The sequence below is a fragment of the Populus alba genome, chromosome 7 (genome assembly GCF_005239225.2).
Source record: "Populus alba chromosome 7, ASM523922v2, whole genome shotgun sequence".
Taxonomy (NCBI): Eukaryota; Viridiplantae; Streptophyta; class Magnoliopsida; order Malpighiales; family Salicaceae; genus Populus; species Populus alba.
The window spans coordinates 9,586,073-9,699,095 of record NC_133290.1 but is presented as its reverse complement, the minus strand read 5'-3'; the positions used below and the strand labels follow the sequence as shown (position 1 = coordinate 9,699,095).

The window sequence follows — 113,023 nt, the reverse complement described above, 5'->3', positions numbered from 1 at the left end:
CCTATTCAGGTATCACAACCACCACCCCCCAACCCCATCCCCGATTCTCCAAGCCAAGAGCTAGCCAGCACATCAAACACATCACCCCGAGCAGAATCCCCTACCACCACTGCTACACCACAGACCCAAAGTCCACATCCACCAAAGGCACCAGCCCAACCCCCTCAAATTGTCCATTCTTTTCACTCTCCACAAATGACTACCAGATTCCAACATGGTATTGTTAAGCCCCGAAAGCTCTTTAACCTTCATACTTCGGCTGAAACATCCATTTCTCCTTTACCCACTAACCCCCTTAATGCATTACATGATCAAAATTGGAAAATGGCCATGAAAGACGAATACGATGCTCTTATTGAAAATAAGACGTGAGACTTAGTACCCCGTCCGTCTAATGCTAATATCATTCGAAGTTTATGGATTTTCAGGCATAAGAAGAAATCTGATGGTTCATTTGAGCGGTATAAAGCCCGTCTTGTGGGTGATGGTGCAGGTCAGCAAACGGGGATTGATTGTGGGGAGACATTTAGTCCGGTAGTCAAACCGGCAACCATTCGGATAGTGTTGAGCATTGCTTTATCTAAATCTTGGTGTCTTCATCAGCTAGATGTCAAGAATGCCTTCTTGCATGGCAATCTCGACGAAACAGTTTATATGCATCAACCTCCAGGTTTTTGAAATTCAGAGCACCCAGATTATGTTTGTTTGCTAAAGAAATCTCTCTATGGGCTTAAGCAAGCCCCACGTGCTTGGTATCAACGGTTTGCTGATTATGTGGCCGTATTGGGGTTCTCTCACAGTATTTCAGATCACTCGCTATTCATTTATCGGCAGGGTAATGATATGGCGTATATCCTTCTATATGTGGATGACATTATTCTTGCTGCATCATCTACTACTCTTCGGCAAACTATCATATCGAAACTTGACACTGAGTTTGCTATGAAAGATTTGGGTCCCATCAGCTATTTTCTAGGCATATCAGTTACACGATATTCCGGAGGCCTATTTCTTTCACAAAAGAAATATGCAGAAGAAATCATTGAGCGAGCTGGTATGTCTTCTTCAAAACCATCTCTTACTCCGGTGGACACAAAAGCTAAACTCAGCATTTCTTCAGGAAATCCTTATCATGATCCGACTGAAATATCGTAGTCTAGCTGGAGCACTACAGTATTTGACATTTACGTGGCCGGATATTTCCTACGCGGTTCAGCAGATATGTCTATTTATGCATGACCCTAGAACACAGCACATGTCGGCCTTAAAGCGCATCATTCGCTATATTCAGGGTACTCTAGATCTTGGTCTTCACCTGTATCCCTCATCAGATCATACTCTTATCTTGTACACCGACGCCGACTGGGGCGGATGTCCAGACACCAGACGGTCTACTTCTGGCTATTATGTATACCTTGGAGATAATTTACTCTCGTGGTCTGCAAAAAGACAACCCACATTATCACGGTCTAGTGCTGAGGCCGAATACCGGGGAGTGGCTAATGTTGTTTCTGAATCGTGTTGGATCCGTAACCTACTTCTGGAGTTACATTGTCCCATTTCAAAAGCCACATTAGTATATTGTGATAATGTCAGTGCGATTTATCTTTCTGGCAACCCAGTCCAGCATCAACGCACTAAGCATATTGAGATGGATATTCATTTTGTGCGGGAAAAAGTCGCGCGTGGTAAAGTTCGTGTTCTACATGTCCCTTCACGTTATCAGATTGCTGACATCTTTACTAAGGGACTTCCGCAACAACTTTTTGATGATTTCCGGGATAGTCTCAACGTCCGGCAACCTCCCGTTTCGACTACGGGGGTGTATTAGAATATAGAAACACAATCTTCTATTTATGGAATGTAAATATTTTCCTGTTTTGTAGCCGAAAGACTCTCCCTTCATACTTGTATAAATCATCAAATTATCAATGCAATAGACAGGCAAATTATTCCAAAACTCTATCAACAATAACATAGTTAGAATAAACATCACCATTAGACTATTTGATGTGGATAACTGACACACTAGCAAAGACCAATTACATGCGCCAAATGGGCTAATTACATGGTTCAAAACAAAGACATTGAAAAAAACATTAAATTGATTGGTTTTACAAGTTTTGGCCAAGGTAAATCTTAAAGATCCATTAGAGATGTATAATTCAACCTTATTTGAGCTATGAATTCTCAACAACAAGATTGCCAATTTTTGTATCAATTTTGATTAGCCTTGTTTATTTCAGTTTCCATGTGTTTTAAGGATTTCCTATTATGTGTGGGAAAAGTATTTATTTTTATTATTTTTATTTATTTCCTTGTTAGGTGAGGATAAAACATAATAAAAAAAACAAATGAATCCATGTTGCTTTGGGAAACATATATGGGAATTAGGTTTTCTAGTGTGCTAGGAGAATATTTCAACAACTTTGATCATGTTTCTTAATATTGGAAGGAAAATTAATGGCAACAAAAAAAGGAAAATAAAGACAACAACTAGTTTCCTTTTTCTTTTTTTAAAAAGGATAACTACAGGACTGCAATTAAAATTATCTTTTATCTAGGAAACTATTTTGGCGGCAAATTCTCTTATAGTTTCCAGGATTATTGGGCAACATTATAGGCTATAAATAAATTTTGTATCAAACCTACAATTTTTTTTTTCTTTTCTTTTCTCACGTGAATAAAGTTATGGAATTTATTTCTTTTACATCAACTATAACATTTGAGCTTAATTAATACTTTGTTTTCAATTAGAATTCAAAGCTTGTTTGGATTAAGGTTTGAGCTTACTAGTTTAAGTTTTAGATTAGTTTTGTAAATGTATCAATTCAGCCTACATGAATAGATTAATTAGGGTTAATTTTTCAGAAATACTTAAACTCTTGTAAACCTAAGTTTCAGCACATTTTGATCAATAATAATTATAAAGTTTTCTCAACTTAACATGTAAGAGTGATTTTTGCTTCATTTAGTTTCTAAAAGAGCTAAAAATGACTTATCAATACCCTTATTTTCTAGATTTTGTTATAAATTGCATTATATTTGTCATTAAATGTGCTGCAATGCCATATTATTTGAAAGTTGAAAGTTTTATGAGATAAAATTAAAGTACCCTACAAATACTCGGTATCCTACAAATACTCGGTATATATAGAGAGCACTCCATGGATTACTAATAGTGCTTTTGGTTTTTCAAAAGAAAATTACAGCTAGCTAGCTAGCTATTAACATGTATTAAATGTAGTGATATATAATCGGACTAGTCATGGTTTAATTAGGAGAGAGAGGGATTGATTTAAAATCAATTTCTCCTTCAGAACTCTTTTATTCTATTCTTATTTTGACGCCAATGTTTTGGAGCACGACATGCAAATTAAAACTTCAAAATTGACAAATGACAAAAAAATGTAACTCTTATATCCAACTGTTTTAGGCATCACCTCTTTCATCACAATCTGAGTATTTAACAGGAAAACTTCACGCCATGCATGTGGCTGCTGACATCTGATACATTAGTAAGATTTATGAAGAGTCAACAGGTGTTTCAGGATTAGCTCCCCATTCAGTCCAAGATCCATCATAGACTGCAACATCTGACTTTCCAAGTCGATGGAGACCCTGAAAGACATGAGCCCGAGTCATTTGCACTTTTAACAAGATCGGACTATATTTATGCCAACAATTTTCCCGAAAATGCAAAACAAGAATCAAGAATTTGAGCTTCGTGGTTTTCCACTCACTAGCCTCGACATCGTATAGTGGAAAAACTTTTATGAAATTTGTCAGGATGGATTGTAATACATGGGAAGGATAAATACCAGAGCAAGAATGCAAGCAGTTACACCAGTCCCGCATGAAGTAACAACAGGGCTTTCCAAAGAGATGCCTGTATAAAACTGTGTCAGATCCACTAAACCTTGAGCAGATACCAAATAACCAAAGATTAGCAAACAGAAATATACTCTAGGAGCATAATGCAAGATAATGATAGTAAAGCTGAATGCTGACAGCTAAAGTACAGTTTTCCCATCATGTATTGTTGTATATAGGCAGAAATCAGAAAACTCTGACAAATAACAATTATGTTTTCCTTTCTTTAATCACTTTTTTTCTTAGAAATCTAACAAACCTCCATTTGATCAACTAAAAAAAAAGGCCAATCCATGAAAATATAAAAAAACCATTTCATATTCTGAGATATGGATTTCTTCTACATGCTATGCAAAGCTATGCCGATATGGATGGTCAAGGTCACGATCTGTGGAACTAATGTTTTTAGGCAGGCACCCAGAAACATAAGGGTTCTTTTCCTTACCTTCTTGATCAAATCGTTTTTTAAGCTCATCTACTGGTAAGAGTGTCTGTGAAGAATCTAACAGCTGCAAAAAACAAACATGCTAATGAAGAAAAGGGAAATAGAGAGAACCACCTGTCATCTTAAAAAATAATCATTAGTTTAAGAGCACTGTAAAGTCCATCTATTACTTGCGCAAATGGAATGCACTTGCTACCAGGAACATGGCCACTTTTTATTCCCTTTCGAGGTTCTGGAGCAGCACCATCAAACCTGCAAGAAGAGCATATGCCCTTGATCAAAATCGTATCTTCAATAAACAATCCTAGATCACATTGATAGAAGAGTTGAATGTTGATATTTGAAGTAAAAGTAGAGATTGCAGTTTAAATTTAGTAAGATATAGTTAGATGATTTAATTTAAGTTAGCAGATTGAATGAAGGGGGAGTCTAGAAAGTTGAGCCTTACACAAAGACAAACGCTGTGATGGCTGTTAGGCTACATAAACTGAGATGAATCGCCTGATCCAATTACGTACCAGAGTTTAAAGTGTAGGGAAGTTGAAAGCACGTTAACAAGTAAGATAATATTTAAACCCTACTTGAAACTTTATCATACACTTTAATCAATTAAAACTAGTGATGGTTTTTTGCTATTTATACTTTCCTACTAATCTACAAAGTCCAAACTAAGAGAATAGCTAAACCTCAAATGCATCATTCAATAACATTTCCAGGGAAAGCCATTTAGTATAAAGAAGATTCGGAATAATTATTCTACTAAGATAACAATATTGCATTCGCAATATGAATACCATTTATCATTAATACACTTAAACAAAATCACCGAACATACCTGGCCTTTGAACGAGCATCTATGTGTTCATGAGTCCTGTCTTCAATATTACTTTTAACCTGAAAATTGGCCCAGGGAAAGCATATAGTGCAGATTCATTCATGTTTTGAGGACTACGTAAGTCAAGCAGATAACTAAATTTTGCTGATTGCTGACATATTAGATGGTTACAGAAACTAAAAATTTATCCATGGCCACACCAAATAAGACACCAGCTAAAATATGCACAAACTTGTCAACCTTTTTACTCCAAGGAATGGAAGAATGAATGCAAGACTTATCAAGGAGAAACTCCATTATAATTTCGAATTTGTTTCAGTGTTATCCTGATGTCAAGCTGATACTTGTTTATATCATTCCAAACAAATGTTAATTTAATTTCACAAATAACTCAATGTTTGATTCTAGTACCCACAAAAAATTCACAAGTGTTAGCAGAATTGATGGCTCAATATGTGCTATCTTATTTAGTCTAGCTAATACAGAAATATATATTGTATATAGGCATATAATTGATAGGCTTTATTCTTAACTTGATGACTGATTTTCAGCCTTGTAATGTGCGATGGTCTCTATACAAGGAAGGCAACTCTCACAAGAACAGGTATTCAGACCAAAATCTTCTTTAGCATGGAATCAAAACCCCAAATTCTCTTCATAGCATTCTCTCGGCTTGGCTGAATTTATTTATTTCTGGTTCCTTGTTTCTTTTCTGGTACTTTTCTGTGTGGTCGCGCGACAGAAAGCAGAACTTCAATATTTTTTTTTTGGCAATGGCAGACGTGGTTCTCTGGTTTGGAAGTTTAGTTTTTTATTGTGGAGTTCTTAGCTGTCTCTTGGTTCGATGGTGTGGTGTTTATTTAGTTTAGAGTTTCAGTCATCTTTGGTTTGGTGGATATCGGCAGGTCTTGTAGCTATGATGATTTTTTTCTATCAATTTTTTGTGGTTATTATGTTAGGAGAAAATTCTACTGTTCATTTTACTAGCAAGAATTAAGCTAGATAGGAATTCCAAATATATATGTTTGTGGAAGGGAAGGAGTTATGGGGTCATTTGGATTGGTCTTCTACAGCTCCCATTGATCCCAAGGAACTTAATTCATGGGAAAGTAGAGATGCCAAAAATGCTACCTGGCTACTAAGTTTTGTTGAACCTCATAAAGTCAACAATATTCATGGGTTCACTACTGCTAAGAAGATGTTAGATTACCTTTGACGAATTTATTATCAAGATAATTCTGCTCAAAAGTTTCAATTGGAATTAGACATCAGAAACTATTGAGCTATTTTATTCTGGTTTTATTAATTTATAAAATGATTATTTTGTATTGGTGCACTCCCAGGTTCCCAAAGCAACTTTAGCAACACTATAAGCGGTTCAATCTGAGAGCCAATAGGACCAATTATTGAAGCTATGACCTGAGATTGAAAGTGTACCAGCTAAGTTAATCAATCACCAACATGTCCCATCTTTGAATGTTTGCTTGGGTGGACTCTTGTGTGAAGAACATCTTGCCTCACAGCTTGGCCTTGCTCAAAATGCTTGCAGTTCTGAGAAGGTTAATATAGCCTACGCTACTCAAGGAAGATGATGATCCAGATCTCCGCCAGTGTTATAGTTGCAAGGAAACTAGACTCATTGCAAAATTTTGCAGCTAGAAATTATTCTATTATTGCAAGGTCATATCATTAAGGATTGTCATGTCCGCCCTCAGAACTGATCTCATATTGTTGTTCAGTCCACTTTTTTGCCTACATATTCTGTACAACCCATTGTTCTGGGTTCTTCTTCCAACATTACTCCCAAACATGTTCAACAAAATGATTATTTCTGCCATTTCTGCTCTTGGTCTCCAAGGTAAGAAGCATCTTCTTACTTCTCCTTGGTTAATTGACTCCGTGGCTTCTAATCACATGATTGGCAATCTGGCAGCTTTACATGATGTTCGTAAATATGATGGTAAGCAGCATATGCAGATTGCCAATGGCAGTACTCTTCCTATGATCGGAAATATGGGGTCTTCATTTACTAATGCTTTTGAGTATCCTGGTTTATCTGCCAATCTCATTTCAGTTAGAAAATTAGTAGAAGAAAATTGTTCTCTTCATATTGATCATTCTAGTTGCAATTGTGTGCAGGATCAAGCGTCGGGATAAGAGATAGCAAAAAGAGCTTAAAGTGGGATGTCTTTTTCCTCTTTAGTCATTTTTCATTCCTCATTCAATTTATGTTGGTTTTTGTTCTACTATTACTAATAATAATAGCCAATTTTGGCATAACAAATGGGGTCATTCCAGCTCTGTAATCCTGACACATTTTATGAAACATGGTTATTTGAAAAATAAAAATAATTTTTCTTTCCTGGTAAACTTGGCAATAGCAAATCTTTACATTTTCCTTTGTAGGGTAGTTGCACTTCTACATGTTCTGAAATTATTCATTCTGTTGCCTGGGATACAAGTCATGTTCCTTCTCATGCTCAATACAGGTATTTTGTGACATTTATTGACAATAATAGTCGTTTCATGTGGGTCTATTTTCCTTGTTCTAAAGCTAACGTGCTATTAACCTTCCAAACTTTTGTTGCTGATGTAGAAGCCCAATTTTCTACCTAAATTAAGATCTTATGCTTAGATTTTGGAGGAGAATACATGTCTCATGTTTTTCAATCTTTTCTCTACCAGAAAGGTATTTTCTCTCAACATTCATGTCCTTATACCCCTCAACAAAATAGTGCCACTGAACATCATAATCACCATTTGTTAGATATGTATTGATGCTTGAGTCTTATGTTCCTTCTAGATTTTGATTAGAAGCCTTATCAACGATTGTATATTTGATTAATCTGGCTTCTCCTCCTTTGCATCTTGATCTCCATATTATCATTTGTTTGATGTTCCTCCTGATTATAATTCTTTGCATGTTTTTGATAGCGTTTGTTTTGTTCACTAACCAACCACTAAACATCACAAGATTGAGTTCAATGTGCTTTTCTTGGCTATAGTAACTCTCATAAAGGGTTTATGTGTTATAATGCAGAGGCTAACAAGCTTCATATTTCATGCAATGTGATTTTTAAAAAAAATAAATATTTCTTTCTGTCTCGTCCTAATTTTATGTCTTCCTCTATTTCGCTTCCTCATTTTGAACATGTCTGGTACTCCTCGTTTTAAGTCAGGTATTGTGCATCAGCTGCGTTGCCTGCTGCCTCTTCCTTCCTCTAAACCACCACTAATCTTGCATTGCATGCGTGCTGCCGATCTACTAGGGTTTCCTAGCCCTCAGATTGGTATGGTTTTTCTTCTTCACTCTCCAAGCTACTCTTGATAATACTTTTGTGCCTAGGTCTTGTTCTCATGCTTATACTCAAGAGTGTTAGCACCAAGCTATGTGGGAAGAACTTCAGGTTCTTGAAGAAAATCATACTTGGGACATTGTCCCTTGTTCTACTGGAGTATAAGCTTGATTATAAGGGAACATTTACTCCTATGGCCAAAATTACTATTGTCCTCATTGTTATGGCCATTTTTGTTTCAAAAGGATGGTCACTTCATAAGATGGATGAGAAGAATGTATTTTTACATGGTGACCAAATGGAAGAACTATTTATGTGTCCTCTTCTTGGCTTGTTTCCTTCATCTTTTGTTGAGTTTTTTTGCTTAAAGCAGTTTCTGTATGGTTGAAGCAAGCACCATGAGCATGGTTTGAGAAGTTTCGTACTACTCTACTGCATCTCGCTTTCACTCTAAGTCAATATTTTTTCGCAAGACTACCCTTGGGATCATTATACTTCTTGCGTATGTCAATGATATTGTGATCACTGGATTTGATCTCTAGTTAATTGACCAGCTCCAACAACGCCTCAAATCTTCCTTTCATATGAAAGATCTTGGTCCTCTACATAATTTTTTTAGACTTCAGGTTCAACCTTGTTCGAATAGCACGCTCTTACATCAGCATAGGTATACCCAAGTACTTCTTTCTTTAGCTGGCTTTCAAGACAATAATTAAGTTCTTACTCCTATAGAGGTAAATTTGAAGTTACATAAGGCGAATGGTGATCCCTTATCTGATCCTTCAATGTATTGACAACTAGAAGGTAGTTTGAACTATTTGACCTCAACTTGATATCTTGTTTTTTGTTTAGCAAATCAATCAATTTATGCAAGCTTTGTGCCAGACACATTTGGTTGTTGTTTGTCATCTTCTTCAATGTCTCAAAGGGACATCTTGTTACAGCTTGTTCTTCCCTTTATGGAATTCTTTACAGTTAGAGGGCTTTAATGATGCTGATAGGGCTAGTTGTGTGGATACTCATCGTTTTGGTATGGGTTGATGCATGTTCCTTGGCAATGCTCTCATTTCTTAAAAGCAGGTTCATGTCTCAAAGTCATCAACTGAGTCTAAATATCAAACTATATTGTCTAACTGTTTTGAAATTGTATGGCTTCACGGGTTGTTAGTGTTCCATAGCTTACTCTTACTCCACTTCATGTTGATAATACCATGCTATTTAGATTGCTATCAATCTCATTTTTCATCAGCACACCAAACATATTAAAGTGAATTGTCATTCTATTCGTGAAGCCTTGGCTTTTCAGGAGATTACTCTTCCACACATTTCCAATGAATACCAAACCACTAATGTTTTCACTAAGGCTCTCTCTCATCCTCACCATCAGTACTTGATTGACAAATTGATGCTTCTCGATCACCCAGCATCGATTTGAGGGGGATTGTTAGTAGAATTGACAACTCGATATGTGCTGCCTAATTTAGTCTAGCTATATATAGTATATAGGTATATAATTGATAGGCTTTATTCTTACCTTGTATAGTCTGATGAAATGGCTGGTTTTCAGCCTTGTAATGTGCGACAGTCTCTATATAAAGAAAGCAACTTTCACAAGGAGAGGTATTCAGACCAATATATAAAGAAGGCAACTTTCACAAGAAGAGGTATTCAAACCAAAACCCTTTGACAACAAGCAATGTTATAGGATGTCATGTTACCACTACACGGTGAGAATGATTTGCGGTACATTATCATCAAATTCAAGTTCACACTTTTCTTTTGAGAGAACTTAATTATAAACCACTTGATTTCAATACCCAAATTTAAGATCATTTAACGTAAAGCTCAAAACAGTTTGATAAAAATAATTTAAAGTTGTCAGTGAATTTCAATCAAACTAGAAAATTCATGCTGATATCACTGCTAACTAAAAGAACAAACTTGTTACGTTAGGGATTACCATCAGTTTTATCATCACCATCAAAGGCTAAGAGCTGCCTCTCCCTATTTACCTTAGAAGATTATTGCCAAAATTGTTAATTCATCAATTTACTCCACAAGTCACACATGCATGAATTAAGTTTTATCTATGGCATTCTCAAAAGTGCCTACAAATGTAAAAAGAATATCAACCACTCTTTAAGTCAATGATCTAATTAGTTGTTATATCAAATTGCCAATGCCAAAGCTACATGATCATATCCAGCCATTCAATATAATGTACATATATTGCTTATAACGTCACCAATGACTGATTAAAAAAATGTATCTTTGTAATTTTGTCATTAGAACATAAGCAACTGAAAAATAGTAACCAACCTGCTCAAGTGTCCAGACAAGATGTGGCTGAAACTTTGTTTGAAATGTGATTGGTCCTACCTGTCATAAAAACATACAGTCAATTAGAGTTTATCATAACATGATTGAAAATTAGAACAAACCATATATGCTATTAATTATAAATAACGAATTTGAAAATTAGAACAAATCATATGTGCTATTAATTATAAATTGCAAATAGACCATGCAGGATATAGAAACATATATATATATATATCCATGCATGCAGATACATTTATCCATATGCATGATTGTTCAATAGGGCATTTCTTGATATTCTCAGTTTTCTAATTATAAAAAAAAACAAGGATGGAAAAGCTACATAAGCAATTTGAAAATACCTTGTTCATGCCATGTTTTATCATACTATTATTTATTAAAAATATAATGCATGCGCATATGGATATATATGAGTAACGAACTTACTGTCTGGCCCTGATATACTTTCTCTATTGCCTCACTGGCAGCGCTAGCTTTCAAGATAGCATCACCAGAAGCACTAGACTCAACATCATATCCTGAAGTGCGCCATCTTGGCAGACCTCCATCTAGCACCCAGACCTTTTCATGCCCAAAGACTCGAAACATCCTTGTCATTTAATCAAAATTATTTTAGAATGGACAACTAACCATAAAAGTAGTACTTAGATTCCACAAAACTACAGCACATTATCAAACCCCACAACTTACCACCAAACACGAGCAGCACTAAAGATACCTTTCCCATCATAAACCACCAATCCATCTTTATTCTCAATACCAAGAGCAGAAACAGCAGCTGCAAAAGCTTCCTCTGATGGCAACATGTGTGGCAACTGATACAAGTAATTGTTCTTACAAGATAAGCAAAGGGATAAAATGGAAAAGGTACAATCAATAATTAAAATAATAAACTATAGAATATCACTTGTGAAGCAAACAAGATGAACTATAACAGGGGTGGTTCTTGTATATGGACAAAATACAATGCATTCTTAAAGATGATTCAAATGATAAAAAAGGGGAAAAGAAGCATTAGCAATTCTAGGCCCAAACTTTAAATATTTATAACAAATAATAAAGAGAGGGCATCTTACATTTGTAGTTTGATCTGCTATTCCATCTACATCAAAGAACAGGGCACCAGGAATGTGAGCAACCTATACGGAGCAAGTTTAGTAGACCAGGTTATTCATTGAAGGAAAATAAATGAAATTCTAAAAGAAGAAAAAGAGCATATTTTCAGTGGAATATAAAAGAATATTTATGAAATTCTAACCTAAAAATAATTATTAAGATCAGTTTAGATTGTCAATAAAATAGTCAAATTAAAACAAATTCAAAACTAAATCATAGTCATCAGACCTGATACTCTTGAATTGGATTCCTCTGCTCATCAGGCATGTACCAGGATGCATCCAACACCTGAATATAACAATGTATGACAGAATGATGTGTGACCATGTTTAGGATGTAAAAAAATCAATTAAAATGGATTCAAATGTATTAGACTACAATAAAATATTCCATGAGATGAACAGAAACCATAGACTGATAATTACATAGCATGACCAGTTTAGAGAGATGAAGGGTGTAATTTCTTTTGATAACTCAAGTGTGAAATTTATTAATGCAGGCATCAAGGAACAATTCCTATTTACATAAACTTAAAGAAAATTTAAATAAGATCATGACGCTTTTTCTTTTGCTTCTTCATTGAATGGAGGCAAAAATTGTTTGCTATTAGCCAAAAATGAGGTTTTAATCCTAAGATTCTCAAAGAGACAACAATGGAATCATTTTTAGCATTTCTTCCACAAAACAAAAAAATACTGTCATACAGCTACATTCATCTTTTGGGTGCACAGAATATTCTTACATAAGTGTGAGAAATTCAAATGAAAAATCAATTCTTCTGATGAAATGAAATACATGACCTACTTCTTATAAATTTGATGAGAAGCTTTTCTATAAAAAAGAACTAGCAGGTACCTTCATGTCAGGCTCCCGGAGGTTCGCATGGAGCCAATCAACAGAGACAACAGGTTCGTTCAAAGATAAAGATTGTGTCGAGAAATTAGCTCTTGTCCCAACTACACAACGAACCCACTGAGATGTCTTATATGATGTATGGATGGGGTCAGCTATTTTCTGAAATGTTCTCCCCTGAAAGTAATGTGAAACAAAAGAAAAACACATTAAAGTTCGGTCAGTATGCTCCAAGTAACCAGCAATAATGCAAATGCAATAAAACAAATATCAAGCTAGGTACTTTTACCAAGTGCACAAAAAATTACAAAGCACAATACCCCTAACAGGTAAAGAATCCCATGACAATAACAAAGCACGATTCTTTTCAGAATAGCAGAGATTAAACCTTTACGATGCATCAAAAAAAAATTGAAAAAAAACTACAGTGTTTAGAAAAACTAAAACAATTATATAACTACAGTTGATAACAATGCTTGAACTTTAGCACGCTCAAGACTTAAAATCAGTTCATATATTCAACACTAATAGATTGAAGGTTTCTCATCTTGATACACCAATAAAATTCCACACAAGTAATTCAAGCTTAATATTCATAATAAAGTCACAAAATTTACCCAAACCAATCACTAAAACTGCATTTCAAAAACCCTACTTCTCACTACTAAATCGACAACCCCTTATCCAGAATCAATCAACTATTCAACACTACCACCAATTCAAAAAGTAGGGAAAAAAAAAAGACACCCAGATAAATAATCATAGAATTAAGCAAAACCCAGGTACTTAAACAACAGAGAGTGACTCACATGGAAGAGAGAAGTAAAGATTTGTGGGGTTTTATGGGAAAGAGAAAAGGAGGAATGAATCAAGCGACGACCCAATAGACTCTTTGTTAAAATAGTTGACGCCATTTACTGAGAAACCATAGATTGAAGCTCTTTTTTCTGGGGTTGTCAGATTCTACAAAGAAAGTGAAGCCAAAAAAGAGTGCTTAGTTTTGTCTGTTCACTTTGTTGTTTTGTCGACTGAATGATGCGATGCTGTTAGCTTAGGTCTCACAAAGTCACGGCTACTTTATCACTGGTCGTAATAAGTATTTTGTAATGTGCTGGATGTGTAGTTATAGTTGAAAGCAATATTGTTAAAAAATACGACTGGAACCTTAAAAATTTTATTATTTTATAAGATTAATGTGTATTTAACATGTTAAATTATATTAAAACTTAAAAACTAATAAAATTAGTCAAATTTATTTAAACTGGGTAAAATTAAACCAATTTTACAAGTTTTAAAAAAATATAAAATTATATATTTTGGTAATCAGCATCTTTACATTTTTATTATTTTTAAATTTATATCTTGTAAAAATTTGTGCAATTTAATAATCAAGGGCTTGATTTTGACTATAATTATTATATATTTTTTTAATGATACAAGTTAGTCGTAATTTTCATTTCTCTAAAATTAGAATATCTATTTATTCTTTATATTTTTTATGTAAACTATTAACATATTAATTGATATATTACTCTGTTTTAGCTGATAAATATATAGAATAAAAATTGTAAATTAAATACTTGACCTTTGGAGTTATTAATATTAAATGGTCTATCAAAATTTGAAGAAATTCATTTCTTGTAAATAACGAAGTAAGTGCGTTGATATGTCCAAGAAGTAGATGAATTAATGTGAATAAAATAAAGGTGTTTGGACTTTTCTATTATTTATTTTATTTTTATTTTAATTGTGCTATATTATTAATTACTACTTGATTGAAATTGTTAATATATAACTAGTTAAAATATTTTACTTATAATTTTACGATTAGAGTTTACAATTCAAGTTTATATTGTATATTTCATGTCATATCAAAAAAAGCATTTTTCACAACCTTGGTTTAAAATGTTTTTTTGTTTATAAATATATCAAAATAATATATTTTTATTTTTAAAAAATTATTTTTAACATCAGTATATCAAAACGATCTAAAAACATAAAAAAATAATTTTTAGCCAAAAAATTCAAAATTTGAAGGAACACGGTTTGTACTGTATTCTCAAACATACCCTTAAAATGTACAAGAATATATGTGTGTGTATATATAATTTAAAATATTAATTTAAGTTTAAATTTTAAGATAAATTAACTTTAATTATATAATATAAATACAATATCAAGTATCTAAATATAAATTTAAAATGTAAGACATTCCTAAATAATCAATAGTCAAGACTAAAAAGAATTTTAATTTCAAATAATTCAACATAAAATACCAAAATATTGATAAAGTAAAATGTTGTAGTACAAAAAAAAAAACATAAATCAAGCATTATCTCCACTATTAACTTAAAAATAAGGATCTTAATCTTGTAGTGGTATGTTAGAAAAGTCATCAATAAGACATTATAATAGATGATCATTTCCATTGAGCTAATCCTCATCATCAAAATAGATATATTCACCATCTAAAGTCAAAGTAGAAAATGTATATAAATAGTTTCCCAACTTATATTATTTCCATAAAAGGCTTTATTCTTCACAAATTCACTTATTTAATAGGTTAATGTTATCAAGGTTAACAAAATTTAAAAATATCTTTTGTTTGGCTTAAATTCCGATAAAGTACAAACATTAAAGAAAACAAATATATATATATATATATATATATATTAGCGATAAATTTATTTTTAAAAGATAATACAAATGTTAATGAAAATAATAGTAATTATTTTCAATATTATTACTAATATGATAATATTGATCTTTGTTGAATTCTCAAATTGTAACGAACAAAAACCAAATCACTTGGTCTTTTATGCTCTAGCCTATTTTGCCTTTTAGAATGGATAAATTCAAATATATTATAATTTCTCTAACACCCAATTGCACTGCAACACTAACTAAGAACTTGGATTTCAAACTTTTAAAGTTTTGGAGTATCATTGACAAGTTGCTTCCCATGCCACTAATTAAAATCAAAGTTTAATACATTAGATATTATAGATACAAAACAACATTTATATTTTAAAAAAATATCAACAATAAAAGTTATTGCCTGGATTTAACTTCTCCTTTTGCCAAATAGCTAAAGACATGCCAAAATCACCAGTTGCTTTCTTATGTTCCTTAAGTTGGTCATTAATTGCATCTTGAGTGTCATAATCAGGGACCAATCTAATAATTATGTTGAGCTAACCTCAAGTAACCTCCTTTTGTTTTGGAAAATAAGGCCTAAAATAGATTCCAGGATTAAGAAAACAACTTGTTGCATGTGATGGACTATGAAGTTTCTTATTCCATCTAGCATCAATTACCTAGATATATAGTCCATATTGAGATACTTTATCTTTCAACTTTGTCTTGATGGTTTCTTTTGTTTTATCCATTGCCTCATACAAATAACTTATTGTTGGTTTTTCTTTACTATCTACTAATTAAAGAACTCACACCAAAGGCTTAATAATTTTGATTATATGCTCATATTGAGGCCAAAAGTCTTTATTTTGTAAAGTTATAACAACTATTTTCTTTCCAACTTTGCTTTTACCATGGTTTAATTCTACCCATTTCATACAAGTAAACATTTGTTGAAGCTCTTTATTAACTAAAGTAAACATTGAGTGCTTAAAAAATGGGTAGCAAACCTCATAATGCCAAGACGACATAGATCATTTCCATTATAAAGTCTTTCCTCATTAAAGCTAAAACCCTTGTATAATTATATATAAATTTAGTTATGTTTCTTAACCTTTTAATGGTTTCATAAATCATTAGAAAGTATTTGAATCAATAATATTTTATAACATCAAATTAAGGTAATAACCAACATAAAAAGACCAAAAGAAAGTGTCACATCTTTGTTGTAAAACCTTGAATGCAGACTCATTGTCACTAATAAATTGGACAACATTTTCTAGTCCTACTTCTTTGACAACTTCAGGCAACATTTTAAATAGCGTCTCTTTATCTTTTTGAAGATATGAAGTGTTAACTTACTTGAAAAATATGGTGTATCTTAAAAAATAAGCTAGAAAATTCATAATTGGTATATTCCTCTTATTTGACCACTTATCCACAATAATATAGCATCTATAAAATTTTCTAATTAGCTTTGATTCCTAAAAGGTATTCATGGACATCATGAATTGAGCCTTTTAAAAATGATCCCTTTAAATCATGATATGATAGTTCTTTAAAACAAAGTTTCATTGATGTTATGACATTTATCATTGATTGATAATAGTATGATTTAGCATCATTAAATGGTACATTAATATCATACCACCATCTTGTCATAGTACTTGCATTATGTTTATTCTTTTTAGAAGCCATTACACTTTTAATGTTAGTTTGTGAACTCGATATAGTTTGTTGAGCTAATAATGTTAGCGTATGTTTGGTTGCACTTATGTCTTGCATTGTCACTCTTTTATTTGCTTGGGAACCAATATCACTTGAAGTAGAATTTGCACTATCACCCTCTTTGATTTTATTATTGAAAAATGATTGAGAATTTCTAACATCAGTTCAAAGTTTTTTTTTTTTTTTTGTTATCAAGTCTTCAACCAATTGCTTCATTTTCTATTTCACACCTAGAGGGATTTTTTTTACAAGATTTAACCTGGCTTTTAATACCAATAAGGTGATACTAAACTGGTAATACCACCATCATTGATCTTCTTTCTATAATGAACATACATAGTTGATTTTTTTGCACCAACAACCACCTGCCCATAAACTCATATTAGATCATCTGATCTTGCATGAGCAAAAGACACAAAAGTAACATCACTTGATAAGTTTTCAGCCATGTGATTTGTTTTGAAGAAAAAAATAAAATAAAATTAATTGCAGCTATTACATTAATATGTATTACAATTTTTGAACTAAAATGAATTATTTAAACCAATACTTGCAAAAAATATAAGTGTTACATCTAAGAGACAATTTTACTTCTACAATAAAAATAAAAGATGGGCTCCAAAAAGACAACATAGGAAACATAATCCAAATATCAAACTTAAGAACAATCAAAGTCTATATTATTGAAATGGGCATTAAGTGATTCATCTACAAAGGAAGTAATTTGAAACTTATGGTCTAGAAAGTTTTTGTTATTTAGAACATTTATATGGCAAAAGGAATATAATATTTTTTTATAAAAAAAAATCAATGTGTCATTGTCGGCATGAAAATTAAACAAGGAAAATTAATTAGTTGTTTAGGCTTGTTGGGAAATTGCTATGAAACCAATTTAACATCCTTAACTAATCAAATTTAACCCAAGGCTCTGGTCTAGTAATCCAGTACCGAATATACTAAAGTAAGAGCATTATTGAGTCTGAAGCTCTACATTGGAGTTTAATAGAACAAATAACTTTGCAAGAGAAACATTATTTTAATTTCACTAACTTACAAGAATATTGCTAGTATGCTAAAAAATTTTAAAAAATTATTCTAAAATTTTTATAAAATATTATTATTAATAGGTATCTATAGAGAAGGAAAATAATCCACCAAGTCTATGTATGCTAACAAGCCACATGACTGGCAAGAGAAAAACATGGTTGCCTGGGTTGTTTTCGTTAATAAACATTACTAAAAGTTTAGAACAAACAAATTAAATCACACATGATCGATGAATATCCACCTAAATAAACAAAAAAATCAAATAAGAGAGACAAAGGATGATACTAGATAAGAACAAGACTTTCATATCATAAGATAAAAGATAACAAATGATTGACTAAACCAAGGATCTATTTCTTACTCACATAAGCGAAAAAACAAGATTAAGTACATCTTTTAAAACTAATCAAATTGAACATGATTTAATTATAATTAAGGAAAAAAAAGATACAAATCCATTATAAGTCATGTAATGGACAAATATTCAATGAATCATCAATATATTATGATCAATAACCAATTAAGAATCTTATAGAGAGAAGAGAGGGTAGAGACAAAAGATAAGAGCCAAAGACAAAGAAGGACATTGCAACTTGTAAGAAAAAAAAGGGTAAAGTGGTAGACTAGAAGGGGAAGGTTATAAGAGAGGAAATGTCGATTATGAATCTATGATTGTTTTTATTTGGTCATCATAAAAGTTTGTTTTGAAATACAAGCATTGGATCCGAGAGGAAACTGAATAATAAATTGAGCTTAGATTTATTTTATTTTGTCATGTTCAAAATGGGTTAAAAAGCTATCACTTACACTCAATGGATGTTTGTGATGTCATGTTAATTTAACAGAAGTCCATTATCTATAATTATGAGAATGTACCCCAAGACCCCAAGAAAAAACAAATATTTCACAAATTATAAAATGATATTTATATGTAAGCATTAGATAAATATTTACATGATTTTCATTTTAAAAAGGAAAGTCTTATTAAACATCTTCAATCACCTTTCAAAACAAACTTTTATGATGAAAATAACAAAGTCTCAATTTACAAAAGATAGTAAAAGTTTAAGGATCATACCTTTCCTCGCAGTTGATTCTTCAATTAAAAAAACAAAAACAAACTTTTTATATATTTTATATGAAAACAAATAAAGTTTAACTTCTTGAGTGTAAGACCCATTTAAGGATCATACTATCCTTATATTGATTCTTTGGTAAAAACAAAAAAAAAACCTTTTTTAAAATTTTTTTATATAAAAATAACAAGTCTTCAATATCTAGAGGATAAAACCCTATTATGGATCATATTATCTCCGAGTTGATTATTTAATAAAGAAAACAATCAATATACAACTACACAAGAGAGATAAAAAAAAACATATAATCACACCATTTATTTAATAAAATAAAAGCATAAATATCACAATAACCAAATACACACATATAGTCTTTTTATACCATTTTTTATCCTTTTATATTTAATATTTGAGATTGTGAAATATTTTTATATTAAATAAACTAGTTTTTTTTTTTTTAAATAAAAACAATAAAAATCCTTCTTTCAAAAAAAATAGATTTATGTTTTAAATTGTATATGGCCAAATTCTAAGATAATTTTCATGCAAATTTTTGTAAAATTAAAAAATATTTTCTTTAGTTTTTTAAGAAAAATCAATTAATGGATTTTACAACTATTTTGTAAATATCCATTAGAATTCAGCCTAAATTTCAGAACCATAAAAAAAAAAAAACCAATTTGTTTATTTTTAATATTAGGATTTATAAACTTATACGTATGATGTATACCTAGTATTAAGGGAAACAAAAATATAAAATATATTTTGGCTTTAGAATGACTAGGTTTGACTTGTAAAGCCACAATCCACCTTATTAAGGTGAATTTGCTTTAACTAATAGACAAATAAATGGTTAAAAAAACATAACAAAGTCTTAGTAATAATCAGAAAATTGAACAATACAACTTACCTTAAGAATGGTGTATTAGAGGTGATATTATCTTTCTTATACACAACCATGTCCCTTTATTTAATCCAGAAGGATGATCATCGCGATACCATACATATACGCTAAAGCTTATAAGGGTGGATTAATGGATCATTATGGATTTGTTAAGAATTTAAATGTTTTGCATGAACCTTTTTATTAGTCTAAGATGAAAAGAGATATGCAAATAATTTGTGATAAAAGAATAGCATGTAGACAAGCTAAGTCTAAAGTTTTATCTCATGATTTATATACTCTTTTGCCAGTGCCTAATGAATCTTGGGTTGATATATCTATAGATTTTGTGCTAGATTTGCCTAGATAAAAAAGGTGTGGGGATTTTATTTTTATAATTATGGATAGATTTTCTAGGATATTTTATTTTCATCGAATATTAATGAGAATTTGTTTTAAAAAATATAAATGATTGGTTCATATATAACTACTCATAAAATAATTGTTAAGATTACAATAAAAGATGCTAATTTTTATTTGAAAAGCATTGCAATGTTAGATGATTTTTCAAATATCATTGTAATGGTTTTAATAAAAGAAAACACTATGATAAAGAAATCAATAAATAAAGGAAAAATATATGGTCTCAAGAATAAAGCCCTAGTGAATATATATATATATATATATATATATATATATATATATATATATATTTTAAAAGGCTAGGAGTTGCTTAGGCTTGGAAATTCATGCTTGTACACCTAGTGTAATAAAAAACCTAGGCTTGCATGCTTGGGTTTTTTTTTTTAAATCATGCAAACAATATGTTATTTATATTTTTTTAATTGATTAGATGCCACGTATAATGCTTGGATTGATGGCATGTTGTTCACTTGTTCAAATTCTGGCTACTTCTGATGGTTGGAAAATCAAAGTCCTCACATTTTAAACTTTTAAAGTCATATTTCATCTTGTTTTCACTCAAAAATTCTATAAACATCTTAGAAAACTCAATAAAATCATTTTCAACCCAAAAACATCATATAATCACTTGAAAAACAAAAAACAAATAATCAAATTGACTTAAAACAAAATTCATAAATCCTGGTCAACTTTTGTTGTTGCTTGGTTGAAGGGAAAAAACCACCTACATTGAACTTTTCTTTAAAAAATAAACCCATTAACATAAAGATTGTCTTTTTTTAGTGGTCGACCAAATACTTTATTTCTTCTCTTCCCTTTTTGTTTCCTTTCCTCTCCTACCTCAACATCTATGAATTGAAATTTAATAAAAATAAAGTTTTGGACCATAGCATAAAAACTTAAAACAATAGGAACCAAGTAAGAATATTTTGAAACTTAAGGGACCAATATGAATTTTTCAAATGTAAATCAACTTGAAATTTGTATTGTTCATTACTTTTTAAATTTGTTTTATGTTCTTAACATGCAAATTATGAGCTTTACTTGTAAAAGACTCAGCTGAATCAAGCATATTAATTTGAAGAGACATGAGAAGAATATCTGTAGGCTTTCTAAGTTTGTAACTATTAACATTATATGATTAGGGGTGTGAAATAGAATAAACATTATTTGAAACCTGAGTAGATATAGTTTTGAGACAACCTAGTACGTGAGGATTATCCTTATCTTCCTCATCACGTGTAAAGGATAAAAGGGTCATAGAGCTCATCATGTTTTTTAAGACATATAATGTTCTAGAAAACAAGCATGAGAGGTGATGATGCAAATAATTTAGAAGGACTAATATCATAAGACTCTTACAAGACCATAGTTACATTTTCCGACAATTCCACTAAAGACTCCTAAAACTTCATCTATAACTAAAACACACGTAATAGACTCTTTCTTAACCTTATTCTCATACTTGTTTAGACTCATTGTGTTAAGTCTCTTGTCTTGCATATCATCTTTATATAGATCATTAAAATCCTTCAGATTAGGCTCATACATTTGATTACTACAATATTTATTTTTACCTATATCCTTATATTCTTATATGACTAAAGGTTTAATGGTACAATTAACAAAGATATGATCAAAACATTGACATTTAGCATATTGAACATTTGAACTCATCCTAGGCATTTTATTGATGACTCGTTGAACCTTATCTTTCTTATAAAGTTGGGCACTACTAGGATTACATCTATGGGGTGGAACACCTAACAATGAACTATTGTTCCTAAATTGAAACCTGACAACGGTATTATAGAGGGCCTAAAGTACTATGTAGTTTCTAATGTTTCATCTAGTAACTCCTAGTAACCAACTTGTAGTTTTGTACTAAGGTATAAGTTTGTTTAAGAGTGGAAACACTTTAAACACAACTTCTTTTCTAAGATCATCATTCAAACCCACACAAAACCTACTCAAAGTCATGGCTTTATCTTCTTTAATGGCATATCTTATTTTGTAATTATTTAATTATACTATATACTCATTAATAGATTTGTGCTCTTGTCTATGATTGCTCCATTGGTCTAAAAGTTTAGTTTTATAAGAATAAGGTAAGCACTTCTACTGTAAATTTTGTTTAACTTCATTCCAATTAGTGATTGAAGGCTTACCTCTCATCTATAAATAGTCCTTAATATTTTCTCAATGAAGTCGGGCAATATCAATAAGATTTATTTTAGCAAATCTAACTCTTTTTATATCAATTAAAGAAGTGATTCATGTCATAAATCCACCTACTAAAAATCCAAAAGTCATGACATTCATCAAAAGTCAAGGCCTTTATTTCATTATATCTTATGACTCATTCATCAGGATTATTATGACTAGAATAGCCTAAATGATAGTTACATTGGTGTTTTCCTTGATGAACTAGCCTACAATGGTTATTGATGTAATTTTTACTCGTCTTTAGATGCCTTATTTGTGAACCCTTTAAAGTTCAATTCTTTTAGACATGTTTGTCAATTGGGTTTGCATAAGTTGTAGTTCTCCTTAAATGGCCCTAAGACTACTATTATGGGTTGGTCTATGGTAATTATAGAATCAAGGCTGGACACTAGATGATTATAGCATAAATGCATGCAACACTAACTTAAAGATGAAATTGAGATCACAAGTGATTCTTACAAGTGAAATTATAATATAAAAAATAAAGCTAATTGCAAATTTCCTCCCCTTTTTAATGTGGAGATTAATCAAAATCACAATACACTATGAAAACTACAAGCATGCAATGCTAGACCTTTTAAGAGTAAATTATTAACAAAACACAATGTCAAAACTTCCCACAAGTCTAAAAAAGACTCAAGATTAACAAATAAGACTAGATGCTCAATATTAATGATGAAAAAGGTTGATAAGAAAAATAATAGATATAAATGCAAGGTGGGGTATTCTTATTTTTTTTTAATATTAATGACAACCTTGAATGATAAGTGTAAAATCAAAAAAGTAAAATTCAATAAATCAAAAGATTGAGTGATTTACCGACTAGATTATTTAACGATGGTGATAGAACACTTGGATCACACAAACTATTGTTAATATAGGTAGTATAGTGTTGTATCGATCAATCTCCTTTTACTAGTTTCACTTTTCTTTTTTCTTTATTTTTTTTTCTACTATCACGATACTTTTTTTTTCTTTTACTATTTTTTCTCTTTTTTTTTTTATTTTTGATTTTTTTGACTCTTTTTTTAAAAATCAATATAACAGAGAAATTAGAATTAGAAATAAAAAGTAAAAACAAAGGAATATGGTAGAATAGTAATAAAGAAAGGGCCAAAAAAATATTACCTTGACAAATAAAGAAATGATAAAGCAAAACCTGATGCTTATGAGATAAAGTTCTAACAAATTGCCACGCTCTAAACTTTCAATCTATGTTAATTCCAAGGATACCGTGGACCACAATGATAAGATTATAAAAAAAAAAACATCAAAATTTTTACAACTCCAAACATTATAGCTTCCATGTAGACAAAGAGTATTATTTAGAAATCAATATATTAATTTGAATCAAAATAGTTTATACAAAGTTCCTATTTTAAGGAGAATACAAGGCATAAATCAAGAACAAAATCAAATTGTATATCTTAATTAGGAGTGACTCCTGATTTATAAGAGTTGACTAATATTACCAAATTTATATACGACCTAATAGAGTTTTATTTTATTTTATTTTGCAACACTTCCCTTTAATCTAGGTTGATGATATCTTTCATTTTGTCGGCTTACTGATCAAGAAGTCAAATTGTTTCTTATGAAGTCCTTTTATAAGTACATCAGCAATTTGTTCAGTGGTTGGAACATATAGCACACAAATCATTCATTATCAATATTTTGTTTGATAAAATACTTATCAATTTCCAAATGTTATATTCTATTTGGAAGACCTGGATTATAAAAAATTAAGATGGTAAATACTTATCAATTTCCAAATGTTATATTCTATCTTGAAGAAATAGATTATAAGAAATTAAGATGGTTGCTTTATTATCATAATATACCTTAATGAGCGATGAGTTAATAAACTTCAAGTCTTCTAAAAATCTTTTAATCCACATAACTTCACAAATCTCATGTGCAATTTCTCTAAATTCAGCTTTCGCATTACATTTTGTTTTTTCCTTCACCAAGTAACTAAATCCCCTTCAACGTAAGTACAATAACAAGAAGTTGATCTTCTATTAGTTATACTTCCAGCCTAATTTATATTAGTGTAGGCTTCAATTTATAAATATCCATGTTTCTTAAACAACAAACTTCTTCCAGAAGTCCCTTTCAAGTAGTACTTAAAGATTTTATTAACAACATCAAAGTGTTCTGTGCCTAGTGAATGTATAATACCATACCTACTACAAAGGCTATATTTGAGCATGTACGGGTCAAATAAATTAATTTACCCATGACTCTTTGGTATTGCTTTTGATTCACCATTTTTTTTTTTAGTTTTGGCAGGTTGGAGCTTTAAGTTGGCTTAAATTGACATTTTAGCTATTTTGCATCTAACAACCTTGTTTCACCAAATAAATCAAGTACATATTTATGTTGAGTGATAAATATACATTTCTCAGATCTGGAAAATTACATTCTAATATAACATTTTAAAGCACCCAAATCATTGATCTCAAAATCATTATCAAGTTTCCTTTTAAGAGCATGTTTGGGGCTGCGTTTGTACCTGCGTTTTGCTCAAATTTGAATTTTTTTTTTTTGCTAAAATTGAGTGCGGTTTGTACCTTTTGGATCGTTTTGATGTGCTGATATCAAAAATAATTTTTAAAAAATAAAAAAACATCATTGGCATGTATTTTGGCACGAAAAACTATTTAAAAAGCAACCGCTACCACACTACCAAACACGCTCTAAGTCTTTCTAGCTCAACATTGTCATCGCCTGTCATGATTATATCATCCACATAAACAATTAAGATATCAATTTTACCTTCTTCTGAATGTTTATAAAACATAGTATGATTTAGTTGACTTTGATAATAACCATGACATCTTATGGCCTTTTCCAAACATTAAAACTATGTTATAGGAGATTGTTTAAAGTGATAAAAGACTTTTAAAAATAAAAAATAAAATCTATAGGCTTTATATTTATCAATCCCCTTTTCAAACCCAGGTGACATTCTCATAAAGACTTCCTATTCCATGTTTCAATTTAGAAAAGCTTTTTTAATGTCTAATTGATATAAAAGCTAGTTAAAATTCATTATTAAAAATTATAACACTTGAATTAAGTTTATTTTAGCTATTAGAGCAAATGTATCATGTTAGTCAATGTTGTATGTTTGTATGAAGCCTTTTACCATAAACCTTGCTTTGTATTTTTTATGCTCCTACCATCTTTGTGTTTAATCGTAGACACCCATTTACACCCTACTTTATTTTTTTCCTTTAGTAAGTCAACTACTTTTTAAGTGCCATTTTTCTTTACAGCATTCATTTATTTCATAAACTGCTAACTTTCAATTTGAATCACCTAGAACTTCCTGAATATTTATTGGAACAAACAATTGAGATATTTTAGAGGTAAAAGCTATATGATTATTAAAAAAATTTTGGTAAGATAAATATTTAGTAATGGGATGGTTGGTACATGACTGGATTACCTTTTAATAGCTATAGGAATGTGAATGTCTATAGGCTTATTATTAGAAAGAACAATAAAAGTAGGAATGTCTGGGATATTTTTAGGACCATCTCTCAAAGAATTTGGTTGATCTTATGTTGGGATGATAAGCATGTCTTTACCTATTATATGAGTTCTTCTTTTAGTATTAACCCAACGGTTAATATTTGGATCAACTTGATCCTTTTATAATACTTCTCCCCATATTTGCAATAAACTTACACGACAGTTATAATCTTTGATTAGTTTACTTATAGACATAAGACTGCAAGCAAGTTTAGGAACATTGAGGACAAATTTAAGATTTATACCCTCATAAATTGTTATTTACCATTTTTCCTATAATAGGAGAGAAACTACAATTTGAGATTTTAATTTTTTCATTACTAGAACATGGTAAATAATTTGTAAATATACAGGAATGACTAGTCATATGATCAGATACATCTGAATCAATGATTCAAGAAGCGAAATCTGAACAACAAAATAGAGCATGAGGATGACTACCTATTTGAGTCAAGGAAACATAAGGAATACCATATGATGAATTGGAATTTAGAAGTCTCATAATCTAGTCCATTTACTTTTTACTAAAATGACTCTTCTCAACTTCATTTATTGTAGGAACCATATGGTTATGTTTGTCACCAAATGTGTTATTTTTTAAAGTAAGTGGTTTTCCATGAAGTTTCTAGTAGGTTACACCACAAGCGATGATTTGTTATCCACCTATGCTGATTTGGAATAATCCTACTCGTATTTACATCAACATCAGCCAATATAGAGTTCTCTATATGATCTATAGCTGCTTTATTTCCAAGCATGACCCTCCTTCTACGACTCTCCTCTCTTATAACTTCTAAAAATACCTCGCCAATTAAAGGTAGGGTGTTATGCCTATTATTATTCTTTTTACCTCATCAAACTCAACATTGAGTCCAACAAGAAATTTGTAAATCCAAAAGAGCTCTATTTTCTTGTAATGGTTGCAATCCTTTGTAGATTTTTTTATTCATAATCATTGAACATATCAAGGTCTCTCTGTAACAGTTTTAGTGTGTTGAAGTATTTGATGATATTGTTTTATCCTTGCTGGATTTTTAACCAAGTTTTAAAGTCAAGTTGTAAACTTGAGATTGATTACCCAGATCATAATTCATCTAGTTTACATTATCCCAAAGTTCTTTTGTCGTTGAATAACACATATAATTAGAGTCGATGTCTTCATCCATGGATTTCATAAGCCACGACATAACCATGGAGTTTCTAGCATCCTAGGAAGCATATATTGGGTTCCCTCTTCTCGGTGCCTTCATGTTGTCAATTAGATAAACTATTTTTCCTCACCCTCGAATATACATGTGCATAGACTAAGACTAACACAAGAAGTTTTCACTATTAAAATGGATAGTGGTAATCTAGATTGACTGTGGCTCGTTATTGAAGGATTAAGCATTAACATGTTTTATTTTAGATATGGTGAACAAGAGCGATAAAGGGATGAAATAAAATTCTAGAGTTTTTTTAAGAAGAGCCAGTGATCAAATCTCTACTTTGATACCATAAAGACAAAGAAATCAATATATTGACTTGAAATAAAATAGTTTGTATAAGGTTTATAGTTAAAGGAGAGTATGGAGAAATGAAATCAAAAACCAAATCAAATAATATAATCCTAATTAGAAATGACTCTTATAAAAGGAGTTAACTAATCTTACCAAATTTATATACAACCTAATATATAATTTTCTATTTTAAAACATTACATTAAACAAACTTTGTTTTTTTACAGTTTTGTTTCCCGTGATCTATTAGTTCATTTCTTACTTTAATTTATTCCTCTTTCTTTAGTTTTTGTTTGAGCAGTTGTTACATGTTTAGATTAATGGTCGATCTTACTATGGTGGTTCTTGGTGGAGAGGATGAAAAGTGACTAGAATTTAGGATAAAATAGATCTAAAGACAGGTTTGAGAAAAGTAATTTAAAAAAAAAATAAAAATTGATTGTAAACAAAAAGAATAAATAAACTTTTTGGAGACTCATCGTTTAATTATGAGAACTAAAAAACATTTGCTATGATACCAAAACCAATACAGAACAAATAAAGATTTAAAAGATAAGTTAAATAAATAAAAGCCTAGAATTAACAAAAAAAAAAAAAAAAGGTTGAATATAAAAAAGAATTGAGCTAAGAAGAGATAAAATAAAGGTTGTAAAACCAAAAGTATATAACATTTTTATCAATTCATATAATTTCTCTACAATATGAAAAAAAAGAGTACAAATAAATGGTAAAATCATAATTCAAATCAAATTTGACCTTAAAACTCACTAGATAATAAAAAAAATAAAACATAAATTCAAATCCAATAATATAATTAAATAAAATTCTTGAATATCCTCAATCTCCTAATCAATGAACAACAAGTGGACTCCCTCATCATAGAAGATCATACATTTGCGTAAACAGTGACTCGGATTTCAGTGTCCCCGCCAAGTGCGCAGCAATTCAATCATACTATCAGATGGATTAAAGCTGGAATATGATGAGCACTGGCATGCAACAAAACTCAGAAAGGAAATCCTTTAAACACTGCCTTCTTCGATGACACGGCCAGCCGCTTGACACATTTTGCCGTTGTATAGAAGTCCATCAATTCTTTAGCAACAACATCAGGGTGACATGAAACAAATGCCTTCAAGAATCGCTGTTCTGCCATCCTAAGTGCCCTCAACATCAATGATCCTTTAATTTTCGGGCAAAGACCCATCTCCTCTATCTTCCCAGCAAGAAGCCACCGCGGCTTCAACACAGCCTCCAGATTATTGTAAAGCAAAAATGGGTGCTCAAGGATCACATTTGCAGGAAGCTTCATTGTGCCCACTACAAACGTCATATTCCTTTGAACCTTGTCAACAGATAGTGTCAAGAGATAGGGGCTACGACCGATAAGATGCCAAACTTCTTCATTTGACATCCCAAACTTCTCTATATTTGCTGCCTTCTCACAGATGGTCTGACTCCTTGAGACACCAATGATGCTAACCACATGCTTAAACATATTGGAACCCTTGGAAACCCCACTTTTGCGTATGTATTCCATCTTCTCATCATTAAATGAAGTTCGTGGAATCATAGTAGGCCGTGACAATAGCAAGGGAACCAAATCCTCTCTACTAATACCCAGTCCTTCATATAGTGTGATGACAGGTTTAATCCTATTATGAAAGTCATATGTCAAGAGAGAAGGATTTCTAATAATGGCCTTGAGTAGCGTTTCCCTTGATCCAAACAAGGTCATAAAATACTCCAGACGCTCATCAAAAAAATGATTTATGCGAACACTAAGCAATCGTGGGCGACAATTAATGATCTTAACAAGGTCATTCGATGTGATACCCAACCCCCAAAGTAAATTTAGCTTGAATTGAAGCTGGGAAAGATCAGCATTGCGCAAAGAAGGGCGTCGCAGGAACATCTTCTCTATGTCATCATCACTACAACCATATCTCCTCAGAACTTCAACCGAGTTAGCTGGTTGCTCTGCACCATCCCCTGATACATTTTCAGCTTGGGTTTGGCTTATTGTCGAACATGTCACAGACTTGAAGGTACCAGACAATATACAAGTACTACATAGTGGGTTTTTGCTTGAAAAAATAAATCTTTGAGAATTTACCAAAAGGGAGCCAACTTTGATAACTAAAGAACTGGGTTTTGCTTCCATGTCAATCTCACAATATCTCAGTAAAACCGAAACAGGGTCTTATAAATTAGGGAAAAACCCTTCAAGAAACACATTAACACGCTAAAAAATTGGACAGTGACTATTGAAGCTAAGAGAATAAGGGTAAAAGATAAAATGTTATATGATGTGTTTGATTTGAGCTCATCAAAGCTTCAGAACTGAATTTTCAACAAGAATTTCTAATATCAAGAGAACAACAAGGAAATAGAGTCTTTAAAAGGGCATTTATTTCTGTATTAAGAATCAAAGTGAAAGGAAGAGACAGAGAGAGAGAGAGAGAGAGAGAGAGTACGTGGGTTTATCACCAATTATTTTCACCCAAAGTCTGTGGGGTTCGCAAACCTGAACAAGACACCAAAATGAAGCTAGTCAAAAACCAATACAAAGCCAAGAGATACACACACACACACCGAGAGAGAGAAGAGGAGGGATCTGAAGTGCACGAGATGGTAAAGTCGAGCAGGGAAGGAGGAGGGAGGTTTGGGGGCCCCTTGGAACCCTGTTGTTTATAAAGAACTCCCGACATGTCGTCCTATAAGAACCACTTGTTACCTATGTGATGCTCAAACGACAGTGGTAGATGAATGACTCTGTGGTGCATGTGGGTTACTAAAAGATGGTAGGATGGTGCCTTTTATTTATTTGTGTTCGGTTGGTAATAGGCTAGAGACAGAATTTAAAATTAAAGTAACATATTTTTTATTTAAAAATATATTTAAATAATTTTTTTATTTTTAAAAATTATTTTTAACATTAACATGTTAAAACAATTCAAAAAAATAACAAAATAAATTTAAGTAAAAAAACTTTTTTTTTAACAAATACAATTTCAACTTTTAATTACGTTCTTAAACACGTGGTTTTTAAGTGTTTGATGAATTTTTTAAAAGTTAATCTTTCTATGTATTATTTTCTAAACTTATAATTTATAGGTTTTTAAAAGCCACAACCACAATTAAAAGCTATATTTTTCCTAAACAAATTTGGTTTAGGAATGGAAACAAGATGGATGGTTTCTGCACCGTTTCTATCTCTGTCATTTCTCGTTTTGGAGTTTAGGGAATTAATTTTTTTCCCCAACATGTTTGAGAGGTTTGAGGATTTTCTTTTTAATAAAAAAAATATAGTTTATATATATAACAAAATAGATAATAGTTAATACAAACACAAAAAAAATATAAAAATTTTGAATTTTACTCCCATTCTAAAAAAATAAAATAAAAAAGGTAAATTAAATTTTACATTCGGTAGTTTAGTTATATTTTTATTTTGCCTTTATTCTTTCAAGAACATATAATTTACAACTTATGGTTATAAGTTGCGTAACACTATACATCCTCACTAATACACACACAAAAAAATTAACAAAAGACGTTAAGGAGCCTGTGAAATACCAGCTCCGCTTGTGACAGGATAAGGAGAACTTGGCAACACAATTAAGATGTTATGAGGCTCCTGGTCCATGTTTGTTTGATGTGGTGATACCTGATAGTATCCTGGAGACAACTGATATCATAGGCGAAGTTACTGAGTAAATAACTCTTCAGACGAGGAAAAACAGGAAATAATTACAAAGAGCCAAAAAAAAAAAAGTTGGCCTTTCTAGGTCAAATGCCTTTAGAATGCCATTGCATGTTGCCTCACTATTATGGATCATACAACAAAACTACCAAAATAAGGAAAGTACTTTAGCTATTCTATTACTTATCTTTTTCTGTTTTGGGATTCTTTTACCACCTTGGCATACTCCAAGATTTTCAATTGCTCAACTTCGACTCCCTTTCCTATAAACAATCCGATGTAAATTACTTTATCAGCTAATATCTTATGCCAAACTAAAGTAACTAGACATGTGACATCCTAATTCCAATTGAAAGTAGGGTTGCTTACTTGAGATTGGCTTCTCTCTAATAACTGAGCAATAGTTACTTGAGATGTCTCCGCATTTAAATGTTGAATGGAGCAGAGGACGAGGGCTAGCAGTTTCATATCATTCTCTTTTCACAGCAAGTACTCCATTCTCTATTCCCTGCAAGAACTTCCTCTCAATTGTAATTTCTTCAAGAACTTGGCATAAAAAGCTGGGTGAAAATCAAGCAGGTTCTCTGCAAAAGGCTTCAATGACAGGAAACAAATCGTTACCTGATTCAGAACTGAACTCCTCAACTGAAGGAAAACAGTAATTTATCATGTTGAAAAAATATTAAGACTTCCTAATATGACATATCTAGAAATTTTGACACCCGAATTCAAATTCTAATATTGGACTTGGTCAGAATATTGTAGTTCATTATTTGATCCATGGGCAAAATATAAAGGCCTCCAGGCCGTCCTCCATTCACCTGTGCTAGCAAAAAGAAAGGTTGAGCTCTTCCGTCTTGAACACTCAAAGTTCCAATTCCTTATCTTTCAAAGGGTTTCTTCTTCAAGAAGATGATACGCAAGGAAAACCTAAAAGTATAAGCTTCAGATAAACAGGTAGATATATACAAGTACTAAAAGTTCTTTTCACTCATCTTGAACATGGTAAGAAAAACAAAAGTTGATGGCATATACCTCAGTGTTGAGAAGCTCGGGAGCATGAGAATGTGAACCAAAAGTACTTTACTAGACTGCTTTGATGTCCTTAAGCCTCTTTCGGTCACCAAGAAGCAAACCAGGAAGAGGAGTGTGGGCTCTTGTTCACATTATTTATAGTATTATAAGATAAAATAAGAGCTCTCGCTTATTCTGTTATCAACTTAATTAAGATCCCAGTGTTTGAAACAGAATTCCCACTTCCTCTCACAAGACAATCAAAACATTAAGGCAATTATGAGTTTGACTTCTCAACTTGATTGTGGAATGTAAGGTATAAAACTGTACCCAGGAGCCTTTTTTAAATTTCTTTCTTCCATTAATTTTCTCATCTTCCAAGCATTGTCCCATGAACCAGCTGCAGCATATATGTCTGCTAAAACAACATAGTTCACTGAATTTTCTGGATCCATTTTGAAAAGATGTATGGCTGCTTCTTCTGCAAGGGGCATATTGCCATAGATGTAGCATGCACCAAGAATGGCACCCCAAAGCGAGGCATTAGGTTTGATATTCATCTTGTATATCAAATTATAAGCTTCTTCCAACAGCCCTCCACGTGCAAAAAGATCAACCATGCAAGAAAAATGTTCAGCTCGTGGTAGGATATTGTATTTGCTGATCATGTTGTTGAAGCACTCCCATCCTTCGCCTGTCAATCCACAATGATTACAAGCAAAGAGAAGAGATAAGAATGTAATGTCATTTGGCTTCAAACCTTCGCATTCCATCTTCTTAAACAGGGCAATTGCTTCATGTCCATGTCCATGGTTCCCATATCCAGTAATCAATGATGTCCATGAAATCACATTTTTCTCCTCCATCTCATTGAAAGCACGGTTAGCATCTTTAATCTCTCCAGATTTTGCATACATATCAATAAGAGCATTTCCCATGGCCACATCATAAGTGGGTTTACATTTTAAGGCAAGAGCATGGATTTGTCTTCCCACACTCAAAGATGATATGTTAGCACATATATTAAACATGGAGCATAATATAACATCATCTATCTTCATGTGCATCTGCTGTATTTCTTTGAACAAATCCAGGGCCTTGCTACTGTAGTTACTGTCCCGTGCATATCCAGTCATCAGTGCCGTGCAAGATATCATATCTTTCATTGGCATACTTTTATATAAGCAATGAGCACTTGCTAAGCTTTCACATTTTGCATACGCATCAATTAGCGAACCACTCAAAGAAATATGCGATCCATAACCTAGTTGGATGATCAATTGATGTATTTGGCGGACTCTGATGACATCACTAGCCATACCGGACGCCTTTAAAACACTCCCAAAGGTGAAAAGATCAGGGTTCATACCTATTGAGTGCTTGTATTTCAAGTATATCAGAGAAAAACCCACACAAACAAAAATATATCAAAGAACAAAACGTTTTCTTTCAAGATTTTAAATAAAAATAGTAATACCTTCTTGCATCATCGAACGAAACATTCGAAATGAATCACCAGAAAAACCCTGAACAGCATATCCGCCAATTATTGCATTCCAAGAAACAACATCCCTTTCTTCCATCATTCCAAACAAGTAACAAGCATCCTCCATCTTTCCACACTTGGAATGCAAATCAAGCAAAGCGCTTTGCACGATCAGATTACTAGCAAATCTACTCTTCTCGAGACACCCTTGTATTTGCATCCCTCTCTGCAAACACCTCAAACCAGTACATGCGCGTAACACGCTCCCATAAGTAAACTGATTGGCCTTAAAACCTGCTCTAAGCATGTCTAAAAACACCAATAATGCATCTTGGTAACACCCATTTTGTGAGTACCCAGAAATCTGAGCAGACCATGACACAACAGTTCTTTCAGGCATTCTATCGAACACCTTTCGTGCACTGACTGTATCACCAAGTTTTGAGTACAATATGATTAATTTGGTGCTTAGGTGAAGATTTGAAGCAAACCCGTTTGTTAAAATTTGGTTGTGAATCAAATGGCCTGGTTTTTTAGCTTTTGTTTCAATGCAAAGTTGCAAGCTTTTCATGTAGGAAGAGTAGTCTAACTGAGATGGGTTAGAGGCATTGAATTTTGGGTGTGCTTTGGAAAGGTAGGCAACCGTTTGTGTGTTTGGACTTCTCATGGTTTGATCACGAAACAAGATCGGGGTGCTATTTATGGTGATTAATTTTGTACAAGGTTGATTTTCAATTTTTTCAGTCAAGGGTTTAGTTCAGTTGGGTTTTGATTCACCGGAGAATTTCATGTTCTTGGATTATTTCGTAAAATAATTTTTATTTGAAAATATATTTTTAATTAACACAAGCAAAGCTCTAAGATGAACAACACTCGAAATAAATAAAGGGAGGAAGTTGCAGCACTACTAGAGCAAGAACACATGTGCCCGTGGAAGGCCATGAGGAGAATCTTGTTTTGCTGTTTATCCAAATGTCTTGCATGCTCAACATTTCAACAATGTTCTACCAAAATTAACAACAGCACTACTGCTGAGTTATAAATTGAAAGTAATAGAAAGTTCTACTCTGGCCTGAATTTCATCCCCTAATTGCAAGGCCATAAGATAATATAATCAGTTCGACAATATTAATTGTGCAAGGCGATGCTCAAGATTTTGTTTTCCTTCTATTTCTTTCAATTTTCTTCTTTATTTATTTTTATTATCACATAATTAAATAAAAAAATACTTTTTAAAAAAATATATATAGTTTACTACTAATGTCAAAAGTTTGATAAATTAAGCTGTGAAACCTAATTGATTCAATATATTTGATTTCTATATAAATAATTTGTTTTAATTTACTTTATATAAAGTTATCATAGTCTTATGATCTAGTTCATAGATTTAACATATTAATTCAAATTAACCCAACTCGATTCTAATCATTATCTAAATATTTTTTTAAAAAATATTAACTTGAATTAATTTTTTAAATTCAACCTATAATTTTATCACATCCATAAAATTTGTTCAATTTAATATATATCATGACTAGTTAGATACTCGTGCTACATGGCAAGTTCATTTTTTATTTTCATAAAAATTATTGTAAAAATTTATAATATAAAAAATAATATTTTTTAATATTAATAATAATTTTTTTTCAAATTTATTAATTATTTTATTAATAATATTAATTATAATAAAAATAATTATATTTATAATATAAATAATTATGTTAAGAATTTCAAGGATGCTTACAACAAATAATAATTTTTTTATATCAATACTTTTGAGTTATAATAAAAAATAATAATATTTATAACACAAATAATAGTATTTTTTGATATGAATACTATGAATTATAAGAGAAAAAATAATATTTATAACACACATTATTATATTAACACACAGATTGTTGGGCATGGACGCGTCCAACCCCAACTTGGGGATGGGCGTGGACGCGTGCCAACTTGGGGTTGGATGTGGACGTGTCCACACCCAAATTGAGCCTGGACGTGGACGCGTCGAGACTTTTATTTATAATAAAAATAAAAATAATTATAACACAAATAATAATATTTTTAATATTAATAATTTTAATCATAATAAAAAAATAATAAAAAAAAGTATTATGTAGTGCTAGGCGACCATTCCTTAGCAATTAGATCTGAGCATCTAGTGGTGCTTGAGAGTGCTTGGGTAAGCCAGACCAACGCCCTCCCCATGTACAGACTTGAGAGCCGCATGGGGATGGGGGTGCCTTTGGGGGAGCCAACACGCTTGGGTCATGGCAAAGGGCCTGATTATCTTGGGTCTGAGGAATGACCCGATTGTTGGGGTCTGGCATCTAAACCCTAGCTCAAAAGGTCTTGCGTTATTCAATTCTATTGGGTCTTGATGAATATTTTAAATATTTTAATTTTTATTATAATTAAAAGTATTAATATAAAAAATAGTATTATTTGTGGTATAAATATTTTAATTTTTATTATAATAAAAGTATTAATATAAAAAATAATATTTTTTGTGTTATAAATATTATTATTTTATTTATAATTAATAGTATGAATACTAAAAATATTATCATTTGTGGTATAAATATTAGTATTTTTCTTATAAGTAATCATATTATAATAACAATAGCAAGCGAACACTTGGCACTGGGGTGGTGTGCCAAGCGCCACCCTAGCACACGGACCCGAGTGCTAAGTGGCGCTTAGGGGTGCTTGGGTTGAGCCAAGCAACGCCTGCCCATGTGCATACCCTAGCGCCATGTGACGATGGTGGTCCCTTGGGGTGAGCCAGCCCGCACCCGCTTAATGTAGGGCATCAGACGCTTGGATTCGAAGGAGGACCAATTGTCTTGGGTTCGTGTCAACACCCAAGTTCAATGGGTCTTGCTAGACCCAATTCTATTAGGTCTTGATGAAGGTTTTTAAATATTTTAATTTTTATTTATAATTAAAATTATTAATATAAAAAATAATATTATTTGTGTTATAACTATTTTTATTATAATTTAAAGTATTAATAGTAGAATTTGTGTTATAAATATTTTAATTTTTCTTATAATTAAAAGTATTACTCTTAAAAATAGTATATAATTGGTGTTACAAATATTATTATTTTATTATAATAAATAGTATCTGCTCTAAAAATATTATTATTTTTATTAAAATTTAAAATATTCATATAAAAAATAGTATTATTTGTACTATAAATATTATTATTTTATTTATAAGTAATAGTATGAATACTAAAAATATTATCAAATTGTGGTATAAATATTAACATTTTTATTATAAGTAATAATATTATAATAACAATGAGAAGCAGAAACTTGGCGCTTGAGTTGCCCTAGCGCCACATCGCGTTGGGGCTGCCATAGCTAATCAGGCCTCTTGCCAAGACCTAAGCGACAGGTGGCGCTGGGGTCTCCTCACACATTGGAGCCACCCAAGCGCCAGGTAGCGCTTGGGTCTACCCTATGCAAGGGCTAGGCAGCCCCAACACCAATTGTCCTTGTGTGGGCAGCACTAAATGCCCGCTCCTCATGTCCTGCAGCCGTACCAAAGCTTATGCTAACCATTTTCTCCCTATCCATCCATTCAATGCCAAATGTACCCAGCAAAAAGACAACCCAACCCCCCGCTGCCCTTGCAACTTTTTGTGTCAAGCCCTTCAATGTTAAATGCACTCAACGAAAAGACAATCCCACTCCTCCTCCGCAGCCCGTGTAACTCTTTGTGTAAAGAGCTAAGCTGTTATTACACTGCTCCAATCTACAATGCTTTGTGTCTGTAAACAATAACAAGGACGCTAAGCACTTGTAGTATATTATATAATGTTTTGGATACAAAAGCAAGTGCTTGGGCTTTTTTTTAGCCATATGATTTTTATTTTTCTTTTGATTTTCTTTTTATATATATATTTTTTAAATTAATCCAACTCCCAATAAAACTTAAAAAATAACCTTGTGGTTGGATGACTATTCACTAGTCCGGATGGGCAGTTGTGACAGGCAAAGATTTTTCTTTTTTTTTCATTTATTTTAAATGTGAGCGACTAAATATGCCTTTCGAAGTCAGGAGAGTCGAGACAAGTTAAAAAAAATTTATTTTGTGCCGGTTCATCATGTTATAATCCATCTCCAATGTGAAAAACAGACGAAACGTACAAATAAATACATGTGAGAATAGAATATCATTATTAAAAGAGCACAGAATAACTTAAATCTACAAATATTAAAAAACTAAAATTTTCTCACTACGAAATCTAATGATAATTTTCTCATCAAGCAATCTGACAAACATAAGAGCAAATGGGGAAACGCTATTTAAACATCCAAAACTGTGTACATTCACTTGACGTGTTGCTTGTCTCCTTTCTTAAACTTCTTGGACTTCTTGTGCTTGAAGCCTAAATACTTTTCAACATCGTCTTCTTCCTCGTCATCTCCACCCCTCCTCTTCTTACCCACACCTTCTTTAAGTTTCTGCAGATGTGTTTGATCACAAGTTATTCTAATTAATATGAATATGAATATCAGCTAAAACAACACCAATGACAGCAGCAATGATCTTGAGCAAGTTAATAAATACCGTGTGAGAAATTCTTTTGGCATCAATAACACGATCCAACAACATCAAGACCTCCTCCTCTTGAGCAGGAAACTCAGGCAATTTTTTACCTGTAACATTGCATAACTGTTTAGCCTCTAAAGCCCTTGTTTAAAAATGCCTCCCATAAACAAAATTGAAGTGTCTAGCTTTACCTATAAGATTCTCTATCTGTAGATACCACTCCAGTTCATACTGATTTACTAGTGAGATTGCAACCCCAGATCGCCCTGCACGAGCAGTTCTGCCAACACGATGAATATAATCCTGCAACACATTGAGAATCAGAAAGGTGATTCTCTTGATATGACTCCTTTATTTTGTCTACTAAAACCAGTAATATTAGGTGCATAGATGAAAAAGTTCAGATACACAACACAACATAATGAGAAGCCATATCAGAAAAATAGATGGGGAAAAATTAGAAGCTTGAGTGCATGGGGGAGGAATCTAAGGAAGATTCTTCTTTCTTTTTCTCTCTTTTTTTTTTAAATTAAGAAATAACATGAGAACATTGAGAGTATAGATCAGAACTTGTCCACTGCAGAGAAATTGTTGAGAAACTAGATCTCAAATACGGCATGCTATATTGATAAGAGTTAGAAATCAGGGTTCTGTTTGGTATGACTTTCGCAAATTGATTTAAGTTGTTTTTTAACTTTTGACTTAGAAACAACTTTTGACTTGAATAAAAAAGTCATAACCAAATTGAGTCAAAGTTTTGATTTAGGGTCTGTTAGGTATTGTTGTGCTATGCTTCGCTATCTTGTTTCATGTTGTGAGACATAAGCAATGTTTGATAACTAGTTATTGTGTTGTGCTTATAAATATTTAAAATAGCTAAATAGTGTTTGGTTAAATTCTATTGTTGTGTTTTTGGGATATAAAATGACCAATAAGGACCATAATAAAAACATCTAAACAGACATTTAATTTAAATTAAATTACTTGTGACTTCTTAAACTAACATAACATGTGAATATAATTTTTATGAAAGTAATTCTTAAGTTCTGAAGAAGAAAAAAACAAAACAAAACAAAACAAAAAACTTGAATAAGGTGATAATATATATATAGACACATCTTTTAATCAATGATATAAAACAATGATTTTTAAATATGATTATGTAATACACTGGAATATTTGGGAAGTATAACTCAAAAGAGAGGAGAAAATTGTTGTTTTTATTAAAAAATTAAACCTCACAATAAGAAAATGTGCTTCACAAGGGACACCCTGCCTTGTTTCAAATGCAACGCAATTTTCTTTTAAAGTGACACACATGTTTAGATTTCAAACCAAAGCATGTATCAACCAAACATTGCTTTTATTAGCTAAAAGCGTCCTTTAAAAACACATCAATGCCAAACAACACTTCAATAAATAGTTCAATTTATAACTTCTAACTTATTGATTCAAACTTATATTACTTCTCTTCATCATAAAAGTTATTAGAGTCAATTCTTACCAAACATACTTCTACTTACTCATTTTTGTCAAAAGTTATTTATGAATATTAACTTTTGAATTATGACTCACAGTCAAAAGTCATTTTTCATAATTCAATGCAAACAGAACCTAGGTCTAAACATGGCACTCCAAATGTATTCTTGTATGAATCCACACAAAACTAGCAGATCTAACCTTAGAGTTTGAGGGGACGTCGTAGTTTATAACCGTATCAACAGATGGAATGTCAAGTCCCCTACTTGCCACATCAGTGCATATTAGAATATTGCACTCCCTTGCCTTGAACTTGTTTAAGGCTCCAAGTCTCTTTGGCTGCCACAAACATTTTATTAACAAAGCGAGCGCAGATCTAGTAATCACCATTTAAGTAAGGAATTGAAGTGGGGATTAAAAAAACTGATCTTCACAAATGGAGAAAAATCAAGCACAAAACACTCCAGTTGAGGTGCTTGTACCTGACTCATGTGACCATTAATAGGGATGGCCCTTAGACCAAGATTTCGGAGAACCAAAGCCAAAAAGCTAGTTGCATCGCATGTTCGAGTGAAAACCATGGCAGTACTATTGGACATTTCAGTCAGAATATATACAAGATAGCAATCCTGTAAGCATGAAAAATGAAGCAAATATAAGAGTAACATTGAGAGCTATGGCAAAAGAAAAACTAAAAAAACTGGAAGCAATTCTTGACTGAGACATCAGAAATACATTAAATAACAAATTTCTACGCACATTGAGAGTTATCTAGTGCGTAAAGCATGAAGCCAATAAATATCAACTCAACAATACCACATAGTTGACAAGTCCTAAGGCATGCACTTGATTAGCAAAAAATTGGGGCATGCAACCATAGATCTTAGATCTACAAAAAGAATATTGCATTTTGATGATAAATGTACACCTTCTTGTACAATATATTTTTGAAAAAACACATACCAAAATAAGGAGGATCTTTCTATGCAGATATTGTATAGAAAACAAGATCCAGGAACCAATACTGTTTTTTGGTGGAAGATTAGAAAGTTAGGAGTTCAAAAAAAAATTTCCTCCTTTCCTTTCAAAATAAAAAAAATTCCAAGACATCTGAATATAGGTATCAGACAAATTGGAAGTCACAAATTCTCTTTTATACCAATATGGAAACATAATTTGGGAAGAAAAACAGAAATGCGCTTGTTCTTTTGTAAGAATATTCAGAGACAGCCTTCACAGGCACACAGAATAGAATCCCAGCAAATTTTTCGAACACATTAGATCCAATATTTTTTATAACCTTATACAAACTGATAGGATCCTTCCTTGAATAAAAATGTTTGCCAAGACAAACTCCATAATGAGCATACAAATAAGTTGAATTTCCATTGTATCAGTGACAAACATCAAAAGTATATACTTGCTTATAAATTTAGTCTTTCTTTTGCAGTATCATATGAAGTAATGCCAAACAATGGAGACAGGACAGACCTTGTGTTTAGAAGGAACAAAACGATATTGCTGCTTCAGAGTGTCAACAGTGGAATATTTTGATGCTGCTTCAATCTGAAAGAATTGAAAGATGACACATAGTACCAAACCAATAAGGAAAACAAGTGGGAAGAATAAATAAGGGTGGAGGTATTGTCATCATACCTTAACAGGATTTCTCAAACAAGCTCTTTGGAGCTTCTTCACCTGTAAAAAGAAGAGAACTTGATCAAACTTTCAGTATTCCCTCATCAATTTCTCTCCCTTCTTTATGCTACCAATCCCATACGCCTTTATTTCTTGAACTAATGATACCATCTAACTATTGTTAAATTGCCAATATTACATCAGCTGCTCTTCTTCTCACACTTTTAAGATCCATATGCAAATACCCTTTCACTTTATTGCATATCATACATGAGAAAAATCCAGAAAAAGGGTTAACCCTAAAATTTTGCAAAATGCATAGTAAGCCTCAGAGGTTTAACTTATGCAAGGACTTGGATCAAAATAAACAAAAGAATTGTGCATACATATGTGCTACTAACCTTTTTTGTCATGGTTGCAGAAAACAGATATGTTTTTCGATCCCGTGGAATAACATTTAAAATTTCATCTAGGGATTTCTCAAACTCTTCATTCAGTAACCTGTCTGCCTCGTCTAAGACCTGGTCAAAATGCATACAACCAGGAAAACATCCAATCAATTCAACACAAAGCAAGGATATTTTCCAAAAAAAGAACAATGCAAAAGAAACTTCTTGAGAATCTAATGGCTTGCACAAGGACAGAAAAATGAACGTACCAAATACTTCAATGTACGAAGAGAAAAACCTTTGGTATTTGACAGATGATCCAAAAGGCGTCCAGGTGTTGCAACCTACAAATGATGAAAGAAACTGATAACCAATCATTCATGATTTAATAAATTCATCATAAAAAATCCCTTATTCAATTAGTTCTACAAGGGAGCAATTTGAATTTTACTTACAAATAACAACAAAAATAAATACTTACAACAATATGTGGTCTTTTGGCAAGGATAAGAGTCTGTTGCACTATATCCACACCTCCGACAAGCTAGCAAAGAAACAGCAGAGGAAAAAAAAAAGAAAGCAAATAAAGTTTACCATCAAAGTTCAGTGGACAATGTGTAGACAACGACAAGAGCACCAATTCAAATAATATGGAAAGTGAAAACTTACCACCCCACATCTCAAACCAATCCCAGATCCTAAAGCTTCAAATTGCTCGGCAATCTGAATTGCCAACTCCCTTTCAGAAAGAAAAAACAAAAACAACAACCAACAAAACAGAACAACTTGTTTATTATTTCCAACACTTAACACAATAAAAAAGAAAGGAAAACAACAACACTTCAAAAACATGACTTACTAGAAAACCAACCTTGTAGGGGAGAGAACGCAGGCAAAGAAAGGTTGAACAGATTTCTGTGAAGATTCAAGTAAAGCTTGTAGTATAGGTAAAGCAAAAGCTCCAGTTTTACCAGAACCAGTCTGTGCTAAACCAATCAAGTCTTTGCCTGTATATATATACACACCCATTAAAAGTCACAAACAAATTAAAACGCCTAATTTGTTAAAAAGGAAAAAAAAAGAAGAACAATCGTGAAAGAAAAGGTTAATAAATTATACCTTCAAGGGCATGAGGAACAGCTTCAACTTGAATCTTTGTTGGGTTTTTCCAACCCAAACTATCACATGCTTCAACCAATTGATCACATATTCCTAAGTCCTTAAAACTCTTCACTTCTTCTTTCTCCAATTGATCACATATTCCTATATCCTTAAAACTCTTCACTTCTTCTGTCACCTCTGCCATTGTCTCCCTCTCTTTTTGTTTAAAGTTTTGAACTTTAGGTGGTTGATTATAGGTTCAATTGAAAAATGAAAGTTTTAACAAGTGGGTTTGCTTAATTGATGGTGGAAGTGGCGGTTGCGCGTGAAAAACAGAGGTGAAGCAACTCGGGAGCTACTGGTAGGAAAAGGCGGTGGGAAGAGTGAACAAAGAAAACTGATTTCAAAGACTTTATTAGGGTTTAAGAGAGTGTAGGGTTAAAAGAATACTTTTTTTAGATCGGTTTGTTTGTGAAAATATTTTTTTTAATTTAAAAAACAAATAATTTTTTTTTTAATATTTGATAGGTTCATGAAAAATAAACAATATTTTTTTTAATATTTAATAATATCATGAAAAATGAGTTGAATATATTTTCTAGTATTTAGTTATGTAGGAAAAAAAAAGTTGAAAAATAATTTTTAATATTTTATTATTTTTCAAGTTTATTAAAATAATGAATAACAAATCTTATATATTAAAAAAATTAAATGAGAATCAAATTGAAAAAAAAAATCTAATTTTATAAATTATTTAAAATAAAATAATAACAATCAAAGATGAAATATAATAGATAAAAAGTTGAAAGATAATGAAATTAAAAAAAATAATTATAATTTCATAAATTATTTTAAATAAAATAAATAATAATTAAAAAATAAGGACCAAATCTGATAAATAAAAAATTTCAGTTAAAAAAATAATAAAAGAAAAGCAAATAACAATCATAAAAATAAAAATTAAAACTGATATAAAAATCAAATTAAATCAAATTCTAAAGGATAAAATTGAAAACAAAATCAAAACCAAACATAAAGCACTTAAAAGTTTGACAATCAAATTTGATATAATCAGCAATAACATGACATATCTAAATTTTTTATAATTTTTGAAAAGTGATTTCTATCCAAAATAAATATAAAAATTAAATTAAATCAAATTCTAAGAGATGAAATTGAAAAAAAAATAAAAAAATATATATAGCAATAAAAATTTGAGAATCAAATTTGATATAATTAGTAAATAACATGATATTTTTAAATTTTTTATAATTTCTAAAAAATATTTTCCATCCAAAATAAAATAAAAATATTTTTAAAAAAATCAAGTCCAATTTTCCTGATTGTTTAATATAGACAATCTTGCATGATATATTTGTTTTTATTTCTACTATCATTTGATTAAATAAAAAATAATAATTTTAACTAATAATATTTTTGAACAAAACCAAATTTATGACTTGTGTTATAAAAATAAATATGTTAATTTAAATAGCTAAATTAAACACAATGACGTGATTCTTCTCTGATTTCTTGATATGCATGATTGCCGATTCAAAAGATTCAAACATTAAGGCCAAATACCGGGCATGGGTCCTGATTATGGAGTTCGGGTTCGAAATAGCAGGGAGCTGGCTGGGTAATATCACCAATTATATGAAGTAGTTCTCAACCATTCACTCTAGGATGGCCTCCGGTGGTCTGAGACGGTGGTCTGAGATTGGTTATAATTTGATTTCTTTTTTTTAAAGAGTTTGGATTCCTGCAGTTAGTTTGTGTTTTCTCCTTTTCTCCTTTGAGCATTACGTATGGACATGTAGAATATTATCGAGCTTCTTCCAACCTTTTTCATTTTCTGAAATGCGTTGAACCATCATCTACTTTTTGTGTATTTTAGTTCTTGAAGCCTTGAGTAATGCCTTTTCTTTCGAAAGCTGCTTTTTTCTACTTTATTCTGGTTGCGGTGCGAGGCCGTTTCGAGAATAACCGCTGGTTTCCAGGTTTGATGCCAAAGTCCTCAATTATATCAGGTGTCGCAATCCTATTCTTCACCCCTGTTTCTAAAATACCATACATTTTTTTTGGGTTGTCCGTCATATCGGATGTAAAAGAATGGTCACTTTATCAGAAAATTTTTAGGACTAAGCTTTGATTTATTGTCTTTTTATTGTTAATATGTTTGTCTTCTGCTTTAATTTTTAGCATCCATGTTAATTTCATTTTGTTATTGGATTCATGCTTTTACACGACACTTTTAAAAGTATATGCCTTAATTTTAGATTAGGTGAGAGAATAATGATATTTTAATATCTATTAATCTATTCAACTCGTGAAATCATTTAACTCTTGTTTGATTCTTTAACTGAGTGTGTTTAATACATCAACATGGCCTTTAAAGGCTGATTATTGAACAAATAAGAAGTCTTTTATGGCTAGGTAGTAAACTTAGCTCATGCATGTAATGGCTAGAACCTTTTGTTAGGGTTTCTCCTTGTACCATCACTACTCCATATTAACAAAAAAACTAAAACATGTTGCGAAAATACTGTTCATTCAGACTCATGTAACTGTGGATTCAAGCAGTGTTTCTCACGATAGTTAAGTCGTGTTTTCAATTTCAATTTCTCTTCTTTTCTAACTTTTCGCTGGTTGTAGCGTGAACTTACAAGCAGAGTTTTTCTCTCTTCTTTTCAAGTCTAGAAACACGTATGGATAAACACCACAATTTTTCACCTTTTTCCCTTTCCCTCAAGGCAGAACAATTTTTGCATTTCTTTCTTCTCTTTTCTTATTATTATAAGTTGTTTTTTTTTTTCCATGGATCTACTTCTTTTTGTTTGCGGTTCGCAAAGTTTTTTAAGAGATGAGTTTTGATTTTTGTCTGCTTTTTTTATTTTCATTTGTTCATGTTGATGGGTTTTCGATTCTCTGTGTAGGTTTTTTGCATCTACACACTCTTTCATGTTTTATCTTTCCATACTTTTCTTTTTTTTTTTGTTTGGTTTTGGTTGTTTATTTGTTTCTTACTTGGAGATACTGATTTGTTTCCCTTTTTACTTTGTTACAGGTTGCTTTGACCTTCGAAGCCATTGATTCACCTAGCCTTGAGTGGGGATTCAGGTTACGAAACCAAGGTGGTTGTGAGAATATGTCTTGCTGATGGTTTTGACATGTTCCTAACATTGTTGGTGATGGATGGTTCTTGCATGATAGATTAATTGTATGGGAATTCATTGGAACCCTTGTGATGTTCAGGTAATCAATTTTTAAGTGGTTTTCAGAAGAGGTTTTTATTTCAAAATGTCCCCCCTTGCTATAGACAAATGATTTTGAGGCTAATTATTATTGGATTTTTAATTTATTAAGAGGCTGGTTTCTAGAAGTGTTTTTTAATTTCTGGCTTTGGGAAAGTCAGTGATTAGGTGGGTAATTGGACGAGTCCGCGAGTTTAGGTTAGTTAGTTTGAATTGTTATGAGTTGTTTACGAAAGTTAATGCTAATTTAAAATATAGAACTTTGGAAGAAATTCTGAGCTTTTTATTGGGACTTGATATGTTAGAAATGCTTAGAAATTGGATAAATCACTAGCTATTGTTTATGAAATTTTCTGGTGCTCTATGTAAAAAAAAAAAGAAGCCAGATTTGTCTCCATTCCATAATAGTGTTCAATGTGTTTGCTTTGTCTATCTTCATGCCAGATTTTAATGTTTAATTCAAAAATCATATGAAGTTGGTCATGATCATATTCACTGTATATAGAACAATTTCTGATTTGATTGTGATGATTGGAGATGTTCCAGCGTATATCTTTAGGAAATAGTTTGAGAACTTATAAAATTAGATTGGGTTCAAAGTTGTTATAACATAGACAACATTTTAAGTTATAGTTGGTGGGGAAAGGAGATTGATTATGATCTGTATTGCACCTAAGAAAATGTCAGGAACTGCTGTTCCTACAATGAATAACAGAAACTGCAATGTTCTGGGCTAGCAGATTTCTTTCTTCTTACATTTTGCCCTCAGTGCTTCACTCTATTGGATCAGTTGGTCACCTTTAATAACTTACTGCATTGGGATACCAAACTTGCTGAAATGACATAAACCATGCTTTCAAACTCTGCTTTGATTTTTTTCAGTGGAGATGATTGCAAACAAAATCTGTGATTCATAGTGCACAAGGTTATCCAATCCTTTTTTTTCTTTCTAAGAGTCATATTAAGAAAATGTGCAATTAAGTGCACAATGCTTTATGCAGCATTTCACAACTAAGATTTGATGCTTCTATATATGCAATCCATTATATTTACAACATGTTCATCCTATTTTTCTATTTTTGCAATTTATAGGTGTTGAAACCTGGCTGGAATCATTATCACCACTACATCAGCAAGTTTGTCCTTTCCTCGCACCGTCTTTCTTTTTCTTCTTCTTCTTCTTGGCATAGGATTCGGTTCCTATAGATAAAGAGCATACATGAAACATGCCTTCGGTATAAATACTAACAGATATGTATAAAGTCATGTTAGTCCCATGATGATGACAGACTTGGCTTGCGCAAAATTAACCACATGTTTTGAACTAAATTTTCATTTTGTTAGTTTTAAATGAGTACTTTAATTGTTTGCTACTTTGAATAGTCAGAATATATTTTTTTTTCCTTGCTTGGTTAATAGCTATCAATGCATTCATAAAGCTAATTATCATGCTTTTTTTTTTTCAATTCCATTTATTCTATACATCTATTTCCGAGATGTTTGTGTTAGCAGCTTCATCTACAAATATAAATTATGATCATCAACAAAGTTATCAGCTCATTCGAACCCAGCACCCCCAATATTTTACCACTAGAAATTATTGTTATTATTCATTTTTTCAACAGATTTTCCCGTGACTCATCCGATCAATTAAAAACATCTCCTTTACGTTCACATCACATCTATACATCATGATATATTTCTCATATTCTATTGGTTAAAGCTACCCATATATTAGAGGACCTTCTGACTTCTGACATAATTTCTCTATAGGAGGGCTGGCTATTACTCATAGAACTTCAAAATAAAAAATTTTCATTGTTATTAAGTTTTTTCACCTTTCATCGGTACACAACAATTGTTAAAAAAAAAAAAAACAATGAAAAAAACAGTTTAATTATTCTTATCGATACAATCAATGACCCATGTTATTCACGCATGTCCTTCTGTCATTGCATTTTATGCAAATATTATTTTATTTGTGGAAAATAAATATTCTTGGATACCCGCAGCAGAGCGCGGGTATGATGACTAGTCTAATATATAGCATGTATTATTACTAGTTTGTATACATATCAAGTTTAGGTTGCAAGTGAAATATAAGTCTTATTTTAAGAGTTTTATTGTTGTTCTAAATTAGTACAAGCGTGTATGTGCTTTTCTTTTTATCGAGAAGATCAAGAGATGTCTAGTCTTATTTTACATAAAACTGATTGTTACCAGAGCAACTTTTAATTCAGAGAAAAACCGAGCATTATTTGAAATCCAAGCTCGATAATCCACTCAAACAAAGTTGTAGTATTTGAAAAGGCTTAAGAAGCTGCAACACGAATAGAGCAATATAGAGGGGTTGTTGATGTTTTGCGGATCAATTTACTTCCAGAAATTAATAAAGCTAAGTAATAAGGCTAATGATTTGTCTCTTACATCTATTGTCTTGGTGGCAAAACTTCATTAACCAATGTTCCTGATTTCACATTATATGATTAAGGAATTGTTCCTGATCTCAAAGAAATATTTCTAATTAGCATCCAATTCATCTAATTATTATTTTTTTACACTTATTCAACACATGATTATTCCTTTCATATTGTTTAAACACATAATTTATTCTTTCTTTAACACTTGTTTATTTCTCATTACAATCTCACATTTTTCATATTACTCACTTATATTTGTTTGCCATTTTACATAGGGATGGAAATTTCATTGAAAATTGATGGATATTGACCCGAATCAACTTGAATGATAAGAAATGTTTTTATCTATTTAGGTTTGGGTCAAGTTTAGATAATACACAAAAGCAAAAAGTCAGGTTTGAGCAGGGTATAGATATTGCCCTGCCTGACATGAAACCCTACCCAAACTCAACCTAAACCACATTAATATATAATAACTTGAGAGTTTAAAAAAATTATATTTTTATCGGGCATATACAAATTAAACTATTGATGAGAACTTTTCATAAATATTAGTGTTTGAGTTGTGATGAATTTTAAAAATTTAAACAAAGTTTTTTGATTTAGTTATAGGAACAACTAAATGCCTTGCGCTAGGATTAAAGTTGATGCATAATAAAGTAAAAATTAAAAAAGAACTAAAGAGAGAAAGAAGAAGCTAATTAGAAGAAAGAAAGAAAAAAAAAGGAGTTGAATCTTGAAAAGTTTTTTTTAAAAAAAAGAATAGAAAAGCTTAGAAAAGAAGAGAGAAAGGATGGGAAAAATTTGCAACTCTATAAATTTTATTAATTCATAAAAAAAGTAATTTTTTAAAATTATATATAAATATTAAAACTCAAATCAAAACTAAATTTGTGCTTAAATTTCACTAAAAATGGATTAGGATATATCCAATCTTCCAACAAAAAAGTAATAGATAAAGCTATTTCCCAACATCTCCATCCATGCAAACAAGAAAACCCACCATTTAGTTTAGCTGTTGAACCTTTTCTTTTCACAACTCTATTTTTACTATTTCAATTTTATTTTTCGAAACTTACCAGAGTTTCCATTGTTAACTGTAAGATGCATGGTATTGCTAGCTTGTATCACCTGAGACTCGTATTTAGACAATCCTCTTCATAGACAGCAATATAAAGAGAACTAGCCAAATTCTCTTTATCTCTTAGATGTGCCAGCAATTTATGACAGTGTTGGAATTTTTTTCAGTGGATTCAGTAAAGGTGGTGTGGAAGAGCTAGCATTAGCCGCTTTCACTTCTTTTATGAGGACACATTACAGGTCTTTGAGATGGAACATGAACATCTATGCCTTTGTGATCATCTACAAATTTTGTTTGTTTTGTGGGGTTTTGGAGATTGCAACACCACGGTCAAGTTCTTTCACCGACCATGGGTATTTTCGTTTTCTCGAGAAAATTGTTTTCCTTCATTGTATCCTCAGTTGCACATTCTATCATTTAACATGGCATGCTCCTCATGGTAAGAGCCAAAAGCTTCAATGTGCAGCAATGTTACAAAGTATGACTGGGAAAATAACAAGGAGGGAGGAAGATTGTTTATGATGGATGGTGGAGGGAAAGAGTGGGTGCTGTGTTGGTAACTGAAATAGATGCTTCATCCATGAATACTGGTGACCATTTAAGTGCATTTTGCTGTTGGTTCCCTAGTCTGTAACGCGGGCCGTACGTACATTTCTGGAGAAAATCTCAAAACCAGAAACTTTGGCTAGTGTGTGTTTCATTCAAATAAAGGTCTATACCTCAAAGAGAATTAACAATGAAGCTTGTAATTGAATGGTTTTACCAGTTTCACCACTTATTAATGCTTGTCGTATTCTAGCCTTCCAGTTTCAAGTTTTGGCAAAAGAAACATGGTGAGACTTTTGCCTCCATTGATCATAAAAATAGCAGGAACTTGCTCCGACAGCTCTTGATGAGTCAGGCTTCCAAGTTAGGAACAGGAAAAGCTTGATCCTGTTGGTAAAATTGTTGTTGTGTAATCAAAATGTTGTTATGGTTTCAGATTCCAAAAACTAATGATTCTGAAACAATTCTTAATTTGATATTGGTCGAGATAGAAATTATCATTGGACTTGAGCCATCCTTTTCATTGTTTTTTACCGGAAGACATGAGCCACTTTATTAAATAAATAGATTTGCATTTTGCTTCTCCTTTTCAGCCTCCCAGGTTTGGGAGCTCATATACACATTACAACACAAGGATCGTTTGATGTGCATCGATAAAATAATGCATGGAAAATACTTAGATCCAATTTTCAAGTTCTTTGCCTCAAGGCTATAGTCTGATTCTGGGTGTCCAGACTTTTAGATCCACTAAAAGGCTCTAATCCAGAAGGCAGGCAAGTCATCTCTGCTTGATGACAGAAAACGGGATTTACCAGCTTCTGATGATTCAAAATCCTTTTTCTACACAAGCACACATGAACCAATTCTTGTTTCCCCATGCCATGACGATTCTGTTCCATACCTGATATTAGATTAATGCAACTCCGATACCCTAAGTTACCAATAATAGATTAGTAGCTCAATTACCAATAGTCAGTACATGAACATTGGCCACCACTAAACTGATGAAACCGATAAGGGTCTCGTAATACGATTTTCCGCCCAAGAATTCCACTAGCAAACTTATATACAGAATGACAATCACCACAAACACGAAGGTTCTTGAAAATTTTAAGAGTTGAACCTTCAGCAGAACTGATCAAGCCATATGCCAAGGCGAGTCTCTCGCTATGGTTCCAAAGATTGTGCTCCTTTTGTTCTTCATCTGTGTCTTGCAAGGCATAGCTTGTATCAGGGACATAGCCTGCTTCTTTAATCATCTTCTTAAGTTCTTCCAACTTTGCATATATTTCACTAGCCTGTGGATGGGACTGGTCTCCCATTCCAAATAAACTCAACTTGTTCTTCATTTTGACCCAACTGCACGCAGGTTTCTTCTTTATTTTATTTAATCCCATTTGCCTCCTGATGTTCTCTACATCTTCCCATTTCCCAGTGGTTGCACAAATATTTGAATAGAGAACATAAGCAGAATCATCCGAGGGGTCCAACTTCAAAAGATTTTCTACAGCTTTTCTTCCAAGCTCCAGATTGCCATGGGTTTTACATGCTGCCAATAAACTCCGCCAAACATGATCAGTTGGTGAAACTGGCATTTCCTTAATGAAAGTTTCAGCCTCGGCAAACCTTCCTGATCGTCCAAGAAGATCAATAATGCATACGCAATGCCCAATTTTTGCTGGAATACCAAACTCCTTTATCATTGAATCATAGTACGCCAAACCCTCCTCCACCATACCCCCATGACTGCAGGCGGAAAGAAGAGAAACAAAGGTAACATGATCTGGTTTTACTCCCAGATTTATCATCTCATGAAAAGTTTCCTTAGCCTTCTCATAAAACCCATGTCTGGAAAAAGATGACGTCAATATATTCCAAGATAACCGTGACCGGTCGATTGGTCGAGGAATTATTCTTAACACATCATCAATTTCCCCACATTTTCCATACATATCCATTGTGGCACTTGCAACAAATGGATTCGAGTCACAACCAAGTTTGACTGCCAAACCATGAAGCTGCTGGCCTTCCTCCAATATTGCCAGCTTGGCAGCAGCAGCAAGGCATTCAGAAAAACTAAACTGATCCACATTTACTCCGGCACGCCTCATCTCCAGAAGGAATTTCAGAGCCTCTTCCATATAACCATGATGAGCATTTGCTGCCATCATAGCATTCCACGCACTAGCATTCTTAGAAGTTAAACTGTCAAATATGTTGTTGCTCGAATTAAGATCACCACACTTGGCATACATTGTTATAAGTGAATTCTGCACATATTCATCAGACTGAAATCCTGTCAGAATTATAAAAGCATGGATGGGCATCCCGTGTTCCAATAGATCATTAGGAGCCAAGCAAGCACCAAGAACATTTGAAATTGTAATATAGTTTATAGGTACACCACCTTCTTCTCTCAACAATTTGAATGCTTTTAATGCCTCATCTGGTTCTTCACTGTCCGCATGACCACCAATGAGAGCATTCCAAGTTACTCCATCTCGCTTAGGCATTGTTTGAAATACCTTTTTTGCTTCAATCATTAGACCAGACTTTGCATACAGTGTAACCAATGCATTGCCAACAATCACATTTTCATGAAGACCAATATGAATTACAAGGGCATGAAGAATCTTGCCTTCAGTAACAAATTCAGGATCTGAACATGCAGCCAATGCACTTGTAAAGGTCACATAATTTGCTCCTCTTCTCATGTAAAACATTGTAGCAAGAAGTTTCAGGGCATCCAGGCAGTTCCCATCCTGAGCATAACAAGCCATCATGGAATTCCATGAAATCATATCCTTCTCCACCATCCCTTGGAATACCAATTCTGCATCTTCGCATCTTCCAGCATCAGAGTACATGGTTATTAAAGTATTGGATGCACAAACATTTGAGTTCCACCCAAATTTCAGCACCAAAGAATGAATTCCTCTTCCCCACTTCAAGTTATCCACAGAACCACAGCCTGCTAACATAGTTGAAAGTGTAGTAGAATTTATTTCCTTGTGAACACGGAACATCCAAGAAAAACATCTTAATGATTCCTTACAAAGACCATTACGTATGTATGCCGCAATCATTGAGTTCCATGATATCGTGTCATGTTCATCCATGCCACTAAAAACATAGCAAGCTTCTTCCACGCTACCAAAATAACCAAACATTGATATAAGAGAGTTTGCAACTGAAACGTTAGTTTCTAATCCATACTTTATTACATGTCCAAGAACTTGATAACCCAACAACTCATCTTCAAGTGACACACAAGAACTAATCACAGAAGACATTGTGTTGTCATTGCAACTCATTCCTTCAGACCTCATTCGCCGATATATATTCATTACCATGCTTGGTTCTCCATAGTCCACATAAGCAACCATCAGTGCAGTCCAAGAAACTACGTTCTTATAAATCATCTCCTGAAAGACCTTCATTGCATCTGCAGCCAATCCATAATTTCCATATAAATGCACAAGCGAAGTGCCAACAAAAACATCACTCAGAAGACCAACTTTAACAATAAAGCCATGAACTTGAACCCCTTCAATAAGCATCCATTCTGACCTCTCACAGGCCGTTACCAAACTAGCAACAGCAATCCCACTTGGCTTAACCCCAAAATCCCTCATTTCATTAAAGAACCGCATCGATTCCCTGTAAGAACGCGCGCGAACAAACCCCGACATCATATTATTCCAAGAAGCATCATTTCTTTCAGACATTTTATCGAACAGGTAACGAGAAAAACCTATATGGCCAAACTTTGAGTACATATTAATCAAAGTGTTACTGTAAAACACGGTTAAATTGACTAATCCCTTAATGCAAAGTGCATGTAAAGCTTTTCCAGTAACTTCTTTGGTGATTTGAGAGAAACCCTTCTGATAAAAACAGGAGATTTCGGGGTTTGGGTGGTTTAAGAGGGAAACATGTGTCCCATAATGTCTGTTTGTGTTCATGTTTGTGGGTTCTTCTTCTATGATTCGGCATTCTAAGGAAATTCTTGAGATGGATTTTGGGTTTGAGTACCGGCGGGAAAAAATGGGGGGTATTAGTGGAGGCTTGGGTTTGAAAGTAGAGAGTTTTCGGCAGCACATAGCCAGGTTTAACTACTTGTTTTGCCCCGGAGAGAGGCTGAGAAAAAGCAGTGTATGCTCGTACGAGCTCTGACAACCTTCATGGTAACATTCACCATAATATACTAATGAGATTTTCTATATTGATACAGAGTCATCCATTTGCCATAAAAGTTAGATCTTGGTAAAACGGGTTTGATGGAGTCGATCTTTAAACTAATTTGAAATAAAACTCCATCCATGTGAGATTTCAAGTCTATAAATTATTGGGACGACTTCACTCACTCAAGATAATGAAATCTAGCAACTGTTAAAAAATAGCTCAGGAATTGGATGCACTATCTTAAAACAGGGTGATCAAGTATTCAATAGAAAAACCTTATTAAAAAAAAAAAAACATAAAAGGAATCATGGTTTCATTATGCATACAAACACAAAACATTGTGGTTTTAAATAATATAATAATTATTTTTTCATTCTCAGTAAAAATTATTAAATTGATTATTAGGGTAATATGGTTTTTTTTCAAGGTTCATTAATTATTATGCATATTATTTTTTTCATATTAAAATAATTAAATTACTCTTACAAAAATAAATTATTTAACTGGGGCCAAGGTTTTTTTTCCCCACTATTCACTTTTTGAAGCACATTAAAATAATTACATTTCCTTTAAAAAACAAAATCTCTTTAATAGGAGTCTAAGGGTTTTTATATATATTTTCAACGAGTTTTTTTTTTATTATTATTATTATTATTGTTATAATTAAGTTGATTTAGAGATAATTTGATAATTTAATAAATATAAATATTATTTTTTAAAAAAAATGATTGATGCACACATTGCATATATTAGAGTGTGAATTATTTTCGTATTATTTGGGCGACGCGTGAAGGTGCATATGGAGAGAAAATGGTGGCTTTTAGGGCAATGTTAGAATTGCCTCGACGACCCTTCCACTCTCTATGCGGTGTGTGTGGCTTACCGACTTTTAATTTGACACCGATGACCTTTCCCCTCTTATTTTCTCTCTTGTAAACTCCAAGATAAATTGAAAATAATAATATAATAAAAATTAAGGTGTAATGCAATGAAATAAGAAAAAGGAAAGGGGTTTAAGGAGATATAAAAAAAAAAAGAAAAAAGAAAAGAAAAGAAGAGTTTGTAGCTAAAAATGCCTATTTTTTTAATAGTGAAAATGATCTAGCTGTTTTGAGAAACGGCTAGACTAATTTACATAAATCGATTGAACCACTTTGACTACTGTCTCTGTTATAACCTGATGGTCAGCAATAAGAGGGGGAAAAACAATTTCACATAATCTTCCTAATAATCTTCCATTACTTTTATACTTTCAAGACATGCTCCAATTAATTTTGTTTTTTTTTTTTTGTTAAACTTTGTTGGAAAGGCTAATTGAATGCCCGATCATTAACCTGTCAACACAACCAAACTCATATACATCTTGCTACAAAAAACATGACCTACTACTTGGCACGATACTGTGAGATACTTAAAAATTTACTTAATATCAAATACAATCTGCCTTTATACACAATGATTATTTGCTATTGTTTTTTTTATATATTTACCACATCAATTAAAAAACATTTAAATTTTTTATTTTACCTTTAACCTTACTAATAAGTACAATTAGCACAAATTAAGGACATACCAATATCCTCTCTAGCCCAAACTAGACATTTGTTCCATTACTAAATTAATTGGTCTCTCTAATTACTCATTTATTAGGGCACTAGTTCCATTAATTAGGGTAACTAGTTTCTCTGATTTTATATTAACTAGGGCACTAGTCCTATCAATCAAGGTAAATATTTTTTTTGATAGCTTATTAACCAAGACATTAGTCCCATTAACTAGGGAATAACTAGTTCCACCGTCAATTGTTAAGCACTAGATTTCATTACCAAGTAACTAGTTCCACTCATATTAATATGAAATTAAAAACATATTACATTTAATGTATGTGTCATTACTTGGAATAATGAATTTATTGAATAAGATATCAAGGTGTCAAACACCTTTTTCACAATAATATCCGTTTGCCGGCCGGCTATCTCATATGTCAGTTATTTTAGAGTTCTCATTACTATATATATATATATATATATATTTAACTCATCCAATAAGATATACTTATTATATAATGCGGATATGTCTTAAGGGTTGTTACATTAACTCAGGTTTAGAAGATTCACTCAGGTTTGCTTAGTTTTGTTTTTCTTCTTTTGTTTCTACTCAAGTTTTTTTAGTTATCCTTAAACATTTATTTAATTGAATATTGAGCTCTGATTTTTAATTTTTTTTTATCTGTTATATTTGGTTCCAATTCTTTTGATTTTTATTTGTTTTATTTGAGATAATTTTTAAAATTGATTTTTTTATCACTTCATCCTCCATTTTTGTTTTCTGTTCAATCATCATTCTTTTAATTACTATTTTTTTTTTACTTTGGTGATTTTTTTAAATTGATATATATTTTTTTAATTTTATCATTTAACATTGAATTGGTTGGTAATTGAGCCCTGTATCTAGAATTTCATGGGTTGTTAGTTTGAAATATTAACCCAAATTTAGAAGATTTGCTTGATTTTTTTTAAGCTTATATTTTTTTAGTTTCATTCCTTTAATATTTATTTAATTGGAGATTAAATTCCATTTCTTTTTTATTTTCTTTCTATTGGTTTTTTTGACTAATTCTGAAAATAACTTAAGTTATCTTGGATCTTTTTATTTGTTGTTCTATATTAAATTTAGCTTTTTTAAAAAGAAATCTTGTTTAAAAATTAAATTAAATTAATTGATTAAATATATTAACGATGCTCATTTTATATGTTTTCTCTAGTTTACCTTTCAGGTTGTTACTCTTATGATGCATATGGTTTTTTTTGGTGTTATCATGTAGCCTTTCACATGGATGTTAAAATTATTTTAGTGAGTTTTTTTTTTTGTAATGAAACAGTGTCCACGATGAAGTGATTATGAGTCTCCAACAAACTTTTCTTTATTTTTCTTCTAAGTATGATATTGAGACTCAATTTTTATAGTTAATTATTCTATTTTTTTCTTTATTTATTTTCAATGTCTTTTCTTAATTATATTACTAACTGATTGAAGTCAATAACTTAAGTTTGAGATTTTTTTTTATTTTTTAAAAAATACATTAATTTTTTTTTATCCAGTCCGTGATATACTAATATATATCGAATCACCGATGTAGTTCAGCAGAAACTCTTAAAAATATAGGAAAATCATTGTGTTGGTAACGTGGATGATGAATCTGAGTGCTATGGACTTCCACGGTTCATCTTGGAGCCTCTTCTTTTCCCTTGTATAATTAATTATAGTGCACGTCACTGAATATTTAATTGGTGAAGAGCTTCGTTATTTCATGGCCGAGGACACAGACCCTCTCGGACTCTTGGCTCTTGCCTTGTTCATTCGACTCAATTTACAACATATTGTGGCGAGGTAGCAACTCACTCGGAACACAATGCGTATTTTCAGTGGTAAAGTTCCCCTGATACTGATTCAACTCACTCGTAACAGTCCTTGTATCTGCTTTCCTTAGAGTTGAATAACGACTATTCTTGAAAATTGAAATATATCAAACACATCAAGCAAGTGTGTGCGCCCAACAAGCAATTCATTGAATGGCCCAAAATGCCAACATTCTAACATAAGTTGATTCAAAAGTTACGTGTTCTTCGGTGTCGGAAGAACAGGATACAAAGACATACAGAAACAAAGCAAAGCAAAGCAAAGCAAACCACCGGTGCTATTTTATTCTCTAACGCTTGAATGCCCAGTTATGGGCACTGCGAGGTGCACTTGAAATGCCCTCATAATATCGAGATTCAAGCTTCTGAGAGTTCCAGTCCTTGACAAAAACTGAAAACAATTCTCGTGCAGACTCAGATGAAAGATCAGAGAAAAACATTCTCTTCTTCTCTTTTAGCCATGTAGCGAACTCATTATTCTTGGAGAAGTAGTCGTCATTGGACAGCTCTTGAAACTCAGATTTCTGAAGGGACAAAAATTAACAGCAGAAGACATTAGTGAAATAATGTTTAAACACTATAAATAAATCTATAGATGCTGACCATCCAACATCACATTCAAATTCAAATATATAACACCTGAAAGTTCCACACTAATTTGTCAACTTTCAGCACTTCAAATTTCGACTTGTATACCTATGATAAAGATACAGGATGTGTACGGCATAAAGATTTCCTACTTTTGATTGCTCTAATCAAGAACTTCCAATCTAAGCAAATTCTTCCTAGCAAAATACTCCATGCATGATCTGCATCAAAGACAACCAAATGACGTGCAATAACTGTTCCAGCCACTTATAGAATTTAGGAATTATTTCCACTTTTGGAATAGGATGCTTCCATGGCCTATTTACTTATACCACCATTAACAGCACCCAGGTAAAAATTTGAACAGATTTTACATATAATCAGGCCCTAAAATCTCCCGACTTCAAAAGAATTAGTGCTTTCGCCATTGAAATAGGAAAACTGCATTTAGCTATTACATAGGGAGAGCTTTTCACCATGCATTACATGAAACAAAGGGCATTTAGAACTATCTTCCATTTTGCTGTGTAGGGCCCGATAATTGATGTGTAGATTAAGAATTATGTTCAAGTTTGCAGAGTACAATCAAAATTCTTCCCCAGCCCAAGGACAATAGCCATGCAAGCGGTGGATACAACTTGCAAAATCAAGTTTCCAAAACAGTAATTGACTTTCTCTCTGTAACTGAAAGTATCATTGCAGAATAAGATTTCTTTATAATGAATGCAACAAACAAGCGGATTTTTTTTCCTGTCACCTGATATCACATCACCAAATAGCACATCTAGCATTATTTATGACCGCCTACACATCTGGTCTCCCCATTTAGAGTTGCTTGTACTTCAGCTTACTCATTGCAAAGCCTCAGATACTATTACAGCACAAAGAGAAACTATCAAAATCGACTAAAAGTGAATTCTATTTTATCCAAACATCTATTTCTCGGAATATCCTACCATTATAAGAACTGAAATTATTCAAAATCACAATCTATAGCTTCATAAACAAAACACAATCTTCCATTCAGGTTTAGGTGCGCGAGTTGGTAAAGTGAAGGGTTAATTACACCAAGGTTAAAAATTCATAGTACCAGCAGCAGCAGAATCAAAACCCCAAATACATTCACAAATCACAAAACAAGAAAACATCAAGCTAGCTTCAAGATTACATGCTTAACAAAACATACCGAGTGGTGATCCCCTTTGTGTCGTTTACTTTTGTGCTTATCCTTAGACTTCTTCTCTGAGGCAATGAATAATAGCAATGTGAAGGCAAAACAGCAGCGTTGGTAGTACTTAATGCTTCACATACATAAAAAACACAAAGAAACTACAAAAGTATACCTTTGTCAGAGTGGTGCCTATGAGACTTCTTGTCCTTTCTCTTCTCTTTCTTATCACTCTTTCTATTTCTCCTTTCATCATCACTTCTCCGTCTTTTCCTTCTTCGTCCTTCATCTACACATTCACAATCAATGCCAAATTTAGAACACAACATAACAATCCCATCTTCTGTTTGGTTGCTGATAAAAAAGAGAGAAGGAAGAAATCCCTACTGTTTGAGACCTTAAAGACCATAAGAAAATCATATTATTTTTTTCCTGGTAAAACTACTGACATAATTGTGGTGGGTTGTTTCATTTAATTCAAATCCCGGCAAGAAAAGGCTCCGTTTGGTTGCTGAGAAAGTGCAGGAAAGCAAACAATTTTCACATTTGAGACCAATAGCACATAAAAATCCGGACTTTTGGGTTCCTACTGCAACTTCATAGCTTAATTGAGGTGGGTTTTCATTTTAAAAGAAGCCCAAAAATGAAAAGATATTATATCAATTCAGGATGCTTTCAATATTCGTTTTCCTTTTCATTTTCTCGAGAAAAAAAAAAAAACAGAAAATCCCCCCAAAAAAATGAGAACCTTCAGATGAAGACAGAGAGGAGGCTCTCTTCCTGCTCTTCTTCTCCTTCCCCTTCCCGTCGATTCCCATTTTCGGCGAAAAAAGTTTCGTAGGAGAGAAAAGTTACGTGCAGCACATAACGAGAGGAGATTGAAAATTGTAAGAGAAACTTGAAAACACGAGTTTATAATCCGACGTAAGAAGACGACTGAGAAGCTCTTTACGGATCAAAATGGATAGGAGCCCGGACTCTTGTGTTGGCCGGAACTTGATAAACTCTGAAATTCTTTTCGGAGCCCTCAAGTATTAAAGGCCAAAATCTGAAAAATATGATTATTTTTTTTGAGTTCGAGCCTTGTAGCTTAAAGTATTTATATAAAAATAATTTTTTTAATTTTTTTTTTTTTTTTTAAAACACGATTTTAACTGTATTTTCAAAAACTGCTTTTGATCTGAAGAAAGAGTGAAGCGTCTCAATGGGAAAATATATCCACAACCACAACAATTTGTTTTCCATTCCAATCAACCTAATAGAAATAAATCAATTTTTTTTGTAAAAAAAAATTAACTTGGTCAAATGTGACATGAAAACCTAACCCATCTAATTTTATTTTATTTTTTTGTAAAAAGGACTATTTGGAATCTTGTATCCTAAATCGAGGACCACAAAGGAAAATAAGATGTTTCCTTCCGCACCTGTGGTCCAGTCTGGTCCGCTCTGCTGTGTTCTTCACTTGCAAATCCTTCGTCTGAATCAAGGGAAAAAACAGAGAGGTTTCGTAGAGCAAATAAAGATGACGGCGGGGAACATGACTCGAGCAAGTCTTTTTCCCACAAAAGATTCAAAATCTCATCTTCAACGCCAAATGGGTAGGGGCTTCTTCTCTTCTTTCAGTAGCAGCCGTAGGAAGGGCTACTTTGGTAACCTTGATAATGCTTTAGCTTCATTTAATCGCATGCTTGATAGGAATCATCAGCCTCCTATTATCGAGTTTAATCGGTTATTATCTTCAGTTGTGAGGATGAAAAAATATGAGACAGCTGTTTCTTTGTTCAAAGAAATGGAATTTAGAGGAATCAAATACAATATCTGTACTCTTAGCATTTTGATTAATTGCTTCTGCTTCTTACATCATGTGGATTATGGGTTCTCTGTTTTTGGAAAGACCCTTAAACGTGGTTTTAAGCCTGATGTTGTAATATTTACTACCTTGATAGATGGGGTCTGTAGGATTGGAAAAACCGAGGTTGCTGCTGGGTTGCTTAAGGAAATGGGACTTGTAGGTTGTGTTCCAGATGTTGTTACTTGCAATTCGCTAATGCGTGGATATTGTTCGCAAGGGAAAATCGATCAGGTTAGAAAAATATTTCATTTGATGGCGAGTAAAGGTCTTAAACCTGATGTTTATAGTTACAGTATCTTCATCAATGGCTACTGCAAGGTTGAAAAAATAGATGAGGCTATGGAACTTTTTGATGAAATGTCTCATAGAGGTGTGTTGCCTAATGCGGTTACTTATAATACTCTGATAAAGGCCTTGTGTCAAGCTTTGAGACCTCGGGATGCACAAGTGCTTTTCAGGAAGATGTTTGTTTGTGGCCTTTCTCCTGATATATTAGCTTACTCTACTTTGCTTGATGGGTTCTGTAAACAGGGGAATCTTGATGAGATGCTGGTGCTATTTCAAGAGATGCAAAGGCGTCTTGTGAAGCCTGACCTGGTAGTCTACACCATCTTAATTAATGGAATGTGCAAGTCCAGAAAGGTTAAAGAAGCAAAGGAACTACTTTCTCGACTCATTGTTGAAGGGCTTAAGCCTGATGTTCATACCTACACTGCATTAGTAGATGGGCTTTGCAGAGAAGGATCACTAATTGAAGCACAGAGACTTTTTAGAAAAATGGAAGAGGATGGCTGCATGCCAGGAAGTTGCTCTTATAATGTCCTTCTCCAAGGATGTCTCCAACACAAGGATACATCAAAAGTAGGGCAACTTATCCATGAAATGGCTGATAGAGGATTCTATGCAGATGCTGTCACGAGAACCTTTCTGAAAGATCTACTACCCGGCAACGACAGTCCTGCAATAAAACAACTGCTAGGACTCTTTGAAGGGCATCAAGGTGTGAAGGTGAAGTAGGCTTTGAATAGTTGATGCTGCTTTGATCATTGTGGCAAACTAAAAGTTAATAGATCTATTAACATTGTAGTTTTTGTTACATTTGATTTAACACCGAGGGCTTTTGGACTCCTTGCATTTACATCATATTTCTGCTCTATATATATAGAGCACAAATATCATCTTTTTGACCTTATGGGCACTGATATTATTTTTGTGACGTTGTAGATGCTTGTAAAAAAACAAGAAATACAAACTGAATTAGTACATTTATTTCACCAAAGAAGTTGAAAGCTCACGAAAGCTTTTGTTCCTGTATCTCTTCCCCAAGCACCTTCATAATGAAAATAAATGGAAGAAACTCGATTTGCTAGAGAAAATTCCAAACATTATCATTTCTGGATAAAACATGATAGTTTTGAGTAATTCCAAAACTACATGTCTCTTGTTTTGTTCACGACTGATTGTATGATTTTTATCATGACAGCTTATTTAAGACAGCTCTGTCAAAAGGATTCAGACTAGCCTATTGATTTCAAAAAAGCAAAATAAAAATCACCTAACCATAGAAAAGATTTAATTTTATTTCCCCTTTCATCTCAATTACAGGGATGAACATGATATAATAGTAGTGGTGCACATCATATAGCTGATGAGAGAGTGAATACATCATGTATGTAGTAAAAACCCCCGTATTCATTTCATTTTAAAACTTAGAACCTATCAACAATCCTGAGAGCAGCCTCAGAAAGTGCTTCATAAACCCTCATCTCATAAACAACAAGACTAGGAAGTTTCGATTTGGATTCCTCAAGGGTTTCCCTGCAAAAGAGCTCATATGCAAGTGCTGTCTTAACACCGGAATTAGCCTTGTCATAATCACCAATCTTTAACAAAGAAACAGCCTTCAAAAGATTCTTGTTTGCTTTCACATAACCTTTGATACAACTTTGACAAGCAGATTTCAGCTTCTTGTCTTCTTCCTTAGAGGCTAGCTTTGTCATGTTGGATGCCAAGGTCTTCCAATGACTGCTTAGACAGTTTATGACAATGGTAGCAATTCCTACCTTGTCAGCATGTGGGGCTCTGGGGTCAGATTTTAGGCATTGGATGCATAGTGTTGGTGTTTCTGCATGACGACATTGTAGCTTGATTAAGTTATCATCAGCTTTAACAAGGTTGTGGGTGCCAATCAAGACGGGGGAAAGGGCTGCAAGAAGAACAAGAAAAAGGACACGATGAAAGAAAGAAGCCATTGTTTCAAAATGAACCAACGATTCTTGTGGTTTAGTGCATGTTTCTCTCGTGATATATATATACTAAGAAATGTTTTGAGAAGGGTAGTTTCAGAACCAAATAATCACAAATTTGGTGTTTTTATTTCGTCAAAATTTCTACTTGAGTTTGTGTACATTTAAGAATATTTTATTTTGAGATCCAGCCCATCTATGTTTGAGAAGGTTATTTTTAAAACCAAAATACTTGATTGATCATTTTTCAAAAATAAAAGAGCTAAAATAGAAAAAATAATAATTAATTTTTTTTTTATTATTTAGTATGGGAACCAAGATGGTGTGTGGGATCAAAATTACTGAGTGGACTCCATTATTTGAGTGGGAAGAAAATGCTTTTTACTTGTTAGAGAAACGCTCAAGGTGGAGTCATTAATTGACAAATTGGCACTTTATAGGGTGGACATGAATTGCAGTTACACTTCTCTTTCAAATCTTTTGATGGAACAAAAAAGATAAGCTTATAAATTTTTAAAAATAAAAAAATATTATTTTAATATATTTTAATACAAAAAATAGTTTAAAAGATAATCATTCATTAATTGACAAATTTGCAATGTATAGGTTGAAAATAAATTGCGGTTACACTTCTCTTTCAAATGCTTTTATGGAACAAAAAGACAAGCTTACAATTTTTCTGTTTCTCTTTTGCTCCTGAGGAGATGCAAGTTGCAGCCCATAATTGGTGGTTCGCGAGCTATCATTGGTTAAAAAGACAAGCACTAGCTTCTTTAGAATTTCAGGTTTTGTGACTCTTGACATTTTCATTGTAGAGGGACCATCTCAATGAGTTGATTAAGATTGATACAAGTAAGATTGAAAAAGAAATCGTTGCTTAATTTTATGTTAATTAAAAAACCTTAATTTATTTTTCAATAAGGGGTTAATTATATTAAAAACAATATAAAAATTACTATAAAATATCATTCATAAGATAAGTTGTTTCAAGCTTCTTTTCAATGATAAAAAAATATCTATTATAGTTACATGCTAAATGTTTGATTAAAATGATAAGTGTATTTTATTATTGATGTCAAAAGACTATAAAAACTTAAAATAGTGATTTGGAACCTAAATCTAACAATAATAGAATCTAATTCTCACTTTTTAAAATATAAACATTGGAACTCGAAAACGATAATGTTTAATTCAGTTTTAGCTTTTTGTATTCAATTATATCCTCAAAGGATTTGAAAGCCATCACTCACATTCAATAAATCTTATGGGGTCACGTTGACCTATTCCAAGTCCATTAAAAAAAAAACAAGGAAAAATGTATCACAAGACTTAGAAATTTCTAAACAAGCATTCTCATATATTGACAAATTTACAAACATATGTTAAAAAAAGTATTTACATGATTTACATTTGAAAAATAATGTCATATATATGTGTGTGTGTGTGTGTGTGTGTTTGTGTGTTATGAAAATAACAAAGTCTCAACTTTTAAAAGACAAGATTATTGTATGGTTGATTCTTTAATAAAAATAATAGAAAGCAAAAACAAACTATTTTATTTTTCTTATGTAAAAATAAAAAAAATTTCAACATCACCCCCCTAAATTATCTTTTTTTCTCTTAAGAGTGAATGCTTATAGGAACCTTGTTTTGGATAAATTTGAGAGCCCAATTGTACCCAAGATAAAAAAAAAATAATACAGATTCAAGATTAAATTAAGTAATTATTGGACAAATTTGAATAAAAATTAAGTCTAATAACTTAATTAGATTTTTAATAGGCCAATTTGATTTAATCATGGACTTAATTAAAAGGCTTAATTATGTTTCAGAATTACTTTGGGTCAAATCAAAAGATTTAATTAGATGTAATGACTTAATTATATTCTTAATGGGTCAAATTTATTTTATTATGGACTTAATTGGTGAAAAATCAAGTTTTGAATCCTAATTAGGACTTAATTGAGAAGATTGAAAATATAGATGATCAAATTTAACTTTTACAAAGTCAGGTTGAAATCAAGGATAAAATTACAAGAAAATCAAAATAAAGAGAGTCAATTAAAGGTTAAATTGAAGAAATTTATAACTAATAACTTTTTTGTAAAAAGCCTGTAAAATAAGGGACCAAATGCAGTTGAAAACATAGATAAAATTGAAGAAAGCTTTAAGGTCAATAAGGGACAAAGTTAAAATTATTTAAGACTAAGATGAAAAACACGATGAAATCATGGGATATTTTTGAAACTTTACAAGGGTAATTCTTACAAGGTTGTCTTCGCAATGATGTAGTTGACCAACTTCTTATATCTGAACTGTAATTTTGTGTGTGCCTTTTGAATTTCTAGATACCAATCACATGCACGTACATGGATTTCGGACACCCCATCTCTTCATCTTCTCCTTATGTTTCATTTGTCTGGTTTTCCTATGCTTTCAGATATCATATTTTGGCCAGTATTTGTCATCGCCACTCTTGCAACGATGGTGGGAAGCCAAGCAATAATATCAGCCACTTTCTCTATTATTAGTCAGTGTAGGGCGTTTAATTGCTTCCCGCGAGTAAAGATAGTGCACACATCAAATAACATTCATGGACAGATCTACATACCGGAGGTGAATTGGGTATTGATGCTTCTATGCCTTGCTGTTGTTGTTGGATTTAGAGACACTGCTACTATTGGCAATGCATATGGTTTGTGTTACCTCATTCTCTCGAGCACCTGCATTGCCTTGCTGTTCGTGTTCATATCCGTGTTGTAAATAAGCTATTTGATGCTATAATTGTATCCGCAGGTCTAGCTGTAATCACAGTGATGTTTGTCACAACTTTGTTGATGTTTTTAATCATTTGTACTGTGTGGAAGCGAGATGTTTTTCTGGCATTCCTTTTTGTAGCAATTTTCGGATTTGTGGAGTTGTCCTATTTCGGTGCATGCCTTGCACAAGTACACAAAGGAGGCTGGTTTCCCCTTGTTGTTTCTGCAGTAGTTGTGTCTCTGATGTCAGTATGGCATTATGGGGAATCGAAAAGGCAGGCATTTGAGCTGGAGAACAAGGTTAGTTTGGACAGCCTTTTGAGCCTGGGAACAACAAGGGTTCCTGAAATTTGCCTAGTGTGCTCCCATGTCACCTCTGCTGTCCCACCAATGTTCGCACATTTTGTCACCAACTTTCCTGCATTCCATCAGATTCTTATCTTTGTAACCGTTCACTCTTTGATGATCCCAAAAGTTCCAGTCATTGATCGTTTCCATGTTTCAAGGATTGGTCCGCCAGATGTCTCTCTATTCCGGTGCATTGTGCGGTAAGTTTTGTCCACTTTCTCTGAATTTTTCTCTTCTGATGAAAATACCAAATCATTAATATTATCGTTGTTATCAACTTATAATCGAAGTTCTTAAGCTTTAAAAGTCGTATGATTGCAAGTTCTTGACTCTTTTCTCCTTAACTTTTGTTAGGTATGGATACAAGGACATCGGAGACAACTATGAATTTGAAACCCAACTGATTGAAAAGATAACAGAGTTCTTGAAATGTGAATTAAATAGCAAGGAAATGGTAATACTAGAGCAGTCATTGCCTGGTGCAAAAACACAGAGAAGAAAAGAGCTGCGGTTACAATGTCTGCAGGAAGCAGGTGAAGATGTAAATGAACTCATGGAGGCAAAGGAAGCTGGTGTGACTTACATGATGGGACATACTAGTGTTATAGCTAGAGAGGCATCATGTATTCTGAAGAAGCTTGTGATTAACTATGTCTATGGATTCCTTAGACGCAATAGTCGGTGCCCTGCAACCTCACTTGGGATCCCACACTCTGCATTGATTGAAGTTGGTATGGTTTATCGTGTATAAATGATAATAAATGAACTGATTGGAAGTGTTTAAGCAGAAGCAGGTCTGGATTTCCAATTCATGCTTTATTTTCACTAGTTGTAGCCAGTTTCAGAGGGTGGAGGGAGGCACTTGTAACAAATGGTATAGCAGGTTGAACATTAAAGAAGATGTGGCAGCAACGTTTTATATGTTTGCGGAATGGGGAAAAAAACAGAGCAAAGAAAAAGAAAAGAATGACATGTATACAGCATGCAGATTGGGTTTTTTTTTTTTTTTTTTTTTTTTTCAGAGAAAAATATGCATATTCAAGAGGTGGTCAATATGAGACTTGAACTCCTGATGATATTTCAGAAGTTCTTTAGAGTACAAATTGCAGGCTGCCTACGAGAAGTGGAATTCTCATTAATCATCGTTTTTAACAGGACTGCAGATAAAGACTTGATCCCGGTGAAGGACCTGGGCTGAGGATGCCATCTAGTCGTACAAAGGGGAAAAGAATAGAAGGTACTTCAGGTTGAACCTGTCAGCTAAAAATAGTTATTGGAAACGAATTTTTGTTGTTGATCCAGCAGCAGCTTTACTAGAAATATAAACATCAGGAGGTTTAGGGGCCGCCATGTTTATCAAGGTGATACTAAAGCACCCACTGAACTCTATTGAACAAATTGAAAAACAAGGGCTATTTTGAAAAAGATGTCAGCTTTGAGGAATTTCAATTGATTTTTGCCAGGGATTTAATTGTATAAAATTAATTAGTTTTGTCTTGATTAATGATGTTTTAGCTTAAATTGAAACAACACAGACAAAATTGGAATTTATTAAAATTATAATTAAAAAACCCTAATTTTTAGAATTACAAATGATTTATTAAGTACTAATACAGTTACCGATGGATTAAGTCCATCGGAAAGTTCTGGTGAGTTAAAAAAAATTACAAGATCATGTCACATGAGACTTATAGATGGAATCACTGACAAATTAAATCTTTTAGAAAGTTCTAAAGAATAAGAAAAACAAAATATAGGACCATGCCATTGAAACTAACAAATGGATTCAGCGACAGATTGAAAATCATAAGAGTTTGCCACTAAATATTACAGACAAAATAAAATTTTATTGGATAATTTTTTAGGGTTTAAGCAGACGACATATCACTCATTTTTAACTAAGAAACCGAGTGGCACATCATCTATCCCTATTTTATTATCTCTTTAGTTGAGAAGGCTGATCAAGATGTCACATTCAGATGAATGAACATGACATCTCTAAACACTTTAGAGATTCCAACCACCACCATTAGACATAGAAGATGCCCTTCTACAAGGTTATGTCACTCTTGTTTGATGTTTATTCCCCATTTGCTACATGGAAGTCCTCAATTTTTTATCCTAAGGCAACCTTGTTTGATTCAATAAATTTAGCAGTGTTGCACTTAACTTTAGATTGATGGTGGAAAAGCTACATGCTACCAAGTCAAGCATGGTTTGAACTTGGTTGAAGACCCCCTCTACAAGGTCTATGATTTATTTAGCTTTGATGATATCTCATTTGCCATAATTAATTCATGAAAAGTGCTTCTCCAATTAGCCATTTCCGACTAAGTCTTAATTATGAGGTTGCCAACTTTTTGTAGAAATTTCATGAGTTGTTAGACATCTAAGGATAATGAGAACATAAGAGCATCTCCAACGAGTGTGCTAAATGGAAAGCTAAATATTAAAAAAAAAAATATTATTTTGGCTCTTTTATGTTTATCCTACACACTTCAAAAGAAGTGCTAAATAAAATGCTAAAATGTCTTTTCTCTTCCATAAATGCTATTCCTATATATCTCTTAAAAGAGCCAAAACCAACAAAGTGAGACCACTAAAAAAATAAACCAATTAAATATAGCAATGTGGAAAAAAATAACATCAAACTTATTAAGAAATAATAAAACACTTGTTTCTTCCACTCCAATATAATTGGCTCTTCAAATAACATTTTTTCAGTGGAGTAGATATGGTAAAAAAAAAGAAGAAGCCATATTTATACTTTTCAAAATACTATTTTATCAATTTAGCTCTTCAAAATAGCATTTTTCATTAGAGATGTTCTAAGAAGACAAGAGTATAATGGTCTCCTAACATATCAGAGGCAAAAAATGAAAAATAATTTTCTATGACCTAATTTTGAATAACCACCTTCAAACTCATAAATGGTTTCATAACCACCTTTTAGGGCTATAAAAGGAGAAGAAATCACAAAGGAAAAACGGGGATCCGGGAAATAAAAAAACCATGGAGAAAAAAATAAAGGAAATACATAGAAATCAATAGAATACTTAGAATAGAATTGAAGTAGAGGTGACAAAGATTATGTGTTAATAAAAAAAAAAAGAGACTATAAAATAAAAAGGAAAACTTGATTGGAAGAGGTTATTGGAACATGTGCAAATTAAACAAAAAAGGCAAAAACCAGTTGAGATCATCTCTTAAAGGTAAGTTATTCAACTTGTTGGAGGAGTAGAACTCATTAAGAATCCCCTTTCCTTCTGCATTTTAAGCTTTAAACCTTTCATTCAAGCATTGTTCATTATGCTTTTGATTTTATTTGACTATGTTTAAAATCTTTTTTCCATATATGTTCAAGTTACTTTAAATACAAGTTTGTTATATGATTAATTGCTTTGTTGTTAATTGGCTGGCCATTCTAGTTTTTTTTTTTTTTTTTTTAAATTTTAGAAGTTCATATAGGTCATTTTGATATTGCTTGTGATGTTAAATGAGCTATTAGATTGATAAGAAAAATATAGGTGCATGTTTATATGTTGACAATAGATTATCGACTTGGATTCCTATGCATTTTAATATTTACACGTTTATTGTTGTTGTTGAAGGTTTAAGTATGTAGACATAAGTGTATGTGACTTGCATGAATATGCTTTAGTGTTTTTTTTCTTGGTTTTATTGCATTTTTCTAGGTTTAGGCCTTGTTGTTGGGTTTTTGGGTTTGCTAACATTTATGGGTTGATATTCTTCAAATGAACTTTACCTTAGGCCGTTGATTTTTGTGTCATTTTAGTTGATTAATGATTTTTACATGTGCATGCATACTTTTTTTGTTTGTTTTTAATCTCTAATCTAAGGTCTTTATGGCTTAAAAACATTGATATGTGGTTTTTGATCTTCGGTTTTTTCATTTTATATTTTGCATAAAACTAAATAATAATGATTTTTGTTGGATTTTTATGAGGATCTAGCCCTAAAATTTTGCGTGAATGTTGTTTTCAAACATGTTTATGCTTTCAATTTGATCAATTTTAATCTATTTTTGAAAGCATGTTTCTCGGTTTATCCTAATGTTCTTCATGTTTTTTTAGTAATTTTAGATTTTTTTTCTCTCTTGATCTTTTTTTTCTAGTTTTGGATCATGTGGGTTTAGGTCTTTGTACCACAAAGCCCAATCTAAATGTCTTGGTGGGCGGATAAGATCACTGAACAAATGTTAAAAAGAGTTGCAGCAAAACTCAACTTGCTGTGATTAATTATTCCAATCTTTTAAAATCCACTGTAGAATTGAAAAAACTAAACTAACAGCTGATATGCTGTTGGGTGTGCTATTTATTTAAGAAACGAAAAACAAAGCTATTGATCAATGTTGTTATTGTGTTTTTTAAAAAATAATTTTTTTTATTTTAAATAATTTTTTTTTTGATATTTTGATATTATTTTAATATATTAATATCAAAAATAATTTTTTAAATATGTTTTCAAACAAAAAAAAATTCAAAAAATAATAATTACTATATTATTAAATATCCCTATATACGACTGCGACTACAAACCTGTTTTCCATGTGCAGTGGCCCTCCGTGAAATTAAATTATATGATATCCACAATACATAGAGATTCCATAGATTGTTATTGAAGTTGGAGACTGCTGGAAATTAATAAGAGGGTGGGTATGGCTTCATAACTGTGCATGCCATTTCTTTTATTTCAACCCTCAACTGTGCCCTTATGAACTAATTTCTGTAATCTTTGTCCTCAAACATTAATTGCTATCTTTCAGCCTTTATTTAAAATTCTAAAAGCACACGTTCCAACTTTCTGTTGGCTATCAATTCAATTGTTCTGCCAATTTATTACAGGCTCGCTGGACCACACTCATCATCATATATGAGCACAGACATGACTTTAACTTTCAAAAATAAGATATATATAAACCTCTATTATTATTATTATTATTATTATTATAAGAAAAAAAACTAATTTCTTAATTGATATATTTACAGTCTCTTTGCTTTTCAAAAATTCACTTTTTATCTAAAACTTGATTTTTTTTTACTTTTTAGTCTCATGCCAAGAAAGAAAGAAAGAAGAGAGGTAACTAAATTCTAGTTGAAAAGAAAAGAAAAAATTATAGTTATTATTAATCTATGAAAAATAGTTAATTTTGACGTTAATGAATTTCATTTCATAAAAAAGGTTCCATCAAAGTATTTTCTAGCCTTTCTATCGCCTGAAATAGTATAAAAAACATTGACAATTCTTGTATTTTTGTTTAAAATTATCAAAAATTTGTACGAGCAATGACAAATCGTAAGTATAGGGCTTGTAGAAAAAACTAAAAGAGGTTGTGGTTTCCTTGGAGAAAATTTATTGTGCATACACTCACAAATCAATGTGAATTTCAATAATGATTCTTTTTATATATATATTTTGATTATCTAACTTTTTCTTTGCGATTGGAGCCTTTAATGATCAAAATGATGGCCAATTGAGTGTAGTTTGTTAAGGATGGGTAATATTGATAGTGGAAACAACATCGTGTGTGTGTGTGTATATATATATATATATAAAGTTGATAGTTTTTAAAGTTAATATTTTTTTTTTCCAAGCCACAACTATATGTTGTCACCATGGACGTCGTCCCTTGTGAATTTGAATATCAAATTAAAAATGTGTTTGGAAATGCGGTGCAAATCGCATTCCCTTCAAATTTAATTTATTTTTTTCTGCTAAAATTAAGTGCGGTTTGTATTTTTTAGATTGTTTTGATGTGTTGATGTTAAAAATGATTTTTAAAAAATAAAAAAAATCATTAATATGCATTTCAACATGAAAAGTTATTTGAAAAACAACTGCTACTACACTGTCAAACACACAATGATAACGATATGTCCCATAAATATTAAATATAATAGGAGAGATCCAAGAACTCGTACAAAAGAGAGTTTCATCACCGAGTTACTAGGTTAGCCTATAAGTCATTGGATCAACCTTGTGAGTCGATTTTACTTCATGAAAATTGATTTTGCAAGCTCAAATTAAACTATACCTATCTCAGTAAATAATCTAACAAAACTTTCACTCTGAAATTAGTTTTCTTTTTCTTTTTTTCTCTGTTTTTCAGCCAACATATACTGAAATTGCTTTTGGGATCCCTAATTTATGTAGACTTAGATTGCTCTTGGAATCCTCCTTAGTTCAAGTGCATTTTTTTTTTTTCTTTGTTTTGGATTATAGTAAGAGAATAATAACAAGAGTTGTCAAGTTTTCCCTTTGCGACAAAGATAATCAGCGAAACATCGACTGGGTTTCCAACACTCATGCAATAAGTGATCAAGGCTCGTTCAGTTACCCCACAACAAATCTCCGGAAATTAAGGCATAACACAAAATCCAACAACGCTTGATTACATGGGATTTTAGTTCAGACACACACCTTCCCTGAGCTACGGAAGAAGTTGGCCAAGAAACTCATGTCGGTATTTAAGGAGGGGGTTTTGTCTTTGGAGAAACCGGAGCACCTAGGCAGAAAATGGGGCAGCGTCAGGGATTTTGCTATCATTCGTTCAGTTGTTCTGCGTGGAGGAGATGAGGGATTTTGAGCTCTTTTTTTTTTTTTTAACCCTTGGCGGTTCGGATTGGGTTTTGTTGGGTGGGTCAATAAGAAAATCCAGCTAATTAAGCCACTAAAAATCCAATATGTTGTGTTTGGTATTGTGGTTAGAATTGAGTTTTATTCCAACCACAAAAAATAATCTTTCGGTAACCATTTAAAACGTAAATTTTAAAGATGGGTCCCATTAAAAATTAAATTTAGACCGCCGGTTTTGTGAAGCAGAAAATTGCTGCTTTTCAATTCACTTTTGCCTGCTGTTGTCAAGGAAAAGGAAAAAGGGCCCACCCAATTTCTTATTTGCTTCCTTCCTTCTCAGCTAAGTAAGAGTATTTCTTTGCCAATTTCATGTGAACAGTACCTTCATTATGTATGTGAATAGTATTTATTGAATTGCGTCTGACCCCAAAAAAATTTAATTTTAAAAAAAAACTATATTTATTCAAAAAATTAGTGTTTAATATTATTTAATAATACTATATAAATTAAAAGGAGATCGCATGATAATGTAGTATTTGTGAAATTTGATCGCAATTTCAATTTTATAACCTTAATTTGAAAAGCATATTTAACCAAATACATTAAATTACCTTTTATTCAATCTCAATTTTAACCACAGTTTTAACCAAATATATATCAATGCCAAACCAACCTCGACTAAAAATACTTTTTATAAAACAATTTTTTTCAAATCACAACTACAAAAACTACTACAATACTAAACACACTAATATCATGCTATATTTAATCTCTTTTGTAAGTATTGACGGTGAAGAATCCTCCCTTCTTTCTTAAGGCGAGTTAAACTTAGGCTGTGTTTGATTGTAGGAAAGTGAATTTCTGGAATTCACTTTCCTGCGTTTACAATGTTTGGCAAACAATAAGAAAAAAGTCAAAGGAAAGTAAATTCAGTCAATGGAAAATGAATTAGTGTTAACAAAGGAAAGTGTTTTCCTTTCTTAAATAAAGGAAAACACTTTCCAACAGTGGCCAGAGGTGAAAAGCAACTATTTTTTCATGTCTTTTATTAATTGTTCATGTTAATTGCACTGTTCAATGAATAGTGCAATTAACATGAACAGTGTATTGCGTATACTGTTCACTGAAAAATAGTGAACAGTGCAGTTCTCTTGCACTGTTTACTTGCCTGTGGGATTTTTTTTTTTAAAGTGTGCTATTTTTTTAATATTTTTTAAAAAATAGTTTATAGTGAATTTTATACCTTAATATTTTATCCAATTTTATTACATGCTAAAAATATTATTAAAACTATAGTTTTTGTCGGATGTATTTCGTACGTAATGGAATTATAAATAGTTTCATGGAATAGTAAAAAAAATTTCACAAGCTTATTTCTCTATAATATGATATGATATATATAGTTATATTTTTATAAAATAAGCTATGTATGAATATAGAATATAATAAAAAAAAATCATCATTATACATTTTAGATTTCATTTTTTTTTTATTGTAAGTGATTAAATATTATATATATATATATATTAAATAAATTTGAAAAAAAAATTAATTCATTAATAAATTATTTTCCAGTTAATTTTCCATAATACAACCAAACACTGAAAAGTATTTTCCAGTTCATTTTCCATAACACTACCAAATATCGGAAAATACTTTTTCGGAATTCACTTTCCCCGGAATTCACTTTCTTGCAAACAAACGAAGCCTTAATTTGTTTTTTTCCCCTTTCACTGAAACTAACTCCTCCTTTTGTTAAACTTTAGACACTTTTCGTAATTGGAATTCCAAGGAAAATCTTTAAAAAAAAAAAAAAACAAGTAGTAGTCAAGAGCCGCGAGGCTAATAAATTTCGAGGGCTGGACATGTACCCAACTGAATTTAAAGTGGGAGCCCCAAATCGATCCAAAATTAAATGGGGGAGCCATTTCTACCAGGAAAAAGCTATCATGTTTTTGTTGCCTGACAACACAACAGTTGCATCTACAGGCACTGTCGTGGCACTAGAGATTCTTGCATGAACAATATCCACCTCTATAAAATGAGCATTTTTCACTCATTTCATCTACACCTTTTCCTCACATATTATTTCTCTCTCTCTAAAGGCAATAATGTATTATCTAACTTTGGTAGCTTATTACATATATTTCAATTCATCCAAGGTCTTTTATTATCTTTCTCTACTTATCGTGGCTTTGTTTTACATGTTTGTACTCAAGGAAAGCGTGAGAGATACACAAAAATTAGCAGCTTGGGTTTGTAGGCAAGAGGCCAGGGATTTGTTTTGTTTGCAATTTGAAGAGAGTGCTACCACTTCAGCTGCGCATCCTCATGATTCAAATGCGTCCTATTATAGGGTTTCAGTGTTGTCCAGGATCATTGCATGATTCCTGTCTTCGATCGTTTGTTTTCCTAGTTTCTGGTGCCTGGGGAGTTTCATGGGCCTTGTAAAAACAAATCCTAGGCAAGCAACTCTATTTTACTTATCCAACTTAAATTGAAGATCAGATCTTTTATTGTTATATTAAATTAAATAGTAGAAATATTATTGGCAGATTTTCTTGTTTTTACTTCTTCAAGAAGTATAGCTAGTGTATCTATGCGCAATTCTCCAAAAAAAAAAAAAAAAATTGCTATCCGAAAATCGATCTTTTAGATACTTAAAATGAAAAGAGAATCAATTTATATATGAAGGATAATTTTTTAACTTGTTTTTATTTGAAAAAAACGCTTTATCGATCGATAGACAGCAATTGTGTCAATAACACCACCTTAATTATAACTTATTTTGGAGTAAACTAATAACCATTTCTTACGTATGGTTTAAAAGATAAGATTTTATGCATTAGACAAGACACTACGAGGCTTGAACATGCAGGCCTCACAATTTTGTGAATGGGTTGGTGCTTATCAGAACCGTCCGGCTAGTGAACTAATTAAGGTTGCTCGTCATCGGTTCGTTAGTTTAACTGCCGGTGCATCAATCGAACTACGATTTGTAGATAAATATACACACAGATGTGAAGGCTAGTAGCCCAGTCTAGAACTAGAAGTTTGCCCTGCTATAATGAGCTCCATTTTTAGTTCCAACAGTTTATGCGGTAATAAGTTTTCATCAATCTGGTTGTGTCAGTATATTCTTAAATATTTTAACTGTCAATTCCATTTTGAAGCATTTCGGCCTCTTGTTGCAGGGTTTAATTCAAATCTAAAGATAAACTAACTTAAAATTATGTTATTCAAATTTCAAGTACAGGTAAAAATGTGGGAGTTGAACCGATATAACCTGATTAACTCAACCAGTCTAAAAACAATCTGGAAAACTGATAAAAATATAGTTTGCCTCAAAAAAATTCAAGACAACAACATATTAAATCGACCCATGTCAACCGAATTAGCCTTTCAAATCTGTGACCAAGGTCATGAAACCATCATAACCTTAAATAAAACATATCAAAATAAATTATGAAGCTCACTTCTCAATAAACCTATTGTTGAATGATGAAATTAAAAAAAAAGAAAATCAATCTAAAAAAAGAACACAATAAATGAGATTTCAAAAAAAAAATTATAAAAATGTCATTGATAATCTTGCAAAGCCTTTCTAAACTTTGATTGCTCTAAAATTTTAACCTAAAATTTCAGCATGATCTAACCATTGGATTAAGAAATGTAATTGATATTGTAAGACTAGATAATATTTTTTTAAAAGAAAAAAAAACATTATTTGCCTAGAATTTACGGAACAAGGTGAGATTCTGAGCGAGATAAAGTCTACTCTAGTTAATTTATTCTATTTTTTAAACTAAAATGCGATATCACAGCCATTCTGAATGGAATGAATCAAAATTGATAACCTTAATTTTAATCAAGTCAAGTGCATAACGTTCAACACCATTTATCCTCCGAAAATTGGTCTAGTGTTCATTTTAAATTCTTAACCAATCTAGTTTGACTAGGTTATGTTAATTGATTCTAAGTGATTTTAATGAGTTGATTACAAAATTGTTACAATTACAAATTATAATTATAAAATATACTAAAATGGCTAGGTAAATAATGTAGCAATTCATAGTACTCTTGTTTTTGTTTTTTTTTTTTATCCTCAACCTTTTCTTTTTCAATTGCATGATCTATGTTTAAATTAATGACTAATTTTTCAAAATTTATTAAGAAGAGAAAAATTCAATAAAAGGAGATCAAAATGTAAAATAATAAGATATTAAATGACCAATTTCAAATTCACTAGGAAACGTTTTGTTTAGTCAACCCCTTTTATTTTTGTCTCATATTCCCTATAGTTTTTGAAATTTAATTTTGGTCCATATATTTATTTTCATAACATTTCATTCCATGAGTTTGATAAAGGAGAGAGAAAGTTATTGGAAACAACTAAGGAGAGAGAATAATGTCAGTTAGGCCACATTTTGGATGAAAAAAAAGATTAACTTAGTGTCAACAAATTATATTCAATGAGAGAGTTTCAATAAGGTGTTTTTGAATCTTTATCTCAATTGAAAAGATAGATCGGGATCAAGAAAAAAAATCTTCACTATTTGATTTTGGTTTATAGGTTGATAAATTAGGTTTTGGTGTTTATAAGGGTGTTTATTTAATTGTTTTAGGTGATAATGAATTTTTAGGCCCAAAAGATAGCCCCTTGATGTTATAGCCACCACTATGGTAGTCAAATTCTAAACGAGATATTATCTACTTAATATTTTTAAGAAAAAATATTGTTCGTCCCTTAAAAAAAAGGCTCATGTTCATGGCCTATATATATATATTTTTTTTCTTCAATTTCATCTGTTAACATTGTGTTTTTATTGGGTTTTTTTTATTGATGTTTTTTTTTTAAATTTTATCATTCAACAATCAATTGATTTTGAATTGAGATTTATAATTTGTTTTTTTTATTAGATTATTGCAATCTCAAGCAAACATCATGATATTGGGTTAATGCTCGATTTTGTGAGCGTCTATTTTCTCCTTATATAATAAAACAAAAGGTAGTTTATTTATTTTTATTAAACCTAGTAGAATCCATGATCTCGATTGTAGGTTTGGTGGATTGACTTTAGTTGATTAAAAATTAAATTTCAAAATTTATTTTGATTTGTTTTCTATATGGTTATCACAGTCTTGAACAAATATCCTGACAATGAGTTAGTGCCTAATTTTATAAACATCTATTTTTTTATTCTATAATTAAATAAAAAATAGTTAAGAAAGTTACTAAACCTAGTTGATATATGACCTAGGAGCAGTGGTGGAGCCACAATATTTAAAATGAGAGGGCAAATTAATTAACAAATACTATATTATATAGATACACGTTAAAAATCAATTCGAAACAAATATACTAAATTATATAAAGCAAAATTAATTTAAAAATACTTTTAAAATGAGAAAACTTACATTATAATTATTCTCTTTAAGTTTTCATAATAAAAAAATTCAATTTAGTTATATAATAATTGTAAATCCTCCATATGAAATTCATAATAAAATACATATTAATTTATCAAAACCCATTTTACACCTCATTACCATGTAGCATGCTGTAAATAATGCATGGTTATGGATCATCATTGATAGTTTAAATTTATCATGATAGATCATTTTTAAAAATAAAAAAAATAGTTTTTTTCTTTTATTTTTTAAGAAAAAACCAACCTTTAATTTTGTAAATATCAATATTTACTCACTGACAATAATTGAAATGTTTGGTTGTTTATCTTGTGAAAAAATTTAATTCCACACCATAACCAATTCAATTAGTAATAATATAATTTTTAATTAATTCAATATAATTAAATCAATAACTATTTTTCAAAAACAATTCAAAACAATTTAAAAAAAATTAAGGGGGCAATTGCCCCCTTAATCTCCTATGAGGCACCACCATTGCCTAGGAGGCAGGTTTACCATGGTATATAGTGAATGTTTGTCTACCTTACCAATCACCCTTAAGGTGTGGCAACCAAGGTTCCCTTTAATAACATTGATGGATATGTATAGACTTATATTGTTATAACTATTGTCTTTTTTTTTTGTTACATCCTCATCATTATCTCCCTAATCTTTAATAATATATAAGGAATATAATCTTTTGTTTTTGCATTTATGACCAATTACAAATTTATTATCATACCAAAAACACAACCCATTAGCTCTTCTGTCATAAAACTCTTTATTTTAAAAGTTATTGGAAGGTTTGTTAAGTGTCTTGTTAATGTTATTTTGGATAAGAGAATTGGTTAAGTCTTTGTGGAGTGGTTTTAAGATGAGTATTTTGGTTTGTGGTGTTTAATTTCTAGAGTAAGTAGGTAGACATATAGTGTGGTTCTACATTAGTCATATTACACAAATATCAAAGTCTTTTAAATATGTTTCTAAATAACCTTTCTGCCTTCATATTCATAAGTTCTTTTAAAGGATCCCCCCAAAATCTTCAACTAAGAGGCTTAATATACTCTTTCAATGTAACATCAACTCTCTCTTACTTCTTATAAAATTTTGATGTCAGTAAAGAGTTATCTCATCAAGATAATAAGAATCTAGTTTTAGATTTTCACTTTCATGAATTTCTTCAACCTTAAAAAATTGATTATATTTATAGAGCCACTTATGAACATCTTCCCCATCAAAACTTGAAAAATCTTGTTTAGGTTTATGTACCCTATTACAAATTTCGTAGTTTCTATTAGCATATCTAATTTGGTAACCTTCTTGATGATTACAAAAAGCATTTGTTTCACCAATATTAGTTTGTAACTTCTATTGCCTTGAACTTTGTTGGTAAGTGAGCTCTCTCAGTATCTCTTGAAGTTTCTCTAGTCCAAAATCAATTTCCTCAAACCTCACTTCATTATTGATCTTAGATTCTTCCGGCTGCTACCCACACACCTCCAAAAGTTCCATAGTTGTGTCATATTTCTGGACATGATCCCTGTTAACATCTGCAATGGATTCATCTATCTTATCTTCAACCCTTTTCAGATCTTGAGAACAAGTATCTAGTGGCATGCTTTGATTTTGAAAGATCCATGGCTCTGATACCAGTTGATACGAGATCAATTTGTAAAGCTTCCAGACACAGAAAAGCCAATCGAGAAAGAGAATAATTTTCAAAAATTTACGAACAACAACTTAATGGACAATGAACACTAAGAAGAAACAGAGGCGTGGTGAGCATATGTCATAACTATCTCCTTATTAGACAACCATCATTCTCTCATGGTTTTTTTTTTGCATTCTGTTACACTGTCAAGCTATATACTAGCAGAACAGTTTCTATAGAAAACGTTCGAGATAATGTTCCTTGGCCACACGTGGCAACTAAACAGAATTAAAGAAAAACAAAGCAAACACTGAAACACAGCGTGTAATTAAAAGCCTTGACAAAACGCAGCGTATAACTAACATAAAAGGTGCAATGAACACATTGTTTCGTAACGGTAACTTTCTGATTTAAACTTCCAACAATCGATTCCTTCTTCTTCACTCTCTTTTTCCCTCTCATCAAGGTTGGGCGGTGACACCATCTCGGAATGATTATCTTCACTCTTGTAAGTCATTGCTCTCACACAGGTCACCGTATTGGACTCCCCTCAAGTTACTACTAAATGCATTACCTAAGTAAACTTGAGAGCACTGTGTTTTCTTTTTCTTTTTTTAAGAATTAAAATTAATAAAGGGAAGGGCTGCTTTAGGGCCAAGAAATGTAAGCTTCGTAATAAACTGTAACAGTTGACATCCTATGTTAAGCAATTCAGGAACAGAAACAGGGCAAGAAACAGAGCCCAGTTTCATAGTACGTGCAATGGATTGACATGTAAGAACAAGCAGTTAAACATCTTACCAAATTTCAGGAATTTGAACTGCCTTGCCCATCTAACATTCCAGCACAAAAATACCTTTCTTTCGTTTTCCATGATTGCATTCAACTTCAAATAAGCACCAGAGTTCATAACGATGCTAATGACATCATCAAAATCTTGCACCAAATCTCCTAAACACTATATCTGATAAAGAAGAAGTCAGAATCAATCCACTCCTTTAAGAATTTAATGGATCTGGAGAAGCTGAAAAATACATACAGCGAACAATGGGATTCCAACATCCTCTTAATTTATCAATAATAATGTTACAGTTGCTTCAAGAAACACCTATAACAAGATTTAGAACTCCAGCTTATCTTACATCCATGAAGAGAAACGAAACCAGTAAATACAAAAACGAAAACTCATTTTAAACACCGATCATAGAGTGTCTTGTAGTTATGTACATATGATTGTACAAATTCGTAAAAAAAAAAAAAAAAAAAACCCGTATATGAACTTTCAGAAAGGACTTTAATGAATAAAGCAGCAGCACTGGTCAAAGGAAATCATTATCTTCCCAGTCCGATAATGTCACGGATCATGGGATCGGTGGCTCTTGGTGACAAATCCTTTTGGTTGTTCACGAGGCTTGTGCTTGTGGATGAATTGTGGTGGCTAGTATCTGATGCTCTCGTTGCATCATCGCTCATAAAGGTGCTTGTGTCATCAAATTTCCAGTCAGTCAAGTATCCCGGTTTCGAAGTTACAATGTTCACTTCAATATCACCAGATAGCATAGCAATGACCCGTGACATTGATGGCCGTAGCGTAGGTGCAGTTTGAGTACATAAAAGAGCAACTCCTATCAGACGGTTCACTTCTTCCTGGTTAAATTCAGATAGTCTAGAGTCTACTAGCTCAACTTGACGGTTGTTTTCATGGAGGTGCCAGGCCTGAAAAGAAAGCGACCACGTATATTGATGATTGGCTTTAGAAAGTAAAGGATTTGACAGAAACATGATGTATTAATTATAAACTGGCCACAGTCAAATGTGGGCAAAACTCTTGCAGTGAGTGAGGTGTGAGTATCGTATATAGCATACCCATTCAAGAAGATAAATCTTTTCCGTTTCCAAGCTTGTGTCTGAATTTGGTCTTCCACTTAGGATTTCCAGAGCCACAACTCCAAAGGCGAATACATCGGCCTTCTCTGTCAGGTGTCCACGCATTGCATACTCCGGTGCAAGATATCCACTATATTAGTAGTGACAGAGTCAGTAACGAATGCACTGATTGCACAGTCAATGATTCTAGACATGAATCGAGTAAAAGGATGGTTCCTTGAATAAAAAGAAATTTAATAGTTTTGCACTTCAAAATCTTACATTGTTCCTGCAACACGGGTGCTTATATGGGTCTTCTTATCATCGTAAAGCTTGGCCAAACCAAAATCTGAAATTTTTGGAATGAGATTAAAATCAAGCAGGATGTTACTGGCCTTCACATCTCTGTGTACAATTCGAATCCTTGACTCCTCATGAAGATAAGCTAGACCTCTCGCTACTCCCAAGCATATATCATAGCGTGTTGGCCAGTCAAGATTCAAACTTTGCTCTCCTGCATTTTGTGAGCATGCATAATTATGTTTCTGCTGCATGTTCTATACTAGTGTGTGTGTGTGTGTGTGTGTAGCAAATTAGCGTACCAAATACTGCTTGATCAAGACTCTTGTTCTCGAGATACTCGTATACAAGGAGTCGATTTGCTCCCTCGATGCAGCATCCATACAATTTCACAAGATTACGGTGTTGCACAGCAGATATAGTAGCAATCTCTGCTATAAACTGAGCCTTTCCTTGGTGAGATGCCACGGACAGTTGCTTCACAGCAATCACTCTCCCATCATTAAGTTTTCCCTATTGGTAAAATTTTAATATCACGTCAAAAAACTAGTTCAACCCGATAGAAACATTACTCTCTACACACTTGATGGATCATAAGATACATTAGAAATAGATGGAAGAATTAAGCACATAAGATGTGCTCAGCTACTTTCTATCATTGATTAATATAATTACTTACCTTGTAAACTGGTCCAAACCCTCCCTCTCCAAGCTTATTAGCAGAACTAAAATCTTCTGTAGCAGTCCTCAGTTCACCATAACTGAAAGTGTACGGTCTAGCATCGATCCCTAGGAACTCTGCAATTTGAAACGCATGCTTATTCAGGAAACTGTTTGTCTGCTCACTTATTCACTTATCTATCATGTACATTTTAAAAACGATAGAGAGAGGTGAGAAGAATCTTTACAAGATGAAATTGCAACTGAGCACTAATCTTTTGATTAAATGACATTAGATGGAATGCAGTGCTCTGTTCTTGCATCTAAGAGCCTCTGACACGAGAAAATTTTAGTTTATGCCTCAGTGTTCCATTATACTTCTGAAATTATCTAATACTTTTTATCCAGAGATTGTCTAGTTTAAGATGGGAACAGCGACGGCCCCAAAATATACATAGAATTATCAGTGTAATTAACACAATATGTGGGTCAAATGCTACGAACAATAAAAGACTATAATCATACTGATAGCATCATTTTTATAAATGGATTCTACAAACAGTTAAAAGGTCTGATAGCTTGAACAGAAATGAAGCACGGTTTTCCTTTTCCAGCTTACCTTCATAATCAATGTTGCTTTGCCTTTCTCTTCTCCGAGCACAGAGTACAGAAAAAACAAGTAGAAAGCCTACTACTCCAACACCAACAACAATCCCCGCAATCAAACCAGTCCTATTCTTCTTCTTCTTCTCACTTGGTAGCTTGTTACTAACAGTGGGTGTGAAATCTGTACAGAACCTCAGTAGTGAGAACTCAATAACTCGGGGAACCTTAGAATTTACCAAGTGTGTTACCTGGGATAGCATTGATCGCTGAAACAGAAGGTCCATATGTACCTTGAGCAGGAATGCAACAAGTCCCCTTTCCAGCCCAAAAGAAATGGATATCAACGTAATTTTCTGTTACCTGAACGTTAAACTCCCTCTGTACAGCTTGATTCGTGATTCCGCCTGCTGCCTTTTGTATGTCGAAATCCTTCAAAACACGACTTCCCTGGAATACCAAGGAAAGAACTTAGATAAAATTGAAAAAACAAAAGCAACCATTCTTTTGGCAAGCAAACTAAGAGATTGATATCATGTGATGCCAAGAACTACGTGGAAGGGCTAATTCATTACAAGATTAGACTGTAGTTTCCACGATGGCAACTGCAACAAGGTTTACAGTTGAATTATGAAAAAGTTAGGAACAACTTTCTTCGTGAAAGGTACACTTATCTTGATCAAGTGGTGATTCAGGATTACACAAAAATCTTAGCTGTTAGTGTCAATATTCATTCTGCATAAGTACTCGATGAATCACATCCATTTTAAGACTTCTACCACTTCAACATTTAATTACTTATTATCACAGTAATACACATTTAATGCCGCAATACAGACCTGGATATAAACATCGAAAACACGCCTTCCAAGACTCTTCCATGTGCTTCCTTGTAAAATAACTGATTCTGTAAACTGCATGATAATGGTGTAGTTACCATTCTCAAGCCCCAACCCATAGTACCTTAGTGATGAAGCAGAGATTCGAGATGTCTGGAACAACTCAGAGTCTAGAGTATTTGTAAATTGTGACGATGAAGATGTCGTGTACTGAGGGTCGTTGTTTCCGGAAAAATATCCAGTATTACTAACACCAAAAGTGCTTGCGTCACTCACATAGTATGATGCTGCAGCAAGATTCGTGTTATCTCTCTCAAATAGAACCCTGTTTGAAGATGTGATCTGTGGACCACCACACTTGATACCAAATTGTGAATCTACACCATTACAACAAAAAAAAGGTATTAATCAGAAAAAAGTTGATAATAGCTCTCGAAATTGTGATATGATTCTTACACATTAGATGACAGGATTGTTTTCAAACCTCCAATCCTGATACAAAGCATTCCACTCAACAAAGCACGAGTGGAAACAAAAATAGAGCATTTCAGTTGTACTTACAGATTGGAAAGCCTCGATTGCAAGGAAAGTTGCGTTGAAGACAATTCAGCCCTGACGGCAAACCGCTGAAAATTAAATGAGAAAGGTAATTAGACGATCTATTTGGAAATATTTCAATGGAACGCTCGAATTAAAGAGGGATTTAGAAGAAAAGATTCACCTGAGGTTTGAAGCAACTACTGTGAAGTTGTTGGCAACTAAATTACTGCACAGACACAAGTAATGTCTTCACATGATGAGCTTCGTTCAGCAGTAAGTGCACACAGGATTCGAGCCGAAATTACAGAATGGTAGTTTGATTCTTAAGAAATATTTTTCACAAGCTGTTTGCACATACTATTTGATGTGTAAATAAGATTGCCGAAAGTAAAACTTACAGCTCTAAATTTGTTTCGCTGACCCAGGATGGAAATCCCCCTGCTAAATTATTGTATGACACATCTCTGGAAGAATGAAATGATCAGCATTAGCCATCTGAGCTTAAGACAGAATAAATGAACGTATTCCAGCCAAAAGATAGTGTTCGTCACTTAATGTTGAAAATCAATATTCCAAATGTACTTACACATTAAGAAGTCCTGAACTTTTTGTTGCCGGAAGGGTGCCATTTAATTTATTGTTTCCAAGAAACCTAAGCACAGTGGGAACAAGGCATGCTTCAATATGTATCGTATATGTTATAAGATATGATGCAATTAAGCAACGATGGTATCTTACAAGTAAGTGAGCGAGCTCAAATTGAAAAGCGAGTCTGGAATCTGTCCAACGATATTGTTGAAGCTCAAATCCCTTAAAGAGGAAAAGAAATTGTCATCATCATACATCATACATCAGAAACATAAATTTGGCCATCCAACAAAGTAGAAGCAATGGTCAAAAGTAGAAAGGAAATAATTAGCTCTTCCTCGTGCAACTTCCAGTTGCAGAATTTAACCCAGATTCATTACTCCATGAAGAGGGGAAAAGACTCTGCTTTGTGGCCACTTTGAAGTGATCATACCTCATAGAAATATGAACCAGCCTCATTGCTTGAAGAGCAGCTCACTCCAGCCAAACATATTTCCTCCTTAACATGTATGATACATCTAAAGGCACATATTAATAGAAATAACTTACAGCTGTGTCAAACTCTGGAATTCTCCGATGTAGGTTGGAATTGAAGCAGAGATGTTGTTATTCCTGAGCACCCTGGATGACATGTGCCCAAGTAATTGACATTACATTTCAAAAGCTTCCAAGAACAGGGATAAAAAGGCAAATGATAGACTGTTGTCTCACAAAATGCTTAGAGACTTCATGTTTTTAATAAATTCCAGTGAGGAGCCTCCATCAGATAAATCGCTTATCCTTCTGCAATCATGGTTTAAATGAGATTGTTAGCACCGTTGACCAGTAACATATACAAAAGGATAGCAAAGAAACAGATGCAAAAACTCACAACTCTGTCAAAGTAGTGAGGTTGGAGAAGACTGATGGTATTGGACCTTCAAAAGCATTACCTTCAAGTCTTCTGCAGTAACATTCATGACTAGATGATATAAACTGTGCAGATTTAACATGTAAAGAAGTACAAACAAACAACTTGTTTTACTTGTCACAATTCTTCTTCCTAAAATAGAAGTTTTATGTGGAAAAGGGAGCTCAGACCATTGTTGTCTCAAGTGCAATTGAAGAAAATAAATATAAAACATGTTATAAATCTTCTTACAGGACAATAAGCTTTGACCAATTTCCTATGAAGTCAGGTATCGTTCCTGTGAGTTCATTGTCTGAAGCCCACCTGAGATGAACAGCAAACAATTTCTCAGAAAAATAATGATTCAATTTTATTTTCTTTTTACTTCGAAACAACATTTCAGGACATTTTAATTAAGTGGAAGAACAGTCAAAATATTCTTACACATTAGCCAAGGTCTGCAAATTAGCAAAGGTTGGAGGAATCTGACCACTAACTCCAGAGCTATCAAAATAACTGCCAAGGCAAACAAATTTCATTAATTTTCTTACCATTCTTTTCAGTCTAATTATCCATGTAAATGGTTACCAGATCATCATGAAAGAATAGAAGTTGGCAGAACAAAAACATAGATGTGCAGAATAATTAGTTCCAGAGACATAAGAATGCTCGTATATTGGTTATACTATTTCAGCCACAGGATGAAGGGCAAATAATCTCTGTTCATGGATTTGCTTTCATTTCCTATGCCACTCTACTTCTTCACATTTTTCTGTACGAGATCCCAGGACAGTCACATCCTATCAACAAGCATAGTAATTTACATTTAAATTGAACAGAAGCTCAGCAATACCACAACTTACATTTGTTCCAGTTTTACTAAATTCCCAAGCTCAGATGGCAGAGAACCAGTGAAGTTGTTTGATGAAAAACTACTGTCAACATTAAGAAGCAAATCAGGAATATGGAAGTTACAAGTTAATACATTACAAAAGAAGAAGAAGAAGAAGAAGCTGCACTAATTCATGCCTCTGAAATAAAAATCAGGAGGTTGCCAATTAAATGAACTTACAGTACTCTTAAATCAGTAAGCAGTCCAAGTTCCTTAGGAAGCTCCCCAGACAATGCATTAATGCCAAAGGTCCTAATCGAAATATAAACTTGTAATCAGAAGAAGAAGAATACAAAATATGCGATATCCTATTAATTCATAATTAAAAATAAGAACAGCTTACAGGTATTGCATCCGAGTTAGATTACTGATGGATGATGACAGGTTACCTGTCAAATAATTTTGACCCAAATTCCTGCAAGAAATCAGAACAGGCACCAGTATTTAGCTCGTAAGTTTAAAACACAGTGACAGACTATAAACAGTAGTGTAAGAATGAAGCAAATGTACATGAGGACTGGAAACCATACAAATTGGTGAGGTAAACCAGGCTCCAAAGCTCATCTGGAATTAATCCTATAACATCCATTGCATAAACTTTCCTGCATTTCAATAATATAAAGAATAAGCAGGCGTGAAGAAAGATTCAGCTTTTATCCTAGAAAATCACAAGAACCCAAAGGCATTGTATAGCACCCCAAATAACCAATTGACCCGTCAAGACTAATAAGAAATGTAACCTGCCCTCGTGCCTGAAACCTTAGATGCATGAGCAAATGGGATTGGACATGGTGAATTGGTCCGGGAAAGGTGGTCGGATAGGAAAGGTGAGAGTGCATTACAAAACAAAAGTTACTTATATATATCATGTTTCAAATACAAGGCAAATATATACGAGAACAAGTGACATTTTCTCGTCCATGTACCGACTACTACCTAACTTCCAAGCTTGGCTCACAGGAAATTTCAACAAATGGGTCTCCGGTCTCCAATGTTTATGTTTACTAACTCTTTTTCTTTTTCTCAAAGAACAACGCAGAAACCACTAAAAAAACGTCAAATGTTGATGACTCCTGAGAGAAAAGTAACTTTACAAGGCATAAATGGAAACTTTAAAGTTGGTAAAGAGAGAACATACAGGGCAGTAATACGGCAAGTGGTGCCATTAAGGAAATTGCAGTCACATTTGATAAAGGGGTTGAAACCTTTGTCGTCAATGGTAGGAGATGCACCAGTGGCTGCTCCACTGCATACGTCTCCACTTGTGTTCCATTGATTGGTGGCTGATATTCTCCATTGTTGAAAGATCGAGTTTAATGCTCTAGCTGCATATTCAAAAACAAAAAAATAAAATGAAAGATTATATATTTCTAGTAATAGTCATGAACTTTTGTTGGCCTTTTTTTTCTCTTCTTTTCATTTTCCCCCTTGACAGTCTGACCAGGTTCTGCAATTAAGAACCAATTATCCCCACTGGAATAAGAAAATTTATTTTTATCAAAAAACAAGTTAGGTGAGAAGAAATATTTATGTCAAAGTAAATATCGGGGCAGTGTTTTCAATTTATTAGACCTTTTTATGTATCAAGATTATCCATGACACAATAAGTAGATGTCCAAAATGATTCATAATTTTATAAATTAATTAATATGTTTTAAGGTAATATATTATTGTATTATAGTTATACTACTATATCGCAAGCATCACAACTATGGAGTTACTGAGAGTGATTAACTATTTATTTACAGAATAATATCTAAATATATGTAATAATTCATAACTTATGAATATATTATTTTTAAATAACTAAAAACAAATAAAGGCTTAATCCCCATCTTATGATTACGAGCCATCCTCGTGATAGTCAATTAAAAACTTATAAATATAACTATTTAGTAGGTGGTTTAGTGATAAGAGTTTAAAAGCAGGGGATTTACTTTTTTTATGGTTTCAAGTTCAAGTCATATGGTTATTAATATAATAACCACTGAAAGTTTACATGGTCGTTAATTTTAGGGCCCATAGAATTAGTTGAGGTGCGTGCAAAAAAGCTTGAACATATCTACGTTAATAATAATAAGAAGAAAAAAAGAGAGAGAGAGACTCATAAATTCTTTAGGTTCTCCTTTCCCTTTTCAAACAAGTGTTGATGTATTCTGATGGTTAGGTTAGGAGGTATTTTGATGCTAATTTTTGTGTATTAAATTTATTATTATTATTATTATTATTATTATTATTATTTTACTGTTGGTTGAATAACAACATGCTATATATATTAACATATACACTTTTTAACCAATCATTTTCTTTTTAGAAAAATAAAATAAATTTAAGTAATAATCAACCCCACTAGAAGCTCAAGCCACCCTTATCATTTATCATTTCTAACCTTCTTTATAAGAGCCGCCATCATTAATTATTTATTTTAATATCAACTTTGTAGCTAAAACAAACAAATAATGTAAGGTGGCAAACTGGCAAGAGCATGCAATTGAACATATAGAAGAGATCCTTGATACATGGAGAGAGCTCTTTCTTTTAAATTTCTTTTACCGACACCCAAATTAAAATATGTGGATTATATATATATATATATATGTTTTTTAGGGACAAACCTTAAAACTACTACCATTGATATGTCAATCAAAAAATAATAATAATAATAATAATAAATAAATAAATAAATAAAAACTTGAACCACTTCTCTCGCTCATGCGATTTTCTTTTGTGTGTGATCTAATATTATTTTTTTTTTAAAAAAAAGAAGTAAAATGAATAAATACTTCAAGCAAATTTCTTAATTAAGCTGGTAAAAGAATAGTTCTAAGATCTAATTCTTAATTGATCATCAGAAATTTTGTTCTCTTAAGAGATAATTAGTTGAGAGATCATGGTAATATATATTGATAACTTCATCATCATCACCAAGAACAACTAAAAAGGGGAGAGAGAGAGAGAGGGTTGTACCTTCATCAGGATCTGTAGTAGGTTGAGTTTGATTTTGTGCTTGAGCTATGGCAGCCAAACCAATGATGCAAACAAAAGAAAGGGCTAAGAAGGGAAGAAGAAATGGATGTCTGGTCATGATCAATACTTGAATCTTCTGTAATTGCAAGGTATCGATGAAATGGCAAGAGAATCAACGACGAGTGAGGGAGAGGAGCAAACTAGAGAGAGAGAGAGCAGAGAGCCCTTCAGCTTTTCGCAGAGCCACCAAATTGCCATAACCGACGACTAAAATAGATTACTTGAAGACGACAAAGTTTGTTTTCACACACATTTGCCATGTTGCGTTGACATGCGAAGCTTTGTTTACAAATGCCAACTGCCACATCATTGCATGAGGGATATTTAAAAACAAATAATAATAATAAATTAACACAATATGACAACCTGTGATATTTTAATTAAAAAGTATTTGAAAAATATTCAGTGATTGGGAATAGCGATTTGATAAATGAGATCAAGCGTAAACTAATCCTAACTTAACTCCAAACACAAATCCTAAATTATACCTAACCCTAAACTATATCTTTAAATCTAAAAAACAAACCCTAAATATTAATACTAATCATTAACCCTATAAATAAATCCTAATTAACCTGACCTAGACCTTAAATGCAAACTCTAAAAACTAACCCTAAAGCAACGATATTTAGAGTTAGTTAGGGTTATTGATTAGTGTTTAATTTTAAAGATAGCTATTAGTGTTTTATTTTTAGATTTAAAGTTATGATTTATGGTTTATTTAGGCACTACATTTCCTCAAATTAAAAAAAAAAATTGTTAAAAATTACAGTGTTACCTAGAATTTTTATTTAGAATTAGTTTGAGATTAGGATTAAGATTAATTGTTTCCAATCACCATGTCTCTGCTGCAGCTGCTATTTTCAAAATGTTTTTTTAATTGCGTTGTTTTCAAATATGTATTAATTAGAAGACTCAACTACCCAGTCACGTAGCCGCCACGTATCTTTTGAACCGTTAAAAACAATCTTTCAGTGGTCAAACAAACGAATCAACTTGTTGGATCAAGTTGGTTTCTTTTCTTATATCATGCTGGCATCACACGTGTGTGTGTCTATATATATAACTTTCTAGTATAATTCCTTATTTCTTTTATTAATATATTTCTTAATAGAAAAGTATAGCTTTTGGAGCTGTGATGATTACATAATAAAAACTAAAAGCAATTACAATAAATATAAAAAAAATTTGAATAATTTGAAAACAGGATAAAAAATTTTATTTTTTTAATTAAAATATCTTCTTCATATGAATAATGCGCTAATTTTTATTTGTATCTTTTTCACTATAATAATTATTTTTTAAACAACAACGTAATTTATTAGTAAAGTAAAAGCAAGTTTCAATAAATAAAAAAATATATTTTTTTGATAATTTTAACATGTATTAAAAGGAAAATGAGTAATATAATGCTCATGTGCGTTTACAAAAAAAAAAAAAAAAACTCTTTGAAATTTATTTTTTAATTAATTATACTATAATAAAACAAATTGCAGGAAAGGCACATGGAATATAATTATGAAAAAAAAATATAGTTTTTTTGTTCAATTTCTTTTTTATTCAAGAAATGTTTTTCAATAAAAAGTGTGTTTTTTTTGTAAGAAAAAATTTTATTGAATAAAAAATAATAATAGTTCGAAAAAAAAAAATTGAAGAAAACTATAATGATTTGTACTTCATTTTTATTGAGTATTCATGACCGTCAACAATAAAAGAAAAAAAAAGTCTGCATAGAATGTTTACATAAAATAATTTTAAAAAGTGAATGCAAACATTATAAAAATAAGATTATAATCTTATTTGAAATAAATAACAAATCGAATGATAAGTAATGCAATACTATCTTAAATATTATTTTATTCATATTATTATAATTAATTTTTACTAAATTTTAAGAAAACAATTATAAAATTTTGTAGGAAAAGAGTACTTGTTAATATTATTAAAAATATATTATAATCTTATTTGAAAATAAATTTAAATTAGAATGATATTTAATGGAATAACACCTTAAATATAATTTTAATAATTTTATTTTAAAGAACTTTAATCAAAATTTAAGAAAAACAAAATAAAATAGGGTCCAAGGGCTTGGACCGGTATACGCCAACCTCTAGCTCAAAATAGGCAAGGTCAGACCTAAGTACCTGAATTTTTTTTTTTTTTTTCAAAATAAATGACATGTTGTTTATATAAGCAATCCATCATTTATTAGTACACATTTTGAGTATAAAAAGTTGGTCGGAAGATTAAGGTTTGACTTCTAAGACCTGAAAACCTTGTTTATATATATATATATATATATTTACCAAAAAATAATTAAAAAACACTCTACAAACCTAAAGTGACCCATACTAACTTTAAATCACCTTTTAATTCATCAAAATAAACAAAACAAATCCTTAAATTTTGATCTACTTATTCAAGTAAGATGAATGATAAAAAAAAAAAAAAAAACACATAAATAATACTTCTCTCATTAAATAAAATTTATTGACACTAAAATCATTTATATTATTATTATTTTTGCAAGAAAATGACCACCCGACAATTTTTTTTTCTTTTTCCCACATTTCAGCTACTCCCTCCCTCCCCCTTCCTCCTCTCAAATTTTAAAAGCCAAAAATAAACAAAATAAAATTTTGAAAGAAACTAAAATCATAAAAAAAAATAAATGGACCAAAAATGCAAATGTAAAAAAAATAAAAAAGAATTTTTTGTTTGTGTCAAATTTGTTCTCTAAAATTTTAATTATTTTTAACCAATAAAATCATATTCTATTATATGAAATGGAGCATTAATTTAACATCAAAATGGTTGTTTTTTTAGATAATGTATAACTACATGGCATGTTAATTGAAATAAATTATGAGTTACAAATCTCAATCAAATCAATGCAATGTTTAAAGTTGAAATTAAAAAAAAAAATTGATGACTAAAATAAAAAATGCTTCAAGAACAAAAAAAAAATATATTATTTCATTGTTTTCTCTTGACAATCAAAATTAGAATTTTTCTTAATATTTCTCCATTATTCCCTATGTTTATTCCATACGTGATCTCCATTTATCCTATACATGATAATTGAAAAGTATATATGTATATATAAAAAATTGAAGTGTGAAGGATTGAATTGATGAAGACATTCAACAGAATATTTTTCAAACCCAACCACAATTGAAAATCCCCAAAGTAGCTGAATTTTGACTTATAAACATGTTCATTTATATAACTTTTATATATAAGTCCACACAACTTATAAAACAATTCTGATTTATGCCCCAAAGATTTTTTCCAATTGCATCTCAAATGCATTTTAAAAAAAATACTTGTTAAGGCCACCCATTCGTATTCTAATGTTCTCCATGATCTTATTACCTGTTTTATATAGTAAAATAATGTTTTTCTTAGAATTAAAAAATGAATATTTTTTTTTCCATTAAAACGATTATTCCAGACAGAATGACGGGACTGAGAATAACATGTAAGAAAGAGTTGGTGTTTAAATAATTAACTGTAGACTTGTACATGTAAAATTTCCCTAGTCATCTCAGAAGCCATTATTTTTATGGTTGCGTGATCATTTAGAAAAAACGATGGTACCACCACATACTATAATAAATTTTAGATGAGTTTGAAAATAAATTTTTTTCTTTTTCTAAGAGAGAAAGGTATATATATATATTTTTTATTAATGTTGGTATTCAAGTCAATTTATAGATGTATTAACTGACCCCACAAACCCTAAAATTAATGATCATTTAAGTTTCTAATTGCCTTAATATTTATAAAATTTAAACCGGTGATTTTTAAAAAATAAATCTAAAATCTAATTAACTAAAGTATACTGTTCATGAGGCTCATGATTAGAAAGAGATAATTAAGATAATAACAATTAGGGTTTTTAATTTTGGACAATAAGCAGCATCGTTTTCAATAGACATACACTTGCAATCCAAATTAATATTCAACATTCACCAGCAGAAGTTCAACGCAGCTTTCAACATCAAAAAATAAACAGCCATGAAACTTCTGCCTTATGTATACCATTCAATTATTTTTTTTTTTTAAAAAAAAAAAAAAAACGCAGTCAATCGAGAATTCAGCCAATCATGATTTATTTTTTCTTTCTTTCTTTTCTCATTTGAGTTTTGTTTCACATATATAAAGCTAAAAAAAGGCTTCAAAACGGCATGATGTGACCATGTAAACATATTATGATCAGCAACTTGCTTTAAAATAGAAAACCATACCCTTCTGAGGTTAAATTAAATGAGATTTAAGTTCTTATTTTTTTTTATATTTTAAAAGTATTTGTGAAAAATTTTAAATTTTTAAATTTTTTTTTATGTTTTCAAATTAATTTTTAAAACATACAAAATAATACTGATTTTTTAATATATTTTTAAATATAAAATATTTTAAAAAATAACCATAGTGAAACTTCTTATTAAATGAGGTTCGCTCTATCACTTTTATCCTCTATGGCTAATTGCTTAAAACTTGAGAAAGAGATGCAGTTTCATCACCGAACAATTAACCATCCAATATGTATTAAAGTCGGTTATGCATCACTATCACTAGTACTGGAATATTAATGATTATTGAAATGGTGTGGAAAAAAAGAATAATAATTAATGTGAAATGGTACATTTCAAACATATTGTTAAACATGCTGGCACAAATTATAATGAGTATAGAAAAAACACAAGAAAAAAACGAAAGAAAAATAAATGCAGGGATTTATTCAAGTTTGAAAACGTTGTTACCATCACCATTAAAAAGATTTCAATAAAAAAAAAATTAAAAATACTAAAAAATATTACAAACAGTGATTAGAGTAGACCACATTTGACAAACAACTCACCCATCTTTAAACAAAACGTGTGACTCACTTAAATCACCATTAGTGACCTTTATTCGTGTTGTTAAATTCATTTTGTTAAGATTTTCATGATGGTACTAGTGTCATAATTGAAATTTCAATGTGTTTTTGGGATATTTTTTTTTCTTTTATTTTTTCTCTTCTTTCTTCTTATTATAATTACTTTTTTTTTTCTATAGACAATGCATATGTCCTATTCCAATCATTATTGATGATCTTTCTTAGTATCATTTTTTCTTTTCTTTCTTGAAAATTAGTTTTTATTTTATCAAGCCTTTCCCATATTTGGATGAATTTTATTGGTGCCCTGTCAAAATGGGGTAGGCAGTCTAGCTTGGCTTGCCCAGGTTAGCAACACTTGTCCTTTGCTTTTTATTATTATTATTATTATTAATTTTTTATGGTTTTTTCTCTATTTTTTAATTTATATTTAAATTAATATTTCTTTTCTTTTTATTTTGTTTGGAGAGACTATTTTAAATAATAATTATTTTTTTTAATTATATATTTAAATTTAAAGATTTTTTCTAATTCATCTATGATTTGTTTAAATTTTTTGTATATATAAATTTTATTTTTAAATAATATTTCTAATATATACATCCTTACATAATTTTTTTATTTAATTAATTTAATTTATATCTCTATTTCTATTATTCTTTCCTTAAAACATATAATTTTGCAATTTTTGGTGATATGACTAAGCAGTGAGCTGTTTGGTCAATGCCTTATTGATGTGATCTCTAGTTTTAGAACGTGTTTAGGAGTGTAGTTGCTGTTTCTTTTTCAAAGTGTTTTTCACTTAGAAAAGCATGTCAATAATGTTTTTTTTATTTTTTTTAAAATCATTTTTTAGATCAACACATCAAAATGATTTGAAAATATCAAAAACATATTAATTCTAAGAAAAAAAAATCAAATTTTTTCGGAAGCGCTTTTGAAAAGCACTCCCAAACACCCTCTTATTGGGTAGAGACCAGTAGACTTGACCAGAAGGAAGTTGTCTTGTGTCTCTGCCCTTTTCATGTCAGTTGAGGTAAGAGCAGTCAAATTTGATAAATATTGGTGTCAAGAAAACTACCCCATGGCTGCTCTGCTCCATTGAGAATATGTTTGGTATTGCGGTAACTATTGTAGTTATGGTTTAAAAAAAAATGTTTTATAAAAAGTACTTTTAGTTGAGGTTGATTTGAAAAAATAGGTGTTTGGTTAAAACTGTGGTTGGAATTGAGGTTGAAGAAAAAGTAGTTTAATGTATTTGGTTAAGAATGCTTTTGAAATTGAGGTTATAAAATAATTTTTTAAAAAATATATTAATATTGATGATTTTAAATTTAAATATTGTAAAATTAATTACTCTTATTACATCATGAAAAAAATAATACTTTATATAAAATATTTTTTATTATTTCATTAAACTATTTATAATTTCATTACGTACAACATTCATCCGATAAGAACTATAGTTTTCATAACTTTTTGAGCGTGTAATAAAATTAGATAAAATATTATCAGATATAAAATTGATATTACTGTGCGAGTGAATTTAATTCACTCTATACTAGTTTTTCGAGAAAAAAATATTGTTCACAGCGCGAATGAATTTAATTCTCTAAACTAGTTTTTTTTTTAAAAAAAAAAATTAATACAATTAGCACAATTAAAAGAAAAAAAAAACATGTGGACAGTGCAAATGAATTGCACTATTCACGTGAACAGTGCAATTCACTCGTGAACAATGCAGTGAATTGCACTGTCCGCGGGTTTTTAATCCACTACAGTGCATGCAAAGCTGGTTTTCATAGCTTTTCCTTTCCAGCGTTTTAAAAGCAAAAAACATGTGGGCTCCATGCACAGTAAAGTGATTTTTTTTATTATCAAATAATTGCAAACTGTGTTTTAAATAAAACACAGCCACAATCATAGTTACGTAGACAAACACCCTCTAAGTCTGCTCTGCTGATATTCTCCGTTGTTGAAAGATTGAATTCAATGCTCTTGCTGCAAATCCTAACATTCACCGAAAGTTTTGCCCTTTTTATATAAATGTGAGGTGGAGCAAAAGGGTTCATGGCGGCCAAGCGGGGAGCCATAAATTTTTTATGCCTAGACTACTAAGCAAATATATAAATTTTTTATCAAATCAATTATGAACTTACCTATATCAATTTATAAAGTTAATAATAAAATTTTAATTCAAATATACTATAAAAAATAAAATTACTTATATTATGTTAATCTCATATTATGTGCAAGCAGATTGTACATAAAAAAAATTGAGTTGATTACAACAAAATAAAAAAAATTAAATTCAATATTTTTTAAAGTTTAAAGCAATGGTTTAGTAATTACAACAAAATTGAGTTGATTTTATATGATGGATAGTACTAGACAATAAATAAAAAAGAAAATATGTGTTGCTTTTATTAAATTTTGTGAGTTGAATATGTAGGCAAACAATAAGTAATCTACCATGAGGAGGGATAACTAAAAAAAATATATAGATTTTTAATTTTTTAAAAAGGATGAGTTATAAAAAATATATTTTAATTAAAAATATAGATTTTAGCTAATTTAGTTAAATGTAACTTGGTCTGATTTAATATTAAGCCTTATTTGTTCACTGGAAAGTAATTTCTTTTTGAAAAATGAATTCTTGAAAATGAATTATTTTTTGATGGTTGGTAGTATCATGAAAAGTTATTGGGAAATACTTTCAAGTGGAAATAAACTGGAAAATAACTTATTAATATTTTGTTTTTAAGTTTATTAAAATCATAAGGAACAAATCTTACAAATTAAAAAGTTGAATGAGAATGAAATTGAAAAAAATATTTAATTTCATAAATTATCTCAAATAAAATAAATAACAATCAAAATAATGGAGATTAAATCTAACAGATAAAAAAATTAAAAGATGATGAAATTAAAATAATAATAATTACAATTTTATAAATTATTTCAAATAAAATAAGTAACAAAATCGAAAGAATTAAGACCAAATTTGATAGATAAAAAAATTTCAATTAAAAAAATAATAAGAAAAAAGCAAATAACATTCATAAAAATAAGAATTAAAGTTAATATAAAAATCAAATTAAATCAAATTGTAAGGAGTGAAATTGAAAAACAAAATTCAAAATAAAATATATATTAATTAAAAGTTTGAGGATCAAATTTGTTATAATAAACAAATAATACGATATTTATAAATTTTTCACAATTTCTGAAAAATATTTTTCCCTAAAATAATAGGAAAACACTCTTCTAAAAACCAAGCCAAATTTGTATTTGACTGAAAAATGTTTTTTATTGATTAATTTTTTAATAAAAAATAAATACATAAAATTTTTAAAAGTAATTTTAAAATTTTAAATTTTTTTAAAAAACTACTTTATGTAAAACAAATGAGTTTTTAATATAAAAAATTATTAATAAAATTTTTATTTGGATTATAGCCCACCACCGCGAGCCTTCAACATGGCTCCGCCCTTGATCGCAGGGCTTTTTTTGTTCGGCCAGCTGAGGCACTTTTTTCTTTTTTCAATGGCATTAAACTAGGACTGGTTTTGAACCTAGACCCAGCTCAAATCAAACCTGGCCTTCCATTTTGTAAGTGTTCAGAAGACCTAAAATATTTAGTGATTTAATTTTGCATGAATGTTGAAGACCTAAAAACATCTGACTATAAAATGCAAAAAAAAAAAAAAAAAACTCGTATAACACAGCCAATTATAGTCTATACCATCAATTTAATCAAGTCTATACCATCAATATATATCAATTGAACTATATTATTTAGGTGAATATTGTATTTTAGTTTGATTTGACTGGTGGTGTTGGTATTAATTGGAAACCCTTTAAAAATATTTTAGTATTTTTAATTGAAGTTCTTTATAGATGATAATAAAAACTTAATTCACATTCACAAATAATTTCAAATATTTTTTGAAACCAGAAGGTAATTTTTTATTTTCTTAACGATAAAAATTTAATAAATTATAGAAAATAAAAAGGGTTAGAATTATCTTAAATTTTCTGAAAGCTCTAAAAGGTCACGTGAATTTACATAAGTAATTTAATGCGGTTTTCTAAATTAATATTTTTTTAAGCATAGTAATTAAGTGTTATACATTTGATCAATCATATTAATGTAAGTGGATAAATTTATATGATTTTTTAGAATTCCCAATAAAATTTGAGATTTTTTTTTATTTTTTATGATATTTAATGTCTAAGAGAAATTAAAAATAAAATCCATTTTGACCTCAATTGTTTTTTAAAATTATTTCTAAAAGCGGATTCAATTTTCATCTATTCAATAAAATTGTGCTTTAAACTCTAGTTCTCAACTATATGATACATATCATCGCATGCAAAATTTCATTGTTATTATAAACCCAACTAGAAGTTCAAAGCTTCTGGAAAATTACTCTTATCCTTTGATAGTTTAGCTATGTTTTACTTTGTTTTTATTTTTTTAAAAAAATTATAATTTATAGTCCATTCACTTTTAAAATTTGAATGAAAAGATAAATCTACCCTTAAGTATAATATAATACAAACACCCTTTATCTTCTTGCTTGCTAAATTGGATAAAAATCTCAAATTTCCATACCCAAATCTTCATGTACGATTTCTCTCACCCGCTCTCTTTATAGATGATGATGAATCAAGTCAATCTTCAGCAAAACGCAATTACTTTATGAGATGAGAGAAGTTTTGGTTTTGATTTCTGATTCCAAGGGTTTTGTTGTTTGTCCCAAGCCTCCCAAGTGATAAAAAAAATTACTTGAAAAATCAAGAGAAAATGAAAAGACACAAACTTTGCTGAATTTTTCTTTTTGAACTTGAACCTGGGAAGAAGAGGCAAAGATGGCCATTTTGGAGGTTTTAGAGGCGGGTTTGAAAGAATGAAGGGTTAAGTTTAGTTGTGCCTTGTAATTCAACTGCTACCTGTTCTTGACAATTGTCTGCTCCAGAGCTACACTTCACTTGGACTTGCATTTTCTTACTTCTGCTTGAGGGGCTAAAACGCCATGCCCACACATTAACCTTCCTGGGTTTATAGCAGCATCTATCTACAAATAAAACCATTAGAAAGGTGTGTACGAGCAGTAGTTCAATAATTACAAACAACAAAATGCAAGTCCTAAAGCCTCACTAACTTTTAAACTTGCAATTAAATATTAGTAATGGCTTGCTAATATATAGATATGAGCTTTATGTCTGATATATGATGAATTCAAAAGACTTTAAATGTATCTAAGCCTTTCCATGGCTGTTTAATGGACTTTTAAACAAATAAAATTTCAACTTGGATTCATGTACTCCTCCAAAACAAGTTTTATTTATAGAATAAAGGACCCTTTGATGTTTACATTAGCAAAGTATAAAGACAAATGTCATGGAAGGAGAAGAGAAAAATGCAAGAGAGTGTCTTGTTTAGGTGATTGTGTATAAAGGTGTGCATTGTGATCTATTATTCATTTATGTTTTATATCTAGTGATCCTTAGATATTTATATGCATTGGACCATATATATTTTAATTGTTGATCATAAGGTTGTTGACCTACTTGCAAGATTAATTATAGAGAATATCTACTTTATCATGAATGACCATGCAATTAACTTCTTAGGATGAATTGTTTATATAAGCATCTATTCTGTTAACCTGTAAAATAAAGTGTTCAGGTAGGTGTTGTATTGATAACTTGTAAGACAAAATTTAGTTGGGCAGTTATGCATGGCTTCATGATAGGAAAACTGGACATAAGACATAGTTCATCTATGCATATGATCTTCAATGATGGACGACGGTAGTCAAACCATTATTCATTGGTTGGAGATTGAGCTTTAACTTATGTTTTGGATTTTATATTATTTGAACTTTAAGTGATTTATAAAAGTTTTTATGGTATTCAGAGTGTTTTTAGTGAAATAAAGTTTTAGGCCAAAATCCCTCTCCCTTCCTAATTTTTGACAACCATAGGGATGGATGGTTTGTAGGCAGAAGCCTAATAGGTGGCAAGTTACTTGCCAATGTACGTAATTTGTTATATAGTTTGAAAAAAAAAAATGTTTTTGAGGAAAAAAAAAAAACACAAGCCTTGACTCTAGGCCCATGCGTGCCTAGGCTTTTTTTTTTTTAAGGCCACGTGTCATGACTCAAATCCCAGATCCATGACTGACAATGTAGGAACGGTGCTAGCGGGATACCACACACATGCCAAGTCTCAAAATGTACATATCATAAACAAAATTTTATAAAATTTGCGCAACATCTCATAAAGTTCCAAAATATTATATTATTCAAAACCAATAAAATCAAATATCACTTCAAAATAATCCATAATACTCATTATATTGTCAAAATCAAAACTTTAACTAAAATAATGTAATAGTAGAGCATCTATGACATCGAAACAAAACTTAAAAGAAAAGTCTCGTGAAACAAGAAAGTATACTAACCAAAACTGAAGAAGTATGAACGCTCAACAAAATCCACTTGCTAACATAAACTAAGATTCTGAATAATATAAAAAATGAGGGGTGAGTTGAATCAACTCGGTGAAATAATAATATATAATATACATTTTAGATATTAATAGTTTGCAAGTCGATTTATCTTGGCGCGCACACACACATACTAATCATATTATCATAATATAGTGGAATATGTGTCAGAGATCAGATGATACTCGAAGATGATCAGTGTGGAAGGATCAGTCATTACATGCTGATGTCTCTCTCACTAACTAGGTATACAAAATACTATGTACAAATAGACTAACTACTTTTCGTTAGTTTGGAGTTACTGACAAGTTCTATATTAAGGCATAATAAATATTTGCACAATTATCAAAGCAATTTATATAATATAAAATTTAGTTTAACAGAATACGAATGTAAATTCAATAATAGATAAGTACTAAAAAAGTTAAAGCAACAAATATAAATATTCAGGAAATTAACTAGTCATACTCATTATATAATCAACATACATATTTACGTATATTATATGCATATTAAATATTATCTTACATACTTGAAAATATAGAATTAAAAAGAATATCAAATGAAAAACATGAAAATCCTATTAAGAAACATTAGAAGTACCTACAATGAATATACAAAATATACTAAAAAATAACTTAAAGCAACACAAATAAAAGACTTAGATGCATAAAAGAAAACCATGTTTAGTCTCCTAAGTTTAGGGACTAAAAATATAATTTTTAGAAATCAAGGACCAAGACATAATTTTATCAAAATTGGGTGACCAAACCATAAATTTTAGAAATAAATAACCATTCTGAAATTTCCCCCATAATCCATCCTCAATTCTATCCGGAATATCAATTTACATCCATGGACCAAATTGAATTTTTTTCAAAGTTTAGGGACTAAACTATAAATATCTTAAATGGAGGGACTAAACAAAAAAAAAATACACAAATCAATTATCAAACTGAGATTAATCACCCTTAACCTCATAACAATACTGCCTAGAATTCCAAAATACATTTCAGGGGTTAAATTATAATTTTTCAAAGTTTAGGGACTAAATTGTAATTTTCATAAAAAAGGACCAAAATAAAATTTCATCATCTTCAACCTCAAAACCATTATGTCCAGATTTTATAGAAAAGTTTAAACAAATTTCTTAACTCATAACAAATCAATTAACAAATCCTTATTTCTAAAAACACATCCAAAATCAATCACTTAACTTTAAACCCATAATAATTATTAATCAATCTTAACAACATAAACTTCAAATATTTATAAACCTTAATCTCTTCTTTAATTCTTTCATAAATAAACCATAATCGAAAGTAACATAAAAGAGAATCACTTACTTTCTAATTTCACTTTTCTTGAACTAAAAAACTCGACATATAAAATTGAAATAATTGATTTGATGATGGAAGGGTTACTTCAATCACAAGAACTAAAAGAGAGAAAGATAATTCTTTTTAAACTTTTTTTATATACCTAGGTTAACTTAGGTTGGGTTTGGGCTTACTTGAGCTTGAGCTTAGGATAATAATTTAGGTCTTACACCATGCATATGGGGCTGGCCCATCAACGCCTGATCTTTTTTTTTTTTTTTTTTTTTTTGAAAAATAAATAAATTATTTCCCTCTTTAATTTTTATGCATTTTCTTACTTTGAATTAATTTCTTATTTAAATTTCATTTGCTTTTTTAAGTGATTTTAGAATGTTTTGTAGTTGATAGATGATTTATATAGATTTTTATAATGTTTTTTTAGATTTTTTAAATACTACTTAATGGGGTAATGAATTTTTAGGCCACCCCCTCTGATTATTTTTTTTTGGTAATCCGGAGTGTCCGGGTCATCTTACGCGCACCACAACTAATCCTCAGATCCATTGAACATCCTGCAAGCCTAGTAGACAAGTAAGACAATGCGGAGATGAAAGGCGTACACTAAAGCTTGAACTCAAAATATAGAGGTAAGGAAACCCTTGCTACCGCTGGGCTACAAGTCTCGATACCCCCTCTGATTATTTGTTCGCTACAAAGGTGGCTCGATTTAAACATAATTTCAGTAGGCGACAAGTTACTTGTCACTGGAGGTGCCTTATCATCTAGGTTTTATGAAAGGGGATAACATGTCATTTGCTTTTGAGAAAAAAAAAAAAAACAAGTGTTGGCCTAGGCATTTCTAGGCTTTCTTCTTATGGCTAGACATGTGGGGTAGACTCATCAATGTCTGAACTCTTTTTTCTTAATAAAAATTTAATCAATCCACTCCCTATTTTTTATGTATTATTACTTTGCATTATTTTTTTTAAAAAAAAATTCAATTAATACCCCCTATCTCTATCTTTGATCTTTTTTGTTTCATATTTAAAAAGTTACTTTTTTATTATTTTGTATTTTTTAATGTTTCAAAAGATTGTTCTAATTTATCTTTTAAATCTTCTTTAGATTTGATATAAATAAATTATATTTTTATAATGTATTTACAAAAATAAAAATTATTCACCTAAGTGAAAAAACATATAAATTAAAAAGAAAAATCATAGTTAAATATTTGCATACTCATATGTCTTTGGATTTGAAGAGAGAAATCAACTTTCTATTTTAGGTTTTAAAAAGAATTGACAACTTTCTCTCAAATTACTAGTTCATTAATTTTTTTATTTAAATTCAAATTAATACTCTCTCTATCTCTATTTTATTTCTTAGATTTTATAGTTCATACTTTTTAAATGTTAGTTATTATTTTTAATTTTTTATATTTTATAATATTTGAAAGAGATTTTTTTTTTTTTCTTTTACATTTGATATAAATACAATTTATTTGGATGAGATATTTATAAAAATAAAAATCATTTGTTCTTGTTAATAAAAAAAATTTCTAAGATAAACAAAGCACATGAATTAAAATAAATCAAGGTTAAATATTTGCATATTCAGCTGTTTTTTTTTTCTTTTAGGAGAAATATTATCTTTTCATTTAAGTATTTAATTAATATTACCAATTCTTTTATATTTTATCAATTCATATATATATATATATATTTATTTTATTAAATATTCAATTAGTATTACCAATTCTTTTAAATTGACATATTCTGACCCAAGCTGGGCTTTGTTTTTCATGGACATTTGCGACATCATCAGGGACCCAACTGTTTCACAATCCCCTGGACAAGTTCAATATTGCTGGTTTCAATGTCAAATTAAACTAATAAAGTTATAATGTTTAACATTCTTTTCTGTATTTTGTATGTAAATGTAGAATTAAAATTGAGAAGAATTCCATGCAATATATATATATATATATATATATATATATATTCAAATGACACGTATTTTATCCTTCGAGATTTGCTTACAAATAGTTTTTTTTTTTTTTTTTTATCAGCTGAGCCTATGTCTGTCAGATATGTTTGATCACCTGATATTGCCATCGATGACTCATAATCTTCTTTTTATTGTGGCTATTAATTAAACCCGTAATTCCAAAGTAGGATAATAGACCACCAATTTGGTGGTCCACTGGACCACCAATTTGGCAACACCAGCCCACCGCCAAAAGATCTCACCTTTTTTCTTTCTTCTTTTTCGACAAAACCACGCCCTCAAAGATGCTTCTACTATTACTCCCACATGATCAAACGCTATCAAGTTTCCACGAATAAGGGCTCCAATGACATGGATCTGCTGAACTGCCACTTGGGTGTTTAGCTGGCTGAACCACATGGCACATACTTTTCCACGTGTTCTTGCTAAATTTCCATGAAATATATATCTTCACCGGGAATATCAAAACAAAATGTCTTGAAATAGTTTTTAAACTTCAATGTTTCACGCAAAGACTTATAGCTAGATAGATAATTAGATGTTTTAAACATCTAATCAACGAGTTGCGATCCGACAACATGTTTTCTTTGAATATGATCGATGTTTTGTCACAATTTATTGAACCGGATGTTTCAAATATCTAATTTATGGCTGTTTTTAGCAATTTAGTAAAAGACGTTGCGTTGCCTTTACTTTTTTAACACTATATATATATATCCTCCAAAAACCAGCCACACAGAACACTGCCGCCTGTCATAGGCACAAGGCCATGCACACAGCACATCCCTTCAGCCAATCTTCCACAATCCTCACGTGGTCGACTTGTGTCAAAATGAGTCCGCCACTTTCTCTTCACTACTTCCTCCTCTATATATACAACCACCACATCTCCTCCCCTCCACATTACTCTCAAGCACAATTAAAACCACCAACTTGTCTTTCTTTCCAGCCCAAACCTTGCTCTTGTTTCTTCCTTTGCTCCAAATTAAGAATCCTATGTCGAAGACCACTAATATTGCCTCGTGGAGCATTCGTCGCCATGCAGATGGAGATGATGGGTATGATTATGCACCAGCAGCATGCCTTGAAGGTGATGGTGACGATGAAGATCGAGATTATGACTATGCTCCTGCAGCATCCATGGAGGGTGACGACGACGACGATGGCGGCTATGATTATGCTCCGGCTGCATAATTAATTATAGAATTGTATTTATCTGATAATCAGACAAGAATTCGTATCTTGCTCCATGCACTAATATTTGTAAGGCTTAACGCCCAAAAAGTTTTTGTAGGTCATCGTGACTGTATTAATTAAAGCTCTTAATTATAGATTAAAGGCCTTTCCCACCTTATTTTAACGGAAAGGCTCAATATTTTAGACTATAAAGTAAGGTTATAAAACTCCCCCCATACCATTTCAAAGTTTAAACCTAAAACCTTTCTATGAATAATATGAAAAAGGTGGAGGACAACTCTTTGAGAGAGGGCTAGAATCGATCCAAATATACAGGCTTTCTATGAATTGTCAATTGGGATGGATAGTAAATTAGAGAGTCATAGTTAATATGGCCAATTAAGAATGTAATTAATATGATTTGGAAAACGATGCATTGATGAACTAGCATGTTCTAATAAATGGAATTTCAACTAGCTCCAATAGCAATATGATGGGTTTTGGAATATGATAGGGTCACGTTCTGGGTGTATAAAAAAAAAATGTAAATTGAGGCTGCCAATGCCTTTGCTGTCAGAGGAAACTAGGTGAAAACAGATTATGAGGGTAATAAAACTGGCTTGTTTTGCTAAAGAACATTTTATGTGTTATTGTTGGAGGATATAGAGATTTTAAGGTTGCTGTGGGACAGATTTTGAATGCCATGTAGTGGTTGCTGTGGTTATGGTCAAGAACTCTCATCTTGCTGGGGTTTCGATATTAATGGCCAGCTCCCTGTTAGTGGAGCTTTGAACTTGAAAGTCTTAGAAAGGAAAGGAGACAGAATGAGGTTTGTTTTTGTTTAAATATTAAATACAGGTAGTAATTACTGTGACACGATTGCCACATCTAGTTGAGTTAAGAGGAAACACAGATAAAAGAGCCATGAATTTGAAAGTAAGAAATGCAAAGGATCACCCCTACTGGTGGAACATTAATTGTTTTAATCGGAAAAGAGTTGCATAGCCATGATTAAAAAGCTGTTTGGGAATGATTTTCAAAAGTATTTTTAAAAAAATTAATTTTTTTTTTTAATTAATATGTTTTTGATGTTTTTAAATTATTTTGATATGCAAATCTTAAAAATAATTTTTAAAAAATAAAAAAAATATTATTAACATACTTTTCTGAATAAAAAATACTTTAAAAAATAATAACAACCACATTTTTAAACACCCTTTGACTATTTTAGTCGTAACATTATCATGTGTAGTTTTGGGTAGAGGTGTTGTTGCTAGCCAGAGAGTCATGCAACTGCCCCAGTTGTGATCGCAACAAATCAAGCTCAGTCATCTGTTTGGTGTGCATTGCAATATTATTCCAACTATCATCTAATGCAAAAACAATCTTGTATGATCTTCTTGATAACTTGAGAGTAATCTTGAGAATCCTGGCAATGTGGGGAAGTTCAAGAGGAGCTGCCGTTGAAAACCATGCAAAAAGAAGTGATGTGAAGTTAATATGGAATCTCAATAATGGTTGATTCTTTCTGAGTATTAATGTAATTGAGCTGATAAAAAAATATTTAAACTTTTAAAAGAAAGACCTAACAAAAAAAATCAAAGTTAAATAAAAAGAATATTGAATAAGAAAATACAAATTAACCTGGGTTAACTTGATTAATCTACACGCTTGAGATAATCCAATAAAAAAAATTCACATAACTTAAGGGATAATAATTTAATATGAAAGTATGAAATTGTTTTAAAAAATCAATTTCATAAAAAAATTGAGGGAAAAAAAAATCCAATGCAACCATAATTAACTTGTTTAACCTATTATCTAAGATATGAGATCATGGTAACTCAATAAAAAATAAGTGTAAAAAACAATGAAGCTAGGAGTTTAATAACCAAATGTCAAATGATGAATTTGAAATAAAAAAAAAATCAATTTTCAATAAAGAACTACTTTATTGGAAGGCAACTATAATTTATTTTTTTAATTATTTTTTTATAGTGAAATATTTAATTATAAAACAATCTAAAACCCAAACAATTCAAACCGAATATGTACAAAAAATGAAAGAATAATAAAAATATAACACTAAAAAAATAATGACAAAAAAAGGACCATTGTAGCGGACCATATGGAATTGATTGTCTAATATAAATTTTGTAGCTTAATGGGCTTGGTGTTGGGCTTTATCTACCACAACTACATTTCCTCTAATAAGCTGTAGGGGTTCCCACTTATCACTTCTCATCGTCACAAGATGTTTTTATAAAAGAATTCATACCAAAACTAAGTTATATTTAGTTATTATAAATTTCTTTATTGTCAACTTGTTTAGATAAATCACTAACTATTTGATTTATGCTGTGCTGAGGGTTGAATAATTTTATTTTTAGTATAAAATATATTAAAGGATAAAATTAAAAATAAAAATATTCAATTCAAGAAATGATAAAAAAAAAAGATTAGAAATAATCGAGATTAATGTGCTAAACCAATGAACCAAGTCATGGATCCTATTGGATTTAATAATTTTTTTATTTGTAATATTATTTTTTATACTTTTTTTATATCAAATACCAATCTTTTTTCTTAAAAAATAGAAGTGCCGTATGAGACTCGAATAAAAAATAACTCTAATTTTTTAAAAGTTTGATAACAACAAGGGTTTTTTTATATGTAAAAAATACATTCAAAAACCAAACAAATAAATGATGAAATGATTTATTTTTTTAATTTATGAGATTAAAAACACTTCAAATCAAGATTTTTTTTTTTAAAAAAAAAACAAGTCATACTCTAAATTAATTAATATTTTATAAAAAAAAAACTTTATAATTTTTTTTAATTCTCTTTAAAAAAATGAAAAAAAAAAAACCCCAAAACTTGCAGGTCTGACCTAGGGGGTCCAACTTTATTAGGCTTAAAAAGCCAAGGCCTGTGCGAATTGAGAAGGTTAATTTACAAGATTTTAAAAAAATAAAAAGTTTACAAACTACTTATTTTAATTTCTAATCACATATTGATGTGGAACAATTAGTCTAGAATTTTATGAAACAGGTCGAAAAACAAAAACGGTCCAAAAATTTGTTTAAATAAATAGTTTGACTTTAAATAAACATAATTTTTTATTTTATTATTGGATCGGATTTAAATTTTACAAATAAATTCTTTATAGAAAATTAGAATTGAGTTGACATGCGTGCACCGCGCCCAAGCATATGATTCACTCAAATTCATTAAATTCTTCTCCCGAAACCCTTAAAATTACATTCAAAGTTTCAGCCTGTATTTTAGTTTTTCACTTGTTATTTTTGAATTTTAGCTTTATTATTTTTTCTTATTGGTTATTTCCTAGTTATTGCGGATGTCTAGGGTATTGAAGTCTATCTTTTTAGATTTCATGGGACTTTTTGCTGAATAAATATTTTTTTACAACTTTGGTTATGTTTTATATAGTTTTCGGGTTTAAACTTGTGTTAAACTGAAATCCATAGCTCTCTATGCATGACATAAACATAATTTGATTTGAGATTACGATGAACTAATCTAGATAGCTACATTGATCAAATTAATGAGCACTAGTTTAATAATTTCCCAGTGAAGATGAACATAGACACTCACATAGTTACCCATAGGTAACAACACCTAACTAGAAGGACAAATTAGAAATTAAAATGTAAAAGGTGTTCCTAACTCCTAAAATTGGTGTTCCCCAGTAACTTGCAAGGAAGGATTTCATGTAGTTTTCATGCATGACCTAAGAACAATTTTGTTTTCAAAACGACAAGTAAGATGTGTAATTTGTTTTGGACTTTTCACACATATGAAACGTAACTGTTCAATTGCTCGTTAGAAACACAAGCTATAAAACAAGAAATAATTGATAGCCCTTTGAAAACTTCATAAGAACCCTAACACCAGCTATACAATATTTGAAAAATCGAGGATGAAAGAACTTGGCTTAGGATCCAAGTTCTAGAAGCTGATTAAAGAATGAGAGTATAATATTGAAAAAACATGAACTAAAAAGGAGAATTCATTGCATCAACCAATTGAGTGAATATGCAATTTTTGGAGGTGTATAATATTAGATTGTATGATGTAAAATCTATTCGTGGTTTGACTTTGTTTTTTTCTTAGTTTCAGAATATAAATTAAATTCTGACCTAGCGAAGTTTAGTAATGTGCTAACATGGACTAAATTGAGAACCTCCAAGCTTGCAAGGGTAATATTTTATTTATTGGGTCACCATCAAACCTAAATAAAATCAAATAACAAAAAATATTGGAAGGAAATTTCAAAGTGAGCAATCAGCCAATCACATGGTTGCTGAGCTCGCCCCCAGCTTGCCATTTAAGTCCAAAGAAGAAAAATGGTAGCCACCTTTAATACCTCCTCCACCTGCTTCAGTAGCATTTAATTCTTAAGAATAATTAATTTACTTTAATTACTTGACTCCTCACCATCTTGTTGCTGGCACATGAACTCCTTTCTTGGCAGGCTGATATTAAGTAACATAAAAGATTCAATGCAGATCGATCAAGTTGCTTCCCGTTCAAACCTTCCCCGCCGGGAAAGAGGGTCTCGTTTCAAGCGCCAACATCTACTTATGTCTCCTTCCAAGACTTTATTTTGGATGATTTTGTGTTCAATATTGAAAGTGGCTTGTCTTGAAATGCGTACACATGAGCTTATGTTCTTGCCTTGAAGAAACCAAAATTTAATTTATTCTACCATGTGTATAAGGGTCTTTTTTTCCCTTGATGTTTTGTATATATATATATATATATCTCATAAAACGACCATTGATATTGACACTTTACTCAATACACAATGCTATTAAAAGTTTAAATGAATTTCTCAAATGAAATGCTATTGTAACAATATGGAGTGGTTTTATCAACATTAAAAAAAAAAAAAAAAAGAATTACCTGTCCATCATAGAAAACAGAATGTGGCCAAAAATCATTTGATTCAAAGAAAATCCAACTCATGCTTACTACTGTAGTGAGACTCTATTTATTTTTTTTAAATACAGGTTTCCGGATTAGTTTGTGCGCATCTTGATTAATCTCACAGCCTTAAAGTTAAGGATCATATAAATTTTTAATGATTTTAAGATTTGAGGAACTCGAACTAGTAATTTTTTAAAAATAAATCTAGAATATAACCAGTTAAGCTACAACTTTACTCGTGATTCAGCATTAATGTATTTGAAGATAGTGGTTCAAAATTAAAATAGAAAAAGCAAGTATTTGAAAATTAAGAGAATTTATGGAAAGGGAAAAGAGAAGTTATTCATGCTGTCTCATTTATGTGCGGAACGTGGAAGGCAACCATGACTGGTTTTATGGGCCCTGACATCGGCAAGCCCTCTTGTTCATACCTATTGCGCAACCTGTGGAGCCCTAACTTGTAAATAAATTCTCAGACAAAAAAAAATAGTAATAAAGTCGTAGTGTCCGTAGTCGACCTGTACGTTTGGACAGCCAACATATTAATTTCTTTTCAATTATTATTTCCACTCGTTCAAACTTGGACCACTTGATTTTCCCTTTTATTTGACTGAATTTTTATATTCGAGCGGAAAGGTTGACTAGGATACTGAGATTGATAATTAAGCAAATGCTGACTTTAAGATAAAATTACAGCATTCTATGTGCTTTCCATTGGCTATTCTACGTGACAAGAGTCGAAAGTAACTGTGGGGCTATTCTACTTTATAGGTACAAAAAATAGTGCCCAAAAAGACATAAACTCGTGGAATTCCATATCATATAATAAAATTAATCTCTCTGTTCACACAGCATTTTCTTTCAATTTTCTCAAGCTTTTTCCTAATGAATTGTCATTCTGTACGGCCAAAATATTAAAAAAAAAAAGCTTGAAAAGAAGCCGGTGGCTGGTGGGTCGGTGGGGTTTGGTCCCGCAGCACGACTGACTGTACGGGCATTATGGGCAGCTGACATGCAAATTTCATGGCTCGTAGGCATACCCTTGTTTAGGACCCTACACCCTCTGTTCTTCCCCTTAATCCACCGTCATTTTGAGGTTAATTTTCTATTAAGCCCATCAAATGGGTGCCCCTTGGAGTAATAATTAAGAAAATATCATTAATAGTTTCCTGCTTTCGGCAGTTTAATTCACTAACACTATTATTAATTAATCACCCGACAAGCAAGATCATCGAATG

General features: G+C 31.5%; 10 protein-coding genes and 1 long non-coding RNA gene across 15 annotated transcripts; 3 read left to right on the top strand and 8 right to left on the bottom strand.

Annotated features, from left to right (window-relative positions):
- Nucleotides 1–3,402: 3,402 nt before the first annotated feature.
- On the bottom strand, nt 3,403–13,855 carry LOC118049720 (thiosulfate/3-mercaptopyruvate sulfurtransferase 1, mitochondrial). The gene is made up of 12 exons (XM_035059801.2): nt 13,567–13,855; nt 12,761–12,934; nt 12,134–12,193; nt 11,866–11,928; nt 11,480–11,604; nt 11,216–11,378; nt 10,769–10,828; nt 5,154–5,212; nt 4,489–4,570; nt 4,319–4,382; nt 3,822–3,889; nt 3,403–3,621 (listed from the first exon to the last, which is right to left on the bottom strand). The coding sequence occupies exons 1-12, from the start codon at nt 13,669–13,671 to the stop codon at nt 3,526–3,528; spliced, it is 1,119 nt and encodes a 372-aa protein (XP_034915692.1). The 5' UTR covers nt 13,672–13,855; the 3' UTR covers nt 3,403–3,525.
- A 14,745-nt stretch (nt 13,856–28,600) lies between these two features.
- LOC118049719 (transcription termination factor MTERF15, mitochondrial) lies at nt 28,601–30,313 on the bottom strand. The gene has a single exon (XM_035059799.2). It carries the CDS (start codon nt 29,978–29,980, stop codon nt 28,823–28,825), a length of 1,158 nt encoding a protein of 385 aa, XP_034915690.1. The 5' UTR covers nt 29,981–30,313; the 3' UTR covers nt 28,601–28,822.
- A 2,512-nt stretch (nt 30,314–32,825) lies between these two features.
- Nucleotides 32,826–35,135, bottom strand: LOC118049714 (pentatricopeptide repeat-containing protein At3g20730). The gene is made up of 2 exons (XM_035059793.2): nt 34,014–35,135; nt 32,826–33,905 (listed from the first exon to the last, which is right to left on the bottom strand). Exons 1-2 carry the CDS (start codon nt 34,687–34,689, stop codon nt 32,830–32,832), a joined length of 1,752 nt encoding a protein of 583 aa, XP_034915684.1. The 5' UTR covers nt 34,690–35,135; the 3' UTR covers nt 32,826–32,829.
- A 3,029-nt stretch (nt 35,136–38,164) lies between these two features.
- LOC118049712 (DEAD-box ATP-dependent RNA helicase 10) lies at nt 38,165–43,620 on the bottom strand. The gene is made up of 13 exons (XM_035059791.2): nt 43,217–43,620; nt 42,969–43,104; nt 42,767–42,836; nt 42,579–42,641; nt 42,367–42,441; nt 42,110–42,229; nt 41,727–41,768; nt 41,562–41,636; nt 40,553–40,699; nt 40,272–40,409; nt 38,783–38,894; nt 38,610–38,698; nt 38,165–38,503 (listed from the first exon to the last, which is right to left on the bottom strand). Exons 1-13 carry the CDS (start codon nt 43,401–43,403, stop codon nt 38,369–38,371), a joined length of 1,389 nt encoding a protein of 462 aa, XP_034915682.1. The 5' UTR covers nt 43,404–43,620; the 3' UTR covers nt 38,165–38,368.
- Nucleotides 43,621–45,780: 2,160 nt separating this feature from the next.
- On the top strand, nt 45,781–47,868 carry LOC118049716 (uncharacterized). Of its 3 annotated transcripts, none has more exons than XR_004687747.2 (3): nt 45,781–45,795; nt 46,266–46,453; nt 47,545–47,868. It is a non-coding gene; the product is annotated as an uncharacterized lncRNA (long non-coding RNA). The 3 variants fall into 3 exon arrangements; XR_004687745.2 differs by lacking the exon at nt 45,781–45,795 and adding an exon at nt 45,797–45,904; XR_004687746.2 differs by lacking the exon at nt 45,781–45,795 and adding an exon at nt 46,116–46,130.
- Nucleotides 47,869–51,426: 3,558 nt separating this feature from the next.
- On the bottom strand, nt 51,427–54,935 carry LOC118049663 (pentatricopeptide repeat-containing protein At4g14850). Its single transcript, XM_035059721.2, has one exon. The coding sequence runs from the start codon at nt 54,600–54,602 to the stop codon at nt 51,462–51,464; it is 3,141 nt and encodes a 1,046-aa protein (XP_034915612.1). The 5' UTR covers nt 54,603–54,935; the 3' UTR covers nt 51,427–51,461.
- A 3,297-nt stretch (nt 54,936–58,232) lies between these two features.
- LOC118049664 (style cell-cycle inhibitor 1-A) lies at nt 58,233–60,947 on the bottom strand. Of its 2 annotated transcripts, none has more exons than XM_035059722.2 (4): nt 60,608–60,947; nt 60,035–60,148; nt 59,878–59,933; nt 58,233–58,627 (listed from the first exon to the last, which is right to left on the bottom strand). In XM_035059722.2, the coding sequence occupies exons 1-4, from the start codon at nt 60,675–60,677 to the stop codon at nt 58,394–58,396; spliced, it is 474 nt and encodes a 157-aa protein (XP_034915613.1). In that variant the 5' UTR covers nt 60,678–60,947; the 3' UTR covers nt 58,233–58,393. The 2 variants fall into 2 exon arrangements, with proteins under 2 accessions (XP_034915613.1, XP_034915614.1); XM_035059723.2 differs by lacking the exon at nt 60,608–60,947 and adding an exon at nt 60,247–60,577.
- Nucleotides 60,948–61,282: 335 nt separating this feature from the next.
- LOC118049715 (uncharacterized) lies at nt 61,283–62,976 on the top strand. Its single transcript, XM_035059796.2, has one exon. It carries the CDS (start codon nt 61,382–61,384, stop codon nt 62,726–62,728), a length of 1,347 nt encoding a protein of 448 aa, XP_034915687.1. The 5' UTR covers nt 61,283–61,381; the 3' UTR covers nt 62,729–62,976.
- Nucleotides 62,977–63,088: 112 nt separating this feature from the next.
- On the bottom strand, nt 63,089–64,038 carry LOC118049672 (pectinesterase inhibitor). Its single transcript, XM_035059733.2, has one exon. The coding sequence runs from the start codon at nt 63,961–63,963 to the stop codon at nt 63,421–63,423; it is 543 nt and encodes a 180-aa protein (XP_034915624.1). The 5' UTR covers nt 63,964–64,038; the 3' UTR covers nt 63,089–63,420.
- Nucleotides 64,039–66,441: 2,403 nt separating this feature from the next.
- Nucleotides 66,442–67,815, top strand: LOC118049676 (probable potassium transporter 13). Its single transcript, XM_035059738.1, has 3 exons — nt 66,442–66,652; nt 66,754–67,264; nt 67,419–67,815. Exons 1-3 carry the CDS (start codon nt 66,442–66,444, stop codon nt 67,813–67,815), a joined length of 1,119 nt encoding a protein of 372 aa, XP_034915629.1.
- Nucleotides 67,816–81,760: 13,945 nt separating this feature from the next.
- LOC118049662 (probable LRR receptor-like serine/threonine-protein kinase At1g56140) lies at nt 81,761–91,176 on the bottom strand. Of its 2 annotated transcripts, none has more exons than XM_035059719.2 (24): nt 90,869–91,176; nt 89,040–89,226; nt 88,432–88,503; nt 88,245–88,316; nt 88,082–88,153; nt 87,873–87,944; nt 87,454–87,525; nt 87,262–87,333; nt 86,992–87,063; nt 86,832–86,903; nt 86,670–86,741; nt 86,271–86,342; nt 86,119–86,184; nt 85,931–85,996; nt 85,714–85,758; nt 85,554–85,618; nt 84,993–85,369; nt 84,405–84,603; nt 84,170–84,337; nt 83,570–83,688; nt 83,193–83,403; nt 82,873–83,104; nt 82,591–82,741; nt 81,761–82,440 (listed from the first exon to the last, which is right to left on the bottom strand). In XM_035059719.2, exons 1-24 carry the CDS (start codon nt 90,984–90,986, stop codon nt 82,057–82,059), a joined length of 3,108 nt encoding a protein of 1,035 aa, XP_034915610.1. In that variant the 5' UTR covers nt 90,987–91,176; the 3' UTR covers nt 81,761–82,056. The 2 variants fall into 2 exon arrangements, with proteins under 2 accessions (XP_034915610.1, XP_034915611.1); XM_035059720.2 differs by having other exon boundaries at nt 87,873–87,941.
- Between the last annotated feature and the right edge of the window lie 21,847 nt (nt 91,177–113,023).

Bases quoted from the DNA above. Each gene is read 5' to 3' on its own strand.
- LOC118049720 (XM_035059801.2), bottom strand. From the start codon at position 13,671: ATGGCGTCAACTATTTTAACAAAGAGTCTATTGGGTCGTCGCTTGATT. The intron at 3,890-4,318 runs GTAAGGAAAAGA...AGTTTTATACAG, and splicing joins AAAACGATTTGATCAAGAAG to GCATCTCTTTGGAAAGCCCT. The intron at 3,622-3,821 runs GTATTTATCCTT...CATGTCTTTCAG, and splicing joins CTGCTTGCATTCTTGCTCTG to GGTCTCCATCGACTTGGAAA.
- LOC118049719 (XM_035059799.2), bottom strand. From the start codon at position 29,980: ATGGAAGCAAAACCCAGTTCTTTAGTTATCAAAGTTGGCTCCCTTTTG.
- LOC118049714 (XM_035059793.2), bottom strand. From the start codon at position 34,689: ATGAGAAGTCCAAACACACAAACGGTTGCCTACCTTTCCAAAGCACAC. The intron at 33,906-34,013 runs GTATTACTATTT...AGCACTCAATAG, and splicing joins TCGTTCGATGATGCAAGAAG to GTATGAACCCTGATCTTTTC.
- LOC118049712 (XM_035059791.2), bottom strand. From the start codon at position 43,403: ATGGCAGAGGTGACAGAAGAAGTGAAGAGTTTTAAGGATATAGGAATA. The intron at 41,769-42,109 runs GTTAGTAGCACA...TTCTTTTTACAG, and splicing joins CTGCAACCATGACAAAAAAG to GTGAAGAAGCTCCAAAGAGC. The intron at 38,895-40,271 runs GTTAGATCTGCT...AATGTGTTGCAG, and splicing joins ACGTCCCCTCAAACTCTAAG to GATTATATTCATCGTGTTGG.
- LOC118049663 (XM_035059721.2), bottom strand. From the start codon at position 54,602: ATGTGCTGCCGAAAACTCTCTACTTTCAAACCCAAGCCTCCACTAATA.
- LOC118049664 (XM_035059722.2), bottom strand. From the start codon at position 60,677: ATGGGAATCGACGGGAAGGGGAAGGAGAAGAAGAGCAGGAAGAGAGCC. The intron at 60,149-60,607 runs GTTCTCATTTTT...GTGAATGTGTAG, and splicing joins CTCTCTGTCTTCATCTGAAG to ATGAAGGACGAAGAAGGAAA. The intron at 59,934-60,034 runs GTATACTTTTGT...TCATTGCCTCAG, and splicing joins TAGGCACCACTCTGACAAAG to AGAAGAAGTCTAAGGATAAG.
- LOC118049715 (XM_035059796.2), top strand. From the start codon at position 61,382: ATGACGGCGGGGAACATGACTCGAGCAAGTCTTTTTCCCACAAAAGAT.
- LOC118049672 (XM_035059733.2), bottom strand. From the start codon at position 63,963: ATGGCTTCTTTCTTTCATCGTGTCCTTTTTCTTGTTCTTCTTGCAGCC.
- LOC118049676 (XM_035059738.1), top strand. From the start codon at position 66,442: ATGGTGGGAAGCCAAGCAATAATATCAGCCACTTTCTCTATTATTAGT. The intron at 66,653-66,753 runs GTTTGTGTTACC...TTGTATCCGCAG, and splicing joins TACTATTGGCAATGCATATG to GTCTAGCTGTAATCACAGTG. The intron at 67,265-67,418 runs GTAAGTTTTGTC...AACTTTTGTTAG, and splicing joins CTATTCCGGTGCATTGTGCG to GTATGGATACAAGGACATCG.
- LOC118049662 (XM_035059719.2), bottom strand. From the start codon at position 90,986: ATGACCAGACATCCATTTCTTCTTCCCTTCTTAGCCCTTTCTTTTGTT. The intron at 89,227-90,868 runs GTACAACCCTCT...TTGAATATGCAG, and splicing joins TACTACAGATCCTGATGAAG to CTAGAGCATTAAACTCGATC. The intron at 82,742-82,872 runs GTAAGATTTTGA...CTACTAATATAG, and splicing joins ACCCGTGTTGCAGGAACAAT to TGGATATCTTGCACCGGAGT.